General features: G+C 31.7%; 2 protein-coding genes and 1 pseudogene across 2 annotated transcripts; all 3 read right to left on the bottom strand.

The window, feature by feature from the left end:
* Window positions 1-1,697: 1,697 nt before the first annotated feature.
* On the bottom strand, window positions 1,698-22,594 carry LOC139488347 (inhibitor of nuclear factor kappa-B kinase subunit alpha-like). Its single transcript, XM_071273881.1, has 20 exons — window positions 22,490-22,594; window positions 20,816-20,913; window positions 20,312-20,524; window positions 19,616-19,774; window positions 18,786-18,875; window positions 18,079-18,203; window positions 17,740-17,847; window positions 16,812-16,941; window positions 16,140-16,340; window positions 15,134-15,268; window positions 14,449-14,540; window positions 12,719-12,820; window positions 9,927-10,044; window positions 9,228-9,340; window positions 8,426-8,475; window positions 7,720-7,822; window positions 6,513-6,657; window positions 5,566-5,708; window positions 3,388-4,462; window positions 1,698-2,244 (listed from the first exon to the last, which is right to left on the bottom strand). The coding sequence occupies exons 2-19, from the start codon at window positions 20,909-20,911 to the stop codon at window positions 4,369-4,371; spliced, it is 2,217 nt and encodes a 738-aa protein (XP_071129982.1). The 5' UTR covers window positions 20,912-20,913; window positions 22,490-22,594; the 3' UTR covers window positions 1,698-2,244; window positions 3,388-4,368.
* Window positions 22,595-40,433: 17,839 nt separating this feature from the next.
* On the bottom strand, window positions 40,434-43,340 carry LOC139488348 (toll-like receptor 4). The gene has a single exon (XM_071273882.1). The coding sequence runs from the start codon at window positions 43,292-43,294 to the stop codon at window positions 40,844-40,846; it is 2,451 nt and encodes an 816-aa protein (XP_071129983.1). The 5' UTR covers window positions 43,295-43,340; the 3' UTR covers window positions 40,434-40,843.
* A 13,274-nt stretch (window positions 43,341-56,614) lies between these two features.
* LOC139488349 (ras-related protein Rap-2a pseudogene) lies at window positions 56,615-86,423 on the bottom strand (annotated as a pseudogene).
* Window positions 86,424-144,179: the final 57,756 nt, after the last annotated feature.

Genomic DNA, 144,179 nt, shown 5'->3' on the forward strand with positions numbered 1-144,179 from the left:
ATGAATAAAGCCCCATAAAACCAAAACTTAAAATCTGAAATTTATAAAAATTTAAAGGGAGCTTACATCAATAGATATAAACAATTCACCAAAGTGTCATGGTCATTGGTGAAAGCCTTTTTGAGTTATTGTCCGAAGTGTTGAAAATCCCCCTTTTTTTATGAATAAAGCCCCATAAAACCAAAACTTAAAATCTGAAATTTATAAAAATTAAAAGGGAGCTTACATCAATAGATATTAACAATTCACCAAAGTTTCATGGACATTGGTGAAAGCCTCTTGGAGTTATTGTCCGAAGTGTTTAAAATCCCCCCTTTTTTTTATGAATAAAGCCCCATAAATCCAAAACAAAAATCTGAAATTTATAAAAATTAAAAGGGAGCTTACATCAATAGATATAAACAATTCACCAAAGTTTCATGGACATTGGTGAAAGCCTTTTTGAGTTATTGTCCGAAGTGTTGAAAATCCCCCCTTTTTTATGAATAAAGCCCCATAAATCCAAAACTTTAAATCTGAAATTTATAAAAATTGAAAGTGAGCTTACATCAATAGATATAAACAATTCACCAAAGTTTCATGGACATTGGTGAAAGCCTTTTGGAGTTATTGTCCGAAGTGTTGAAAATCTCCCTTTTTTTATGAATAAAGCCCCATAAATCCAAAACTTAATATCTGAAATTTATAAAAATTAAAAGGGAGCTTACATCAATAGATATAAACAATTCACCAAAGTTTCATGGACATTGGTGAAAGCCTTTTTGAGTTATTGTCCGAAGTGTTGAAAATCCCCCCTTTTTTATGAATAAAGCCCCATAAATCCAAAACTTAAAATCTGAAATGAAAAAAAAAACGAAAGGAAGCTTACGTCAATAGATATAAACAATTCACTTAAGTTTCATGGAAATTGGTGAAAATTAATTTCAAGTCACAAAATTTTAATGCAATAATAAGAAACTAATTTGTACTAGAGTCACTAAGATTATGATGACCTCACATCATCACAGTTTGAAGGAGAAAATAAGTATTGTTATTTGGTATTCTGTTCTGTTAGCCTGCGAGAGCTTTTACTGCAACAACAGAAACAAAACACAACTTGAGGGAACAATATAAATTACTGAAAGCACACATATATAATTCAAGTGTGTATAAAAGGTCTGTTCATAATCATCATATGTACACATTCATTAAATATACCCTAATTCACATCACACCATCAAAACTATTTGCAATCTCATTTGAAATTACAAAATTTTACAGTAATAAAATATGATATAGCTCACGGTCCTCTAAAACTTGATGGTGTCAAATTAAACACATGCAAGATCTAGCTGGCCAAGCATAATTAATGTAATGACACACGAAAATGTTCAAGACAATATAAATACAAACAAGAATGTGTCCATAGCTATAGTACACAGACGCCCCACTCGACCTGTCAATTGCTATGTTAAGTGGATCATGAAATTGGAGTCAAACTTTAATTTGAAAAATTTGAAAAGTTTCAAAATTAGAAAGATCATATCATAGGGAACATGTGTACTATGTTTCAAGTTGATTGGACTTCAACTTCATTAAAAACTACCTTGACCAAAAACTTTAACCTGCAGTGGGACATTATTAGTTTTTAACTAACAACCAGCAATAAGCTATTAAGTGTTCCCATGATGATCAGCTGGTTGAAGAGAAAGGGTATCTTTTCTTTTTTAATTTTTGCCAAATTTTAAAAGTTTGTTAACAAGATTTGATTGACATTTAGTTATACATTATAATATATTTGATATTCAGCAATAATCTGCTGTAATCAAGTATGAAAGAATACAATAAAGTATTATTTTACAACAACACTAAGACATTGTTAAAATAGTTAAAACAAGGTGTACTGCGAGCTTTTCCTCACAAGTTATACACTGGCTAAAGATATAAATTTTGGCAAACCGGAAGTAGAACAAATGGGAACTAAAACATGTGATACACAGTATGAAATAATCACATGAATTTGGTGCCATATATACAGCTTTGACATACACTTAACAAAATAAAAATTTATCACAATAAATGCAAAATATGTAAAATATGTACTTATGATTAAATGCTCACATTTATAGCACATTTACAATGAGAAAAATTCATTTTACAATTAATCCTGGTTAATAAATACACACTGTACCGGGTAATCTTGTAATGAATGTTTAAGAAAAAAGGCACTCCAGAGTATGTCTTCAAAGCTCTACCATTTTAATACTTGAAAATGGGAGAGATCCGTTTGCGCCAAAAATGCGTCCTTTTGCGCCACAACTGTTTTTCTCCAATGCTACGTTTGCGCCACCTGTTTTAAAATTACATGGTATCATTTGCGCCAAAAATAAAATATACGATTGCGCCAATTTAAAGAAAAATGACTTCCCTCCTCCTTTATCCTGGCTTGGGACCGGCAGTTTTCACTGGCAGAGTTAAAGTCATTTTAAGTCATTTAATGGTTAACTTTAAAATATAAAACTATGTACAGTCGGACATCATATATATCTGTTTAAGAAGTTAAAGGCTAGAATTTGTAACTCATTACACATACAAAGTCTATGCGGCTAAGTTCTCCTTCTGCATATTTCTCATACTTTTCAACGACGAAACTTTCCTTTTCTGACACATGCCTAGTTTCTAACTGCTGGTGCATTTGTACTTCTCAATTTAATGTAAGTTGTAGCTTGAAATTTTACAATATTGTCCAAAAACACAAACATGGAAGGGTGGGATGAGTATAAGAGTTCATTATAATTCTTGTGGAATGCCTCTGCTCCATTATTAGTCCGTCTTGCGGTAGATGGAGTTTCGGCCCATATGGATGGAACAACGCACTGTCATCTACATATGTGGCCAAAACATAATCTGTGAACGCTTCTATTTTCTTGTCTTTTGGCATATCCTGTATCAAATCTTCAGCAAAGCAATCACCTGCTTCATCTGGGTTCAGAAAAGCTAATCCAAAAAAATTGTGTAACCACTTGCTAACATCACTGCCAACTTTTTTTATACTCTTTTGCTAGTCCATGATTTTGTATTTTACGCCACCATGCCTGGCCAAGGTGAAAACGACATGCCTTGATGACAATTCCTGGGAAAAACTCTTAAACGACAACGAGCATTCTCTCCTCAAAATCTACACGCACCTTCACCAACAAGAGTAACAATTATTTAGCGAATAATAATTTATAAGACAAAAATGATACTAAATATATATTAATCTTTAATATGTATACGATCAATATGTGTTCAGGTAAATTGGCGCAAATGAGTTCCGAAAACTGGCGCAATTGATACATTTGAAAAAAACCATTTGGCGCAAATGATACCCCTGAAAAACAGTAATTGGCGCAAAAGGAGTGCTGCCTTGAAAATGATAGGACAATTCATTAAATTTCTAACTAATTTTTAATTGGGAACATGATTTTGTTTCCATGGGACACCATGACCATCTCGCAATTTAATTTTCATGTTCAGTGAAACATAAAATCTAGGTATAAATCCTTATTTTAAACACTTAAATATATCTTTAAAGTTTACATCATAATAAACCATGTTTCAAGATGACTTAATCACAACTTCATAGTACACAGAGAAAGTGACTTCAAAGACTAACAGTGATTTTATTTCTGAAACAGGCCTCTTATTAATAACTACATCCAAGTTAATATATTTAAATTAAAGAACTATTCATGATTCAAAAATTTAAACAAGAGATATCATCATTATAGTAAATAAATTCTGACTACATAACATCCAGTGGCAAATATTTCATATATAACATGAATGAATCAAAACAATACATGAAGTGTGATCTGATAAATATACATAATGAAGTGTTAGTAGCAAATCCATTCATAATTTCTTAAATTAAGTTATTTACAAGAATTGATAATAATAATATTTAAACAATACATCATAAGATCAATGCTTTATAACTGACTGAGGTTTTTGTACTGGTTTTGATAATTATTTTTCCTGCAGAATGTTATTGCACGTAAACTAAGTGGTCCCATGAATAAGGTGTAAGTATAATGTGAGATTCAAATCAGATGGTGAAAGAATATAAAGTTAAATTGCAATATATTTGCTTATCATCAAGTCGGTCTTATGTAATACAGTGTCATAATCCTTTTTTTTTCAATGAATGTGATGTTGAACACCTACAAAATAACCCTAAAGACATCAAAGAACTTCAGACCTTACATAAACAAGCTTTCAAGTTTCATCCCATTGACACATCAAATTTCACATTGTTATTACACATAACTGAATTATAGTAAAATATGCCATGATTATTTTCTGTAATGATTGTTCAGCAAATACAACTACTTGTTTACTCCCCTGTCAAGAATTCTCCTGTTTGGGAGATAAAAAGTTCCAGTCCATAGAAAATAGTTCTTCTTGCTCTAATATAACATGATCCACAATGTCACCTAGTCTGTAAAGATAAGATCAAATATTTATAAGAAAATATGCATTGTCAATGCCCAAATATGTAAATACATACAGATATGAAAACCCTATATATTTCACTGTTTCATTATTATTTCACTGTTTTAATTTTACAAAAAAATAATATATAAATGCATTTCGTTTTTGTGTGTTACTGGATTGCTCTCTGATGTAAACTATACATCTCTTTATTATGAATGCTTATTAACATATTTCATGTAAGCTTAGTTTCGTTTTTGCATTAATTGTATTCTCCCATACATGTAAATGTTGAAGAGTTCAACAGGAATCATATTGCAAGAAACTGAGAATGGAAATGGGAAATGTGTCAAAGAGACAAAAACCTGACAAAAGATCAGAAAACACAGCCCAAGGTCGCCAATAGGTCTTCAACACAGCGAGAAAATGCAGCATGTTGTCATGGAATTTTGCCTAAAGTTAGGGAATTAGAATCTTGACTTCCTATATGAATGAACAAAGCCAATATTTGTAAACACATTTCATAAAACATCCTGACAGTCTGAAGAATTTATTCATATTATTTCACTCATACTGACTAATGACTACTTACTGTAAATGTGGAAATTATTGCATGTCTGACATTATCATTACAATTTTTAAGAACTGACATTAGCAGACAATAATGCAAAAATGATTATTGGGAATTTCAGGAAAATCTTTATACATTTATGAGATATCAAAATGTGATTTATTATTAAAATACTCACCCAGTCAATTTTTTACCATTAATAAAATCCTTGAAAATATTTGTTTTCCTGAATTTACAGAATTAAAGTAATTGTTGTTTCAAGACAAGTCTGATAGTTTGTACAGTCCAATCTGTATTAAAAACAGTTACTCATGGGAACTATGGAAAGTGACCTTTTAAGGTAGCATTATTATTTTTTTGAGCAGTGAAAAAATGGCAGATTCCAGCGTTGTAAATTTGATTAAATAAGGATCAGTTGTCATTTTCCTAGTAAGATATGTGAAAAAGCTCAGGTATTTTTTCTTTTATTTCCCTCACCATGGAAGCCATATATATTTTCTTGGAAAACTGGATCATAGTGAATAGCTTGTATTACTTACTTTTTATTTAAATCTTTGGAGCTGGCAACAACTTTGCTGGTTTCAATTGAAGATTCACCACAGATAGACATCAACATACTAGCCTGTTCATTAGAAGAGCTACTAGATTTTGAATCTTGTCGATTTATCACATTGTTCTTTAACTGTAAATTAATTCATATATGTTATTTTTAATCTAATAAACTAACTTCTAAATAGTAATTTAATGGTCTTCTTTTCATAACTAATACTTTTCTAGCAGATTTTTTTTAAAGATGGCAAATGATTACTGTCTCATCCATGCAAAAGTTTTAATAAGTCCTTTATCATTAGATATCCTTGGTCAATTCAGCAAAGAGAAAATTAATTCAACCTTACAAACTAAATCTAACAGACCTTACAAACAAGTGAGCACTTAATTAGTGAATTGTAACACAATTCACATATGCTAAAGTAGGTATTTAAGATAAATTTGCAGATCATTGTCATTCTGAACTATGAAATAAATGGCTTTTTTTCTGTAACCTCCATTATTCAACAATAAACATTAAATTTTATAACTATTTAAATAAGACAACCTCAAATTTTCCAGATTTTATTGTTGGGCCAACTTATAAGATTCTACAAAAAGTACCATTTTACAAAGAAATGTATATGGGCTTATTAAAACTGATAAATATTTGCATCTAACCATCCAAAACTGATAAATTTAACCCATTAAAAAATCACTTTTTTTTATCATAAGAAATTCATATTAAAGTCACAAAAAGCATGTAATAATCTTTTCAAAGATGTGAGGAATGTGATCTTGTATTCCAGATGTACATTTTGTCTACAAGACTCGTCAGTAATCCTCAAACTAAAACAGTTAAAATTTAAAGACCATTGAGGACCAAAAAGGCTGACACATGTATCATTCACAATAAAATTCAATTATTTTTTTACCTAGAAATTAAATTTATACTTACAGTAAAATTAAGTAATTTCCATATATTATCTTGTCGTTGTTTTTGTATACTTAATAAGTTTTGGTTAACCTCTGCCAGTTCTCTATTTTGTTGTTTAATCTCTGGTTCTAACTGGGACAGTTCACACTTACAGGAACATATTTTTCTGTAAAAATTTACTTCCATGATTACTAAATGATTACTAAAGGACATGGTACACTAAGTGCCATATTTGGCCCCCTATTTGTCAAAAAAATCATTTTCATCTTATAAATGAATCTGTCGTAAAAAAACAAGAATTTACGTCAAAATAGTAGTATCCGATCGAAATCTGAGAAAGGGCTGAAAATATCTGCATTTGTTACTGACACCATCAACTCAAGCAAGAATACTATGATAGGTGCTCAAGGTTTTCAGTTGTATGATTTTGCCATTATTCAGATTCAAATTGTATTTTTTTTTTATCTTTATGTGAAGGTGGATTGTGTTTTATTGATTTAAATCAACACCTTACATAGTGAAAACATATGCACTCGGTAACCAGGATAAACAGACATTTTGCAATTGTCCCCCTGGTTGATTCATAAAATTAGGCGAAAAAGTTTTAATAATTTTTAAAATTATTTTTCCTTTTTTGAGTTCTTTGGAATAATTTGTAAATTCGGGACAATATATCTGGGTCGAGTCAGTAATTGCGCACGACTTGGTGGGGTTCGTGTTACTTATTCTTTTATATGTTGTGTCATGTGTACTTTCGTTTGTCTGTTTGTCTTTTTCATTTTCAGCCATGGCGTTGTCAGTTTATTTTCGTCTTTGGAGTGGGGGCCAAAAATTGCCCTTATTGTACCTTGTCCTTTCCTTTATCTGATACTACTAATACCACTACTAGATACATGTATTTTCATTAATAATAATGATAAAATTTATGCTGCAGTGCCAGATGTTTTACCAATAAATTTAATAGTATGTTATGCTCTGTGTATAATACTATAATTATGTGTAGATTGTGAGTAAAATCCAAGTTCAATTTACAAGGAATTCTCCTATTAAATAGTTTGCAATATTGTCTGTAGCATTTTTTACCCTTTGAACACAAATAAGGAGTTTGCACTAGATTTTCAGTCAATTCAACTATTAAGCAAAATACAATAATTTGCTACATTCTCATACCTGCATCTCTATTACTTGCTACTACAAACTTAAGAAAGTAAAGTTTGGAATTACTTACGATAAATGTGTAAATAAATCGTGTAGACTGCTGTCCCTTGTAATCACACACTTCACTACAACCTGTACCATTTGTTTGTGGTCTTTCACATTTTCTTTTGCTACTAATGAAAAATTTGAAAACCTATTTTAGAATATATATATACATGATTTTCTCAATCCTATTACATTTATTTACATGTGGTATCCTATTTCTATAAATTATGTTTAACTGTATTATATTGTTATGTTTTTTACTCATGTAAATGCACTTTTAGTATGTTATTTTTTTATTGTTTAATTCTTCTAATGTTTCAAATATATTAAAACAATATATGTATAATAAAGCAAAAATTTCAGATTTTCTTTTTCTATTGGGTTACGTCTGTGTCTAATTCATATTTGAATATTCTATCAATTTATAACAGATTATTCCAAAGTTAGTTCTTTTGAAACAAGAGCCGTGAACATCCTTAAAACTGAAACATGTGGCTGTTTTATTATTTATTCATAAAAGATTTCACTATTATTTACTCCATCACTCTATAGTACAAGCAAATACGGTCACTGATAAACGCAGATTGCATTAAAGTTATTTTGTTAATCTATTTAAACTACATGTATTTTTATTTTTCAGACTCTTTGTAAAAAAGACTCACCAGTTTAACCTTCTTCAAATAGAAATATTCTAGATAGAAATCATGATTATCATATTATATTCTTTTTACCTTTTCCAGCTTGCCTTAATTCTTGATATAATTCTCTTGATTTTCTCTCACTTAAAATATAAATGTACAAAATTAATGTAATAAATCTATATGCTTACATAAATAAGTTGTGATGCTCAATATCACATTCCAATTTGTACTTAATATAATCCTCGTTATAATTCTTAAACAGAAATACAGATAATTTAATGTCTGTAAAATCAAATCTGAAAACAGCTTTATGCCTTTAATAAGAAATTCATACATTGACAACCAGGTGCTCAGCAGAGCGCAAATGTTTTTGAGTTACCTCCCTTTCACTGCTCGATTGACCAGAAAAAACTAGTTTTCCCCCTTTTTTTTGCCCCTAATACCAAAACATTTTGAGCCACAACCCCCCAAGTCAATACTAACCATCCCTTCATGGTATGGAAACTTGAGGTATAATTTCAAAGAGATTCATACACTTAAACACAAGCTATGGTTTCAAAACTACAAAAATGATTATTTTGTGCCCCTTTTTTGGCCCCCAATTTCTAAACTATAGGGACCATAACTCCCAAAATCAATCCCAACCTTCCTTTAGTGGTATTGAACCTTCTGGTAAAAATTTGCAGAAATCCATTCACTAAAACTTAAGTTATTGTCCGAAAACTAAATGTGTCTTCGGACGACGACAACATGATAGCATTATACGACGCAAAAAAAAATTTGCGGTTGTATAATAAAAACACATAAATTATAAATCTAAACTGAGAATCTGATCTTATGATTATTTTGTTTTAACAAAGCCATGTGCTTAAAACAATTGTACAATTCTTACCATTCTTCAAGCTTTTCATTTTTAGTAATTTTAGAGAAAGGACTTTTATTCAACTCCATTATTTTAGTTTGTAAGGCTGCAGCTTGTTGGTCTAATCTGTCAACTTTCTCCTTCTGAAAATAAAGAAACAGAGCAAATTTTGATTCTGTAGTCTAATACGACAGTTAAGCTTCTGCTTTTAATTCAACAGTGGCAATCAATTTTTTTAATCTGCATTCAACTTAGACAGAAATGAACAATTTTGATTAACATTATAATACAACAGCTAGGTATAATTTTGATTTTGATTTTGACATATGACAGCTGAGAACAAATAGGATTCTGCATTCTAATATGACAGTTAAGGTGGTACATAACACTACAAGGAGATAACTCTGTAAAGTCAGCCTTAACATTTTAATTACGTTGTGTTGTAAAAGGAATATTAAGCTTCTCAATGATCAAAATTGGTGTTTGTCAAATTGCTATATAACCAGTGTAAATTTTCTGACAAAATGGTTGGTTCAAATTTTTTTTTTTTTATATTTTTGTTAAAGTATTTACTTTGACAAAATTTTATGAAAATTAAACGAGCCAAATTAATTTTAGTGAAAGTGTTGGGTACCACTTAAGAACAATTATGTTTTAGCATTCATATATAGTGGCTAATTGTTTGACTATCATCAATAACCTTAATAGTTTGTGCTATAGTATACATACCAAAGACAGAATATTATCAATATCTTCACCAGACTGAAGCCATGATTGGAACATATCACTTGACTGATGGCCACCATTACTTACATAATACTTATAATGATCTATATCAAAGGCTAAACTGAAATATAATCATAAGTTTTTTTACATAGGTCATTGTTTAGATTTTAATAGGACAAATACGGCAATTCTTTTGGATTGAAGTGCTCTAGGTGGAGGAAAATATTTGCTGCTCCCATTAATAAACACACTTTTAAATTGGCGTAAAAGAACGGAGCAAACTGAATTTGTGACATGCTTAAACTATTTACAATAACGTATTTAGATAGTTTTGGATGAATTTAAATGATAATTTACTTATAATGTCTTATGTGTTTAATAAAAAATTGGCTAATACAACATTTTACCATCGTTTGTTTACGTTTCCTTGTTGTGATGATTTTTGGTTTTACAAGCATGTATTTTTCCACAAAATGTTTATATTCTTACATCATCGTTTTATGACGTCTGGTATCTCATTCATAAACAAGAATGTGTCCTCAGTACACGAATGCCCCACTCGCACTATCATTTTCTATGTTCAGTGGACCGTGAAATTGGGGTAAAATCTCTAATTTGGCATTAAAATTAGAAAGATCATATCATAGGGAACATGTGTACCAAGTTTGAAGTCGATTGGACTTCAACTTCATCAAAAACTACCTCGACCAAAAACTTAAACCTGAAGCGGGACAGACGGACGAACGGATGAACGAACGAACGAACAGACGAACGGACGCACAGACCAGAAAACATAATGCCCCTCTACTATCGTAGGTGGGGCATAAAAAGCATATGACGTTGGAGTATGATCGGAACAGCCCATGCAATATATTCATATTTTACCACGGGTGTGTTCTCAAAGCGTTTAAAGGATGTCTATAAGAATTACTTATTTTCTTATTAAACAAATTGAAACACTCCATTTATGTCATACAACAATTTCTTTTGCTTTGTTGCATCAGACATTTGTTTCTTGTAGCATGAACATTTTACTGGAATCCAATGGCTGACAAATAGCAATAAGGTGTATCAAAAACTAAATGCCAAAAAATATCCTCAGTTTTTGTCAAGAAATACTAATCTAATCAATATTTTTTTTTTTTAAAGAAACATACAAAACTTGTTTTTCTTTCTGTCTTTATTGTGAATGTTTGGTTTATTATGTCTTTTTTTTCTTTTTTTGTTTGCTATAAGCAGCCCCCAAAGTAGCTTCTGAAATGAAGTTGCCAACTGGCCACCAGACATGAAAATTTAGTGGCAAACTCAAAATTTCAGTGGACAGGAAATAATTTCAGGTCGCCTACATTTTTTTTCTAGCTAAAAACCCTTGCTAAATAAAAATATTAATTTTTTGTTCTGTGTTTTAAGGTGGCCGGATGCTGCCATTTCCTCTTTTCATGTTTTTCGAGTTTTCTCCTCTCACTTTTCCAACGTGAAAATTGAGAAATCAAGAAATCTAGAAAGCAAATTCAAGAAGTCGAGAAATCTAGAAAGCGAATTCACATTAATGTTTTCGCATTTTCTCTTTCATGTTTTCATGATTTTGCTTTCTCAATTTCCCAATTGATTAATTTCTCGATTTTGCTTTCTCGATTTCCCCAATTTCGCGTTTGCAAAGTGAAAGGAAAAAACACGAAAACACGAAAAGGTGAAATGGCCGCATCCGGCCACCATAGTGTTTTTATATTGTCGAGTGTAGAACATAGTTTATATAAATCAACTGTAAAATAATAACGATTTATTTAACTTTATGTTTTATATAACAATCTGTGACGTTTAGCAGTAGTCCAAAGCCCAGTCAAACAAAAATCTCATTGGACTTTTGCAGAAGCACTGGTTATTGCCCCATAGGTCAAGTGAACATCTGAAATCGTTAGCGAAATTCTAGCCGGTATTTTATTGAATGTATGTCATAGACTATGAGAACAAGTTACAAAATTGTTGCCACCTTTTTATCTGTTTATTGACAAAATCGAGAACGAGGCTTGACTATGTGCTTTCAAATAACACAATCTTCAAATGCTAATGGGTTTCTTTCTAACGGCACATAATAGTCAAAGTTGTGACTGAGCAAAATACGAAAATTGATGGATCTGTGCCATTTTCAGTCAATGCTTACAAATGACCTACAATTGCTTGATGCAATAAAGCGCTATTAAGATCAATTTTAAATCTAAAAGGCACTTAAAATACAGTATCAATTTGTGTTACTGTCAAGCGCTCAGACGATTTTTTGAAACCGACTCTGATCAGGACAAATTTCTAAAATTTTTGGTCACCAGATCTTCAATATTCTAATAGCCCAAATGGCGACCAGATATGAATTTTTGGTAGCCACTCAGCTTTTCCAGTCGCCCAGGGGACCATTTCAGCAGACTATATTGAGGGCTGATAAGAGGTATATATCTCTGTTCGTTTGATAGTTTTCTTCTTTTTACTACTGATTTATTCATTAACAGTATAAATTAATCTAATATAATATTATACTCTTATATTAGCTCATATATTAGCTTAAATACTTATACTATGGATTAATTTATTTTTGTGGGTATCAGTGGGTTGACGAAATCTTACATTTTCATGGATATTCGATTTCGTGGTTTTGTCAAGCTCTGCATGTACAAAGCCTATAGAAATGTGTACTTCGTTGAACATTTGAATTCCTGTTTCACCTGTTCCCACAAAACCTTCAGAAATTGGTATCCAACAAGCAATAATGAATTCACAGTACTGCATTGTGCTAAGATATATACCTTTCTTTGAAATAATTTTTCTTTGATAATAACTGTTCCCATTCATTAATCATTATATTTTTCAACTTAACAAATTCTGAATTTGTCCTCAGCAAACTTAACCTGTAATGAGAAAATATATAAAACAGCTAACTTTATTTCTGGTACATCTCTATATATATATATAATTTTATTTATAGTGCAACCTGATAAAACATTTATTTTACATTCATTGATACAAAGTCATTCAGCCAGCCTTCAAAGGCTTACGAAACACTGTAAATTAATATCTATAATTTGGTACATCTCTATATATGTCATATATTTTACCATAACTAGAAATTGGTGTATAGAGTTGTCTCCATTCTGTGTATAAATTTATCTCCCTAACATTATACACATTGTAATTGTTTATCATTGGAGAAAAACATATCAAACATATAAGTATTTCCCAAAATCAAAAGACCTTTCTATAAACTTAATGTTTTAACCAAATTATGTAATGTTAAAGTAATTTTTAAAAGAGTTCAAAAATAGGGAAAAGAATTAAAATTCCAGTCTTCAAGAAGTGTATTAATGTGTCTTGGATTTTTGTTGCTTCTTTAATTTGTATGCATTCAGTTTTTGCTCAAATGATCAAGATATGGAATGGTTCAGTCTACACAAACCTATTTTTCTGATCAAATGCTGATGTGTTATATTTGTCCCAGAGTTAGGATCATTGTCAGTGGTTGCATTATTCTTAAATATTTTTCATTTGTTGATTAGTAATTAATTGTAAATATCTCATCTTAGGTAGCCTATGTTATATTTATTTCTAACTTGTACTCTTTGACCAAATTAGCAAATGGTTGGAGATTAACTCAAAGATAAATATTTAGTTGGAATACAATTTTGAGGTTTAGCATACGGTAAAACTTGGTTTAGTTACCCTTTTCATTTGACCATGTCAAGTCAGCTGCTCCTGAGGATCATATGAAGAATTGTTCCAAAACTAGCCACATAATATATATATACACATTACTTACTATCTAAATTATTCTTGTCTTAGAGCTTAATATTATGTTTGAATATTTGTCTATCATTAAACTATATAATGTCCTCTGATCTTTTTTGTGTTTTATTTTTTATTGTTTGGTTGCTGCATCATTACCTTTTACCTTTTTACTCATTTAAAAAATAGGCAAAATGCAAGACAATGCAAGATAAATTATTGCAATTCAAGGAACATCTTTATGCAGATAAAAGAGGGATGAAAGACACCAAAGGGACAGTTAAACTCACAAATCTAAAATAAACTGACAACGCCTTGGCCAAAAACAAAAAGACAAACAGACAAACAATAGTACACATGACACAACATAGAAAACTAAAGAATAAACAACACGAACCCCACCAAAACTAGGGGTGATCTCAGGTGCTCCGGAAGGGTAAGCAGATCCTGCTCCACATGTGGCACCCATCGTGTTGCTTATGTGATAACAAATCCGGTAAATAGTCTAATTCGGTAGCCGGTAGGTCACATTTGTGAAAGGGAAGGGGATTGTAGTTAAGACGTAAGGAACATATCCGATATAATTTGTGAAACGGTTATTCCATAACGGTCAACCAACTCGTGATGGCGTCTGTAAAATTTACGAAGGGATGATTTCAACTTCACCATTTGGAACTCTTGGTTGATATAATGTATCCTATATCAGAATGAGAGTTCTCATTATTGCAATAATCACCAAGTCTCATTGTGTACTTACATACTAGCTCTTTGACTTAATATTAGCCTTTTATAATCTAACAATTGTTGAGAACAATAATACACTGCTTCACCCCAGGCTTTCTTCATTTCCTGCAGAACAATACAATAACATGATATTATACAATACTTGTCAAATATTTATTCAATTTACTGTTTTAAACCAATAGATACATTTCTGAAATATTTTTCAATTTTCTACTGTAAACCAACTTGTTTTTGCTGATATTAACCTTTTCTAATTTTGTAATTTTCTGTATTTATATAAGGAGAAATCAGAGTTTTAAATGTTCGTATTATTTCTATTGGAAAATGACATCAAAGTAAGTTGCTAGCCAATTTGATAAGTTTACAGTATCATTTTCTTTGTATCCTAATTCAATGTGTGGTAGGATTGTAGTTTTTCAACATTTTTCACATGACAGATAATTAATTTCCATTGTGAAAATGTTGTGTTGTATGCATTACAAATAACTGTTTGGTTCAATTACCATTTACTTCTATACTGTTCCTTGGGTTATTGTTTCAGAGTCAGATCTGACCCTTAAATTTTAAAAATACATTCTGAAATTTCAAACAAATGGGATTTTTTATAAAAAAAAAATTCAACCAAAAAAAAGTAAAAGAAAAAAAAAAACTACTGAAGGAATTTCCATTTACAGAAACTGAAAGTTTATATTGCTCACCTGGTATGTCAGTATTATTGTAGGCTCTTTCACGATATCCTGAACACGAGGTGAAAATGGTTTATAAAGTCTCTTAGATACAGGCTCTATTACCTCCCCTTTCTTAAACAAAAATACAACCCAATCTTCATCACCCTGTGAATAAACAATAAGGATAAGTAAAACGATTAATCTTTTATGTTTTTAAATCTTAGAAACTCTATGAGTGGTCTGGATTTGGGACAGAGAATTCAATTTCTTCTTTCTTTAATCTTACGGCATTTTCTTTATCCTTAAAATTATGCTTATTCTGTAATTTGTATATGAAAATCATTTAACAATTGACTTTTCTGTAAATATATGATTTCTTCATTCATTTCTGTAATCAGTATTTTACTACTTATTAGTTTATTTTCCACAACTGTTCTGTATACTTTATATTTTCTATTCTTTATTTTTTTGCTCATTTTCTTTATTCATTATCTATTTTTGTCATGTTTCTCTTTTCTGCAAACCCCATCCAGAATATCCTCTATAACCTGTGTAGCACTGACAATAATCTTAGTATAGTTTCTAAGATTTTTTATGTCCAGAATATCAAATATGACCAAAGTTCAGCAATTCTATTATGTATTCACTGATGGCAGAAAAAATGTCAGAAGTTAGTGCATATTCTTGGAACAGCAGAAATGATACCATTTGGAATCTTTTTAAATACAAGGGGATTAGTTTGAAATTGAAAATTACAGCTGTTCCAGATTTTAACACATAGGGGATGGATGGCACTTAAATTAATAAATTATTGGGGGTTGATTATTCTTTAGGACTTGGAAACAATTTTAATCAAAGTAAACATTTTTATTTTTGGTAGTTGGGGTCTAAAAAAGAGTGCCTTCAATCCTTTACTTACTGAAAATCTGGAACAGCAGTTGTTTAATACCCTATAGGCTCATAATTCCAATGTTTTCCTGGCACTAAATAAATGCAAAAAATAAAAACATTTTATTTTAATCTTCTATGTACTTACGGGACTATTCCAACATTGCGTAGCTATTTTATTTGGATCAGGACTGGCACCACTGGCAAGTAGAATATCTTGTTCAACAATAGGAATTCTGGTCTCCTTTTCTATCATTTGTTGAATTTCAATCATTAAAGTCTGTTCTGTGATAGGGTATGATAAAACTTGAAGTTCTGAGTTAGTAGCTACATTGAGTATGTGTATCATCTGAAAACAACGAAATATAAGTTTTTTGCAAAGTTGAAAATCTTTACTTATTTATCAATTAGGATGAAACTAAGAAGATATCATCACATGTAAAATTGATCTTCATTACAGGGCAAAATTTGGCTGTGTTTGCTATGTTAAAATATTAAATTTACTTATAAAAAGATAATTTCTTAATGTGCAGAAAAGTTTAAATTGACTTTTATTTAAATTATAAGTTAAAAAATATAAGGTAATAGGGGGGAAAATGTGCATTCTGTAAGCATGGATAGTTAACTTACCATAAACATGTCGCCAAATAGCATTGTAGATTTCCTTTTTAATTTTATATTTTTACAAATTTTAGTGTCAAAATTGGTCTGAAAATCATAGGCATTTTGAAAATTGTTTTGAAAATCAATTTGTAAATGACAAAAATTTTAAGCCCTGTAAAAAGTTCTGATTTATAACTGGAAATAAAATCAGCATTACCTTCATATTCAAAATAGTATCTAGGAATGTAAAGCATTTAGGTCTGTTGTCCACCAAGCCATGTCCTCTAGACTTAGGGTCCCATCGCAAAATCATACGTAGCCACTTCTCAAAATACGCTTGCAATGTTCTATAAATTATAAATCATTCATATATAGGATAACCATACATTGTCTCGAAATATCAATGTTATTTGTACAAGGCTTAGAAACAGGTAGAAAGCAAGGCTATTCGTTATATACTGCAACTCTTATAACTGTTCTAAATAAAGTATTTAGGGTAAAAACCATCATTTCTTACTTTTGAGTGGAAGACGTCAAATTTCCGCGAACCTGTATGTTTTATTGACGTCATAAATAAAACTCTATGGAAACGCATTGTCAACGTCATAAAAAAGGTGATATACAGTCAGTGACTGTATATCACATATGAATATATGGTCAATGCAATTTGACTGCTCAAATAGCACAGCTGCAGTATATATTATATTATTATTATAAGCAAATTAAGCAAATTATAGACTAGACTTATTAAAAAAAAAATCTGCAGTATTCATTCATTGTATTGAAAGTGCATTTTTAGATTAACCTTAAGAACAAATGCTTCAAGACAAAACTGTATGACAAATGCATGAAACATTATTCAGATGAGGTGCATTCCTCCTGACTGTGTCTATGAATTTTTAAATTCATCTTAGTACCAAAAATGGTATAGCAATAGTGACAAGTAGTTGTCATTATATTTCATGTGTAAACTAAAAGGAGAGTTCTTACAGACTGTAGCAATTCATGATTATCTGGTCAGATTTTAATTAAATATAAATTATTCAGAAATTAATCCATTCTAACAATAGAGAATTTCACATTATGGACTTTATTTAAATAAACAAAGTACTGTGATGTAGATTCAAGGAACTTTAAATACCTACCTACAAAGATAATTTGGCTGGAACAATGTTTTAGAGAATCTGACCTCTCCATTTGAGTCATGGTAAGCACAAATGTCATCTGGAGATTTCTTACACACTTCTCTATGCCTGTAATATCAAAGTCATACATTATAAAATCATCAAATTTATGTCCTGATAATTTTTTTAACATTACATTAAAGAAACATACTTTTTCAATTGTAAAATTAATAATTCTGTTTATTCATATGCCCCAATATTTGTTTTTTGCATAACACAAGCACAAAGCTACTGAAATTTAAACTATAACATTTAAATAAAACCTAAATTTTCAATAATAATTCATCTGACACTACATACCATTGAACAGGTGGTGATTGTGGCAAAAATGGTCGAACACCAGTTATACATTCAAATACAACTGTACCAAATGACCAGTAATCCACTGTACAGGTGTACTTCTGACTAGCAAATAATTCTGGAGCCTGCAAAATATTATTGTACATTCTGAGTTTATCTTTTATCAATATATATATCTGTATTATTCTATGTTTGATGATATTGTATCCAGTATTTCCATTACAGCAGATTTCAGCAAATTGAAAACATTTTTTGTACTTTTAGTTAGAAATAGATCGTTTTTTATTCAGAATTTTTTTAATTTCTAATTGGCAAATTTGCATAATTTCTGTTTCTGGGTTTCTTTCCTGTACAAGTCAAGAAAAACATTGAAAATATCTAAATGTGCATGGTTTTGACAGAACTAACACAAATATTTCTATCAAAGTTGAGGATATACATTCTTATATCTTAAATACAATCTACATTTGGTTTGGTGTTTAGAAATAATTATAATGGATTATGTATTCATTTAGGCTATCTAATTAAATAGAATCTTCTGTAATAATGATTTTTCATTATTTCATTGGGTTTTGTCCTTTTATGACAAGAAGTTGTATTTGGAAAAAACTTTGAAAATTGTTGGTAATTCAACAATATTTTTTTTAGACAGTGCATACATTGACATAGTACTAAAATCTGCCTATATGATGTCAATTATTACTTACTAAATATTGCAATGTGCCCACAAATGAGGTACAAACACTACCCTGGTCCAGTTCTTTGGCATATCCTAAATCTATCAGTTTGTATATTATCTGAAAAGGAACAGTTAATTGTGTATTTTTTGGTAGATTACCAATTTGTCCATTAACTGCCATTTAGTCTGAAATAATAAATATAGTTACTCAAAATTTACATGGGTTCATTAAAGAGGCATAGGTGTTTATATACTGTGAATCAAAAAATTAATGTGGAAAAATGTCACCCTTATCTTAACAGAGAAAATTATGAAGGATTAAATTTGTATATATAAATTGTGTTTTGTTGCTTAAGGTGGTACCCAACACCTTTACTAAATTTAATTTGGCTCGTTTAATTTTCATAAAATTTTAGCAAAGTATTAACTTAGACCCTTTAACAAAAATATAAAAATTTCAAAAAATTTGAACCAACCGTTTTATCAGAAAAATTACACTGGTTATATAGCAGTTTGAGAAACACTTATTTTGATCATTGAGAAGCTTAACATTCCCTTAACAACACAACATAATTAAAACGTTAAGCTGATTTTAGAGTTATCTCCCTGTAGTGTTAGGTACAACCTTAAATGTTGCCCTTTCAAAAAAACAAGAACTAGCAACAAATATAGAAGTAAGGTTATTTCACAACCTTATACTTGACAATTGTATGCTCAGTGTCATTAGTTGATCCTAAATCAAACAACATTCACCTGTAACTGAATACAAACTATACAAATCAGGTCGCAGAAAAAAAGTTATTAAAAAAATTTCTCCCACAACTTAATGACTTTATTGGAAGCCTTTGTAATAAGTACCCTATCTTCTGAAGGTTGTAGAACAATGTTTTCTGGTTTCAGATCTCTGTGTATGATACGTTTACTATGTAGATATTCCACTGCTGAGGCAATATCCTTCACTAAACACCTTACTTCATACTCTTTTAGGCCACAACAACTCTCTGGCTTGTTTAAAATCTGTAAATAATAAAACCAAAATTATAATACTGATTTCATTTGTTTTCATAGGTTTGATCTCTCAGTGAATTTATAAAGCTTGAATCTTACTGCTTTAAGTAAGAAGCTTATAAAATTATATTCCTATATACAGTTTCAATGTTTTCTTTTGAGCAGGAGGAACTACTAACTTCTAGTATGTGTCATTTCAAATGGATGCATTGACAAATGGTTAAATGTCTAACATACAATCTATCAAATATATTTAGCCCAAGAACATGTTGATATGGTATAAATTTATAAAGTACAATCATTTATATGATCCTCACTTCTACCGCTCCATGAAACTAGAAAATTTTAAAAGTTCGAAAAAAAAACATCAATGAATTCTGAAATTGATACAATTAAAAAAAGAATTTTAGTAACCCAAATTTTTCAACTACCGGTAAATGTGAAATTAGTGCAATCAAAAATATGAAATAGCTTATTTGCAAAGCCTTCAAACTTTCAAATATATATAAAATTTACAAAGAACTCTCAATGTCTTAAGGATCAAACCTTTCTCAAATCTCCACCAGAGCAGTACTCCATGGCCAGTAATGGAAGATCATCTGGACCTACATCTAACTCAGGGGGTACATCTCTAGCACCTATCACATTCGGATGGACCAACTTTTTCATGATATTTACTTCCAGGGCCCATCTTTGTCTGTGACGAGCTGTCATCTCATTCTGGACCCTACATCTTTTCAGTGCTATATATTCTCCATTCTGATAAAAAATGATTAAAGAATGTTAATCTTCAATGATCTATATTGTTTCAGTTTGGAAAAATTATGAAAGTATCAAATTATTATTTCTGAAAAATATTTTATAATAGTATAATGATCATGAATGATGATAGCCTTTAAATTCATGTGAATGTCTGTTTTGAGGTCTAAGGTAATAAACATGTTATAAAGTTTTTCAAAATCAGGTCAACCCCTTAAGCATAATTAGTGGGGGAAACCTGCATAGTTTTTGTTCAAACATTGCCAGGTGACCTGGTCTTTCATAAATTACCTTATCCTTCCACAGATGTACAGCTCCAAAACCTCCAGACCCCAGAAGTCTCTCTTCCTTCCATCCTCCTTTTTCACCACCCAAAGTGGCACTCATACCTGTGGAAAAAATCATTTTGTTTGAAGGTTACAATTTTTTTATTTGGGCCTTTAACATGTTTACATACTTCAGAATTTCTACTTTAGATCTACAGAATCTATCCAAATATTCAAAATTGAGTGTTTGGCCTAAGTAAAAGTGTATCATGAAGACTTTATCTAGTAATGGGGATGCCACAGTATGATATTCTACATATTTAAAGGTAAATAAACAAGCCTGCAATGAAAATTTATTACATAGGCAGTGTGTCACAGTCAGTCAGTGATATCGCACATTATATGTACCTAGTTTTGCCATAGCCACAATGAAATACAACTGGAATCATTCTTGTAATTTTAAAGTCTTCCAAGGGACAGAAAATATTTAAATTGATCATGTTAATAAGTTCAAGTATACATTTAAAACATCGTTCCAATGATTAATCATATTTATCTATTTTCCATATAATAATATTACTTCATCAGCTAAAATTGGATTCATTTCATTCAAATTGTATCAAAATGAAATAAATTTTGCACTACATGATACATCCTAGGCAGTCTTTTTTGTTCAAATAAGTTTTAATTTGTGGTAAATGCACATTCCTTTATTCATGTTTTTCAAAATAAGCGGTTCTAAGATGGCATCTGCAGGACATTTGACTAATTCCAAAAACATGGTTTCCCTAGCTAACATGCAGCATGTTAAATGCCTAATTTTGGATACACATTTAACATGTTTAATTTACACAAAATCTTGAGAGTGAATTTAGAATTACATGAATTAAAAGTATGTTATTAAATGGATTTGTCAGAATTATCAGATTATTGGTTTTGTGAATTTATACACGTGCAGCCAAAATTCTTAGATGAGCAGATCATACATTCATACATTTTACATGGTACTGCACCATGGATACCAAATTGAAAGTAGATGTTCTATCTCTGTATACACTCATATTATATGAACAGAAACGAGTGTTATGAGATTGTAATTATTATAATTATTTAATCAGTCAAGATGTAAAAAGATGACAAAACTTTGAGTAAACCAATTGGAAATTTTAAGGAATAACACTTATAAACGTATTTACACTTTTGGTATTTAGCTGAATCTTTACTTCGAATGACCTTAGATCTACTCTGAATCACCTTTTGACCTCAAGCAACAATCACTTTTAAATTGTGACGTCAAATGTTTTAAATTATGATTTCAAAGTTTACGGGAACCTGTGTGATTTTACATTGTACGTAATGGCGTACAAATTTGCATACAAGTGTAAATACGTCTATTGATAAGTTGATAGCCAGTCATGACACACAGTCCCTATGACTCAGACTATCTGTTGACCAATACCAGACCCCTTCAGATTGGATCAGACTGATGTACCAGCCTTGAGATAATAACATAGGGGAGTTTGTTTAGTATAATAGTGGCATTAGTGATGAACTTGAAAATTAAATAATTGTAAACAAAAGTATTTTCAGTTTTACGGGAAATGTCACCTCAAAAATACTAAGGACGAAGTTAATTTTGTTTGGATTTAATAAGGCTGATAAAAGTTCGAATATTATGTGTTGTCTTGTAAATTAAAACCTGTAGTAATTTCATAGTAGAAAGAAATATTGCTTGTTTCATTTCACCATCACATTCTTGGAAATTTTTACTTCCTGCCAATGGCGATTGTAAATTTGGTAAAAATACGGTAAAGGAATTGTTCATTTCCGGTATTTTCATATACCAAACATTGACCCAGTTTTTGCTTGGGGGGGGGGGGGGGGGGGGGGGGTTGTTTGTGTAAAAAAATATCAAAGAATGAGAGGTCTTCAAGTTAATTATTACTATTACTATTAAAACATTTAGTGTGATATGACTTTACTTACCAATAGAAATCGATGTCACTTCCAAAATATAAAAATAAGCAGTTTTATACATGCTTGTCCCAAGTCAGGATCCTGTAATTCATTGGTTGTCGTTTGTTAATGTGTTACATATTTGTTTTTCGTTCATTTTTTGCATATAGATTAGGCCGTTAGTTTTATGGTTTGAATTGTTTTACGTTGTTATATTTTGGGGTCTTTTATGCTTTTTGTTATTCATTAATCATGTGTTTCTTTGTCTAATACGTTTTCCTATTTATTTGTATTGTAGTCCTGTAATATTATGTTGTCATTTCTATGTTATATTTAACATTGCCATTAAAGTGCGAGGTTTGGCATGCCACAAAACCAGGTTCAACCCACCATTTTTTCCTTTAAAAATGTCCTGTACCAAGTCAGAAATATGGCCATTGTTATATTATAGTTCGTTTCTCTGTGTGTTACAATTTAACGTTGCGTCGTTTGTTTTCTCTTATTTTTGAGTGTAAATTGACATTGCGATAAGACGTGTCACGGTACTTGTCTATCCCAAATTCATGTATTTGGTTTTGATGTTATATTTGTTATTCTCGTGGGATTTTGTCTGATGCTTGGTCCGTTTCTGTGTGTGTTAGTTACATTGTAGTGTTGTGTCGTTGTTCTCCTCTTATATTTATGCGTTTCCCTCAGTTTTAGTTTGTTACCCCGATTTTGTTTTTTGTCCATGGATTTATGAGTTTGAACAGCGGTATACTACTGTTGCCTATATTTATAACGGGCTATGTGATATGGGCTTAAATTGGCTTTGTTCATTGTTGAAGGCCGTATGGTGACCTATAGTTTTTAATTTCTATGTCATTTTGGTCTCTTTTGGAAATTTGTCCCATTGACAATCATACCACATCTTCTTTTTTGTATTGACGTTAGCTTCAGTATACACTGAACGTCTACCCTTATTTTCCTTGACTGAAGTATAGTATATAAACTATTGTTATTGTAAAAATTAAATGGTAGCTCCCTAAGTATAAATGAATATAAAAAGAAGATGTGATAAAACTGCCAAACTCTCCACAAGAGACCAAATGACGCAGAAATTAACATCTATGGGTCACCGTACGGCCGTCAGCAAAGCCCATACCGCATAGTTATCTATAAAATGACAAATATAAAACAATTCAAACGAGAAAACTAACGGCCTAATTTATGTACAAAAAATGAACGATAAACAAATATGTAACACACCAACAAACGACAACCACTGAATTACAGGCTCCTGACTTGGGACAGGCACATACATACAGTATGTGTCGGTCGGTTAAACATATTAGAGGGATCCAAACCCTCCCCAACCTCGGACAGTGGTGTAACATTACACCATAAGGACGAACTATAAAAATCAGTTGAAAAGGGTTTCACTCATCAGATGGATACACAAATAGAAATACGCCACATATCCCAACAACAGAAAGGCACTAAGTACAGATCTGAGAGTACCTGTAGCTACTGACAGCTAGACTAAGTTCAAAGCCACTTACAACTAATAACAAAAACCATGCATCTAAGAAGTGTTTTTCATCTTTCGTAATTCGCTTTAAGTTATGGTATCATCAGTTTTTTATTTGCCAAATGCTTTTTGATTTTTCTAATTAAATTGTACTAATAAAATAATTGCTTAACGTTTTCAATAAATCTGTCATTAATTGCTCAAGAAATGGCTACAACAAAGCTACCAAAACAAAACCAACTATCACATAACATATTATTATTATTAAAGAGAAATGGCTACAACAAAGCTACCAAAACAAAACCAACTATCACATAACATAAAGAGAAATGGCTACAACAAAGCTACCAAAACAAAACCAACTATCACATAACATAAAGAGAAATGGCTACAACAAAGCTACCAAAACAAAACCAACTATCGCATAACATAAAGAGAAATGGCTACAACAAAGCTACCAAAACAAAACCAACTATCACATAACATAAAGGGAAATGGCTACAACAAAGCTACCAAAACAAAACCAACTATCACATAACATAAAGAGAAATGGCTACAACAAAGCTACCAAAACAAAACCAACTATCACATAACATTATTAATACATTTGTTAACAAGAAAAAAGAAAATAGTTGAACTGAATGAAATAAGATGGCGCTAGTCGGTTACAAAAAGTAAAAAAATCCAATCAAAACTGTTCCACACAACAACACAAAAACCTGATAACGTATTTGATTAGACCTTTTCTTTCATCGTTTGCAGATGAATATTAATTTTCATTTGGATTTAAATTAATTTTTAATAAAAGAGATAAATGTTTTCAAGAATGTTGCTTTATTGTAAATATGTATGAATTCAAATCTTTTCGCAGGTTGGTGTTATGAAGTCGCATTCCTTGGTTTTGTCGTTCCATTTCAGTGTCCCTGGACATTTTCGATCATATTTCACTCGAAAAACGCAAGTGACATAGGCTTCACAAGATTCGCATGACTGGAAGTAGCCAAGCATGTTCTTTGCACATTTCGTGATGCATGCTGAAATTAAAAATAAAATACATGTAATTACATGATTACTTAGTAACTATGTTTGATATATTTCTAATAGTGACCAGTATTATTTTTATTAATACAAATGCATCTTTACACTTTTAAAACAAATGACCATTTGATATGCAGGAATCAATAGTGTAAAAAGAAGTACGCATGCGTAGCAACAGTTTAAAATGAATAGTCAATCCCCAAACAATCCACCCTCCCAAACCAAGATAACACAATGGTTGTCCCTTAACAAAACCCCGTCTTGTGAGATCTTGATATTTTGATATAAGCGATTCGCCATTTTATAATTTGATAAAAAAAAGACTTGGTGCAAATGTACTTCGAAAATTTATACAGGTCTGCAAGACTCCATTTTCACTGGTATGTTCTATTGTAATGATGTTATACTATATGTATGTGCAACATGAAGAAAATATACTTACTTTTTGCCTTCACTTTTGCCTGAGCTGCAACAGAATAAAATGAAAAGAAAATAACTAAAATGAATAGATAAAAAAAATATCAATTCAATTGATTATACACAATACATTACCAGATTTAATCAGATTTTATAAAAACATAGCATCGAACATACGTTGTAGTTCCTATATCATTTCGAAAACTTTAATAGTTTATTTCAAACCAAAAGCAATACAGCTTATAGGTATATCATAAATATGTACATGTATATCATAACAGAACATTTTAAATACAATCGGAGGCAAGACTACATAGTATAAATCATTCAGAAGATTGTCATGAAAATTTTATATCTGTGGTGTACTTCAGATATTTTCCTAAATTAGACAATTCCGATACATTCTTTGTTGACAATAATTGAACTAATTAAAAACAGATGCATTTGTATAACAATACCTTTTTTGATATACATTTTTCTTTTATTGTCATATTTTGGACATTTCAAAATAAAATGAAATTCATCCTCGATGTCACCCTGGTTACATAAGATACATAGATAATTGTAATTAAGATTCGAATACTGTCCTGATGGTAGCCGAATTTTTCTAATGCTTCATTGTATGTTTTAAGTTTGATGACACAGTAGGAAAATGGATGGTTTTGTGCTCACGTAAAAAATGCTTTCTAAACCTAACTTATCATATTTTGAACTTGTATAATACATAAATTCAAATAATATGGATCTTGTGGTGTTTGTTTATGAGTCGGCTATTAGTGGTTTTTGTGGTCTGTTTTATTTTTGGCAATTCTTATGATTTGTTTTGTCGTTTTCAATAATGTACCCATAATTTACTTCCGATCAGACACACTAAAAATTATGCAAAGAACCAACATAGAACCAACACAGATCAATCCGTCTCTTATCTTTATTTGGTTTATTTTTTTGTCGCTTATGTTGGCTGATTTATTGAATTATCAAAAGTTCGATGGTTTGCAGAGATGATGAGGTTTTTGATTAGAACAATCCAAAAACCAGGTTCAACCCACCGTTAAAATGTCCTGTTTCAAGACAGAAAAACGTCAATTGTTATTCTATAGTTCGTTTCTGTGTGTGTTGCAATGTCGTTTGTTTTTGTTGTACTACAGTGCTTCTGTTGTTTTATTGTTTGCTTCTTATAGTTGAAGTGTTTCCCTCGGTTTTAGCTTGTAACCTGGATTTGTGTTCTCTAAATCGATTTATGACTTTCGAACAGCGGTATACTACTGTTGCCTTTATTACATGTATTTTTAACTTGTTTCTTGTTTCAAATTCAGAAAAGAAAAGAAATTATAAGGTATAATATCCAAGTATTTCCAAACAAGACTGATAAGACAATTTACACCTTTTTTTTTAAACATTATTACATATTCTAGCGGATATTTGAACTTGAAATGCCGACCTGTTTTTTTATTTGCCCTATGCAACCAGCAAATGCACGACGTTGTTTTTTTTACAATGCATTATAAGACAGATTGTTCTTTTAAACTATAAATCTTAAATTTCATCCTTACCATCAATCAAAGCCAAGAAAGCAAAAATCACAACAATAATTAAAAGAATCCTCATCTTTGATCAGCTATTACAACTTCCCCGCAGCAAGAACAGAGTCCAACAGATATGCGTGATACACCTGTTTCTATACAATAGATTTTATTGAAATGTAATAGGGATAATATCATGACCGATTTGTATATTCTAGGAATTGCATGCATGTTCCATATACGCCCTTTTATAGTTTGAGAGTTCTTGCATATTTATTTTTACATCAGCAATAATTTCATGACCATCTTATATCATATGACATATCATAGAATGTAAAACAAAGCTGTCTGTAAGACATTCATACCTATGTTGCTCTTACATGTATGACTGTAATAAGTGAACACATTATCAGTTATTTTGAATAATGAATAAGATTTTAATTCGTGCTTAACATTATATAGATTAGACCATTGGTTTTCCCGTTTGAATGGTTTTACATTAGTAATTTTGGGGCCCTTTATAGCTTGTTGTTCGGTGTGAGCCAAGGCTCCGTGTTGAAGGCCGTACCTTGACCTACAATGGTTTACTTTTATAAATTGTTATTTGAATGGAGAGTTGTCTCATTGGCACGCATACACCATCTTTCAATATCTATTAACGAATTTCAGTTGAAAATATATTAATGAACTACTAATAAGAAAATAAAATAACATAATCAAGAGTAAGAAAAGGAGTTGTGCAGGAGATTCCAATTGCAATGCTTATCTCTGTCCAGTTAAATAATTCATAGAGATTTGAAATAATTATGAGTTGCACCAGGGTAGTTTTCGGCACTGTTCCAAAACTTTTTTTGTATTACAGACAGCATGAACATTGATAGAATTTTATTTTGTTTTGTATTTACAAAGATGTGTTTATCCTCTATTTGATCGTTTAAGCGAATGGGTGTACACACAATCTAAAGTAAGTTGGTAGATAATCTTTTCATAAAAATCTCCAATAAAAATGTGAAGAGGTGATTTAAGTGGTTAATGACTTATCGCAACTTGAGGCACTTGTTTTAGCCATTGCGTTGTCAGTTTGTGTTCAATTTATGAGTTTGTATGTTTCTCTGATATCTTTCGCGCCTCTTTTATATAGGACTCCCTTTTATGGTTTTCCTAGATATTCTTGTATCACTCTGATCGCCTATTCACGAAATCATATATTACGGAATATGATGTCAAACATGAAGAAATATCCAAACGTTGGCTAATTCCGATAGATTATTAGTTGCGCTTGGACTCTTAACAGAGCCAATTTCCTTGTCGTCAGCCCTTGTATGTTGAAAAATACGTTTTTGACTTCTTTCCAATATCGATATCTTCTTGCAACATTTTTAAAGCGAAGGTTAATGCAAATTATATAGAAGACAAGCCATTATTAACAGTTCAGTTGCGAAACATGCCATTTTTATTTAAAACTACCAAAGTATAATGGCTAACCTCAGTCCTTTTTTTTCCAAACGGACGGTGCTCAGTTTTAAATATAGAGTTCTTGATTACAAGAAACATTGTTTACTTTTCATTTCTCGTGAATGATTGTTAACAGCAAGGGTTTAGGTAGAAGAGAATCGATAGCGAATTCAGGAAATAAAATTCAACAGTTAATCAGGCGCGGATCCAGCCATTTAAAAAAAGGGAGGGGTTCCCAACCCAGAGTAAAGGGGGAGGGGGGGTCCAATTATATGCTACCATTCAAATGCATTGATCGGCCAAAAACAGGGGGTTTCAACCCGCGCCACCCCCCCCCCCCCCCCCCCCCCCCCCCTGGATCCGCTACTGGTTAATGCACAAGATCGCAGACGTAATATACAGTTTTGTTCTCAGATAATGATTTTAACATTTCGTAAACATAATATAATGTGTGTTAACATTTATCAAATGATAAATCTAACCAAATAAAACTGGAAATATATGACCTGTCAATAAAAATGGTAAAAATGAAATGAAGGCAACTGCATGTATTAACAAGTTAACTATAATGATTAAAGTCAATTTAAAGACGAAGCGACGAATATTTACGATCATGGTAAGGAGACAGTTTTAATGAAAATTATTAAAAAAAAACGTGTTTATTTGTCTTTACAACATTTAATAATAAAATGTTATACTACCAATTAAGACACATATTTGAAAAAAATCAGAAGATAAGAAAAGAACGTGACTAAATAAAAGAAAAAAAAGAGAGTAACATGGGAAGTTCACAAAAGGAACGCAAGAATGTACATTGATAAATAAAAAAGATCCGTTCCTATTTTCCTCCATATTTTACATCACCAAATGCAACTTATCATCGAATAACTCAGTACTATTAAAATGAGTATCACGACAGATGCAACTAGTTAAACAGGAACTGCTTACCCTTCCACAGCATCGGAGTTCAACCTCAGTTTTGACGGGCTCATAATATGCAATCTTTAGGTATCTGTGTATAGCGTAGCTTTTCAATTTTTGGTCTTTCTTTTGATATGCATTTTCTTCGACTAATGTTCTTTATTTCGGCCATGGGAAATCCACACCCCCTCTTCGTATGGCGCAAATCTCTGATGAGTTTATTTACAACGAAATAATAAATTATTGGTTTGATATCAGTAATGAGATCTGCGGAGTCAAAATTATAGTTACATGTATAATTTTTTCTGATTGATTGTGGGAAGTGTAACAGCCAGTGGGTTTAAGAACAATCAGATTCTTGACGATTATTTCAATAAAATTTAAGACTATGATACGTTATCCTATAATTGTTTTAAAACGTACTTCTATATTTCCGTATGCCCCAAGTTTTTATGTCTGATATTCTCAAATGTCACATCAAAAGTATTTATAATTTTATTGGTAATGATTCATACCAGGAAGTTCTTATAGATAAGAGCACGCGTGGTCGTATACTTTTAATGCAGCTTAAAATTACATGATAAATTATGTAATTTAAAATCTTTTCTTTATGTACTTTCACAGTTTAAGATTTTATAACATGCGATAGTTCGACCTTTTGAATTATTTCTCCTTATCGACAGTACTTAAATTAAAAAAAACCGAAAGGTGGACTGTTCTTGAATTTTTGAAATGGGCGTAAGTAGCAGAAAACAGAATACATACTGTCGAGCGTAGCGTAGCGAAATACTTTTATAGGCGATATTAATATGATTAGAAATGATATATATTTTTCCGACCGAAGTGTATGTGTGTGTGTGTGTGAGGGGGAAGGGGTATGCCTTCTACGCCCTGATTGATTCCGCCACCGGTATAGATAAATGATAAGAGCCTGTCATATAGTGGCGCGAATCCAATTTTTATGCCCCACCTACGATAGTAGAGGGACATAATGTTTTCTGGTCTGTGCGTCCTTCCGTCCGTCTGTGCGTTCTTCCGTCCGTCTGTTCGTCCGTCCGTCCCATTTCAGGTTAAAGTTTTTGGTCAAGGTAGTTTTTGAAGAAGCTAAAGTCCAATCAACATGAAACTTAGAACACATGTTCCTTATGATATGATCTTTCTTATTTTAAAACAAAATTAATCTTTTGACTTCATTTTCATGGTCCACTGAACATAGAAATTAAAAGCGTGAGTTTCAGGTTAAAGTTTTTGGTCAAGGTAGTTTTCAATGAAGTTAAAGTCCAATCAACTTGAAACTTAGAACACATGTTCCCTTTTGGTTGATCTTTTTACTTTTAAGGCCAAATTAGATTTTTTACCCAATTTCACGGTCCATTGAACATGGAAAATGATAATGTCAGTAGGGCATCCGTGTACTTTGGACACATTCTTGTTTCAATATATTCTACTACGTGAAGTAGTCGTTCAGTGACTTTTGTCTCAAATAAAGATCTACTTATAGAAGTCAAAGAACTAGTTCCGTATTCAAGAAAATATCATTTGATTTATATACTAGTAAAAAGAGGTATGAATGTCCATAAATATATCAAAGATTTTTTTTTTATGAAAATGAATGTCACACATAAGAACACAAATACATGAAATGCAGTTAAAACAAAGATCAGTATGCTGTGAGCATGGTGAGAGTGAGATATGGGACAGAAGTTATAGTACGTGTAAGTGAGAGGTTTAGCTAGATTGAAAACTAGGTTCAATCCACCATTTTGTACACAAGAAGATGTATGTACCAAGTCTGGACTATGACAGTTGTCCATTCGTTTGATGTGTTTGAGCTTTTGATTTTGCCATTTGATTATGGACATCCTTTTTTTTTTAATTTTCCACGAAGTTCAGTATTTGTGCGATTTTACTTTTTAAAGGGTTCTTAAAACTGGTTTGATTGTTTCTTGTGCTTATAGCTTTTAAAGCCGACCCCTTTATCAACAATGAAGTCCTCTCAAATTTGATAGGCGAGTAAGAGTAATCTCACCTAACAATAAATATTCTAAAATAATTCCAGCTAGCATAACGGATATACAAAAGTTCTCTTTTAAAAAACGTCTATTTTTTTTTATAGGACTGGTGTCATCTTCTTTGCATTTTTCTTTTGGAATCGCGCCAAAACGTCATCTTTTTGTTTTTTACATCTTTTATATGATCGAATCCTTCTGATATACTATACGGTGTATGGTGTAAAACATTAGGACAAATATTTTTTTTTGTGTTTTCCTCATTTGGTGTCCATATCTGTGAGGTATTTGATAATCTGAGATAAATAAAAAAAAAGCTAATATATTAAGATATATCTTATGTTAATCTAAAAATATTAAATTTGGGTTGGCGTCAAATTTACTGGAATATTTTGTCTTTGAACGTGTTTTATTTTTATATAAATAATTTGCATAATGAATTGCAAACACCAAATAGAGCAAATACCTGTAAAATAATCCTATAAAAAAAACCTACAGTTTACGCGAGAGACGGATTTGTTCGCCTCTTTACAATTCTAAAAACTCTTTATTTTTTAAAACCTTTGACATTCATACTTAAAAGAAGTATATATGTGGGTAATGGATATTTAATAAAACAGAAATATGTATTCTTACTGTTTTGTTTATAGTTCACAGAATTTGATTTAATTGAATTTTGTAATTCTCAATGACATAAGCCGTATGTTTTAGTAATAATCAGCTTACCATTAAAGCAATACAGCTGGAGCTTACACTGAAATGTCAGACATTCTTAATACTATTCAAATGATAGGTTAAATAATTTTTACAGTAAAAAAGAAAAATAACAAAAATACCGAACTCATCAAACGAAATGTCATATTTCGAACTTGATACATGCATTTCTTAAAGTAGAAACTGGCGGATTAATTAAAACATGATTTTGAATCGGGAAAAGTAAAATCATAAAAATACTAAACTCCGAAGAAAATTCCAGAAGGAGAGTCCCTAATAAAATGTCAAAATCAAAAGCTCAAACACATCAAACGAATGAATAACAACTGTCATATTCCTGACATGGTACACTGAGAAATTTTCTTATGTAGATGATAGTGGATTGAACCTTGATTTATAGCTAGCTAAGCCTCTCACTCGTATGGCAGTCGCATCAAATTCCATTATATTGATAACGATGTGTGAACAAAACAAACAGACCTACTAGGAAAAAATGTCAAAATGTCAAAATTTGGGGTGCAGCAATCAAATAAAGAACTTCTTATCACTCAGGAATAAAAGAGGGACGAAAGATACCAAAGGGACAGTCAGACTCATAAATCGAAAATAAACTGACAACGCCATGGCTAAAAATGAAAAAGACAAACAGACAAACAATAGTACACATGACACAACATAGAAAACTAAAGAATAAACAACACGAACCCCACCAAAAACTATGGGTAATCTCAGGTGCTCCGGAAGGGTAAGCAGATCCTGCTCCACATGTGGCACCCGTCGTGTTGCTTATGTGATAACACATCCGGTAAATAGTCTTATTCGATAGGTCACATTTATGAAAGGGAAGGGGATTGTAGTTGAGTGTTAATAAATAAAACCTGGCAGAGCATATACATGAATGAATATGGTATACGTCAATGAGACAGCAACCTAAGAACACAAAACGCATTTTTAGATAAGAAATACGTACTTCAACATAAGACACATAGCTATTCAATTTAACAAGCTATATATACATTGCTCTTAGTAAAGAAGAGTTGTGAATAAATTCAACAGAGGTTATCAAAGAACTGCAATCAATTTTCAAAAGTTCATAAATGAAAAAATATAGTTTTAGTGAGAATAGAGGCGAAAGATACCAAAAGGGACATTCCGATCCATGTAAAAAAACTGACAATGCCATGACAAACAAAAAAAAACTGACAAAAGGACACACAACAGTATGCAAAACACAACATATAAAACAAAAGACAGAGCAACACGACCACTACCAAAAACGAGGTGCTTCGGAAGGGAGAGTAGATCCTGCTCCACAGGAACTAGCAGTGTTGCTTGATATTCATGCTGATAAAGTAAGTATTAAAATAAAACATGCCATAATTCTATATACATTAGTTTCTATTTGTAATGAAAGTCAGGTATTGCTTTGTTAATAGTTTTCATTACCTAGAAAAATCGTAACTTGGAAATATGCTGTATTTTTATTCTAACATAATGTAGATCAACTAGTTCAATAGATATAAAGAAAAATATATCTATTAATTGTTACCGTTGAGTTCAATGATTACCTTATACAAACTGCAACATTTAAAATACATAAATTTACTATTTTGTGACATAACAGCGGTGCAAAACAAGTTTCATAAATCAATGAAATGTGATCTAAATCAAATACATGTCATATGGAGATCATGTCACATCATTTATTGATTGGAGGGACATATTTATTTCGACAACATTAGAAAAGTCGTTTGACATGCTTTATATCAAAATTTTTCATAACATTGAAATTTATTCCTTACACCTGTAAAATATCTGAATTAATATGTTCATTTATACCAATATAAACACATCGGTTAACAAGGGATAATGGAAAGTGTGTTCAAAGATCAAAGAAGCCAGATCATTTAATTTCACATCCAGATATATGGATGATGTTCTTTCTATGAACAATCTAAACTTTTCTGATTGGGCTCCATTAAGATATCACCTAGAACTAGAATTAAAACACAATACACATGGCTTCATCTGCCTCATTTTAGACTTATAATTAGAATTGGACTCAACGGTCATCTCAGTACCCGAATCTATGACAAACTAGACGATTTTAATTTTAAAAATATCAATTCCCCCACCTTAATAGCAATATACCTACTTCATCTGCTTATGGGATATACATATCCCAGCTCATTCGGTATTCAAGAGCTTGTAGGTGCTTCTTAGACTTTGTAAAACGTCACCAGTGTCTGAGCAGAACGTTGATAAACCAGGTGTATGACTAAGAACGTCTCGTCCTTTATCTTTTTTAAAGAAAGGTCATCAGAAGATAACAAGATTTTGTTAATAAATATTCTGTATAAACTTTACAAATAATACACGATGGTCTTGAATTATAGATTCTTTAAAAACGTGTTATAGTGTTCTTTTGTGTGTCTTTTTATGAAAATGACTTTTTTATATGCCTATTTGTGTTTCTTTGTTACATATCTGTTTGTTTTTATAGTGATATAGATTATTACACAATGTTGACTGCTGTACCCCTATTTTTGACATTTTCCCCTATTTTATCTGTCTGTTATAGTTCTCACATTGTTGTCGATATAATTGAATTGTATGCGACTGTCATACAAGTAAGAGGTTTAGCTAGTTGATAAAACAGTGTTCATCCATCATTTTCTTCATAAGAAAATGTCTGTTCCAAATCAGGAATATGAAAATTGTTATCCATTCGCTTGATGTGTTTTGAGCTTTGAATTTTGCCATTTGATTACGAACTTTCTGTTTTGAATTTCCTCGGAGTTCTGTATTTTTATTAGTTTATATTTTTTTTAAATAATAAAAACCTCCACATAACATTCACATTTATATTTATACAGCTAAAAGCATCAACCTTTTCCCATCATGCGTGTGTTAAACGAAAACGACAACAATCCAAGAGAATGGTAGGGAGTTACTTCCTTATAACAACCATTTGTCTTTCTTAAAGTTAACAAGTACAGAGTATAACAGATACAAATTTACTGTGTTTTAAAAATAAAATACCTGTCTTAAAAAATTGGAATAATCTCATATAAACTATGATGGTACAGTTCCTTGGACTATTCATGTAACATAATAACTATAAGAGGATTAAAGTTTCAAAATTAAACCCACTAATAAAGCTAGGTTCACACTGCCGATCAGATCAACTCCATGATCCCGATTGTCCAAATTTCCACGACCAAGCTCAACCAAATTCTTGATCGGGCCTATTTACGACATCTACCCGACCGCCATTCGACTATACACGACCATAACTCGACCATTTACGACTCCTTAATGACTCCATCACGACTGCATCCCGACAATCTTACCACGATCTTTACTCGACTAGCTAGACCATATCAACTTTTCACGATCTCAGCCTGATCTCGACCAGACCAAATCGACCTGATGGGATAATCGGGTTTTGATTGGTCGAGTATGCACAATTTTAGTATAAAAACTTCCGATTTTTTTTATTCCCTGCCACTTCGGAGTGGGCATTAAGTGTTTCCCTTGTCCATCCGTCCGCCCGTCCGTATGTACGTACATGTACGTCCCAACAATATTAGTTTCCGTTCTGTAATTTTATTTTACATCAGCCAAATTTTCTGAAACGTCGTATACACAATGCTAATTACCATAAAACACAGTTCAAATGTGAATTTCGGGTGTCTTTTCTTAACTGAGTAATGACCCCTTTTAATGTTATATATGCTAGCTGGGGCATTATCAATGTCCCATGGACACGTGCACATTATCTGTTTATTTGGTTATATTCAGTAGAAGGTCAGAGTAAAATCATACATTTTAAATATCTACATAGAAATAAAGCAATTGGATTTGTGGGTTATAGGTGGTAAGAGCTAAGAGACAGGTTAGCTGTGACGGAGCTTGAAGAGTGCATAGAAGACAAACAAAAAGGTGTAGACAGCAACGGGCGCCAACAGACCTAGGTGAGGCAGTGACTGACACGACGACCACTGTGTGGGCAGTATGAGAGACTTACACTAACTCAACAAAGAGGAATCCTATGCTCATAAAAACTTCCTCATAGAGAACACTGATATGTAATGGTAGTTGTATTGCTCTTTCTTTGGAAATGACATCCCAAAAATGAGATTTGTCACTAGATTAGTACTTACTAGTTGTAGATAGCAATGTACATAAACTTTACCATCCCCATTTCTTTGCTTTCTTGCAAATAAAGCGTACGGTTTGTGTCATATATGTGCATAATTGTGTCATCAGTATTTTCCATTGATTTGATATCCAGTAGTTGAATGCGCATCTGGTTCAAGAAAATTGATACCGTTAATTTTATTACTATCACTGGGTCGATGCCTCTGCTGGTGGACTATTAGTCCCCGAGGGTATCACCAGCCCAGTAGCCAGTACTTCGGTACTGGCATGAAAATACGGATTTTGTTTTTGTGTTATTAAAATTTGCTGTTACAAAATGATAGAAATTATTATAAATTAAGGAATGTATCTCCCTCATGCAAAGCTCTGATTCCTTTCACGGATTTGGCTATACTTTTTGGACCTTTTGGATTATAGCTCTTCATCTTTTATATAAGCTTTGGATTTCAAATATTTTGGCCACGAGCATCACTGAAGAGACATGTATTGTCGAAATGCGCATCTGGTGCAAGAAAATTGATACCGTTAATTTTATTAAGGTATCTATTTTCTTCTTGCTAAGAGGGCAAAGATGTCACATTTTTCCCAAAATTTGTCCCAATGTAGAATTTCAATCCCCTGGAGTGATACCTGTTCTAAAACTGTTTACAACTTTACATATATCTATCAAAAGATCAAGAGTGCATATCTTTCTAACCAAAGTTTGGTGAACGTAATTATAATGTGTGCCGTTTGTTACAGAAGTAGTAACAAATGCATCGTTTGGTTAGAGGGGATTGACATTTTGAGTAATTTAAGACATGTAGCGGGTGTATATTTTTCAAAGTTTATGCAAACTTTGCAAAAGTATGTTAGAAACAAATGATCAAAACATGTGCTCGCTGAACAGTTTGTATCCCTAGTGTTGGAATCGTAGTCATCAGCAGTCTAACAGTGAATGCTATTGCACAATTACTTTCATCAAAATCCGCCGGTGCCAATGGCAAAAATGCAGGATTTTCTCCACTTCCGGAACATCTGAGATCATCTCAGGTTTTGTTGGGTTACGTGTTGCTAAGTTTTAAGTTTACTATGTTATGATGACTGCTGTTTTTCTTCTCGTCGGTTTTCGTTTTTCGCTATGGCTGTGTCGGTTTGTTTTCGACCTTTGAGTTTGATTGTTCCTTTTGTGTCTTTTTCCTCTCTTTTAAAATGTTACTTTGCAAAAGTAAAGACACTTACTGTACATGGAGGAATTGTTATACAGCTAAAAATAATGTTGCCAATATATTTTTACGGAAGCAGAGTTATGAGAGTTAATCAGATCTGCACACACTTTTAGAGAATAATGTAGAAGTCAAGTGTTCTCGTGTATGGCCGAGAAGAGGTCGAATGTGGTCGCGAAGGGATCGGGTATTGGTCGAGTTGGTCTGGGATAAAATAAATATAAAAGTCGCAGTGATCTGGAAGCGATCGGACATTGGTCGAGTTAATCTGGAAATGATCGGACATTAGTCGAGCAAAGGTCGACATGATCGAGTAGTGATTGGTAAATTTTTTGTATTTCGACCAAACTCGATCTCTTCGCGATCTTTTCCCGATCAATTCGATCGCTACTCGACGAATTTTTGATCTCTTCTCGAGTGACTTGCTTCTCGATCCTTACTCGAATGTTTTTGACATGTCAAAACTCTCGGGTAGAAAGCAAGATCGATAACGAGCAAGGTAGACTATCCCGAACATTCTTGTCGGTTGGGTCAGACCAGTCTCCCGATCACGTAATTTGTCTTGATCGGGCTTGATCGAGTTGATCTGATCGGCAGTGTGAACCTAGCTTTAATAAGACAGCTAATTGATGAATTTCTGTCAAAATTTAAATGTATCATCCATTAAAGTTTCTTGTTCTCTATCGTTTTCCTAGAAATGCATACTTATTTTTTTATAATGTAAGATTACAGGTTAATCATAAGAGGTAAACAACACGCATATGTTCATAGTATTGCCCAAATGTCCTTTTTAGTGTTGCAAGTAAAATAGCGAAAAACCCCTGCATCCGTCTGGTCACGCATTGTCTTTCAAGATATTGCGTTGCTCGATCTTTCACGATCAATTTTCAAGAGCAAAAGGAACGGTTTCAAGGACGAAAAAAACCTTTTTATTCAACTTTTCTTTCTGACATACCAAAGATTGAGTTTCAATAATATCATTACATATTGGAAATTTACCATTTTAGGCACAATTTAAAACGTGTTTTTTTAATGAATCTCAAAGACTTGTGTTGCACCTTCTGTGTTTTCTCATAAAGTACTGAATACTATGTATTTTTTTTATCTTATTAAATAAGATTAAGACAATACTAAGTAAAGTTTTATTGAGACAATGTTGAATCATTTTGACAGATATATTTTTTTGGCGGATTTAATCCGCGTTTTGAAATTACAGCAGATTTTTTCACAGATTTTGGAGTAGAATCTGATCTGATCGCAATGCTTGGCCAAAGTTAAGTATTCTTTCACGATCGTTTTTCTCGATAAACCGATTGATAGCCGTGGTATTCTAGACTGAATAAATATTATCAGGGGTTGTATCTTAAGTTATAGCCATGTTCTGCATATTTCATTTATGATCGACAATAAGAGCATGATGTATTTTATGAACTCATTTTACTGTTGAATACTTTGCGTAAACTACGTTTTATATTTGAGGTTGCTGTCCCATTGACATATTCCCTACATCTCTTTTCCTATATAGTTGGATAATTATGTGCGCCTACAAACTATACAACTACGGCAATATAGCGAATCATTTATTTTTTCTTTATGTATTGTATATTTCTGTAGTTTTTTTCTAGTTTTTATGTTGATAATTTCTTTTCAATTATTTCAATTGTATTGTTTTTGTTTGTGGTCTTTGAAACTCATCACAATGTGTTTCTATATTTTTTTAAAGTATGACTCAAAATGTAATGGTATGTTTACGCAATAGTATGAAAAAGTTGATTTATTCCATCACACTTGCAATTATTTCCGACTGAAAAACACTATAAAAGCATACACATTTTAGATTTGATATTTACCCCGAGGAGTTTTGATTCAAAAACAGAGAAATTATATCTTAACTTTGAAGCAATGAGAAAGAGAATTATAACAATCTGATTAACATACAGATCCAGTGTGTCCTACCGAATTAGACTATTTACCGGATTTGTTATAACATAAGCAACACGACGGATGCCACATGTGGAGCAGGATCTGCTTACCCTTATGAAGCACCTGAGATCACCCCTAGTTTTTGGTGGGGTTCGTGTTGCTTTTTCTTTAGTTTTCTAAGTTGTGTCATGTGTTCTATTGTTTGTCTGTTTGACTTCCTTCATTTTTAGCCAGGCGTTGTCAGTTTATTTTAGATTAAAGAGTTTGACTGTCCCTCTGGTATCTTTTGTCCCTCTCTTGCTTACAAGGATCTGAAACGTTTCATTGTACTTTCTGTTTTAAAGACCATCAGGTTTCTCTGGTTTTGTCGGATTGATACACAACTTCAAAATATTTGTAAGCTGAAATATCATCGACTGGTGCAATGATTATCAGAAACGAAAGTAAGATGGCTTGTTGTCAGATCCTTATTAGCAAAGCTCTGTATTTTAATTAGATTGGCTTTGTTTGTTTGTCTTTTAAGCCATGGTACTGTTGTTATATATGCGACTTATGGTCGGTGATGGCTCTTTTGTATCATTTCCCGATTAATGCTCAAATGTGTCTTATTCGCACATCAGTTTTCATTCTATATTAGCGTACTGTTTTTCTTTTCTATATAAAAAAAAAGAACCCTTTGCAATCAGTATCTAACATGTATGATGTTACTGCAATAACTTTAGCGAACCAATTTTTTTATTGCATCATATGCTCATTTCGACAATCAGTGTCTCTTCCGTAATGAACGAGTCCATACTATTCAAAAATGTAATATCAAGTTTGTTTTATTGGTACATGTATATCAAAAATGTAGATTAATATTACAGTTTATTTATGGTTGCCCATTTTCTAACTTGGACTGCCAATTCTAACCCATTCAGTTCCTTAAGCATATTTTACGATTGGTTAGTCTACCTTGACTATTAAGTGTTCCTTTTGGCTCAGGCTTATTTTTCACGTCTATTTCCTCTAGTGAGTCGACTGTTTCTGTGAACTCTCGGACTGAATTCTATTTACGGAAATTCATGTTATTCCTTTTTCGAATTATTAATACCAACATGAAATATTTAAAGATAGGCTTTGTGTTGTTGCTTGATTCTAATCAAATAGAAAAAAACACCATTGAAAATAAGACGTCTGTGTTTTCTAAAATTCCCACACATTTCATACTGCCATTTGTTACGGTTTCACAGCTAGATAAAGTTTTTCCCAAAACTGGTGACCACTGAACGCTTTAGTAGATTCACGGACGATAGCGTCTGCTTCTATACATGTTATCCGTTCCCAAATATTTATCAGATCACTGGGCATTTCCGATGGTGGAATATCTTCGAGCAATATTATAATTAGTGGCTCAAGATTTTCTTGAAACATTTGCATACGTGCCATGTCGAATTCAAATTTCCCCCATTTACTTTTGAGATAATTGTTTGTCATTACAAAAAGGACTTTTCGACTATCTTTGATTGCACTTACGATATTATCAGCAATATAAAGTCCAGCTAGAAAATCACGCTGATGGAGACAGAGCTTAAGGCCTTTCTCTTTCTCAAGAAAAGGAACCATTTTATCTGACACAAATTTTTGGTCAGTGTGATGATAACCAATAAAAGCATCATACGTAAAGTTGGTACGAGTGTTAATGTCTTTAAATAAGCGATATTTCCACCGAATGTTGTAATACCAATATTTTAGTGCTATTCTATATTTACAAAACCATGACGCCATTATTACAAATATAACTACACTTGATGATAATATAATAGATATTGTCAGATATGTAGCTGACATGCATTTTAACTTTGTTTCACGAAGCTTAGAATACGCCATTATAGTCGTCCGAGTTGATCCATCCGTATCAAAACATGAATAATTCCTGTCTGCATCAAGTTTAACATTTGTTCTAAATAACCATTCAATAAAATCTATAGTGTCGCAGTTGCATTTCAGTGGGTTTCCTGATAGAAAAATTGTCAAATTGCACCCGCCGCTCACCGCCTTGTCGATATCATCCATCAAGTACTTGTGTATATATTCTATTTTGTTTTTTCTTAAATCCAAATGTATCATTTTACGAAAATCTGATACCTTTATTGGAATATCAGTAAAATCATTTGTATCCAGAATAAGTTTTTTCAATGAGTGCCTTTGATGAACAAGAAATTTAGAAACAGAATACTTCAAGTTATTGTGAGAAAAGTCTATATATTCTAAGTGAACCAATCCATGTAATAAATTTTCAAACTCACCATAACCAAGAGGATTTGATAATTTTACGTTTTGGAATGTCAGATGATCTAGGCGTTTAAAATATCTGAAAAATGTTGGTGACAACAAAGAACAATCAGAACCGGAAAAGTTGAAGTTTTTGAGGTTTGCAAAACCCCAAATCGTCGTGTTGCAAGAAATATAATGTTCATTTGCAAAATCCAACACTTCAACATTGTACCCACCGACTACTTTCACTTTTGGGGGAAATTTTGTGTTTTTTGTGATTATGTTTGAATAGTTGATGAATTTTAAAGTAGATGGTAATTTTATTGTAAACCCGCTAGGGGTCCCAATCAAATTATTTTGTATAGTCTTTTCACCAATTAAGGAATAAGGATTCTGCGAAGATAAGTCCACATATTTTAGATTACTCAATAAATTCAACTCAAAAATATATTCTTGGTGACGATTGAGGGAGTTTCCTCGCAGGATGAGTGTTTCGATACAGTTTCTATATTTGATGCCATGGAGAAAACCAAGACGGATTTTAATTAATGAATTCGATTCTAATGAAATTTTTCTGGTACAAATATTACCTAATAATGCACCGTCTCTTTCCGAAAGTGTATCAAAATGTTTTCCATAATAGAAATTATTTTTGTTCAAAAGTATTGACGACATATTATGCCCTCTGAATGCAACAAAAGACGGAAGTAAACTACTTATTCGTATAACATGGTTTTGGTATATACTGATAGATGTCAAGTGCTGTAATGGGAAAAATGCCCCGGTTTCTACTTTGCGTATTTTACATGACAAAGGAAAATAAGTAATAGGTAATCTATGTAGGTACTTGAACGTGTCATTGTGTAGCATTTCATAGTTACAAGGCTGTAATATAAATTGTTCAAGTTTGGTTAACTTTGAAAATCCCTTTCCAAATTTTTTTCCGTTGATGCCGTTTAAAGATAAAATTTCAAGACCTACTAAATCGCTCAGTTGTTTGTCTGGATACTGAGCAAACGCATTGTAACGTAAATCCAATCGTTTTAATTGAAACAAAGACTGAAATACACCATTAGGCAATGAATCGCTCCTTATAACGTTATGACTTAAATCTAACGAAGCTAGTTCAAGTAAGTTGTAAAATGCTAGAACTTCAATCCTTTCAACATAAGAATGAGATATAATCAATTTCCGTAGAAAAGGTAGTCCTGTGAATGAACGATTATACAGTGTCCTAATACGATTCCCACGAATATCCAAAATTGTAGTATTTTCTGCGCAGTCGTCGGGTACTGAAGAAAGATTTTGATACACACAGAGACAATACACATTTTTACCGTCTGTATGTCTTTTACAAAGATCCTCGGCGAAAACGATTGTCAGTAAAACAACAGACGACACAATGTACTTCATTGCGGAAATTAACAGTGAAAATTTTAAAAGTTTGGAAGTTTGAACTTTTAAAGTAAAATGTTTAATAAACAAGGAAGTTTTAATTTACACTATTACAAAAATTGTTTAAATCTATTAAGATGAAGGTGATCATATTTCTATACCCAACCAACCTTAGGGTTACAACGATTAGAAAACTAACACTTATGATACCTCAATTGAATAAAATAGTGGATAATATTTTTCCCTATAACGTACTTTCTGTTTTAACTCGACATGTAAAAAAACCAACAAAAAAAAAAAAAAAAAAAACAAACCAAAAAAACCAAATGAAAACATCGAAATTTTACAAAACCATATAATCTTATTATTGACAAAATAAAAAAAATGCCGAAACAAAATTGATCGATTTGTGATATTATCGTTGTAAATTCATATTTATAATGGTCAACCAATTGATCGATGCTACTGTCGATAGACGATTTGCCCCCGAATGTACTGTCAGCCCAGTAGTCAGAACATCGGTGTTGACATGCATATTAATTATATTGTCATATTTATAAATTCACTGTTTGCAAAAGAATGAATTATTCGAAATACTAATGATTAAGAAGTCCCCGAGGGTATCACCATCCCAGTAGTCAGCACTTCGGTGTTGACATGCATATGAATTATATTGTCATTTTTGTAAATATGCTTTTTGAAAAAGAATGAAGTATTTCTTATCCCAGGCTTAGATTACCATAGCCGTATTTGACACAATATTTTGGAATTTTGGGTCCTCATGCTCTTCAACTTTGTACATGTTTTGGTTTTCTAAATATTTTGATCTATGTGTCATTAATAAGACTTATGTAGACGAAACACGCGTAAGGTGTACCAAATTATAAACCTGGTACCGTTGATGACTATTTACATCACTGAGTCGATGCCACTGCTGGTCGACGTCTCGTTCCCGCGCGTATCACTATCTCAGTAGTCAGCACGTCGGTGTTGATATGCATATCCATTATATTGTTATTTTTATAAATTTCTGTTTGCGAAAGAATGAAGTATTCGACATACTTAGGAATTTCATATTCCACGTACAGTTGTTGTAATATCGTTACTCAAACGATATTACAACAACTGTTCAGCCATTACATTTAATATACAAGTACGTATTTCCGCCCAAGGCGACGTCACTGACAATACGACGTCGACAATAGACATGTACAATAGTTGGAACGTTAGGTTCCCGCGATAATCTCAACATACTGGGTCTGCAAAAAAGTAAAAATTATCACAATGTTCTAAAAATCTCAATTGTCCATTTTATCCTCGGACATTCGTTGTGCATTTGTACGATGTCTCCTGTATTTATTAATTGTTCATTTTTTCCGATTGTCCTCTGAAATTCACGTAAAGACGTAAGGTATTCGGATTTCCATCTTTTCCAGAAATGTTGAATCAATTGCGTTTGTCTGTGAACACTTTTATTAAGATCTTTATGTCCCATGTAAGTCGGGTCTAGGATATTATAATTTTCTGATTGCGGGTATGGTAATGTTGAAATGCGCCTTCCGTATGAAAGATGAGACGGCGTTAAAGCTTTACAGTCTTTGATATCGGACGATGGATACGTTAGCGGTCTGTTATTTAAGATAGTTTCTATTTCCGTAACAATTGTTTGTAATGTTTCCATGTTTACTTGGGATCGTCCAATCACTTTCTTCAAACTTGTCTTCGTCAGAGCAACCAAGCGCTCCCAGAATCCAATATACCAAGGTGCACGTTTCGGTATGAATCTCCACTCTACACCGTGTGTTGATAAAGTATTTTTTACTATATCCGATTCACATAATCTTTTTATTTCTGCAGATGCTGCAACGAATGTAGTTGCATTGTCAGATACAAGAATTTTAGGCAAAGATTTACGACTAATAAAGCCGTCGAAATGCCTGAATAAATGAATGTTCGCTCCAGTTTGGAACTACTTCGAGGTGAACTTCTCTTGTCGATGCGCATGTAAATAAACATAAATACGCTTTCTTAAAAGTTTCTTCTGAGTCCTTTACGTATAAAGCACCTGCATAATCGACCCCTGTGACGGTAAATGGCGAAGCTTCCTGTACTCTTATTTTCGGTAGGGGTGGCGGATCCGGTTTGTTGTAGGATTTTCCCATAACTTTGCGGCAAGTTACACATTTGTTTAATAACTTCTTTACCAATTGCAGATGTGTCGGTACCCAATACGATTGTCGTACATAAGTTAGCGTAGCATTTAGTCCGGAATCGAGTGAACGTTCGTGTGTGTCTATAGCACTCTCAGTTTGGTAAATGGATGATTTGCAGGTATAAGATATGGAAATTTAATATTCTCTGAAATCGGTGCATTGTGAATCCTTCCGCTGCATCTCACAATGAATTACCTGGTTTTATGTCGTTTGTTTTGTGGGCATTACATAAGATTGTATTGTGTTTTCTATTACAATATCTACATGTATTCTCAGATCTACATTCGTTAAATCTGTCATTACCAAGACAGTTAAAGCATAACTTATCTCGTTTTACTACGTCCATGCGGGATTCCATGTCGGTTATATTACTGCACTGGGTAGGTGCGTGTATTTCATGAAAAAACGCACAAGGTCTTATCTCAATATTCTTGAAAGATTTGGACTTTGTCGATTTCGCTCCAGCAAAGAAAGACGATGTTGTGGGTAAATGGTTTGTCGACTCTATCTCTTGTCCTGCGTCCATTATATTGATCTTATCTAAAATGCTTTTGCGGAGGTCCCGTAATACCTAAGTTTTTGTTCTATGTTCTCGCGCGAGATGTTGTCTGACTTCACCGGGTAATTTGTTCATAATAATGGGAACAAGTAGAGTGCCGTATGTTTCCTGAGTCTGACCCAAAGCTTCTAATCCCCTGACGTAACTTTCCATTTTATCGTAAAAACTTCGTAAGCTTGTTAGTTGATTTCTAGGCGAAGGGATTTCTAATAATGCCTCCATTTATATATGCATTTATAATTTTGACTTGTTGACCGAACCTCTCTTTTAATAGATTTACGGCTTCATCGTAGTTTACGTTTGTTAGTGCGAACCCTGCTATGGAATCTAGTGCTTCAAGTTCTAGTTGTGCTTTCAAGTAATTGAATTTTTGTACATTTGTAAGTGACAAGATAATAATAGTTTCTAGATTTAATGTGTGGGTTGATGTATGTGGTTCAATATAACGGGACTGCGGTGTTTGAACATTTTGTATGAACTTACGTATGCGGCGAATCTTCGTTTCCATATCCACTGAAAATTCATCTGAATCTATTATCTTATTTTCCACATTTTCCAGATCTGTTAACTTTACAATTTGTTCGTTTGTTTGTTTTGCACTAGTTTTCCGAGTGTTGCAATAACTTCTTATTCGTCGAAATTCGAATTCTCCTTTGCTTCATCTAATCTTCGGAATAATCTGGTATCATCACTTCTGTTCCCCGATCGTACTGATTTCAATTTTACGAGATCCATTGGTCAAGGCACCATAAATATAGATGATAGTTTAGGCAACGATATTACAACAACTGTTCAGCCATTACATTTAATACACAAGTACGTCACTGACAATACGACGTCGACAATAGACATGTACAATAGTTCGAACGTTGTGTTCCCGCGATAATCTCAACATTACCATAGCCGTATTTGACACAACGTTTTGGAATTTTGGGTCCTTAATGCTTTTCAACTTTGTACTTGTTTTGGTTTTCTAACTATTTTTATCTGAGCGTCACTGGTGAGTCTTATTATGTAGTCTGGCTATCAAATTATAAGCCTGTTACCTTTGATTACTACAATGAAAGTCTTTGTTCTTCCTGGTTGGGGAACAAAAAAACAATGACCTTATGTTTAAGTCAAGAATTGTACAATGAAATTATGAACTTTATAAGTAAGCAATAAAGCTGATAAAATATTGAAAATTTACTACATGTAACAATGCACAATAGAGAGAGCCCCTCGACAGACAGTGTTTCCTGATATGTATGCATTCTTGTTTTTTTCCTCGAAGTAAAACTTAAAGAGTTATTGCTCTTCCTATAGAAATGAATTTCACATGAAAAAAAAACCAATAAAATATAATTCTATTTACATAAAATAAGAAAATATTCACGTGTCTTAAAAAATGTTTCACTTTTGCATTTGTTTTGCCTAATGACACAGAAAGCTGTTGCGTAAACTAATTATTCGATGTCAATTGTCTAGCGCTGTGTCATAACTTTGAACTACTGTACTTTTCATGTTTGATATAGAACACGTAGTCATATTTCAGTCAACTACTCGTGTATCCGGATTACCTATTTCGTAACACATTATATAGACAGCTTTTGTAAAGCTTGTCTGAAACCTGCATGGTAGTGTATTCTGGGTTAAGGGTATTGCAATTTGATACGGCTAAATCAATAAATTATCTAGAACTGTACGAAATAACAATGATATAGAACAGAAACGAAAGATACCAAAAGGGACACTAAAAGAATACTAGTAATCATGCTATAAAGTTAAATCATCTAATATGACTTTTTGTCATAAAAGAAGATTGACTTTTGACCACAAAAAAAACCACTGGTAGATGATTACACTCTTTGATCGGGAACAATTTACTTTTTAATTTAAATAAATCAAATTAAAGGATACTTCAACATCCATGGCTTTTTAATTTTGAATGTGGACACTTGACGGTAAAATTCAGAAAGGCGATTCAGAAGTTGAATTGATTGTAAATGTATTTTTAGTTTGTTATGTACAGTTTTAGAAGCAGATTCGATGTGAAAACAAGTAGTCGTTAATACATTAAATGGGTTTAATTGGAGGGATGGGAGGTTTATCTACTATTAATAACGCGGATGACGAAATTTTGCCGAATTTATGACAATTGATAGAAGCCACGAGTAATTTCACACATCGTAACTCGCTTTATGCCAAACGTCATCGTTTTTTTGTGTTTGTTGAATATGAACCAGCATAATATAATAGTTTATATTTTTATGTTGTTTTTAAATAAGTTAATGACATTTGTTTTTTATAAACTGTGAGATAGCTATAAAAGATACCAAGGGCTACCAAACTGCAATAAAAAACCACAAAGCATGGAATCACACAAACAAATGGCAACTAAATCAAATGAAAAGTCATCAAAAAGCTACACAGAAGTCAGAATATTGTATAAAATGAACCTCAAAAATACAACAGGTGGACTCATGTGCTCCTGAAGAGTACGAATTTCCTGCTAGAACAATCACATCCGTTGTGTAATATTGTGTAATTAATCGCATTGATTGATATCACTTTCGAAGAAAATGAACGGGATTACTATTCCGACAAGTGAAACATATTTGTCGTCATTTGTGACACAGCTAATCCATTTATACCGACAACCAACTGTGAAATGAATCTGCAAATAATTTTAAGGTAAAAATTCAACTTTACCATTTCGAACCAATGGTTCAATGGTTTGTTTGTAAGCAACAATCCTCTATAAGGATAAGAAACACAAGTACTATAATATCGTTTAAAAAGACTTTTACTCCATATGCAGGCTCTTTTGGAATGTTGCCAAATAGAAGAAATTTCAAATCAGTGAAATTGAAATAATATCTTTTGTAGTAAGGTTGAATTCTTAACCTGACCCTCCTTGTAAATTTATATAAAATTGAGAATGGAAATGGGGAATGTGTCAAAGAGACAACAACCCGAGCATAGAACAGACAACAACAAAAGGTCACCAACAGGTCTTCAATGCAGCGATACGTACCTGCACCCGGAGGTGTCCTTCAGCTGGCCCCTAAACAAATATATATACTAGTTAAGTGATAATGAACGCCATACTTAACTCCAAATTGTACACAAGAAACTAAAGTTAAAAATAATATACAAGACTAACAAAGGCCAGAGGCTCCTGACTTGGAACAGGCGCAAAAATGCATGTATGTCAATCAAAATATTAATAAGAACTAAGTTAACTATATCTATGGGATGCCATCTGTCAAGTGCAACGAATATTATCCCCAAATCCCAGAACTTTGAACAATTCAGCGAAAGGAATCATTTAAATATCCGAACAGGAAGTTGACGTCTAATGTCAGCTTTTATCTATTTTTCTTGCTAATTTCCTGTATGGAGTCTGTCTCGTAAGTATACAAGAAGAGTAGCACAATTGGTTTCCATTGGAATTTCGAATGCTGCTGATGCAAACAAATATTTCATATTGAACGATGTATAAATAGTTTCATTAATAAAAACTAACATGGTTCAAACATTTCACCACAAGAATAGAATTGGTTATGTAAACCATCACCGGACTCGTCTTTGAATGTTCAGTCGTTCTATGTTACGATCTGACCCAAACGTAGAGTTAGCAAAAAACTAATAAATATACATTTGAGCTTTTTAACCAAAGGGATTTATAATACATAACCAAAATCCATCGAAGTTTACATTTTGATTGTGAGAGTCATAATCCAAGAGTTTATGAAAGTTATAAGATATCACCTATCTATTTATAAGCTCATATCAAAAGCATAAAAATACAACTTTGCGGATGCGATCTTTCAGGACATTAGTAGAGCTATAATCGATCAGGTGAAAATAAATGTTGCTCAGCGTTCCATTAGTGTCGTATTTGATTTTTCCAGAACAACATAAGGCACTGCTAGTCTATAGAAAGATCAACAAAAGACGACATGGAGACATAGGTTTTTATTAAGAATATCAAAAAAATGTTTTAAAGTCAAATAACCTGGTAGTTTGCAATCTGGCTTTTGCGCTATACACAATATTAATGACTAACCTATGAGTATTCGTAATTATGATAAGAATTGATAAAACATTCTGGAACTTACAGTTTACCAGCAGTTGTATTCGCATCAGAGGTAGTAAAACATACAAACCATACCGATTTGTAGTATTCTAAACGTATTTTTTTGTGACCGTCATCAAAAATGCTCAGAGTCAAAGAATTCTGTAATTTGAAAAAGGTGACATGAGCACGAGGAGCAGAAGAATCAAAACCTAGATAAGGCAAAGTTGAAAACAAAAGATTTGGTTATTGAAAATGTCTTGTTGCTGATTTCAACGAAAGGCCCAATAATAAATATTACATAGAAATATATTTCATTCATCAATCCGTTTCAAATGATCCGTTCTCTCCAAGCAGATCTTTTCCATTACGTATATTTCACTTTGGAACCAATGCTCCGTTTTGAAGATCATACTTTGACCTATAACGGTTTACTTTTACAAATTGTGATTTGTATGGAGAGTTGTCGGATTTGCACTCATATCACATCTTCTTATATCTTTATAAAGTGATAGTACCTACATGTCTATCAAATATAATGTCTTTAACAAGTGCTAAAGTTCATGGCTACTGTATGGGTGGTATCGATCTATAATTGTGCAAATTAATAAATATATCCCTGTATGACTTTATCAGAGTGCTAAAACAGAAGAAAAAGGAAACATAATACCACCTATGTTAGATCGATTATCTTATAGTGCCTGGAAGCCGAACAGAATCATATGAGTAATAAAATTAACTGATCAATGTTACAATAACTGAAGTAGCCTCAATGGAACGTCTAGTTATGATACTGTTTTTGTCCTTTATTTATCAATTCATCTGTAGTTGTAAGGTTTAAATCATTAATATTGCTCGAAAGTTTTCTGCGATTTGGAAAATAAACTTGTTAACATGCTCATACAAAGAATGGTAATTTTTAGGTTATCATTGATAGCAATGTTGTTTATCATTTAGAATTTGATCTTTGAATTGGTACTAAAAAATAATAAACTTGTCAATATGCTCATAAAAAGAACGGTCATTCTATCATTGATAGAAAGGTTGTTTCCCACTTTGAATTTAATCTTACAATTGGTACTAGAAAATAAACTTGTCAATATGCTCATAAAAAGAATTACCATTTTATCATTGATATCAAGGTTGTTTACCACTTTAAATTTAATCTTTCAGTTGGTACTAGAAAATAAACTTGTCAATATGCTCATAAAAAGAATGGTCATTCTATCATTGATAGCTAGGATGTTTACCACTTTAAATTTAATCTTTGGTACAGACATCATTTTGTGTGTCATCAGGTTTAACTCCTATCGTTTGAGACAGCTACTGTAATTAGTTATCGAACGATTTCATAGTAACAAAAAGAGACATTATTCTCCAATTAATCGTTGAATAATCGGTATGCCGGATACTTTTACTATCAAAACCCATTATTTTATCGAGTTCCTGGCGAGAGGCGGATGCGATCGGCCAATAACTAGTATACAAAAGTCAATTACGAATATATGGTCGTACAAGTCATTAGTACAATATTTTCATCATTTGTAGCGCTTTTACATCAAATATTGCTCGAGGGGACAATTATAACTGTATCTTGGTATATTATATTGGTTTAAGTAGGTGTTTGCATCATGATATTTGATGCAGTTGCCATAAAATATATACAGTTTAATGCATATATCATGATATGTTATGTCTAAACTTATAAAGGAAAACATATTTTTGCATTTTTGAAATATTATAGCCTGTCAAAGTAGGCGTTTATAAGTTTTAAAATATAACTATAACATAACTAAAACGTTAATTCGGTAAAGCTATAAATATTTAAGTACCATAATATGAAATGTTTAAATGAGTTTTCTTTTATGCATATGTACGCACGTGTAGATGCAGTATGGTTTTGTAGTAAGAAAACTATCCAGAATAGACATTATGTGAACACTGAATTACAGATCACCAAACGGCCCTCGCCGATAAGTAAACTCAACCATGTATACAAGTATTAAGCGAACCCACAAAAAAAATCCAGACAGTTTATTTGAACGTAAAAATGACATTCAATCGTAAATCATGATATATAACATTCATGATGACACGAACTTCCGCAATAAAGTAAATAAATGATTTTTTTATATAAAAATAGTGTTTTCATGATCCAAGTAAAAACATGTAGTTATGTGTATTGAATGCTTGAATGAAGGGTTGTAAAACGTTGACCGTGCGCACATCTGTAGAATGAAGCGCTTCCGCTTACAAAAAGTACTTTGGTCAGCGCATTTGTCACTCCAATAAAATTACAAAAAGAAGCATTCTATTAAGAATTGAATGCTTTTTTTTGTAACTTAATTGGGGTGTCAAAGCGTTGACCGAAGTACATTTTGTATGATCATTCTAAAAATGTGCGCACGGTCAACGCTTTGACAACCCTATGAAGTCACATAAAGAAGCATTCAATACTTATAATTACATTTTTTTTAGCTAGGATCATGAAAACACGAATTTTATAATTTTTTTATTTAATTTACCTGTGCACGTTATTGTGGGACCGCGTGTTATCATGAATGATAAATTTAATTGTGTAATGCTTAAGGAATAACACGTGATGTGCAGTAACCCAATTAGAATTACGTATTATAATGAAACATACATCTAATGTAATTATTTCTGAATATAAAACCATATACATGTACACAGTTGTTTTCCAGGGCGCAAGTTCCAAAACATCAATATAATGTTTTCCATTGACATTTTCTTGATTAAGTTCTCTTGTATAAGTTAGTTTTACAAGTCTGTATAGCAGTAGTTTTTAATATTTATTGAAGACTTAACTCGTAGAAAATTTGTTTACCGGAACAAGATAATGTACACAAAGCGGCAGAGCTGCATCTTTTGACCTTTTGCATTGGTCGTTGTAGATTTTTCGACGCCTATGAAATTTCAAAATGTCAGTTTTACAAATACAGAAGAACCTTTGAACCTTTTACACTAGTTAGAAAGGTAGATGTTTTTGAGCGTCAGTTAGACAGCAACCGGAGTTGGGACAACAACAAAATGAGCCGAGATGGAAATAAGGATAACATTTCTTTAAATTAAACTAGTTTCTTCAATGAAACTACCTTATCTGTAACAGTGACATTTAAAAAAAAACCTACATGTTGTGCATTTTATGTATTTTTGCAATCTGTAAATAATAAAGGACATTTTTTGTCCTCATATTATATTGAAATTATTTTTAGTACTGTGTTTACTAAATGACTTACAACGATACAGAACTTTTATTTGATTTAATTGGAGCATCACTGTTGTGTCTTTCAAGGACGAATCTGGCGTCTGGTGTATACTGTTATCCTGGTATCCATGGTGAGATTATTTACAATAGATACTTGTAAATGGCAGTTATGAAATGAGGGTTGGTGCGAATATGAAAATATTTGACCTTTCCTTATAAGCTTCTAATAATGAATGAAAGACTCTGTTGACTCTGTTTGTGTGTGTTGTCTACCACTGTTCTCAAATAACGTTTAAGGTGTAATACCACCAAATCATGGTACGTCACATCCGGTTGTATACAAAAATAATTCGAAAAAAATATTCCCTTGAATTTGACAGTTGTAGGTAATCCTATATTTTATTGCAGTTAAAGATTTCTGTGTCATAAACATATGTCTTGGGTATTTTAAAGCACCATTATTTTTTTATTTGGGATTTCTATAGAATATTTTGTAATCTTGAGGTTACATGGTGACTAAAACTTGTACACAGATAAAGTAAGGGGAAACATTTGATTGGTTAACTTCCAGTGATGGTTATTTTCTTATATGCAATGAAATGTTATGTGAATTGTTTTCTATAGTACTGGACAGGATTAAACTTTACTCATGCCAAGTATTTCTTTATTTGAAACAAAGATAAATTCTACACATTTTTTTGAAAAGTGCAAATTTAACAAAGACTAATAGGGGAAAATCAATGGTGGTATTACACCTTTTAATGAATTGTGTTTGTCTTATATGTACCAACACACATAGACAGTGGCGTGCTAATTATAATTTGAACAGTATATTGGAACCCATATTCTGAAAGGAAAAAACAACTTTTAATAAATATTAACATTGGAAGATGTCATTTATATGTGTTTGTCGATCTATAGAAAAGATTTAACGTCCCTAAATCTTTTTCCTTATCATGTATTCATGACAATATGATCTAGTGATAGCGCTAAATCTAAGACAGTTTTCTAATTGTATCCAATTATGTTTTAAATAAAAGGAGGAATACTTGCATTGGTTTTTTTCTCATAAAGTTACAAAATGTAAAACGATCATGATCAGTTAGCTATTATTGAATAATATAAGTTGGATTTTCGCTGACGAGGTTCCTGACATTGGACAAGTACAATTTAAACTGTGACGAGGTTATATGTCTAGTGTATTTAGTCTGAACAGATCGCTTATTTACAACAGAAGATACATAAACACATTCAATAAAAGTCACTTTAGGAAAAAAAAACTACTTGACTTTTTCATATATATCAGTTGACAACAAATAACCAACAACAAGTATATCAATACTCGATATTACCGTTTATTAAAAGATTGAGTTACAGAAAGCAAGTTAAATGCACTGAATCTGTCCACGTTGAACTTACTCCCATATATTGTAAAGGCTGGTCGATGTGCTTGGAAATAAGTCATGTATGACGTCATTATGACGAAATATTGGAACACCACATGGTTTAGTAAGACTCAATAGTTGCTGCTTTCTGCATATGTCATTTGGTCTCTTGTAGAGAGAGTTCTCATTGACAATCAAACCACATATTCTCATTTTTATATCCACTTACTGTGGATTCATTTATTTTCATTGGTACCAGTTTTCATGAAAAGGGAAACATATATGTTTGTGGATATTTGATTTCGTGGATTAAGGAAAACTTTCATTGTTTTGGATATTTGATCTCGTGGTTTTACCGACGTCTGCACACAAGACTAAAGAAAATTTGTTATTCGTTGAACATTCAATCTCTTGGTTCACCTTTACTCACAAAATCCACGAAAGTTGGTTTACAATGAATTTACAGTAGAACATCACAAACTGTGGTCTGTAACCATTTTCAAGTGCTTACAAACCTCCACCTTTTATCTTTTTTGAACCATGTGTTGTAAAGTAAAACAAAGTTTCAACATGTAAAGCTCAGCTACAAACACTTATTTGAACATTGAAATAGTGTGGTTCATTATTCAAAAAGACAGGGTCAAATTAATGTGTTTCCTTCTAGTCAAATCTATATGAAAAACTAGTATAACAGCGGTTGGTTTAAAACTGCAAAGCAATAAATGAAATGATCAGACACAACACAGGTTTCATGAAGTCTCATAAATCTTAATTGAAATCTTCAGCGTTTGTGAAAGGTCACTGAATATTTAAAATCGTCAGAAGGAACCATTTTGATTCAAGTAAAATAAGCCTGTATCCCTTGCTTTTGAACGATTTGAGAATTTTCCGCAGTTTTTATATATAATTCCTGAGAAGCCGAGTTCATCCCTTGTGCTGTTTTAGATCGGTTCGATTTGCTTTTGCTTAAATTTTCAACATTGTTTTTGTTTTGTTTTGTTTTGTATTTGTTTTTTATTTCTTTGTTGCTTCTACTTTAAACCAATATTCAGCCAATCAATGAATTTGGTAATAACAACCACCAATCTTCTCTCATGCCTCACAGTCATGTGCCTTAAATGACACAGTAACGATAATAATAATAGAGATAGCATGGTCGTTGTTACCAGTAACTAGGATATGTTTGTTCTTCCGGATCACCTGAGTTCACTTCGATGTTTGTTCTTCCGGATCACCTGAGTTCACTTCGATGTTTGTTCTTCCGGATCACCTGAGTTCACTTCGGTTTTTGGTTGGGATGGTTTTACTCAATCTTTACTTTTGTGTATAATGTAGTGTCTTGTTTCTTGGTCCGTTTGTCGTTTTTCGTTTTGGTCATGGCCTTGTCTGTTTGTATTCGACATGTGGTTTACCCCCCCTTTTACTTTCCAATTGATATTGTGTCTCCCTCAGTACTGAATTTATAGAATTATTAAATGTACCGTTTTTGTATAATAATAAACAGTACTGAATAAACAGAAAGTATAACATTACAAGTTTTCTGTCTTGCCGAACAGTACTGATATATCAGAGGGTAGAAATGTACCAAAAAAACGTGAGTAAATTCTTGGTAGTGTACATAGATACATGGTCGAATGAAATGACGTTTACGGAAAAAAAATACAATCAAAATACCGATATCGACTGTAAAATGTTTTTAAAGTATTCAAAAGCCTGTGCTATTTTTAACCCTGAAAAATATCTTGTGTGTCATTTTCATAATGTCTAACATCTAGTAGCATTAGATATATCCAAAAGGGGATGATTAAGTGCCATGCATTAACAACTTGAGAGTTTAAATAATTATATAACTCAACCCTGATATAAACAAATTTTGAAGGTTTTTGTTTTTTTTATTACAAACAAACAATACAAATTCTTTTATAGTCATGAGCACTTTAAATACGATATAAAACATTTAAATATTTTGCAATACAACTATAAAAAATCGTGCATTCAAGAAATAGTTTGACATTTTCTCTCATAATTATAACAAACCTTACATCGCAGCAAATGCTCAAACTCATAGATAAGCACATTTGGTAGCCAATAAGTTTGAATGTTGTTCCTTTAAAAGTATAAAAATTATGAAACGGCACAGTCACCTTTTGACCTTGACGATCGCTTCATTTTTAGCTTGCTTCCTCTCCGTATAAGACTGCGGCTGCGTGAGAATTTAGACTTGTCTTCAGCCTGAATATCTTCTGGTGGCGTCGTTTCCGGTTCGGGACATTCTAATGAATGAACACTCATTCGTCGCAACATAAAACGTTCGGTATGTTTAGCTCTAGGTGTTTTGACTTGTCCAAGTAAAAGTTTGAAAATGTCGGATATTCCAGTATCTTCCTTGGCAGAAACTTCAATAAACCCCCCGCCTAAGTCCTCGTTGTAAGCCCAATTAAGAGCATCAAATCTTTCAACTTGTCTATTATTTTCCTCATCTAAATGATTCCCCACAATTACACACGGAATTTCTTGATAATTTTCTCGGGCTTCCTTTATTTGCTCCCATAATTGTTTGACTTCTTCAAATGTTTTTTCGTTCGTAATTGAATAAACTAAAACAAAGCCGTGAGCATTGACAATTGATAGACGTCGCATTGCTGGAAAAGCAATATTTCCGGCCGTATCAAGAAAATCAACTTTTAAATGAGTTCCACATATATCGTATTCCTTTGCGAACAAATCCTCTATTGTCTCTTTGTATTTTTCGTTATAGGTACCAAACAGAAATCTTTGTAATACCGAGCTTTTTCCAACTCCGCCTGCTCCGAGAAAGACAACTCTATTCCTTTGGTCGACATCAACCATTTTCACACGTTGTTCAGATATAGATATATTTACTGTAAGATTTATAATAATTTCACAACATTTTCACTCTTTGTCTAAGATTGCAGAATAGCAGATCGAGCTCTTTTCTTTGATTCCAAAAATAACAAACTTATTTAATTCTGCAATTTATTTTCACGATTACAAAAGTCTATTTTTTGTTGTAAATTCATATTGCCATCTGACGCACTACAGCTGCATGTATCTCTAGCAGTAAAAGACATGTGTCTGGTTATTTATCACTTTCAGCCACAGCCATATGATCATTAATTACATTTTGTCACCTGTAAGAAAATTAATAAAAAGGAATTAATGATCAATTCAATCAGAAAGATGGATTAAGCGCTATGTACATCTTCTTGTTTCAACACTGAAAACAAAATACACACATATGACAGGCACATGTTATACGCGGATGCCTATTAAAGCTATGTATAACACAATTGTCTTGTGATCTAAACAATTATTCCGCTCAAAATGATGGTGTCTTTCGTTTCAATGCTGTGCTCTTATAATGAGTAAATTCTTAAAATAGCCGAGACAGATTTTTTTTTCATTTCGACCAAAAAAAAATGGATCAGTGATAAAAGACTTCGTTCTAAGTACATTTCCTTTTTTATGACAGCATTATCGTATTTACTTTCTTTAGATTATAACAACCATGAGTTCTTATACGAAGTTTTACTTCAAACTACAAAGAAAAAATTTCTGGTTTTTAAAGGCTTCCCGGGAGTCACATCAGAACCTTACCATTTCAAACAAAGTGTAATAAAAATAGTTCGTTATGAGATTTGCACTTACAATTAAACCAATAAACTATACATATGATCCTCAAATACATTTAAAATTGATAGAAATCTCTTAATATAAAATCAATAGTAATTTAGCTAAGTCAGGGATCATGCGTTGAGCTTATTTATGTGTGTATGTGCGTGAGTTTTTAAAACTATTTCTTTTATTCAGCCGCGTGCATTTTATATATCGCGGGAAAGGGGTAATTTTCGGGATACCCCATTTATATTTCAGTAACCATTTAAATAGTGGCTATGCATAAAACAATAGATATAGTAGGATGTGGTATGAATGCTAATGAGACAACTCTCCATCCAGGTCGCAATTTATAAAAGTAAACCATTATAGGTCAAGGTACGGCATTCAACACGGAGCCTTGGCTAACACAGAACAGAAAGCTATAAAGGGCCTCAAAAATTACTAGTATAAACCATTCAAAACGGGAAAACCAACGGTCTAATCTATTTAAAAACGAGAAAAGAGAAACACGTATGAACTAGATAAACAGACGACAACTTCTGTACATCAGATTCCTTACTTAGGACATGTGCAAACATTTGCAGCGGTATTAAACATTTTAATTGTACAAAACTTCTCCCTTTTCTGAAACAATAGTATAACATCACTACATAGAAAGACACACTATAAAAAAAGTCTGAATATGAAAAAAAAAACGTATTTTTTCAAGATTGCCTGTTGGTTATTAACAAGTAACAAATTGTTCAACTTTTAATACTTCTCTAGCTTGAGAATAATGTTGTCTTTGTCGGATCATAAGTTTTATAAGTCAGTTCAGGCTATTAACGGTTCTTTATTGCTATAATCACCATTTTTTGGTAACTGATATTTCAAGAGCAAGAGCAAGTTGAAACAATATATCAGAAAGGTGTTCTGTACTAGTTTAGTGAGCTACCATTAGATTTGGAGGGGCGGGGGCTATGGTGAAATTTTGAAAAAATGTAGGACAGGAGTTTTGAGTAAAAAAAAGGCAGGATGAACAAGTTAGGGAAACAAAATTTATATATAAAAGTCCGGATAAAAAAGGCAGGACCGACTAGAGTGTAAATACCCCACCCACCCCTTGAAAATCAAATGCTAGCTCCCTAAACATTTGTTAACTGCGATATTGTTGTTTAATGGAAGTAAACCAGTTTCAGTAAACAAAAAAAGAGTAGTAAACAAATATCATAGTAATAACTGGAGAATGAAAACATGCTGGCTTAAGCAAGAGAGTATGTACATATCCTATTAAAGATACGTGTGTGGTCGCCTTTCCTGTTAAACATATTGAAACTTTGACATGATTTTCCAAAAAGGATACCAAGGACCTCTTAATGAGGTGACTTTTCTATATTTAAGACAATAGTGTTGAAATATCTGGCTTTTTAATTTCGTAATGCAATTCATGAGAAAGTTGAATAACTAAATAAAACATAATCAAAAATCATATTCATGTATAATACTGTGAATAGACAAGGTTTTTTTCAAAGACTGAAATGACGCTATGTGAAATAACTCAATGCAAAATGACTATGCTGGTTTTAAATAAAATGTATCGAATCCTCACTTTAAAGACCATCTCAAATAATAAAACAAACAGAAAATAATGAAAAGGATTTGAAAAGACCCCCCTAAAAACAAAAAATAAATAAACAAATACGAAAAAGGATTATTAAGGTAATATAAATAATAAAGACATTATCAAAATAAAACAACAAAAAATGATAAGAAGAAAAATAAAGGCAACAGTAGTATACGGCTGTTCAAAACTCGTAAATATATGGACAAAAAAACAAAATCGGGGTAACAAACTAAAACTGAGGGAAACGCATTAGATATAAGAGGAGAACAACGACACAACATTAAAATGTAACACACACAGAAACGGACTAAGCATTAGACAAAATCCAATGAGAATAACAAATATAACATCAAGACCAAATACATGAATTTGGGATAGAAAAGTACCGTGACACGTCTTATAGTAATGTGAATTCACACTCAAATATAAGAGAAAAAAAAACCCGACACAACGGAAACACAACGTTAAAATGTAACACACACACAGAAACGAACTATAATATAACAATGGCCATATTCCCGACTTGGTACAAGACATTTTTAAAGAAAAAAATGGTGGATTGAACCTGGGTTTGTGGCATGCCAAACCTCGCACTTTAATGGCAATGTTAAATATAACATTAAGATGACGACATAATATCACAGGACTACAATAAAAATAAATAGGAGAACATATTAGACAAAGAAACACATGAATAATAGCTAACAAAAGGCGTCAGGTTTAAAATTCAATACGCCAGAAACGCGCCTCGTCCACACAAGACTCACCAGTGACGCCCAGATATAAAAGTTCGAAAGTCAAAAAAAAGTACAAAGTTGTACAGCACTGAAGATCAAAAGTTCAAAAAGGTTGTGCCAAATACGGATAGGGATTTCTGCTTGGGATAAGAACATCCTTATTATTTAGAACAATTTATGCTATTGGAAACAGTAAATATTATCAAATGAATATAAAAGATATACATGATAAAACTGAAGTGTTAACTTATTACAGAAAAAAAACCCGGAAACATTACAAAGACAAACACAAAAAAAGACACACCCGACTTAGTCAAGGAAAAATTAACAAAATGGAAATCAAAGAAATTTAAACAAATGTTCAAGTAAGTCTCGTATTGCTGAATTTAAAGCGAAAAAAGTGAGATAAAAAATAAACATACCTAAATCATAGTTCACATGCAATCTCTGCTATAATCACTGACAATAATTTTAACTGACACTGATTAGTTGATTATGTTCATTTCATATCTGACGTGACTATTGTTTACAGCGAAGTCTCCATGAACAAAATATACAACGGCCAATAATCAATGAGAAAATTAAAGCAATTTATTCAAGGAGCCGTCAACAGTCGCATTATCTCTTAGCCGTGTGTGAGAATGTTAGCGAGATCTCTTTATTAATATTTATTTGCTTTTTAATACCATTAATTGAAAACAACACCACTGGAAAAACATTTATTCTATATTATTCATTAGTATATTACGTATATGTCTATACAACATACCAAAAATAAAACATTGAATGTGAGAACACATTTTATCCAATTCGTTTAGCATAAAACACTGAAATTTAAGACATTGGTGAATAGGAAATGTTCCAATACTAAAGCCAGACGATACTACGATAATTCAATCACGCACAAACCCTGTAAGAGAAGATTCAAAGTAAGCTTTTTGTATTTAAGATGGCAGACACATTTAAAAATTATCTGTCACATTATCAACTATGAATAAATTATAAAAGACTGTTGTATTATATATAGCCTTCTCTTATCTGAGTGGGATCAGCCACGAAGATATATGATTTAGTCATAGTTTACTTATGCATACGGCGTTTCTTTGTTTCATTTCACCTTCTACGCTTCATTTGTGCCAGCTGCAGAAATACTTTCAGAAGATATTTCATAGTTTTGAATTTTAATGAATACTTCATTGAGTCTATTTTTTGTCATAAAATCGCAAGTTCAGTATAGCGAAGACGGAATTAATCGTCGAATTGCATATAGCATTACTCGAATGGCACAAATGAAGCGTAGAAGGTGAAATGAAACAAAGAAACGCCGTATGCAATAGTAAACACTACAATAAGTACAGAGAATGGAAGGTATATCCTGCATTGTTTGTGGTACCCGTCTTATTAGTAAAAGGTCAAAACTGCATAAGAATGAACGTATACAAATTCGCTTAACACATAAATATCGACAAGGTGTTGTTCTCCTTCGTTATAAAATTAAACACAAAATCGCATAAAATTCGCTTTTAACATAAGAATGTAGAAATTAACTGAAAATCAATTAAAGAATACGGCGTTCTTTTTCTTATTCATATTAATCAATTATGATGAATTTTACATAAACTTAGCCTCGAATTCTTTCAAAACACACGCCTGCATTTTTTTTTACAAGTAGCACGCTTTTCCCACAATAGATTGTGTAACGCTGAGATTTGTGCTAGAGCAATGATACATAATTAACTTTATTGTGCCTATAGCCAAACATTCAACCTTGTTTTACTTTTTTAGTTTCTGCAGTATTTTATAATCAGACAACGATTCATCAATACACATATAGTTTCAATATTTGAAGCATTCAACGCCGTAGGATAAAAAATAAACTGTTTTTAATCCGTTAGAATTTAATGGCTTTTGTCTATTATAAAATATAGAATTCAATGGTTAAAGCTTTTAGTTATGAAAGTTGCAAAGTCGATATTAATCATATAGATTTAAAATTTATTTTCATATAGCACGTTGTTATAGAAATACTCATATCCTTCTTTTATATATTTTGGTACATAAATAAAGTATAAAATGTCAAAATATGAAAAAAATAAAAATTATCGGAAAAAAAAATTGGTAGCTAATTATTAGACTTTTATTTCTAAATCAATAAAATATAATCATCTGGATTGAAAATAGATATTTTCAATTAATAATATGATTCCAACACAATGTTTTAATTGTTTGATGTTACAAAATTCATCAAGTTAAAACTATAAGTGAAAGTATATATGGGTAAACATAAATGATACAACAAACCAACAACAATGTCATGAAATTAACGCATAAATCAAGATGTCTACATAACAGTTGTAGAAAAGAATGATTTCATAATAATATTTATTTATAACTCCGAATCTAAAGAACAGTGTAATGAAATTCGGCAATAGTTAATAAAATCCCATTACGGAATAATGTCTACATGTAGCCCCATTGTTTTCTATTTTAAATGCTGCAATTCTGGCTACTTTGTCTGTAGTGCAAATAAAGTGGCAGTCATTTCATGTCAGACCTATACGTTCTCCTGATTTATTCTGAACAAATCAACATACTCTTCATTGCAAATTAGAGATGACTAGTTCCCGGAAGTTTGATAGTACAAAACTAGGTCTGAACAACAGGACAATTGTGCACTCCCATTATCATTTTATATATTTTTTTCATTGTTATTTAAAAAAAAAAAAACGATTTGAAGGGTTATAAAGTGATCCCAGTCCTCAAGCTTCCGTTTGTTACCACAAATACCCAAATATTTTATCTATTGACAGAGATACAGCTATTTGTAGGAACTGCTTTGTTTTAAATATGTACTACTTTCTTGTTTGTTCTTTATGAATTTTAGTGGTTCTAAACCTTATGGAACAACTAACACCGATATCGGTTAGGCCAGCATTCTAAATGAATTAATTTGAGTGTCAATGATGAGTCATTCAGGAAAAAAACCAAATATGATAAGAAAAATCCAACAAACAAAGACAACCTCTAAAAACAAATTTCTGACTAGATTGGCACATAAGACATGTATTAGGGATAAACATGTCTGCGAGTGCTGAATCATCCTAACCTGTAAAATGGTGTAATGATACAACTTAAAATCAAATTGTTAAAATCAGTTGAAAACGCACAAAACAACTAACAAAAAGACTAAATGCACCAAAAGACCGACATTAGAGTACTAATATATACTGACAGGTAGTCAAAATCCATTAACAACTAATAGTTACACCAGGTTTCCCAGACCAACATATCAATTAGTACACATTCAATAGATTTCAAGCAAAAAGTTCCAGAAAATGTGAACTCCTTACACTGCTTGTCTGATTACTATAAAATCTGATACAAACTTCTCAAAGAACAGTTCATAGCGTTGTTTAAATGAAAATATACCCGTTGTGACAACAGAATACCCGCATATTATAAAGATATTATTTTCAGCTTCAGCAACAATGTGTTGATTATAATTCTATTTTTGAATAAAAGAACCAGGAAACCCTGTATGTTTATTAATATATGTCACGATTAAAAATAGCTTATTTGTCATGAAGAATGGCTGTCATACGATAAATGGTCATTATATATATCAAATACATGGCTATGGAGTAGATACTCACGAGACAACATCAAATAAACACACCGGCAATTTATCGATACTAACTAGCGACAATCGGAATTCAAACATGCAAACCTATTGTTAATACAAGGAGCTGCAACATTACCAACAGGTTTTTTTGTGTGTGTTTGTTTGATTATGTATGAAAGTTTGTAAAAATCTATCGTTTTCTGTATATGGATGAAAGAAAACGAATGATTGGTCTGAACCAGCAAATTAAAAACTCAAATCATATAAATCATAATAGTAGATAAGTGTATATCTGTCCTTTTGCTTTTCTCATCGTTTTTGAAGTGGTCATCATGAATTATCATGGTTCTTACACAAGCGACGAGGGTCTGGCCTAACGGGTGAGAGATTTGATTTTATATTGTAAATGCTATTGTCTCTAATAGTCCTGTATAATGGCTTTCTTTTTCATTTCTTCAATAAACCCTTAAATTGTATGTTGATTATCAAAAATGAGACTTTAACAAAATATTGAATTCAATCGCATTGTGATCTGGTCAGCAAGATATTGAGAACATTTGTCTTTTTGGAATTCATTCACCGAATTTGTACCGTTATTTTTTTTAAAGTTTGAACAATCTGATAAACAACAGTAGTGATTTTAGTGTAATATCCAATAAAATAAATGAAAATCTTAACACCGCGTGTCGATTAAACTTGACCACGTTTATTTAAAAACAAATGTTATTTTTACTCTACAAGCAAAGACTCTATACATTAATTATCTAGAACTTCAGAAGCTCAGAATCTATTTTTATCACCGACTGCTTTGTTCAGATTCAACTATGAATAATGGCCTGCCAGAAGCCTTGATGAAATTAATAAAATTTGTACTTATTTTGTCGTGTTCTAATTCATTAATTATAATGTAATAAATGTAATGGTGTTCTGACTATTAGCTGTACATACTAGAGAGAGAAAAATGGAAATCATGTGACTCTTATTCAACTGATTGATTATTATACATTAAAGATTTTAAGCAGATTGATTTGAACATGCATTTCACGATCTTGGCTTCATCTAAAGAACATCAGTATTAAATCAATCAACACACATTGTACAATTCAAGTTCAATTCCTGAAAAAAAAGTTAACGCATATTTGGCAGACATGTTTTATTTATTTGATCAATTTCTTTCCATACTAATGTTTTTGTTCTTCAGTATTTATAAATCCCCCTTGACAATTGATTTACTATTTGTAGTATGACTTAAACCCTTAAAGACACACACAATGGCCTTTATGGATGTACTCCATTAATTCATGACCCCATTGCCTTCTATGCTAAATTTCTCAATTTCAAATCTAAATCCAAATGTGTTGAGCCCTGAATTCAGAAGACTGATGATCATTGACTTTTCAATCTGCAGGTAACATTTGTCTTGCTATCAACAGGATGTACTGGACCTTCTGATTCATTGTCCTTATATTGATAACTTTGACGAACTTCTTTCTTGCAACTTTTCTTGCACAATTTGTATGTTCTGTTGTAATTTTCAAATCTATTTGTTTATGATTCCAGTCATATGTGTGAATCTGAAATTCTGTGATATTCGAAATAAAGTAAACAGTAGCATACCGCTGTTCAAAAGTGTTAAATCGATTGGGAGAAAACAAATCCGGGTTACAAAATAAATCCGAGGGAAACACAGGAAGATAGTTTTTTGGTCTCACTCTAGACAATTTTTTTGTCAATATATTTATATGCCTTGGCAACGATATGGACAAGTAAAATCTATGATAGTATACTTGGTTTTATTTTTTGCATCTTCCGATAAAGGTAAAAATCCACTATGGTTTTTGCTGAAATAATTTTGAAACGGTTACCACGTAGCTATATAATTATTTAATATCTACCCGTGTGACGTAAAAACTCGCGATTCTACATCAGAATTGAATCTTACCATGTGTCTGTCAGGGTAAGGATGTGGTCCCAATACTTTTTTGGTGGATTTTACATAGATAAATAAAAAAAATTGTTTGTTTTTATAGTGCTTTTAAGATTAGCTGTACAATTAATTATATATTTGTTTCCAATGCTTATTGTTTTACCAATTTCAAATGTTTTGGCTTGTTTTTAAATTGGTCTATATCAGCTAAAGGGTCAAAAGGGTCCAAATTTAAACTTGATTTCATAAAACAATTGAATAATTGGTGTTCTTTGATATTATGCAAAATTAAACGGTGTATTGTACTTTTTTGGGTTAAATACTTCTTATATGTTTAGATTGTTAATATTCGTTTTCAAATTGCAAAAAGGATCACGGGGGCAAAAAAACCTTTGTTCGTTTATTAAAATATTATTGAAGGTTTTTTTTTCTATGCTAAATGTTATCATGCATTTAGCATGTTTAGATTTATGATTTGGGCTCAGTTTTCAAGTTGATTCAAATTGGGGTCCAAACTTAAACTCTGTTTAAATTCATTAAAAAATTGCATATATGGGGTTCTTTGATATGATAAATCTAATCATGTCTTTTAGACTTTAGATTTTGGATATTGGCACAAATCCAATTTCAAAATCATCAGTTCTTTTACCACATCTATTCTGTGTCAGAAACCTACATGTATGATGTGTCTAATAATTCATCACAATCCAAATTCTGAACTGTATCATGTGAATCAAGTTTGAATGTAGTGTCTATATAGTGTCCCCCCCCCCCCCCCCCCCACACCTGATGAAGGTGCAATCTCTGCATTTGTAATAGAATGTACCCTTGAGTTGTTTTCTTCTCATTGTTGAAGGTTGTACATAGGCATTACATTCATTTGATTTGAACTTTTGTTCTCATTTGCAATCAATACTCATCTCCCTATTTTTGTATTGTCATAACGTCATAAATACAAGATGAAATCTACAAAATTAACTTCATAAAAATTAAGTTTGCTGCAGATTGGAATAAGAAAAAAATCAAATTTAGGTCCATTTTTAGCTAGTATACTTTATTTCTTATTTTATGTACTGGAATGTCAGAGTTGTGATAATGGAAAAACATTTTACACTAAGACCAAGGTAATAATTAATTTCTTTTTAGGAAATTTCAATCATTTAATGGATAACAATTGTTTTCTTATTATTTTTTACAGACATTTGGTGATCCAAAAATAACTGGACTTCATGAAAGAAGACTGATTGCTGAGACACATTTTTGTTGATAAACATGTTTATGATGAAGAAAAACTTAGATAATATTACTGATACTTGAATAAGGCTCTGATCTGTCTTTGAATTTTCCTGTTGATGTTTAAAAATTGCAAGCTCAAATAAAAATAAATTGAAAAAAAGGAAAAATGTGAATCTCGCTGAAGTCTTGAAAACCACCAAGTCAGCACACAGTTGCAACACAAATGAGAAGAGAGAGATATTTGCTAGGAAATAGAATGTTCTCACTGTCTCACCATCAACAAGGCTTTCTCATCAGTGAATAAGAAGTCTAAAATTACTTCTGTATTAAAAGGTCATCAGTATTGAAGACAATAAAGAAGATTACGAATGTACTTGGCCATTTGATAAACATAATAATATTTTCATTTGTCAGAAATTGTTTCTTAGATTGACTAACTAGTTTTATTGATTGAATTATTAGTAAATTACCTTTCATAGTTCATGTAGTTACATGTATATAAATTCTTATACGATAGTATGGAAACAATTTAATACTTCCCTAAATTCCATACCTTATGCAACAATTGTCTTGTGCTGCTAAGTCAATTCGAATTAACTTTTATGTATGTCTATAATAATCTTATTCTTGCATGTAAGCACCATTTAGTGTTATTGTATCATCTTCATTGATTGTTAAATATAATACTAATGCTATAAAAAAATAGTAACATTTATGATCATTTATACAGATTGAGATATTTAAAAATTTATCAATGCTAAAAGAGAATTTATAAATTTAGACATTTTTTAGGAGAATTTTAGAAAGTACTACAACAAAAGCAAACCAATAGTATATGCTCAAATGCACTATTAACTCTCTCTCCAGATAACCAAATAGAGATATGTTTATATTTTATTTAATTGATGAAGTGTATGTTAGTTTAAATTAATATGTACATGCAATTTTAAGGTTTTAAAAATCAGCATTTTTATTGGATTATCTCCCTTTGTACAATAGAAATTCAGGTTTTATCCACACTGTCTCAGGTACTCATGATCAAAATGACTTATATGGTAACCAGCATGCAAGTAAAAGGTTGCAACATGTCTTAATTTTGTTTACCTGTCAGACACAACTTCTGAATGCCAATACTTTAAATTTTTCAATATGATGAACTTGACATTGAATTTCATATCATTTTTCAGTAACCAGAATACAACTTTAGTAATTAGCAAGCTGCATTAACCAAAAATGGGATTACTAGGAAGAAATGAATGGATTTTACTCTTTAAAGTAATAGGGACAAGTGAACTAAAGGAATTTGGAATAAAAAAAAATACCAAAAAAAAATTATCTTTGGCAGCTCCCCCCCTTTTTTAAGCCTAATGCTTACTATTGTTTGTGACACAAAAATCCATTTTTTCTATTTGATTTACCTATATTGCATGTTACAATCTGTATAATTCAAGTATTTATTTTTGAATGATTGATTTCATTAAAATATGAGACATTCCTCAATTTATTGCGAAAATACAAAAAAAGGGGGGGGGCTATCTAAATGATCAATAAAATCTATAAAATTAATTTGCAACCGAAATCCCTTCAAAATATTTTGAACCAAAGAAAATGCAAAGCATTTCTGAAATTTAGGGTAAATTAAAGCGACTTTTGGGCTGTAGGGTCTGTTTTAGTGTGATTTGATGAAAAGGCCATATTTTTTATCATTTTATGTGTTTTGCCACACCCTTATTTTCTATATATATCATTATGTTTAATAAAATTATGTGATTTATACTTCATACACATCCTATCTGTGCTATTAAAGTATTTAAACACTCAGAAGTATTAAAGTATTTATTTCTATTTGAAAAATTTATGAAATCTATGCATTTCAGTAAATGCATCTATAAATAAACTCAAAAATACCCTAAATCCCTATCGTTGCCATGGTTACCAGCAGTGTAAGGGCTTCAAACTTGCATGAATTCTATATGAGGTCAACCTGAACATGTCGGCAAAGTTTCATCAAAATCAAACAACTTTGCATGGAGCACCATCTGCATGGTTTTCTCATAGATGTCCATTTAAGATGATAACACAATGTTGAATACTGTACCCATATTTTTGACATTTTTATTTATTGTGTCTGTTTATTTTGATCACGTACGCATCGTTGTAAATATAATGGAATTTGATGCGACTATCATACAAGTGAGAGGTCCAGCTAGTTATTAAACCAGGTTTAATCCACCTTTTACTACATATTAAGTAAATGCCTGTACCTAGTTAGGAGTATGACTATTGTTATCCATTCGATTGAAGTGTTTTAACTTTTGATTTGATCAGGGATTTTCCTTTTTGAATTTTTCTCGGAATTCAGTATTTTTGTGATTTTACTTTTTGCTATTTCTTCCAAAGGACCAATTTCGAGTTTGTCCGCCACCGGAAAAAAATCGTCAATTATGCGCACCTTTATGACGTCATATACCAGATGGAGAGGATCGCCTATATTCCTGCACTTCAAACGTTCATCAAGCGTCTTCGTGATCGTCATTGTGCATGTTAAACTATAAATATTTTTTGTTCTGTAGTTACTTAATCAAAATTCCCTAATGACAACAGTGCTGAAAGACAAGTATGAGAATTCAATTTGCCCAATAATTCGTGCGATATAGCTTTATAGTTTTCCAACCACTCGCTCAGCATTGGAACTGAAGTGATGACATCCCTAAATGCACGAATGATGTTCACTAAAACCAAAGTTTTTGACGGAAATGCATCGAACACGAAAGTTGTCTAATATTGAAGTTCGTACACTGACCACTAGACGACTTTCGTTTTATATTGTCGATAGATTGCTGTGTGTTTGTCATCGATACGGAGAAGTTAAACCTCCGATCTTGCAATTACATTTTTTCTTCTTCTTTTATTGATAATGGTAAAATTCCACTATTATTTTTACCAAAACATTTGCAATTTGTAGCCATGTTTGCTATTTGTTGAAAATCGTATTTTGACCTCTAGACGACTTTGTGTTTTTTTGTCGATAACATGATGTATCAGTGACATATATATAGTAGCAAGTAAATCTCTGATTTTTGATTCACATTTTTTTCTTTTTCCTATTGATAAACGTACAAAATTGACTAAAGCTTCTACAAAAAGATTGTCATAACCCTGTAGCCATGTCGGCCAAACACATTCCATTAAACAGTAATTGTTATAGTTTAAAATTCAATTATACAACTTTGCTTTGAGCAATAATCGTTCCATAGCCGACTTATTCAAATTGAGAGCATGACGAGAAAGGCGTTCTTATAGATCATATAGTTATAAGTCTTGATGAGATATGATTAGTCCGCTACTATGTTGCTCGTAAATTGAATAGACTTGTTTTAGTTAGGACATGTCTGTTTATTGTTCAAGATCGTATATTAACCTATAAACGCCTATGTTTTTTGACAGATTGCTGTATCACTGACATACATAGCAACAAGGAAATCTTTGATCTTTGAATCACAAGTTATATATTTTTTCTTCTTCTATTGTAAAAATCGACTTTAGCTTCTACAGAAAGATTATTGTAACCCTGTAGCCACGTCGTCCAAACACATTCCATTAAACAGTAATTTTTATAGCTAAAATTCAATTATACAACTTTGCTTTGAGCAATAATTGTTCCATAGCTGACTTATTCAAAGATAGAGCATGACGAGAAAGGCGTTCTATAGATCATATAGTCATAAGTCTTGATGAGATATGATTAGTCCGCTTCTCTGTTGCTTGTAAATTGAAATTAAAGGTTAAAAAAAAACCACACTGGTGGGTACAAAAAGATTTTTGTAATTTGTAGCCTTGCTTATTGTTAAAGTTCGTATATTCACCTATAGACGACTATGTTTTTGATAGCTTGCTGTATCATTGACATATATAGTAGCAAATAAATCTCTGATCTTTGATTCACAAGTTTGTTCTTTTTTTCCTATTGATAAACGTAAAAAATCGACTATAGATTCTACAGAAAGATTATTGTAACCCTGTAGCCATGTCGTCCAAACACATTCCATTAAACAGTAATTGTTATAGTTAAAATTCAATTATAAAACTTTCCTTTGAGCTATAATTGTTCCATAGCCGACTTATTCACATTGAGAGCATGACGAGAAAGGCGTTCTTATAGATCATATAGTTATAAGTCTTGATGATATATCATTAGTCTGCTACTATGTTGCTCGTAAATTGAATAGACTTGTTTTAGCCAGGAAATTGACTATAAATTAAGCTTAATCAAGAATATTAAAAGTTCATTCGAAGTTAATTGAGTGTGCTTAAAATGAATTTCCAAGTGCAAATATAAACGTAATGAGAATTTTAACAATATATTTGTAAAATAAACTTCTCTTTTTGCTAAGAAAAAAACACTTGTTTCAATATTTGATGACAAGCTGTACTTCTGTAGTATATAAAATATTATACATTAACCAATGGGTATTTCCGGTCATGACATATAGGTAATATAGATTGGTAGTCGTTTAGTGTTGTCTACTATGAAAATATAGCCATTCGTCAGCTATCCCACTGTGAGATTCAGTTGTAAATAAACAGTATAACACCGTTGGTAAAACGTCAAAAATCGATTGAGAGAAAATAAATCCGGGTTACAAACTAAACCAAGGGAAACACATCAACTACTAGAGGAAAATAATGGAACATCAGAAACACTGTAGTGTAAATCTTCGTGTTTGCCTTTGCAAGAAAACATTATTCATATCCATTTCAATTAATAAATCAAATTACAATGCTATGGTCATGGACATTTGAAATCTCAAAACAAATGACTTATCTGAATTTCTTAAATGAAAACTAAATAAAGAAAATCGGTAATACCTGACTATTTTATGTCAGTTTTAGTGACTTTTAACATCCAATACTAAAATGACCAGTAACATCTGCAATTTTCCATATTTGTCTTATATATCTGTGCCATTAAAAGACAAGATTAATTATAATTGAGAATCATAGAAAATAAATCGGCTTAAACCAGTGCTAACACGTATTGGGCATTCTTTGTTTATTGCCGACTTTAACAAATGAAACCGGATTAATTATTTCATGTTCTAAGTAAAATACAGTCAGCATTCAAAGAAAAAATCGTTAACCTTCTGGTTTTGTATACGACAAAGGAAGGAAGAACAATTCATTATACAGCAAATATATCTTTGATAAGTTAATTACTAAAATTGGTTAATATTCATTACATTATCGGAGTAGAAGCCATTCTCAAGGTTGATATCGTCTGTAATTCCCACAGAAATAAACAGCTATAAGAGTGCGCCAAATTGGTTTTAGTACACAACCAATTTATTTGTTAAATCTTGGAAGATTTTTTTCAAATGTTGACAGTATTGGATTACACGCTAGACAGATGACCTTGTTTAGTAAATTAAAAAACATTTTCAACAACACATCTATTACAAAAGAGGGACGAAAGATACCAAAGGGACAGTCAAACTCATAAATCTAAAACAAACTGACAACGCCATGGCTAAAAATGAAAAAGACAAACAGAAAAACAATAGTACACATGACACAACATAGAAAACTAAAGTATAAACAACACGAACCCCACCAAAAACTAGGGGTGATCTCAGGTGCTCCGGAAGGGTTAGCAGATCCTGCTCCACATGTGGCACCCGTCGTGTTGCTTATGTGATTACAAATCCGGTAAATAGTCTAATTTGGTAGGTCACATTCATGAAAGGGAAGGGGATTGTAGTTACGACGTAAGGAACATATCCGATATCATTTGTGAAACGGTTATTCCATAACGGTCAACCAACTCGTGATGGCGTCCGTAAAATTTACGAAGGGATGATTTCAACTTCACCATTTGGAACTCTTGGTTTAATAGCTTCCTTGTGAGCAGTAACCCTCTATCAAGAAAATCATGATAGGAAATGCAAGCACGGGAATATCGTATCAATTGGGAGATATATACCCCGTATGCAGGTGCTGCTGGAATGTTGCTACTTAGAAATGGAAATTTCACAATTGGAAAGCTGAAATCATCTCTTTTGTCGTAAAGTTTTGTTTTCAACCGACCCTCATTGTCAATTTCTAGATGTAAGTCAAGATATGAAGCCGACTTAACTGTATCTGTAGTATCCTTTATCTCCAATTCGATGGGATAGATGCGTTCCACATAGTCACCAAATTTTGAATTGTTTAGTGAAAGAACGTCATCTATATAGCGGAAAGTAGAGTTAAAGGATATTGCTAACTTCTTATCTTTCTTCCTAAGAAGTTCCTGCATGAAGTCAGCCTCATAATAATAAAGAAACAAGTCGGCAAGTAGAGGGGCACAGTTTGTTCCCATTGGGATGCCGACAGTCTGTTGAAAAACACGTCCTCCGAACGTTACATATATGTTGTCAATCAAGAAATCAAGCATCTTGATAATATCGGTTTCAGAGAATTTTTTGTTTGAATCAGAGTGATTCTTTACAAAGTATGATTTATCCCTCCCTAAGACAAGATACTTGTATCTACGTTGGCCATTCTTTTTTATGAAGCAAAGTAATACCAACTCTTTGAATTTGTCTTTTAGTTTGGAATGTGGAATACTTGTGTAAAGAGTAGAAAAGTCAAATGTTTTAATACTGTTACAAGATGAAAGAGAGTTAGATTGTATGTACTCTAAAAGATCTTTTGAATTTTTAAGTATCCACATCTGATTCACGCCATCTCTAGAATAGGCAGTTTCACAATAACTTTGAAGCCCGTCTTTGATTGCTGATAAAATAGATGTTAATAATTTAGAAAGAGGTTTCGTGGAGCACTTGGAAGACCCAGCAATAAACCGTTGTTTGTAAGGACACTTATGTAGTTTAGGTATCCAATACAGTGATGGAAGATCCAGTTCTTCATCTTTGGTTGAAATACCAAAGGAACAAAGAACAGACCTATGATTATCCAGGATTTCCTCTTTGGTAAGTGTCGTGAGGGTATATGTTGAGTTTCCAAGTGAATTGTCTATACCTAATTCGTTTATCAAGCAATTAATGTAGTGACTTTTACAGACAAAAACGATGTTATTTGGGGCTTTGTCCGCGGGGACAACAACATATTTATCATGGAGGTCGGATAAGTGTTTAGCAACATTTGGGTCTTTAAAGATTGACGTATCATGGGCATGGATGGACCCATTCAGTTTCTTAATTCTGATTTGTATTAACGACCTCACTGCCTTAATCCATTCGGATAGAGTGTTTACGTCTTCCTTTTCACGTTTAACCCATTGCCTGGCATAATCCTCGACTGAGTCCATCAAAATTTTAAAGTTGTATTTCCAATTGATGGATTTAGGCTCACGATATTTCGGACCTTTCGATAACACATTTCGTAGAGAAGTGTTATTAACAATGTTAAGGTCACCGGTAATAACGTGGCCAGCAGGATTATATGTGAATTGGAAACTAGCACAAGTGCAATCAGGAGGTTTAGACTTGAAGTCGTCAATATCGAGATTCTGCAAAACGCGTTGGTAATTGAAGATTTTAGTTGCAATATGTTACAAATGTGTTAGTTAAATGATCGAAATAGAATGAACCATTTCCTGGAGACACATCTTTTGAATTATAATCAAAATCGTCAAAGATTATGTCAAATAACGAATGAAACCTTAAACATTGTACGTTTTCTTTTAAAATTGGTTAAAAGCAGGGTTCACCACACGATGAAAACTATATAAAGAATTATAATATGTATTCAGTTTTAAGCTTGTCATACTTTAAATGAGTTCTAAGATAATGAAACTCTTTTCACAACTGTTGATCTTAGTATCTATTAAAGGTAAAATAGCAAAAATAGTGAACGCCAATGAAATTTCAAACGGAAAGTCGTTATGAAATGCTTACAAATGAGAATACAAATATGGGTACACAAGAACTCATATTATATCCATCTTAAAATCAAGATCAAAATGTTGCCAGTCTTCCTTTCATGACATTTGTTGTTGTGCAGGTAAACAAAGCACAATATAAAATCATTTTGTACGTTAATCTCGTGACAAAAAAGTAATATTAGATAGTAAACGGGAAGCTAAAGTGTAGTCATTCATATTCACAATAACTGTAAGCATTTTTGTCGGAGGGCATTTGGAAAGACCATTTATTGAATGTCTTACATATCCAGATATATATTATGATCTTTATAAGTACGCATATGTAATATGGGGTGAGCAGCTTGGTCAACGACGTCATAAGGTTGGTTGATTTTTTTATTGCTACTTGTTGTTGACGGTTTTTTCAAAAAAGCAGTCGGTATTTCTGAGGGAACCAATTGTACTCCTTTATTCAACGAGTACATTCTCAGTTGTCAACTTTCTTTATTTGTATGAGGCTCACGCTACGAAGGGATTTCTAAAGAACAATTAAAATTTAAACAAAATTACCTGTGGGCCTCTTATTGTGCTCTAAAGATGATATTGTCATGTTGTTAACTTTTTAATCACTACTTTCCCATGTACATGACATAAATGGTACTAAAGGCACAGTTGGGTGTGCTTCGTATATTAACTGATTAAAAAGAACATTTAAATACATAAGTCGAGAATACACAGACAACGGCTGACAATGGCTAAAAAAGAAAAAGACAAGCAGGCAAACAAAAGTACACGAAACACAACATAGAAAACTAAAGACTGAACAAACACGAACACCACTATACACCGTTGGTGAACTAACAGTCTAACAGATTCCGTATATAGCTATACGCAAAAAAGTAGATTTCAAATTTTTTACCACAAACTTTCCTTTATAAAGCAAAAATCTAGAATTACCCGGAGAGCATATTGAGTATATATCATCAAGTTAAAACGATATTCTAGAGCATGCGTTACCTATCTAAATTTCTTTGATAGAGGGTAAGTGAAAGAAGTTAACGAACAAAATGTTGCTAAATGGTAAATAAGAAATAAGAAAACAAAAACAGTTATCATAATTTTGCCGAACGTTAAAAAAAATCAGCATCGTAACTACTATTATGTCTCGAATATATAACTACAGAATTCGACTTGACGCCAAATCTTTGCTTGTCATGTCCGAAGCTTTTTCATCGAACTCCAATCATCGGATCAGAATGCGTGTTAGCTAGCTTTTTGATTTCACTTACGGATTTAGATGGTTGTCGTGTTTCCCAAAATTCAGTTTTCATTGTGACGTATTTAATGGGTTGTTGTATGTCATTTCAGTTTTTGTGTAGTCTTGTCTTTTTTATATATTGTTTTCACTGTGGCATCTTTAAAAAATATTCCTATGAATATCCAAAATGAATAATTTGCTAATTGTCTATACATTAAATAACTTAATTAAATCAAAAGACATGATTAAGCTTCTTACCTTATTAGCACATTTTAAATGATATTAAAGTGACTTCTGAAGCTATGATATTCTGTGATATAGTTGAAATAACAAATTCAATTATTGCAGCCTTATATGAATTTCAAGATTTGAATCCTGGTTGTTACAATTACAAATTAGTCAGAAAACCTTTTCTCTATCCCCGTGATGATTAAAATCAATAAAACCCTTACTAAATACTACGAACAATCACAGATTGTTGTCAGGAATGACAGAAAATCATCTGATTTCAAAACAAAAAGTTATAAAGCAAAAGCTGATTATTTCTTACAGTGTTTCATCTTGGAAATAACATGATAATCCCACGTAATTATCTAGGTTATTGTTACAACACAAATAATACGAATAGAAAATTAATGGCTAATATACATTTATTGTGATTAGCTGTTTGTTGGGTTTAGAAACAAAATGACATAAATCTGATACTAGGATAGGCACAGTCGTGTGCAAAAGTCTTAACAACCTCGTAAATTCATATTTTTTGCAGCTCAGTTTTCAAAAACTTTAATTTATGAACATACCTTTGTCGTTTATTTATGGTTCGGTGATGTAAATGTCCTCATATGGAAAAACATATTATGTGGTACTAGAGTTTCAATGGAAGAAAGAGGTGAAAAATACCAAAGGGATATAATTCATATGTCGAAATAAATCTGACAATGTCATGACAAAAATTGAAAAACGACCAAAAGACAAACAATATACACAACATAAAAAAGAAAACTAAAGACAGAGCAACAAGTACCCAACCAAAAACAGGGATTTATAGTTTAAAATCGCATCATTCCATTATGAAACAGACTGACTACACATATATGCGCTATTTGTTATTATAAAAGAAGTGTTACCGTGTATTTTGAATTCATGACTCAAAACTTATTATAGTATGTGGAATGGGGTTTTACTTATTAAAGCTGTATAGTTGCTTTATTATTTGGTCTATACAAATATTTTTAATCTAAAATTTGTATTCTGATATCGAATGGCCTATCAACATAATAAATGAAACTTTTGGTGCATTAACAGAAAGAACATAATATTAGTTTATCTAAACTTGTTAAGAGTTTTCAATAAAAATATAAATATGAGCAAAGACATACAATGTAATTCTTAAGTAAAATCCTGAAATACTTATACGTATTGTCTATACGTTGATTCTTATTATCATCTATTTCATAGTACCTGATTCATCGACAAGTCTTGTTTTCTCTTAAATCAAGTTATTTTGAAGTTCAACAATACGTTTACAGACGTTGTCTCATACTTTTCTTTCTTTTTTATTGAAAACTTGCACTATATTTTATGGTCTTGAAGTATGGATTTTATTGTTTATCATCTTCATAAAAAATGTTATATATTTCTTATATTTGTCTTTGCAAATTATTAGGTGTACTGTAAATTAGTTTATTTTTGGTAATATTCATTGACGTGACCTGAACTTATCCATCCCGTCATAGTGTTATTGTGCCATGGTAAATTTGTGTTTTCTTTTCTTCCGTTTTTGCTAATGTGCTTTATTATATTCCTGTTGTTTTTTCTTTTTTGGCATATTTATTTTAATATAATGTTGACTGCTGTACCTTATTTTTGACATTTTTATTTTTCTTGTCTATTTGTTTTGGTCACACATCGCTGTCAATTTAATGAAATATTATTCGCTCTCATACAATTGAGAACTTTAAATAGCTGTAAAACCATGTTTTTCTACATAAGAAAATGCCTGCACCAAGTCAGGCTTTCAAACTTTTGTATCTGGGCGTCACTAGTAAGTCTTGTGTGGCCAAAATGCACTTCTGGCGTATTAAAATTTTAAACCTGTTGCCCTTTGTTAGCTATTATTCGTGTGTTTCTTTGTCAATTGTGTTCTCCTATTTATTTGTATTGCAGTCCTGTAATGTTGTGTTGTCATTTTATTGTTATATTTCACATGGCCATAAAAGAGGGAGGTTTGGCATGCCACAAAACCAGGTTCAACCAACCATTTTTTTCTTTAAAAAAATGTCCTGTACCAAGTCAGAAATATGGTCATTGTTATATTAAAGTTCGTTTCTGTGTGTGTTACATTTTAACGTTGTGTTTCTTTTGTGTCGTTTGTTTCCTCTTAAATTATTTGAGTGTGAATTCACATTATTATAAGACGTGTTACGGTAATTTTCTATCCCAAATTCATGTATTTAGTTTTGATGTTATATTTGTTGTTCGCATCGGATTTTGTCTAATGCTTAGTTCGTTTCTGTGTGTGTTACATTTTAATGTTGTGTCGTCATTTTCTTTTATTTAATGCGTTTCACTCGGTTTTGGTTTATGACCCGGATTTGATTTTGTCTATCGATTTATGAGTTTTGAACATCGGTATACTACTGTTGCCTTTATATACGACATTCGTTATCCATCTGCTTGATGTGTTTGAGCCTTTATGATTTTACCATTTGAATAGGGGCACTCCGTTTGAATTTACCTCAGAGTACGGTGTTTTTGCTATTTAACTTTTACATTGATCTTCTTTTTGATCTTTTTTTTTAACATTTCTGTACCATGAAATATTCATATTTCACCATCACATGGTATATGTCAAGAAAGTGACTTTTTTCTTCTTCTCAGTCGCAGCAATTGCTAAAACACATATGTTATAAATAACTGAGACGCGTCATAGTTTGTGCTATAGTAATCACGGTTATTTATAGCAATCATGAGCTTGCGGAACAATGATTAGTGATTCAAATTTTTAAAGAATCAACTTAGTTATTTTTTTTATGTTTGTTGTAAGTAAACATATTCAAAATTCAGAAACACGAATTTTGAGCATGTACACCATTAATCACCACCAGGATGCTCTCGTATAGTTTGTCAGTACTTTATTTCAATTAGATTTGATACTTATAGAAAGCCTTCACAGCGACTAGTGTTGAAACACGTGTATTTCATTTATTTTCTCAAGTTGTTCGAAAGCCTACAACAGCGACTTATGTTAAAACACGTGTATTTTATTTAATTTTAATTTTAATTTTAATTTTATATATAATTTACTGATCTTGTTTTATTTTTTCCCTTTGCATTATTAATTATTCATATGTCTTAATTTTTCATATTTTGTTACGTAGAAAACAATGTTTTTACTTACGTTTATAAAATTCAAATTTTACAGGATTTTTTATTTTATATAACCTAACACGGTATTTGTTACAAGATAAACACAACCATTATACGTTAAAGCTGCAATGCGTAGCATTATAAATACATTTTTTTAAATTAACAAAAATAGAGTACATTTTTACTATAAAAACAACGTCATTGATATAACCATTCTCACGTAAACCTGGTAAAATCCTGGTATCTTCGATGAGTTTATCTTCATACATATTGAGGGATTTTCTTTTTAAAGATTATTATTTTAAAACATGAGTGATATTACAATTAGGTATCATACCTTTCATTTTATCATAATTATCCAGAATAAACTTTAAAAAAAAATCTGCTATATGTGTCTCAATGAAGATCTGATATCTATTTGTTAGCATTCAAATAAATAAATTATAATGAAAATCATTCCTAATAAATCTGCTAACCCACAACGTTTACTAATATCACTCTTTCCAGGGATATTTATCCATCGTCCAGCTTCAAGTTGGAATATCGCAATCTAAAATTTAAATTATATTATCTTTGTTTTCAAATTCTCCTGGATTAAAAAAAAACACTGCTAGAGACAAGAGTTGTTAGCGCAAATAACATTTGACACCACCCGCATGCACTGGTTTTATCGGGTTCTGTTTTCTTATTTGATTTGTAAGAAAAGTATAGTATATGAATTTCAGTTCTCGTGGTATGCATTTCAGAAATAACATTCCATGTAAACACAACTTACTAATTTATATGTTTTGGTTTTGTAATTTGTTTGGGCCTTGGCAATCGATAGTACCTTTTTAGCATAATAGTCTAAGGATTAATTGGTTATCAAAGGTACCAGGATTATAATTTAGTACGCCAGACACGCGTTTCGTCTACATAAGACTGATCAGTGACACTCATATCAAAATATTTATAAAGCCAAACAAGTACAAAGTTGAAGAGCATTGATGATTCAAAATTCCAAAACGTTGTGACAAATACGGCTAAGGAAATCTATGCCTGGGATAAGAAAATCCTTAGTTTTTCGAAAAATTCAAACTTTTGTAAACGGGAAATTTATAAAAATATCTATAAAACAATTATTGCTGGTGAATTATTCATTGTGTCGTGGATTCATTTGTTCCATGTTAAATCATCTGTCCTTCACATCGTACGAATGTTTAAGAGTAAGAACCAGTCTGTACTACAGTTCTTTTCAGTGTCACAATACTGTGCTCCAACTTATTACAACGACATTAAAGTTTATGACGTTGTTAATTCTTTCAGTTGACAGTTGTTTTCTATTCGTATGATGTTTTTGGCGTTTTTTTTTTATTCTTTCCTTTTTATGTTTATTTTAATCCAACTTGTACATGATGATAGATTCTGTTAGTTCGGCTGATCTCATATCCACATGAGAGTTTTGCATATCACATTTAGTATCTGATAATACAGAACCTTAAAATATAAGAGGTTTTCTGTCTAGATGCTTTTTATTTAGGCTGCAAACATTTAAAACAGAAATATCTTTTAATTTGGCAAAATTAAAATTTTATGATGTCTACAAGGAAGTAGTATAACAGAACAGCATTTATATTTCAACTTATTATTCATTCTTATGCCGAAAAATTATATTGCAAATGGCGGAGTTAAATGCATTTACTTATGTTTATGGTTTAAAACAACTAATTCATAGCCCCATTGCTTTCTATGTTAAATTCTGCAATTTCAAGCATAAATGACGACTTTGTCTTAAGTTTAAATAAAGTGGTAGGTATTTCATGTCAAAAATGTACCTTATCCTGACTCGTGCTGAAAAAAATCAACATACCTTTAATTGCATATTAGAGCGTACTGGTTCCCGGAAATTTCATAGTACAAAAACAGGAACTTGTTATCTGATTATAGTTATCAAAGGTACCAGGATCATAATTTAGTACGCCAGACGCGCGTTTCGTCTACATAAGACTCATCAGTGACGCTCATATCAAGATATTTATAAAGCCAAACTAGTACAAAGTTGACGAGCATTGAGGATCCAAAATTCAGAAAAGTTGTATGAAATACGGCTAAGGTAATCTATGCCTGGGATAAGAAAATCCTTAGTTTTTCAAAAAATTCAAAGTTTTGTAAACAGAAAATTTATAAAAATGACCAAATTATTGATATTCATGTCACACCGAAGTGTTGACTACTGGGCTGGTGATACCCTCGGGGACGAAACGTCCACCAGCAGTGGCATCGACCCAGTGGTGTAAATAGTTATCAAAGGTACCAGGATTATAATTTAGTACGCCAGACGCGCGTTTCGTCTACATAAGACTCATCAGTGACGCTCATATCAAAATATTTATAAAGCCAAACAAGTTCAAAGTTGAAGAGCATTGAGGATTCAAAATTCCAAAACGTTGTGCCAAATACGACTTAGGAAATCTATGCCTGGGATAAGAAAATCCTTAGTTTTTCGAAAAATTCAAACTTTTGAAAACGGGAAATTTATAAAAATGACCACATTATTGATATTCATGTCAAAACCGAAGTGTTGAGTTCTGGGCTGGTGATACCCTCGGGGACGAAACGTCCAAAAGCAGTGGCATCGACCAAGTGGTGTAAATAGTTATCAAAGGTACCAGGATTATAATTTAGTACGCCAGACGCGCGTTTCGTCTACATAAGACTCATCAGTGACGCTCATATCAAAATATTCATAAAGCCAAACAAGTACAAAGTTGAAGAGCATTGAGGATTCAAAATTCCAAAACGTTGTGACAAATACGGCTAAGGAAATCTATGCCTGGGATAAGAAAATCATTAGTTTTTCGAAAAATTCAAACTTTTGTAAACGGGAAATTTATAAAAATGACCACATTATTGATATTCATGTCACACCGAAGTGTTGACTACTGGGCTGGTGATTAATAAAGGCAACAGTAGTATACCGCTGTTCAAAACTCGTAAATCCATGGACAAAAAACAAAATCGGGGTAACAAACTAAAACCGAGGGAAACGCATTAAATATAAGAGGAGAACAACGACACAACACTAAAATGTAACACACACAGAAACGGACCAAGCATCAGACAAAATCCTACGAGAAAAACAAATATAACATCAAAACCAAATACATGAATCGATGTTAAGTATTCTGGTGGAATTGTTTATATTAATTTGTTAACAGAACCAAGTACAGTCTGTTTGAATGATAGTATTCATCAGCATGCAGTACTCTATTCTTTCATTATTAATTAATTTTCAAATCTTTTGACAATAAGTACTTTCTTTTTGAGCTCGCAAACGGCATCTTACCTAAGTTTGTATCATCATAGTGATATTTTTATATTGTTAAAGAGTAACAGTAGGCCAATAGTTTCTTTATGCCAAATAAGCTTCAGAGGAATGAAATACAACTAACTTTCATTTATGTTTTATTCTTCTTCAAACTGCAATCTATTTAGAAAGACACAGCACTTGTACTTGTTTGGCTTTATAAGTATTTTGATATGAGCATCACTGATGAGTCTTATGTAGACGAAACGCGCGTCTGGCGTACTAAATTATAATCCTGGTACCTTTGATAACTACAGCACACTTTTATAAGGTTGTGTCGTTTTTCAGTATAGAATACTAACAATTTGGCAGAAAAAGCGTCTAGAAGCCGCTATGTACATCTTCAACTAATTCCATATAGGTAAAACGTATAAATGCAACAAAAGAGATTGTTTGCAAACGTATCCAAATGCATTCGTGGCATGTTTTTTTTACTATTTAAAGATGTTTTGAAATATCTGAACATGTGGGTTTGATGTTATCTAGATCAATTGAAACAATTTTTTGGCAGGCAAACCAACTATAAGAATTACATGTAGTTGTCTCGTTTTACTTTCCTAATAGTAATTCTGATCATATGCGAAAAAGCACTGATTGTTTTCGTGATGTATAAACATTCATCTGAATATCTTGTCCGTTAGATTCGGAATACATTATGGATTCTTGACTTTTTAATTTAACGTATAACATACATTTTGCAGGATTACTCCTTAATTGTAAAATCGGATATAGTAACTGAACAGTGTACATGGTTTTGCTCTTGTACTAATTCTTGGGTTTGTTAATACGAAAACAATTCAGACATTTTACTTGATTTCCTGCTTTGTTGAGAAGATTTATATTTATTTGATATTGTTATTCATACAATTTGATGTAACATACGACGTATTTGTGGATTGCACATGAAGTATTTGTTTATGATGATTCTTGAATTTATATCTTTAAGATTAAAATAAAACATCGAGTTTGACAAACACAAAATGACTAGTATTCTTTATTTATGAGTAATATTCAGGTATGTTTCAATACTACAAATGAATCCAGCTATGATTAATTTTACCTTTCTGTAATTCTATCTTTGGAACGTGATCTGATGATCGTATTAAAATAGTTTTATTTATTAATCAATTAAAGATATTTTAAATTACGCAATTAAAAAATTGTGACACTCCAGAGAATATTATTTGCTTTAGAACTACAGAACGTACAGTCATGCATTTATCTGCTAAGTGCATTTCCATTTGAATAACCATGTAAAGAAAGCAATATGCCATACATACTGGATGACTCAAATATGTAAAATAAGGAGACGTGTTGCACAACAAAGAACAAGAATGTAATCAACTACAGGTTACTATATAATCTTTAGCAAAAACACAACAGCCATATCACCAATAGTAAGTTAAGTGTAAATAAAAATATTTCAAAAATAAACAGCTCAATCACAGTAAACAATGACAAACATAAAAGGAAGAAGGCAACCTACCACAACCATTGACGATATCAGTTTATTTTCCATTTATGAGTTTGACTGTCTTTCTGAAATGTTTCGTCCTCCTTTTGGACTGTACGATCTAGATGTCATGACATATTTTGTCAAATAAACTCAATTTTTATACACGTGTAAAAAGTAAAATAACAAAATACCAAAAAAATACAGAACTCCAAGGGAAATTCAAAACGGAAGGTCCTGTATAAAATTGCAAAATTTAAAAGCTCAAACGTTTGAACGAACTTAAAATAACATATTACTGACTTGGCACAGGCACTTCCTAATATAAAAAAAATGGTGAATTAAACCTGGTTTTATAATTAGATAATCCTCTACCTTGACAGTAAACAAATTTTAATTTGAAACGCGCTTTTTGATTTTAATAACATCAAGTAAAATGTCTCCACAATAAACTATTCAATCTTTGTTTGGTCAATTTTTAGATTTATTGACTGCGTTAAATTTAGTTATGTTTAGACGACCGATTTCATGGCGATGCAGTTCTGTTCAGCAGCTTTTCAGACAATTGGGAAATGATCTGCACAGGTAACGGAAAACTACTAAACATTGTGAACAAAGATTTATTGATTATAATGACCGTAAGCGAACTGTCTCAACAGTACTGAAATGATCGTCGTAGAAAATTTAAAATGATTCAATGATTGTTGTTCAAATAAAAATGACCGGTTTAGACTATAATTCGTTTGCTAGCTATACTGCTATAGTGGTAACTATTTTGTTATTGTTAATTTACTCTGGAGTTTCAAAACAAACAATGGCAAGTAACATTGTATAATACCATTAGTTAATTGGCACTATACTTCATGAAGAATAAAATTTCATAGACTAGATATATCAATGACCTTTAAGATTTTCTATTTATTTATAACGCATTTAATATAATGTCTTTGGTAGTTAAGTTATTTATATAAAATCAACAAATGTCTTACACTAAACATCTACAATCAAATACTGAAAAGCAAGAGCGCACTGAGTGTTTTATTTTACAAATAAAGTAAATGATCTTTGTTGAAAGCTTCGGCTGTTTTCAGCTTTGAAACATCTTAATGTATCATTTCTGCCAGAAGAAGATTGTTTTTATTCTATAATATTGCAGCTTTAATGTTGGAAGAAACCGTTTATAAATACGATATATTTCAAGCAAACGCAAGAGTTTCAATTAACTTTACCCTCTAGCAATAACATTTGATTGAGCACTTGCAAATTATTTCATGTTTGTTTGTTACAAATCCAGTGATATAAAACTTAGACATGGTGACTAATAATAATAATAAACGCTATAAGAAAATTCTCATTGGTAAATTAATACAGTAAATCCTCCTTACCTTACATGGAAATTGAATCATAATTTGTGCTCGGCATCTTAAATGACATGTTTAATACCATTTAACAGATATCATAAGGAATCCTTCTCTGCTTGGAATTTTTGTTTTTCCTCCATTTGAGTTTAAATCAATAAGAAACTGACATTAAAATTACATTTCATGGATCGTTTAGATCGTATTACAGATAACAGTTATAAAACAAAAGCCGATTATATCTCTTACTGGTTATCACAGAAATATCAGGACGGACCCACGTAATCTTGTTTAAGACCAATGAGTATTAATACAGCTGTGAAAACATGAGAGGTTGATGTTACTGTTCTATGAACCAGAACAAAACTTCAATAATTGATTGTTCAACGTGTCATGAGGTTCATATTTATGTAAAACAATATAAACTCGTTTTTGTTTTGTTTATAAAACGAGTACCGATACATATTAGCGTAATTAGAAATTGTATAATAAGTGTTAGTTTGTTTATAAAATAAGCTAACTTTATGTCCTTCTTGTTGAGAGTTGTCTCATTGGCAATAATACCACATTTTTTTTTTAAATATTTATTTTAAAACAGAGCTTTGGAATCGTTTTTTTTAATTTTCTTGTTAGTTATTGTTAACAATTAGTGATTGTCACAATTTCCTTTACATACTTGACAATAATCATGCATAGGGTTGGAACATGCAAACGAAGTCCGATATTGTTCATTATGTCCGTGTCTGTAATGACATTTTGCCAATGAAGACAATCTTTATTTAACTGGTAAGTTATCAAGTCAGGGTTTCTTTACTCAAAAATGCTTAAGTAGCCCTTCTACATTGTTAATTGTGTAGTTTTTTTTATCCAACAATCACATTTTGCATGATGATTTAGTGGAATCGATTTTAAAAACTACTAAATTCTATTGTGACAATAGAAATCGTATTACAAACGGGATTTTCCATCGTACTATTTCGGTTGCTATATAGGGAAATACCTATATACGATTTGTCTTTTAAATAGACGTTATCTTAAATTTAAAGGTTATCAATAGGACCTTGTTTATGTTGAAAGGTCTTTGAGTAGTGTCCTCATTAATAGTAATATTGAATTTTATTTTCAATAGTTGAATTCATTACTGGTTAATGTTTATTGTTATTCGGTTTTAATCCTTTATAATCCCCATTCTGTCATTCTGTCGATGCTAATGTTTTTGCACTGTACAACGTCATGCTTATCTCAGACTGCTTATGACTTCTTTACTTTGATTTCGTTAGAGGTTTACTGATTGATATTTTAATCTAGGAACATTGTCTTTTAATTATATAAGAGAATTTTGGCTTTGAACTAGTGTTTCAGAAACTACCAGCACTTTCTAATTGATACTTATGTCTTATGTCATTTTATAAGCTGTTTATTGGCTTATTGTCGATTTGATAATTCACGCCCTTTTCAACTTGTGTGTTTCCAATTTGATCAGATACTTTTCTGTTATACCATTGGTCAAAAATAGGGTTTTAACTCTCACAATAAAGAAACAAGTATATGTGGTATAAATGACAATGAGATAACAATCCACAAGTGATAAAACACGAGGATGTAAAAACAATACCATATGACCTTCAACAATGATCAAAACCTATATCGCAAAGCAGGTTTATTAAGTTCCAAAACAAATTAAACCCCGCAAAATTCTTTATACGCCTGTCCTATAACATGTATAACTGAATCCTATTGTCAATTGGGTGTCGTTAGCGGTTTGTGTTTTCATAGCTTAAATCAGGCCAAAAGTTTATTCTGTTTGAATTGAAAATTATGTAGTTGCCCTTTAAACTTTTATGACCTTCTTCTAGTATACTGTGTGGTGAACAATACATTCTTATATTTTGGTTCTCTGTGGAAAACTGTCAAAATGACAATCATATCACAATTCTTTATTTTTATACTGATCAAATTTTGAGAAAAAAATCATACATATCTAAATGCTTTTAAAACGAATTGAAAACTTAATGAAACACATTTCAACTAGAAAATTTCACAAAGTTATATTCATTATAATGTTGTATTTGTTTGTTACGATATGTATGCTCATCTAAATTCATATATATATTTTTCATTAAATTCTTGGTCAAAATTGCAGAATCCGAAGCTTTTATTTGACTTTTTTTCACAATTGTACTGTACTGGCAAATAATTCAAGATTCGTTCTGTTAAGTTTATTCACAATAACTGTTAAGTGCCAACTTTTTGCACTAGATTTACTTTTGGATAATTATTGTCTCTTTAGTGATGCAAGAGGCAAAAACATTAGAAAAAAAAAAAAAAAATACAAATATGAAAAGCTGAGGAAATAGATTTAATGCTTGAAATATTGTGTTGACACATGTGTATTGTTATTACTGTGATTTGAAATCTTGATATTGCAATTCATATTTGTCACGGTTATCTCATATGTGTGTGTCCCTTAACCCCTTACAAGTGAAATGTTTTTTTAGAAATCAGATGTCTTTTAATAGTCAGGATGTTTTATCAATGGTGTAAAGTTATGCCTTAACGCTAGTTAAACAAAGGGTTTCGCGCGGGCTCTTGGACTTGTTGATACTGTTATGACAAACCTAGTTTCTTTTTTTATCAATAAATTATTGTAAATTTCTTCTACATAACTAAATTAATTTTACTGCGCCATTTAAAAAATAACTTTTCGGCATAAGTATAATTAATAACTTGAAATATAAATGCCATATGATATGTTATACTACTACTTGCAGACATTATATTTTTTCAGTTTTCCCATATTAAAAGACATTTATGTTTTAAATGTTTGCAGCCTAAATAAAAACTACTAGACCGATAGAAAACCTCTTACATATTAAGTTTCGTTTCTGTATCATCAGAAATAAATGGGATACGCTAAACACTTAAGAAGATATGAGATCAGGCGCACTGAAAGGTACACAGATTTTATCATCATGTACAAGTTGAGTTAAAATAAATCTAAAAAAAAGTTAAAAAAAAAAAAATAGCTCCAAAGATCATTGAAAGCGGAAAGTCTCTTATCTAATGGCAAAATTAGAAGCTCAAACAAATCATACGAATAGAAAACAACTGTCATATTACTGACTTGAAACATGATTTCTCTAATGTAGAAAATGATGGACGAAACCTTATTTTATAGCTAGCAAGAAATAATAATAGAAAAGAACTTTGAATTTCGTAAAACTCAATATAAAGTAAATCTATTTTATGCTTGGAAGTACTAATAACGTCATACACTTTAATTGCCAATAATAGCTAACAAAAGGTAACAGGTTTAAAATTTAATACGCCAGACGTGCATATCGTCCACACACGACTAACCAGTGACGATCAGATGAAAAAATTCGAAAGCCAAAACAAGTATTAGGTTGAAGATCACTGGGGACCAAAGTTCCAAAAAGTTGTGCCCCATACTGCTAGGGTTTTCTGCTTGGGATAATAACATCCTTATTATTTAGAATAATTCACAATTTTGCAAACAGTAATTTTTATAAAATGACTATTGATAGATATACATGATAAAACTGAAGTGATGACTAACTACAGAATAAAAACGGATACATTACATGAAACAACCTAATTCAGCACATACAAATACACAGCCGAGTTAGCCAAAGCCTCAACGAACAAAGTGACGTCACATTTGAAATTCATACAATGTGAAGAACAGATTATTTCATATGGAGTAAATGAAGTCACGACAACATGAATAATTCACCAGCAGTAATAGTTTATTTGTTTTCATTTTATTTCAGTTTTCTCGGTGAGCAAATAAATTGAACCTCATTACCATTACAGACACATTATAAAGATAAATATAGGTAGTTAATAAAACTATATTTAATAATATAACATTTATAAAATATGCGGATCATTCAATCAGTAATAAAAAGTTTTGATTGCATTGGTATTTCTAAATGTTGGGTATTATTAGTTACATAGTGTGCTAGTGACCTAATACGGTATACATGGGGTCAGTAAATTCCATATTCGCTCTCCCCATATTGAATTTACTGACCCCAAATATACCGTATTAGGTCACTAGCATTCTATGTAACGAATTTATCTTACCGACTATCTTAACGTGTGAAATTTAGACTACTGACCTATCAAAATATACAAGTCTTCAATATTGTTAGCAATAAGAAACTATATACTTCCATTGATCCTACAAAACAGTAACAACTTGTTAGGTTTAAATGTGTTTTATGAATTCATTACAATCTTAATCATCAATTTCTTCGTCTGTTGAAACTTTTAGGATTTTTTCTCAGTACCGTTTTGTTTTTATAAAGGGACGTAACACCCCTTCTAACCGTGTATGAATTAAGCCCCACCTCCTTACTACCTTATATGGTATACAAAGGGACGTAACACCACTACTAACCGTGTATGAGATAAGCCCCGCCTCCCTACTAACCTAATATGAAATATACACGGTCTCCACGACCAATCACATTCCTAGAAATGTATAGGAGGTCAGATAAACAATAGATACACTTATAATGATATTAATAAAGTGGATAAGTTAACAATCAAACTAAAACAGACATATATTACAAAAAATACGCTCCTTGATAAATAAAGGCAACAGAAGTATACCGCTGTTCAAACTCATAAATCCATGGACAAAAAACAAAATCGGGGTAACAAACTAAAACTGAGGGAAACGCATTAAATATAAAAGGAGAACAACGACACAACACTAAAATGTAACACACACAGAAACGGACCAAGCATCAGACAAAATCCCACGAGAAAAACAAATATAACATCAAAACCAAATACATGAATTTGGGATAGACAAGTACCGTGACACGTCTTATCGAAATGTGAATTTACACTCAAAATTAAGAGAAAACATACAACGCAACGCTAAAATGTAACACACACAGAAACGAACTATAATATAACAATGGCCATATTCCTGACTTGGTACAGGACATTTTTAAAGAAAAAAATGGCGGGTTGAACCTGGTTTTGTGGCATGCCAAACCTCCCCTTTCATAGCCATGTGAAATATAACATTAATGTGACAACTCAACACCACAGGGCTACAATATAAATAAATTGGAGAATACAATTGACAAAGAAACACACGAACAACAGCCAACAAAAGGCAACAAGTTGAAAATTTTAATACGTCAGAAGTTCATTTTACTTGATAAAACTGAAGTGGTGACTAACTACCGAATACATTACATAAAAAAACCTAATCCAGCACATAAAAATACACAGCCGAGTTAGCCAAAGCCTGAACGAACAAAGTGACGTTACATTTGAAATTTAAAAAAACACACAAAGTGACGTTACATTTGAAATTTAAAAAAACACACAAAGTGACGTCACGTTTAAATTTATAAAAACATTTCTTAAAAATAAGATAGAATAAGGATTGATTCAAGATTAGATATGCATACCTTATAATTATGTAGGTGCTTCTGGAAAGTGGCTAAATGAAATAGAAAGACCCTTGACAGACTCTCTTTATACAAAACTTTTTAATTGTAGGTTAAGTGTGTATGTCTGAATCATATAGTAGAATACATATTGAATATATTTACAAAGCGTGAATGCCGACAGGGTATATTGAATTCAAATACGAACTGAAAAAGCATTCCACTCATGTCTTACGCATGTGGTTTTTCTATTTTGTCACCTCGATTCCTCTATTTAATGATATAGACTAGCGCCTATTTAAGAAGGCATAACTGTGATTTTGTTTCTTTTTTATGGCTGTAAATTACAATTTTCTTGTCGTTAGTATCGATTTGATTGAAGTTTTATTTCATGTGAAAGATATAAGCAGAGTTCTTTCCTTAGTTACAGAAAATTGTCCAATATTGTTTATACATTACAAAGACAATGTGCATTATAAAACATTTTTATTGGTGAAAAAGACCAATAAATAACATTTAAAAAGAGCATTTCAGTGTTTTTGGCGCTATGAGGAACGCTCACTTTGGGTTCCTATCTATTATTTTATTTTAAACTTTTTGGGTGCATTTTCTTATAAATTGTGTTGTTAATAAGTTGTAATTAAAATGATTTACAAGAAAACTGGAAACTTCTGAAATTGTTTTCGTTTGATGTTATAACTTTGAAACTACTTACACCAATGATAATAAGCAGTCTTAATTTGCAGTTGGTGGCCACATTTTATGTTACCACCAAAGTCAGAATCAGAACATTTTAAAAGGCAGTTCCCTCCAAATTATGTTTCTTGTAATCATTTAAAAGTGCCTCTATTGAACTTAAATGGAACAAGCGTCTTTTAAAACTAAAAATGTGCAAACGACTCTGATTCATAAAAAAAAAGAAATAAAAGAAATTCGGAAATTTACAGATTTATATGTCTTAGTAGTTAGTAGGTTTCATTGTTTCATTTTGTAATACTTTAATTTTGAATGTAACGTGTCTACTGGTTGGCTGACATTGTTTTGTCGACCAGATATTAGACATAGCTACTTACACCAATGATAATAAGCAGTCTTAATTTGCAGTTGGTGGCCACATTTTATGTTACCACCAAAGTCAGAATCAGAACATTTTAAAAGGCAGTTCCCTCCAAATTATGTTTCTTGCAATCATTTAAAAGTACCTCTATTGAACTTAAATGGAACAAGCGTCTTTTAAAACTAAAAATGTGCAAACGACTCTGATTCATAAAAAAAAAGAAATAAAAGAAATTCGGAAATTTACAGAGTTATATGTCTTAGTAGTTAGTAGGTTTCATTATTTCATTTTGTAATACTTTAATTTTGAATGTAACGTGTCTACTGGTTGGCTGACATTGTTTTGTCGACCAGATATTAGACATAGCTCTGTCATGTGATTTTGACGTCATCAACGTTTTTTTCATGATTTACTCCGACTTCGAATTTAATCATAAGGAATGACTGTAATATTTGTTCTGTCTATTCGAAATAACTTAAAAATGTGGTGCACACTTTAAAATTACTTGCTACGCGGGTTGTAAATTGTGCGCCACATTTTTCTTTATTTCTTAATTTTTTTGTAAATTATATATGGTTTAGGAAATAAACTGCAAATAACTAAAATTCTTATAATTTCTGTTATCGACTATAGGTCTAGTAATGTTTGTTTTTTCTTCATCATTAATTCTTAGTCAGAAAAGACATCTTATTTATGCATTGTTTTCTTTTCGTTGTCAGATTGATTGATCTTGAAGTTCGCTAAAGACAACTAACACCCAATTAAGACAGCATCAGAAACAAAACATGCGATGACTTTCCTATGAACCATACTGTAATCAATTTATTGCTGCAAATATTGATTGTAAGTTAAAATTACAATCAAGTCGAACGTTCTTCCGAAACACGTGTTTCGAAAGAGACGTTAGAATATCAATTGAAGAGTCTAAAATTAAACTCGGACAGCAATAAATATTTACGACCATATTAATTTGAACAGATCAGCCTAAACGTAAGATATACGTTTTTAAAATTTGTAGTTTTAGCTCGTCTTCCACGAGTTTGCATTAAAGAGACGGAAAATCAGAATTTCAGATATAACATTTCAGCCGTCACCTGTAAAATCGATATTTTCCATCGGTGAATCTTTAATGACACCAAAAGCTCTTCAAGTACCACTATGATTATTTAATTTCAAAGTATAACGAAAGAAAAAAAATCCGTTGAGACTTGAGAAAAGTATAAAATCCAAATTAATATACTTCTCCTCAAAATATTGCGACATTAATATCATGACCAAAATGATTTCTTTTGAATATGTCATTCCACCCTGAACATTATATTGCTTGTGCCTCTAATATTCGATGTGTTCATATGTAGTTCTACCTTTGTTTTGATGAAGCTTTCGTTTTATCCCGATGACAACGGAATCATTAAACTTGTTTAGATATAAGAATTACGGTAATCGGTTTATCTTCGATTTGACAAATATCACAATATCAAACAACAATTATTGATGCATGAAATTTAATTATAAATTCTGTTTTGATGTGATGACAATAAGATAAGACATGCTGTTTCATAGTAGACTTTTATCAGGGTTACGTTTCTTACATTCTTAATATTACCAGAATCAATGACATATAGAGAGCTATCAGCCCCTATGGTATTAAACACAATTTATTCCCTGTGTAAATGTCCAGTCAGATTGAATCATGTTTCGATACGTCTTTTTAGTGTAAATGTTAAGTTAAACATTTGTGGCAGACATAGTTATTTAATTAAAGAAATGAATAATTTCAATTAAAATATCGAAAGAGTTGTTTTAAAGAATTATATACGTTAACTTATCGATAACATGTGTAGCTAGTTGATATTGCTTGTTAGATCGACGGAGTTTATCAAAACTGAAATGATCTAGAAAGATTTCCTCAGTTGTGTAAGGGATTAAAATGAAAAAAACAAATGAAACGTATCCGAGCACTAGAACTAGTTTTTGCCGATTCATTTATTTTCGTGGGCACCAATAATCGTGGATGAAGGAAAGCTTACATGTTCGTGGACATTCAATTTCGTGGTTTTGCCGAAGTATTTATACAACCTTTAGAAAATTTGTCATTCGTTGAACATTTAATTTCGTGGTTCATCCTTTACCAACAAAATCAACGAAAATTGGTATTCAACGAATAATAATGAATCAACAGTATTTAAGTACCGACTGTTACTGAAATTTAGTCTGTGAATTTTCACCTTACATCTTGAATGCTGTTATTTGTGAAATTGACTCATTATTGGTGCCATTCCATTAATACACAGAACTGTGTGATGTTTCAAATTATCTGCCTACATAATCACATTATCGCACTAATAAACCCATTACCTTGAATATCACTCATAATAGGCATTCTTCTAAAAACAAACATAGGACGTATTTTTCGTTGGTAAAGTCATATCAGGACACCCATCAAATGCAGCTTCCGGCTTTATCTTAAAATAGAATGCAAACTTTAACAAGGTGATATGTGTCAAAAAAAAGAAGAAGTATAAATCATAGTACATGAACACATGGAAACGCAGAAGTTACAGAAAGTTGGAACGCTAATTACAGTTTTTGATCTGGCTATTATAAGTCATTTATGGGTTGGAGGCTGGGGTGAAAGCACTTTTTGATCTTACCGGAATCAAAGTTGCAACAGAAAGAAGAAAACGAAACAATCATTTAAAAAAAGGGGATTGAATAATAAAGATGCTGTAAAACACTAATCGATACCGTTTCGACGTATCTATATATACCATGCTGTATATCAAATCTGATAGTTTGCGCGATTTGAGTTGGAGCGAAAATCTTTTTTAAACAGAAAACACGTCTGGAGTAAAATATGTTTAAGCCTGGTATCTAGGATGAGTTTATTCTTGTATTCTTTCAATGTGGTGCTACACTATACTTTGGTTAAAATATCCTTGCAATTTAGTTGCCTTTATCTCGATCTTATAACATGTACATGTACTACTTTCATAAACATCCAATACAATACCGTTTATTTGCAAAGCATTGTTAATCATGAAATTTGCTACTAGCTAAAATATGTCCACAGACACAAATAATTGGTCTACAATACATTTTGTTATTTTTTCATTCTCATACATATTGAACACAAACAGTCAATATTTAATTTAGAATATTAGTAAAAGTGGTTTGTTGTGTCAGTAAATTCTACAAAATGTCACTGGAATAAATACCTGTCAATTGGACAAATGTCAGTCGTAAGGATTTATGTTTAATCTTGATAACGTTAACTCGTACAAATATTACATAACGAGCTCAGTTAAAAACATCATCTTCAGGGTCTGCAAAGGATTAAGCTAATTGATTTCCGATAACAAAAATTGCATTTAACTTAATGAACAAACGTCTGATTTTAATTACATAATGGAATTGGAAACTGCCTATCGTAACAACCTTTCCTTTGAAAATCATATCCCTGCACCAGTTCTTTTTTTCTTTTAAACAAGCATCAATTTTTAAAATAACTGTTAACTCGAGATTTTTTGCATAAAGTAAGACTTTCAGACTAAGAGTTTCTATATAAATCTTGTCATATCGTATTTGTGAACCTTATCCGTATTTGGTGTCATTTTGTAAACATACACAAATGTGCTTTGTGTCAATTTATTCATTAAGACTTTTGTTGGAAGATAAAGTCATTACTAGACATATTACACATTTTAGCCCTTATTTCACAAAAAAAGGAAAAAAAAACCCACAGCAAATATGTTTGTTTTACTTGATTTGACTTAGTTAATTTGAAACTGTGGGTACTCAATTCCCTTCAACTTCGTACTTCATTTGGAATTTTTACCGTTGTTTTTACATCGTCATATATGAGTCTTTTGTAGATAAAAATGATTCTGTCGTAAACATTTTTAAGCCGGGTATCTCATGTGAGTTTCTTGAAAATGTCAAATCATGATAAAAATAAAATTTCCTGATCTTTCCCTTAAGGTAGATGGGGTGTCTAAATTATAATCCATAGAATTTGCCAAAATGAAGTTTATATAATGCTTTTTAAAAAATAATAATAAAAATAATGGGTCACCTGGCTTAATTCCACGCTACACGGTGTTCAAAATTAACAAATTTTGTATAGATTATGTATGGAAAATCCAATTTTTTGCAATAAACCGTATTCTACACCATAGAATTTTGAGATAACATATGAGAAGATGGCTTTAATAATATGCTTTTAGTTAAGAAAAAGAAACAATGGGGTCACCGGACCCGTTTTCCTTCTACATTATAAAATAGGTAAATTCCTAACACATTCTATCGTAAAAGTACCTTAATCTGAATTATCTGCCCTTGCATTTGAGTTGCCTCCCCTTATGTGGCAAAGTTGGGAAAAAATTGATCAGACAAATGTTTTCGGTTTTTTTGTAAAATACAACCACAAATATGATAAAACATGTCATTTTTTTATACTGAAGTGGAAGTTCTTACACATGAACTACCCACTACTCTAAAAATTTGCACATTTTATTAAAGATCTAGACCTTGTTATCTGGTATTTTAAAATCCAAGATGGAGGAAGACACCCTATCTACCTTAAGTGAATGAAAACTTAAACAAGGTGATGTGCGTCTAAACACACTTAATTTATATGAACACACACATTTATTTTGTTCGTATGCCACTCACCTGATCAAACACTTAATTTATGAATTCGATTTCAATGCATTTACAATCAATGTTCAATTCAATACGACTGTTAATACAAGTGAGAGGTTTCGGTAGCTATAAAACCGGGTTCAATCTACCATTTTCTACATCAGAAAATCCGTGTACCAGGTCAGAAATATGACAGTTGCTATCCATTTATTTGATGTATTTGAGCGTTTTGATTTCGGACTTTCTGTTTTGTGATTTATTTATTTTTTCAAATGAGAAATGTTCATAAAATAAAATGTATTATATAACCTTCCATCCTTTACGGGTAGACTTTACATAGATAAATACAAATGTATAAAATAAGCAAAATGAGGATGTTAAATTTGATGTATGCCTTTTTGTGCTTCTTCGTAACATTTGTTGTTTTTATAGTGATTAACATAATAACACAATGTTGACTGCTGTACCCCTATTTTTGACATTTTTACTCTTCGAGTATGTTTGTTTTGTTCACGCATCGTTGACAATGTAATGGAATTTGAAGCGACTGTCATACAAGTGAGAGGTTTAGCTAGCTTTAAAACCAGGTTCAATCCACCATTTTCTACATTAGAAAATGCCTGTACCAAGTCAGGAATATGACAGTTGTTATCCATTCGTTTGATGTTTTTGGACTTTTGATTTTGCCTTTTTATTTTAGACTTTCCCTTTTGAATTTTCCTCGGAGTTCAGTATTTTTGTGTTTATACTTTTTTCTAATAAAGAAATAAAAAACAAAAAAATAAAATGTAAGAGGATTTTTGGGAACTCAAAATGAAAGTGAAAAATAAATTTTTTTCGCTGCTTATTATGAATAACATATACAAATAATGTAGATCTATTTCATTAATAATTTTAAAGTAAGCTTTTCAACACTCCAAAATATACAGCATCGTATAAACCGATAAAAATCTACTGAATTAAAAAAAAACAAATTTAAAATTGCTCATAAAATGTAAAAGTATCGAGAAATTTTTACTAAAGAATTCTTATAGTTTCAAGGAACAACAAAAAGCACGAAGGTTGCACTCATTGATCTGGTTTTTGGAAGTTATGAAAGTGTCAGAGGTTATCAGACCTGAAGTGTCAAAAGAAAAAAGGAAACCAAACCAATTGAAGACAAAACATTCTAATGATTAATATATCGCTGGCTATCACATGTTTTTCTTCATTTAATAAAAAAGAAAAACATTGTTATTTAAGTAACTGTACCAATGAGAAACATGACGGGTTCCATATGTGGAGTACGATCTGCTTATCATTTGGAGTGCCAGAGTTAATTTTTGCTTGTTGGTGGGGTTCGTGTATTTACTTTTCTGTGATATGTTTTTTGTTTTCTGTACTGTTAATTGTTTTCGTGGTTTTTTCGTTGTACGCCATGACATTGTCAATATAAAAAAGAATATGTGATATGATTGCCAATTCGACAACTCTACACAAAAGACCAAAAAGACTTAGACATTAACATATATAGGTCATTATTCGGCCTTCGACAATGAGCAAACCCCATAACACAAAGTCAGCTATAAAAGACCCCTAAATTACAAATGTAAAACAATTCAAACGAGAATACTAACGGCCTAATTTCTGTACAAAAAAATGAACGAAAAAAAAATATATAACGCATCAACAAACGATAACCTCTTCACTACATGATCCTGAATTGGGACAGACACATACCGTATAGCGGGTTATTTTCGCGGGTGTAAAATTTCGGCATTTTCATTTAATAAGGTATGCGAAATACTTATCATTTTTGGCAAATTCAAAACTTTTATCAATAAGGTTCTAGCCGCGAAAATCAGCGAAAATTTACACTCCGCGAAAATAACAAGATATACGGTACATTCAAAATATGGCGGGGTTAAACATGTTAGTAGGATCCCAAACCTCCCCTAACATGTCAGTTTGTTTTCGAAGTTTAATATCCCTTTGTTAATTTTCGCCTCTCATTTGCGAGTAAAACAATTTTACTGTTGTATCAGTAACTGATGTCAGAGAATAAAAAAATCTGAAAATAATCATTGTACTAGCGCGACGAAAATTAAAGAATAAACAAATCATTGACCATAACGCTCCATTATAACTAAACAAAACAGAATTTTCTGTATAGTGTTTGCTTGAACCTTAAATTGGCAAGTTTTAGGCGAAAAAGATTACAAAACAACGTGAGAAGTCAAACAATAGAGTCCAAAACACTAAAACATTTTGTTTTAATATTTGTCGAATTGATATGCCTTATTTACAGTTCTTTAATGACTGTTCTCATTGCAATATTTAAAGCTTACCAATATAAAGATACATGATAGTTTGGAATAAATATACTCAGAGGTACGTTGCCTTGGCCAACCCCTTATATTGTGCTAGGTATTTACCGGTGTAAACATAGAAAACATTACCGTCTCTTAATTAAGCTTTGTAAATTTTGACGCATGCTACCATCCTACTTTGAAAACATAAACAACTGGCTGATAGTACATTTTGTCATTTTGTATTTGTTTAGTTACCGAACGCATCAACAGGTACTATTTAATCTTGAATATTAGTTAAAGTGATTACTACGATTAGAAAATTCTACACAATGCCAATGGAATTTGCCGTTTCAGAATCTAATGAATCCTGGGTCATACTTTCAAAAGTGTACACCAAAACGTCCTGATTGGTTAAAAATGTCATAAACAATGGAAATTTAACCAACGACGTGACGTAAATTTCATTTTGGGGTACGAACAATGAAATTACCCATTATGCTTAAGATTTTGATACGGCCAATTAATACCTGTCATTTGGACACATGTCACTGGTAAGGATTTATGAGAAGTACGAGACTTTAACATTTACAAATATTACGTAGTGAGCTCAGTTTAAAACTTCGTCTTAACAGCCTTCAAAGTATTAAATCTAATCGATTTTCTCAAATCGAAATTACCATTAACTCACTGAATAAACGTCTGGACTTTATAAAGTAATGATACTGGAAACTGCATATCGTAGCAACCTTTCCTTCCAACATTATTCCTCTATACCAGTTCTTCTTTCGTTCAAGTAGCTTAACAAATGTATATTGTTCCAGAATAAAGTGTATGAAGTAAGACATTAAAACTAAGAGTTTTACTATACATCGTTTTATGCTATGACATCGTCAGTTTGTTTTTGACTAATGCATGTTAATTTTTTCATCTCTCGCCTCTCTTTTACTTGTAACATTATTTTACAGTAGTGTAAGAAACTGATGTCAGACAATAACATAATCTGTATATTACATAAGAGACAAATTTCATAAAAAAAAACGTTGAATTTAATGCTACATTGAAAATGAAAACAAACCTAGATCTTTCTGCGTTGTTTTATATGAACCTCAAGTGAGTACGTTTTATGCAATAAATGATATAAAGTGTAACAAGCATAAAAATGGTCAGTTCAAAACACGAAATGAATTCGTGTTTTTCTTCATATTATTCGAATTGATATACATTATTGTCACTCCTTCAATGGCCGTTGTGTGTGCATTCTTAGAAGCCTTCCAATATAACAATACTTTAAGGTTTGGAGTAAATTTCCCCTCATTTGGACACATGTCACTGGTAAGGATTTATGAGAAGTACGAGACTTTAACATTTACAAATATTACGTAGTGAGCTCAGTTTAAAACTTCGTCTTAACAGCCTTCAAAGTATTAAATCTAATCGATTTTCTCAAATCGAAATTACCATTAACTCACTGAATAAACGTCAGGACTTTATAAAGTAATGATACTGGAAACTGCATATCCAACATTATTCCTCTATACCAGTTCTTCTTTCGTTCAAGTAGCTTAACAAATGTATATTGTTCCAGAATAAAGTGCATGAAGTAAGACATTAAAACTAAGAGTTTTACTATACATCTTTGAATGCTGTACTTATGAATCTTAACCTTATTTGGTGCAATTTCATTAAAGCAAAATATTGTGTATTGCATTAACTAATATGTTAAGACATTTGTAAGCTAATAAAGTCATTACATTATATATCACACTTTATATACACCCTGCTTGAGAAAAAAAATGTTAAAATTTACTTGATCTGGCAAAACCATTCGGTGTGTGATCTCAATTCTCCACAACATCGTACTTTATTTGCCATATTCCACTTTTGTTATTCGACTGTCACTAATGAGACTTCTGACCTACAAACTTGTTTTTATTGTCAGTTTATTTTCGATTTATGAGTTTCACTGTCCCTCTGTTATCTTTCGTTCCGCTTTTGTAAAACTGGTATCTCTTTGAGTTTTCAATAATATCAATATATGACATAAATGCAATTTCCTGTGTTATCCTAAAAAATGACAACTTTAACAAGATAATATGCGTCTCCTTATATGTAGGAATCAAATACACTAAATTTATATTAACTAAACAAGTTTCATTTGTGTTTGTTTTCAACTCACCGGATCAGAATCTTGCAGCATTAATTTTAAAAAATTTGATTTCAATGCATTTACAATCTATGAACAATTGGAAAATTTTCATTAAAAATTCAGATGATAAAAGTGTATACAAAGCAAAGTAATATATAAGAGGAATGTATGGAAAATTAAAAATTAAGTGAAAAAATACATTTTTCCGAAGAACCTGAGATCACCCTTAGTTTTTTGGTGGGGTTCGTATTCTTTAGTGTTCTATTGTTTGTCTGTTTATCTTCTTTCATTTTTAGCCAGGCATTGTCAGTTCATTTTCGATTTATGAGTTTGACTGTTCCTCTGGTATCTTTCGTCCCTCTTTTATGGATAATGTATACAAATGATGTATATCTATTTCATAATTTTTTAAATAATGACAACTCTAGTGGTATAAATACTACCCTCATATGTGCTTTTTGTCAATATTTACAGTTCTAAATGTAAATATCATTAAATTGTGCATGCTTTCATTGAAAAATAACGGTATTTACTGAATTTGTAAAACAAAATTAAAATTGTTCAGAAAATGTATTATTTATTGGTTCATACATGTATATTATGCATATATTTTGCAATGAAAAATCGTCACACGAATGTTACAGTCATTGATCTGGTTATTGGAACATATGAAAGAATTAGAGGTTACAGAAAAAGAAGTGGCAACAGAAAAGATGGGAAAACCAAACCGATCAAAGACAAGGAGTTCAAGTAATAAAGGTGCTAAAAACCGTAAAGTTTCTACTGACATATACACCACTGGCTTTCAAATGTATATTTTCATTTAATGAAAAAACATGGTTATAACAATAGGGATACCAATGAGCAACACGACGGGTACTACATGTGGAGTAGGATTTGATTACCGTTCCAGAGCACCTGATATCACAGCCTTTTTTTTGTTTTGTTTTGTTTTTTTGCATTGTGTACTGTTGTCTTTTTTTTTCGTCGTTTTTCGTTTTATGCTATGACATCGTCAGTTTGTTTTTGACTAATGCATGTTAATTTTTTCATCTCTCGCCTCTCTTTTACTTGTAACATTATTTTACAGTAGTGTAAGCAACTGATGTCAGACAATAACATAATCTGTATATTACATAAGAGACAAATTTCATAAAAAGAACGTTGAATTTAATGCTACATTGAAAATGAAAACAAACCTAGATCTTTCTGCGTTGTTTTATATGAACCTCAAGTGAGTACGTTTTATGCAATAAATGATATAAAGTGTAACAAGCATAAAAATGGTCAGTTCAAAACACGAAATGAATTCGTGTTTTTCTTCATATTATTCGAATTGATATACATTATTGTCACTCCTTCAATGGCCGTTGTGTGTGCATTCTTAGAAGCCTTCCAATATAACAATACTTTAAGGTTTGGAGTAAATTTCCCCTCAGCTTAGGTGTGTGGTAACTTCACTTCGTTGCTTATAAACATACAAATATGATGGTTTCTTTGTAAACTGTGTAAACTTGCTACCAGAGTATCTTACAAACACACACAACTGGCTTACAGTACGTTTTGTTATTTTGCAATCTAAGACATATTGATCCAATCAACAGTCAATATTTAATCTTGAATATAAATTAAAGTGGTTTATTGGATCGGTAAATTCTACAAAATGTCATTCGAATGAATACCTGTCAATTGGACAAATGTCATTCGTAAGGATTTATGTAAAGTCTACGAGACAAAACCACTTACAAATATTACATAAGGAGCTCTGTTACAAATACCATATGGAGGATTTGCAAAGGATTAAATCTAATAGATTTTCAAGAACAAAATTTACATTTGACTTAATGAATAAACGTCTGGTCCTAAGGATACAATAAACTACAAAGTGTACCAGTATCTTTTTAAACTGATATGTTTGTAAAGAGTTATGGTCATGCAAACTTGCAGGGATTTGTCTCTTGTTTTGTTTTGAAGCGGATGAAATGTTATGTAATGTTCCAGGGATAATGAATCATGATATTACTAAAGTATTACTTTATATAGATATCTCGGTCAAATTGAATTGCTACACAACGTTTACACATGCACATTATCTACCGTTCAAACATAATCGTCGACCAGTTGACCAGTTAAACGACGTATTGTGTTCGATTACACGACATAAGCATCTAAGTGACTATTGTACGCTTATGATTTCAGTTTACCTTTTTTTCTAAACTACTGAATAAAGGCAACAGTAGTATACCGCTGTTCGAAACTCATAAATCGATAGAAAAAAACAAATCCGGGTTACAAATTAAAACTGAGGGAAACGCATTAAATATAAGAGGAGAACAACGACACAACATTAAAATGTAACACACACAGAAACGAACTAAGCATTAGACACAATTTGAGGAGAATAGCAAATATATTAGCCAAAGCCTCGGCGCAAAAAGCTTTCTAACTTAATAATTGTCGATCTATTTTCATATAACAAAACTAGCCTATCTGATATCACAACAAATGTAATCATCGTATTTCAGGTACATATTTTAGTGAAATATCGTATTTAGGCTATATATTCTCTCTTCTGAAATGTTTTAGTCAAGGATGTTAAGCACCCCCTTTTTGTATAAATCATTTGCCTTAGATATATGGCTTTAAATGTTCATGATGAAGGTTAATCCAGAAAAAGCTCTTCTGACACAAGAAATTTATAACGTGATGTTTTAATTTTTTTAGTGTTCTCCCTATTTGCTAGTGAAACAAGTAAAACATTTGAGAATATTGAGCAACTACAATCCTATAAAAGATTATAAGATTTTAATCTTATTTAAATTGTTTTAGATATTAGCTGCTCGACACATTGTGTACCCTTTTTGAACTCTTTGTCGGCCATTAGTCGACAATCTTCACGTTGTTACTTTTGCAGCTGATATTTTACGTACAAATATGCACAACACATGATATTTGATAAACAAATCGTCTTATAACAAAATCAGCAGTTTTGCACGAATATATCATATCATCAATATAATTAGAGGTTTTTTTGACACAGCAACATAATTTCGCCACAGGACAGCCTAGCAAGTTGCAGTATAAAGCAGGTGATACATGATGATTTCAAGAAGGTTATTGGTGCATATTTTAATTTACTCATCATCAAACTTTTTGGTATTCAGATATTCTAGTTTGCGGTAAATCAATTGTTTTTCAGATAGAAAACTGTGGGAAGTCGTATGTTCCCTGTTTTTTTTAAAGAATAATTCCGGAAAGAATGAAAATATTTTTCTCATTTTCACATGGAATGGCGATCGCGTGACACAAGTTTTTTTTATTGCCATAAAGCTGAAGGTTATTTTATCAGAATATTATGTGACCAAAATGAAAAATATTACCATTTGTACTCCAGTAGGACGTGTATTATACCTTTTTATACGTTTCTATACTTTCTTACTTTTCCCCGTTTTATGGGGGAATGGTTCCGCACGGTATTTGACAAAAATATTGATTTATCAGAAATAGGAAATACAAAAACTTTTCGAATTCAAGGATCCATGGTTTTGATAACATCAATGACATATTTCCAAATAATTTAGGAAGAATTAAAAAAAGCTAACACATTATGTACTTGTACATTTGGCAATATTTGTTTTCATTGTCAGGTGTATAAAGTAAAATCACAAGACTACCAAACGCCGAGGAAAATTCAAAAAAGAAAATCCCTAATCAAATGACAAAAGCAAGCGCTCAAACGATTGGCCAACAGTTGTCATATTCCTGACTTGGTACATGCATTTCTCATGTAGAAAATGGTGCATTAAACCTGGTTTTATAGCAAATTAAACCTCTTACTTGTATGCCAGTCGCGTAAAATTCCATTATATTGACAACGCCGGGTGAACAAAACAAACAGCCATTATAGGGGTACAGTAATCGACAACGTGTTAGATAAAGGCAACAGTAGTATACCGCTGTTCGAAAATCATAAATCGATAGAGAAAAAACTAAAACTGAGGGAAACGCATTAAATATAACAGAACTACGACACAACAGAAACACAACACTAAAATGTAACACACACAGAAACGAACTATAATATTACAATAACCATTTACCTGACTTGGTACAGGGCAATTTTTAGATAAAAATGTTAGGTTGAACCTGGTTTTGTGGCACGCCAATCCTCCCACTTTAATGGCATTGTTAATCATAACATTAAAATGACAAAATTACATGACAGGACTACAATACAAATAAATGGGAGAAAATATAGGACAGAGAAACAAACAATTAATAGCCAACAAAAGGTACAAAAGACGTGCGCAACATCCACACAAGACTAACCAGCGACGCCCAGATGAAAAAATTTTGAAAGCCAATTTGGGACAACAACATCTTTTAATATTGTTTAGAATTTAGAATAAAACATACCTTTGCAAACATTCAATTTTATAAATTTACTATAAAATAGATATACACATGATAAAACTGAAGTGGTGACCAGCTACAGAACAATAACGGATAAAATACAAAAAATCACTGTCTTGTTAGCCATAACCAGTGTTACGCTCAAAGTGACGTCACATTTGAATTAAAAAACGAGTTCCCAAAAATTAAGAAAGAATTTAGATGAAGTTCAACATTAAATTAGTATGACTTATCTAACGCTTATTATTAACAGTGAAAATTACAATACTAATTAATATCAAATTGTAGTAGCAATTAGACAACCAATTGTATTATCTAGCTATGTCGGTGTTCCTCAGAATCAAACTGTAAACCAAGTATATAAGTGTAAATTTCGTTGATCCAGACTAAAATCTATCAAATGAACTGGATGATCAATTATCTTTAAAATCTTAATCACTTTAAAAACAAAACAATATGTATCAAAGAAACACAAAAAGGCATATACCATATATGATACGGTGTTATAGGCAGAACACATTAGTAAAACTGATAACATATATACATGTATTACTATCAGCTTCATCTCAGTAAGTGTAGAATATTGCATGTAATGCAGAGTATAATGTTATTTCGATTGTTAATATAATCGACGTTTTTCAGAATTTGAATATAATGTCTTATTATTAATCTTTAAAATATGCATCTATTGGTTGCGATCCGTCCATGGCGTGGCCGAATATCGTTTTGTATTGTAAAGGATTACAAAATCAAAATACAAATTTATGTAAAATGATATAACAAATTTGATAAATTACTTTATACTGATATTTTGTCTTGTTATTCTTATGTTTAAAACAATATTTAAAGAAGAATCGAACAAATATGCCATGTGAGCTGAACAATTTCTGGAAAATGACGGAACATATATGGCAAGTTAACCATACTCATCATGATTCTATTTTCGATAAAGGAGTGATTATTTTAACAGTTTTCGTATATTGTTTTTTATATTTCTATAAACCTGTTCATTTGATTTTTGGTAAGCATTTGTCGAAATGCATGAATCGTTTAAGTATGAGATTTGTTGTGCCAATAACATGGACACTTTTCTGCGCAAACAGTTAATTACGGAAACACTATTACTGCCAGATAATCTTCGTTGCAGGTTACTTTAAGTTAAATGAAAGTTTATCAAAGAGGGAGGAAAGATACCAGAGGGATAGTCTAACTCATAAATCGAAAATAAACTGACAACGCCATGGCTAAAAATCAAAAAGACAAACAGACAAACAACTTTTTTGAAACAGTTCGTATGTGAGCAGCACACCACTGCTAATGTCAACACACTGTGAACATGACCAAATTTGATCTAAAACGCGATACTATGGAAAGAGGGTATGTTACTAATACATAGGAAGTAAATGATCACTCTGTCATTGATTTTAGCTAGAAATTGGACATCTGCATCATTTTTGGAGAAAAACAAAATATGATATGAAGCTGACTTTTTAGTTCTAAAGGTATAATAAACTTCACTAGAAAATATGAGACACAAACACTCACTGATGAGTATTGTTGTGCGACAAAATACCTTTATACATCCGAAAGACTAAAGCATACATAACTTGTCTAATATTGGTCTGTAAAAAGATAAGGAATGAGTACCTAATATTAACAAGTCGGCAAATATCATATTATGGGTGCATAATGTTTACCATTTGTACCAATTGAAATATCAATATATAATAGCTGTATGCAAGTGAAGTGCATCTTAAAATTAAAGAATGTTGCTGAATTTTCTGTGTTTTTTTTTAAATCAGTGCAGTTCTTTACAAAACAAAATGATTATTATGATTACATTATGAAATGGCCGTTGAAACATATATTTGCCTTTTCACACCAATCTCCAAATGTGCTTAGTTTACAGAAGGAGAATAACCCAATTCCATAAATCTTTTGCTCTTATATTATAGTTAATGACAATTTTTGCAAACATCATGATTTCGTATCATTACAGCTTCAGTTATGAAAATAGGACAAGCTGATTACAAAAGCTTGTTACGGTATTGTAAATACACTGGAAAAAAAATCTAATTTCCCAAGTCTAAAATAAAATGTCAAATTAATCCTCGAGCAGTTCCATAATGGCAGAGGCATAACTTGAACAGTTTCTCTTGCCTAACATCTTCAAACTCAATCCGATTTTGGATTTTACTGGTGAAACCGGGCTAAACAAAATAATAAAATGAACCTATTAATATTTTCAAAATAAAAAATTTACAAAGTGCAGCTACAAACACCTGACAGAAAATAGACAAATTATTAAGTTGACATGTCCGTGTTACATGGTAATTATCTATCAAAATTTCCCTAAAAAGGATATTAAAATTATGTCATTAACACCTGAAAGAAAATAAAGATAAGATAAAACCCAAATATGAAAATGTTATATGGTTATTATTCATTAAAAATTGACTTAAAATAAACATAAAAGCATGTCTGAACATTAATTTTACTTTCATTTTTTGCAAAGGATGTCGTTGTTTAAAAATTGTGCAATTTGAGTTGCTATAAAAATGTCCAACCTAAGCTTTCATACAGGTTTTATTTTCAAAAGCCTTTGAATATTCAAAAGAATCAGCCAACAGTTTGACTTAAAACATGTTATATAGCTGACTTTGCGGTATGAATTTTGGTCATTGTTGTAGGCCGTACGGTGACCTATAGTTGTTGATTCTGTGTCATTTGGTCTCTTGTTGAGAGTTGTCTCATTTGCAATCATACCACATCTTCGTTTTAAATATACATTCAGTAAATATATATGTGAAGTAGCAGTATGTTGTTTATACGTTTCAATGGAAGATAATCCGCAATCTTTATGTCTCCTTTTTGAAACAAATGATAAATAGTACTTACTTTTGCAAAATACAAAAACTCTATGACATTGAATAGTAAAAACGAAAACTCAAATGAAAAAGAACAAAACAGAAAACAGGACAATTAACTTGTTAAAACAACTTATGAAATGTATATCATATAAAATGTTCAACAACGACCGGTCTCAAGTAAAATTTGAGCCAAGAAACACAATATAGTTTAAAGGCAGACACTTATGATGTCGATTGCCGTTATATTCATTAAGTACGTACTTTTATTAATGTAGCATATTGGACGTAAAAGGGAACAGAAAGTACCCCTTCACATGGTATCAAAGCTTTCCCACGTCAACAATTTGTCCTTAATAAATTCATGTTGTGAGAAGGAATATATTTTTTACTCGTTCAAATATTTTTCCTGTTAAACATGTTGTTAACAGCACACACTTAGTAGTCTCTTTTATTTCTAATGCTGATATAGAAGTTGCTATAAAAATATCTTAATTAAGCTTTTATACACGTTTTATTTTTAAAAGTATTTAAATATCTAAAAAGAATTGCCATAAAAGCGGGAGGCTTGGCATGCCACAAAACCAGGTTCACTCCACCATATTTTCTTAAAATGTCTTTTACCAAGTCAGGAAAATGGCCATTGTTAAATTATAGTTCGTTTCTGTGTGTGTTACATAATAATGTTGTGTTTCTGTTGTGTCGTAGTTCTCCTCTTGTATTTGATGCGTTTCCCTCATTTTTAGTTTGTAATCCGGAGTTGTTTTTTTCTCTCAAGCAATTAATGAATTTCGAACAGCGGTATACTACTGTTGCCTTTATTAATTTCTAAAGCTGCTATAGACGATGAGCGATTTAAAAATTGATATATATTGTAGAGACTTACCTATTGTTAAAAAAACGAACATATACATTGATATGGATGTATTCATGGTGTTCTGTATTATTCAATTGCTGTTTTATTAGTGGATCTCCTATATTTTCGTAAGGTGACACACTCCTATTGTATTTCAAGAAAAAAACCAATAAAACCAGCATATATGTTTATAGATAAAACTATTCTAATTGGAAGAAAAACGTAGTTTGAAACCTTAAAATTATTGCCTTGTACTCTTCCTTATAATGAATTAAGATTGGGTTAAATTGGGACTTTTATTATCGTAAGTGGTTCATTTTTATTTTTACAACAGTCTGGTCTTCTTTTTTTTGAAATCGAAAAGTTTTTTGTATATATATAAGAGTCATATAATTGTGCTATATTTTCGAAGCAAAAATACTGTCTAATGTATCCGGAAATTAGATAAAATCATTAAATTATATGATTACTTTATAGTGCACACAGAACAGATAAATATATCAGTCATTGCACTCTTAGGGCTTTTTCCCATGACCTGTTATATGATTACAGCCCCTACACATACGCGGCTATAACAAGTGAAAAGAGGTAAAAACAGAATGCTAAATTTCTCAAGACGTAATAATAAATGTAGGATTTGTTGTTGTGGTGGTAATAATTTTGCAGGTGCTTTTTCTGCAAAGTACCGATGATTAAGATGTTCATTTACATTTATTTTCATTGACAATCCAATTCAACATATCATAAAAAATATGTTTTGATAATGATATACAAATGTATTATGACAATGAAAATTATTTTAAAAGCCATAATTTTTTTTTACAAAATTAGATAACAGACTAGTCAAGAAGGGCTTCATGGTATCAATTTTTGGTGTAGTGTAGTGTTTTGTTGCAAATTGCTTTTTGTGTATTTAAATTGTTTGTTTTGCGGTGTTGACATAAATATCAATTATCTGGTTATTTTTTTAAATTCCCTGTTTACAAAGGTATGAATTTTTCGAAATACTAAGATTTTTCTAATCGCATTCATAGATTACCTTAGCCGTATTTGTCATTCCTTTTCGGTATTTTGGGTCATCGATGCTCTTCAAATTTTTATATTTCGCCCCTCTTTTGTACTTGTGTGGCTTCATAATAATTTTGGTCTAAGCGTCGCTGATGAGTCTTTGTAGACGAAACGTGCGTCTGGCGTATCAAATTATAAGCCTGGTACCTTAAGATAACTATCGGTAGGATGTTTTCCTTCGACATAATTTTTTTGTTCCTTCTTTTGGTATATTGTCTCAAAACATATATTCGAAACATCACGAATGGTCTCGAGAAGTAGCTAGACATGGATATATTTCTATATAGACTAACAGTTTACCCCTTCGAAGCACCTGCGATCACCCCCAGTTTTTGGTGGGGTTCGTGTTGCTTAGTCTTTTAGTTTTCTTTGTTATGTCTTCTGTACTATTATTTGTCTGTTTGTCTTTTTATTTCGAGCCATGGCATTGTCAGTTTATTTTCAATTTATGTGTTTATCTGGTAGCTTTCGACCCTCTTCTACTCCGTATTTGCAACTTCACAATAGATCAGTCTCGTCAATACCGTCAAGACTGTGTTTTTTTCAAACAATCGTATGGTAAGTTAATAAAGTAAAAGTACATAGTGAGATTAACAAGCAAAGCAGACCTATAACTTTCACAGCAGTTGTTATTTAGTATCCTAATTATTGAACTCCAGGGACAGCTGTCACCGAGTTATACATAATTTCCGAGACACATTTCATCATTTGACAGAATATAATAGCATTTTGTCATACCAAAGGTTATTTTTGGGATGAAGTATGACTTAATGAATGAATATAATAAGAAACTGAAAAACGTAGATCAAATGAATAACCAGTAATGCTAATACTAATTTTCACAAGTGCACAAATGCAATTGCCAATATTAGGGTCAATATAACATATTAGGACCGCTACGACATCCAATATAACTGCATACAAAATTTCACTTTTATCTATAGAAACTGGAGACAAAACAATTAAATATATCATGGATTTCACTGACTTTCTGATTTTTCATTGTCCTTTTAATATCACCATTAAGTTTTTTTCTATTAACAACCCAAACTTTGTTGATTGGGTTCCATTAATATATATAAATATATTAGTATTTCAAAGAATATTTAGTTCATCAGAAAATACCAAGACCTGGTTGATCAATATTCCGTATCAGCCTCACAAATAATACACGATTGTCTTCAAGTTTGGATTCTGACGGTGTTTGCCTTCTTTATAACATGTTACGATACTCTTTTATGTGTCTTTGTAATTTATTACTTTGACTGTTTCTATAGTCAATTTTTGGCAATATCTATTTGACATGACTCAGTACTAATACACATCGTCGTTGTGTTTATCTTGCTTTGGTAAATTTTGTATTCGTGTCTTTCGTTGATGCTAATGTCTTTTGTCTTTATGCCTTTTTGTTTATCGTTGTTGACATATTGGCTTCTTTTTAAAGTGATATACGAATGAATAAAATAATAACTTTATATTCTTACTTTTAGCCACCAGTTAGGCACAAATACAAAATTTCAATCCTGGTAACTATGAGAATGTATTTAGTACTATGGAATCACGAATGTCACCATGTCTAAATTATTTACCTGATCTATACTTTGTCTTCATCTATACCTCATCAATTTGAACAATGAAATTGAGCTGGTTGACCGTTATGGAATAACCGTTTCACAAATGATATTGGATATGTTCGTAACTACAATCCCTTTCCCTTTCATAAATGGGACCTACCGAATTAGACTATTACCGGATTTATAATCACATAAGCAACACGACGGGTGCTACATGTGGAGCAGGATCAGCTTACCCTTCCGGAGCACCTGAGATCACCCCTAGTTTCTGGTGGGGTTAGTGTGGTTTATTCTTTAGTTTTCTATGTTGTGTCATGTGTACTATTGTTTGTCTGTTTGTTTTTTTCATTTTTAGCCATGGCGTTGTCAGTTTATTTCCGATTTGTGAGTTTGACTGTCCCTCTGGTATCTTTCGTCCCTCTTTTGTATATATTTCCCCCTACATAAGTTCGGATACGTCTTCTAGCATACAATTTTCCTAAATACAAAACTGAAATCGTGTATTTTTAGTTTTACGAAAAATGCACACTAATCTAAATAACAAATGCACTAAAGGCTACCCGAATTATAAAAATAAATGACTGGTTTTTAATCATGTTTGTTGAGTTTTTACATCAGACACTTCAGGTCTGCTTTTAAATTTGACCCTCTATTCTTAAAATTAACATAAAATGAATACCAAACTATTTTCTTCGAAAAATGCTACGATTTCAAAATGTCATTGGTCAACTATTTATTTTTGATACCAGGATTACAATTGTGTATGCCAGAAGCGCGTTTAGTTTATAAAAGACTCACCAACACAATCGAATGAAAAAGGTTGAAGAGGTCAAACAAAGTACAAAGATTAAGAGCATTGCGAATCCGAATATTCCGAAAGGTTTTGTCAAATACAGCTAAAATAATATATCTATTACCCTTTGTATATTTGTTCACATATCTCTTTTATTAGCAAACGCTTTGTCATTATATGGACTTTGTTGAGAGGGGATGCCTCCTAACGTAAAAACGCATGTTATTCCACCTTTTGTATCTTGAGTTTTATATTCGTCATGAATTTACTAAAATTTTCCCATTTGTTAACGTATTTTGCTTTGATTGTCATGTTAAACTCTAAGGGCCCTTAATGGAAATAATTGTGTTTCTATGTATTCTCATTTTTATTTTTCTGAACTTTCAATGCCTTGAAGCGATGCATATCTGAGGAAATAACTTGACCTTTTTTCAAGATATTTAGAGAAAACGCCATGCTATTGAAACAACCTCAAAGTACACAAACAAAGCGTTAATTCATTGAATAAGATTGAACTATTGAAGATGTTTTAAAAATGGTCCTTATTTTAAATTGTAAATTAAAAACTAAATTGCAATGGGTAAGTTTTGTTGCATAATTTTCTTTCGAAACAAAATAATTTTCTTTATCATCGCTGCCTATAAAAGAGGGACGAAAGATACCAAAGGGACAGTCAAACTCATAAATCTAAAACAAACTGACAACGCGATGGCTAAAAATGAAAAAGACAAACAGAAAAACAATAGCACACACGACACAACATAGAAAACTAAAGAATAAACAACACGAACCCCACCAAAAACTAGGGGTGATCTCAGGTGCTCCGGAAGGGTAAGCAGATCCTGCTCCAATTGTGGCACCCGTCGTGTTGCTTATGTGATTACAAATCCGGTAAATAGTCTAATTCGGTAGGTCACATTCATGAAAGGGAAGGGGATTGTAGTTACGACGTAAGGAACATATCCGATATCATTTGTGAAACGGTTATTCCATAACGGTCAACCAACTCGTGATATAATCTGTCTTATAAGACAACACATGTAAAAACACTGACTGGGTATACTTCTGTCTTCTCTTTAGTATTTTTTTTTCGAAATTATCTTTAAAAAAGTAATGACTCGGAAAATTGAAATGTGTGAAATTATTTCAATAACTGTCTTCCAGTTGTCCTTGACATTGTTATTCTTATCAACAAATAAGACTTCTTTTGTAAAAATACCATATCTTATTGCACTAGGGGATTAAAATTAAGCCTGACATGGAAAACATTTCAACTAATCAAAACGTATTCGATCTACAATTTAATGTAAACACCAGAAAATAATACGTCTACTAAGATAAATTCTAACTGTCCAACGAGCACAATTCCTTTCCCAGAATTTAATTTTGCTATAATTAATGTATGATTATCACGCAAGGTTTTGTCGTGTGTTTTTAAGGTTTCTTTTTTAAAACATAATACAAGTTAATGAGATCTATGATGCTAGCGGCAGACTTCTAACGCAAACAGATAACATAGTCTCACTGTTATTAAATTTACATATTTGTCTTGAATACTACTTGAAAATAATCTAAGCATATGTCAATATGACCATAAGGAAAATGAAGATGTTAACTTACAAAGAAACGGCGTGTAAACAAAACATATTCTATAAAAAGTCAAACGTGAATTTTCAATTTCAAAAGTCAGTTTGTGCTCCTGAAATAAAACTACTGTTACAGAGATATGATATGAGAAAACGATGGAATTTGAAACTACATACATATAACGTCCACCATTACGAATTGATTGACCGATATGATGTATGTGTGTCTCACCATAAATAATAGCGACATGATTTAGAGGTTTCAGATCTTTAGATAATAGAATAGTATTCCCAAGACGCTATTTAGTTGATGCATCAAGTCTATACATAGCTACATGTAGCACCTTATGCAGTTTCAAAAGTTTTTTCTTTATTACTATGATTTGTACCTTTTGAATGGATTTGTGAGATTAAAACATCGGTAACGAACTGTTGCCACTTAGATTATCAATCTCTTGGTCTTTAAAGTGGAACACTTTTTTCTTCATATTAACAATGATTATATTAATCAAATAGCAGTCTAGCAAGAACATGTATGGTTTATTACATGTAAATTACACATGCAGTGAACTCATTTAAATACGCACTCCTGAAATACAGATTTTATTTAATCTTTATTCACAGTCGTCGGGTTTTAATTTACAAATATAATATCAAAATCAAAACAAAGAAAGAAAGACAAACAATATTTGCCAAATTATCTCGGATAAATAGCATATGTGATGTGCACTGTATATTTATGAATCATAAAGGGTGATTATTCCGTATATGACAGAAGAGACTAAGCCGATATCTTACTGTGTTAATGAATAACTAAAGACATTATTTCATTGTATATCATCATTAATCATCACTAGTTGTCAAGAATCCATACTTGAAAAGAAAAAAATCCATATTTACTTAGATTTATTATCGAGTCGTCAAATATTTCATCTATTTTCATTAGAATAAGTGAAATTCAGCACTTCTCTGGTTAAAGTGCATAATTCAATTTTCTTGGTTGCCTTATTTTAGAAGCTTAGGTCCTTTGATGACATACATATTAATGAATGCACATTAAATCAATATGCGCTGGGAAAATAAAATTGAAATGTACAGCGTCATATATATTACTCAACGTTTGTTTTAACTGTAGTTTTATCTTAACCCTGTAATATATTGACTCTTGCATAAATTATACCATGCTTTTATAAAGTCAGGTTTCATCCACCATTTTCTTAATTAAGGAGATTCCAGTACCACATTAGGAATATAACAGTTGTTTTCAGTATGTAAGATGTGTTAAGGCTTTTAATTTTGCCATTTGTTAAGGGACTTTCCGTTTTATATTTTCCTTGAAGTTTTGTATATGTATTATTTTTCTTTTTAGTATATTGGTAAAAGGTTGTTTTTGTCAGTATACGTTGATAAATATTCCCGTGAAAGCATCATAGTGTAATAACCATAACAACAGAAACAAACTTTAACGACCGATAGTTAGAACATACCGTACACTTTTACAAGCATGTGGACATAACAAATAGTGCAGCTGAAATCACCCGTGTTGCACATACTTTAGCTTTGTTTTTTTGTTTTTTGTGTAATGATGTTTAGGTTCTGGTATTTTTTTTTTATCCATGTCGTGGTCAGGTTATTTTCCACTTGGGAGTTTGAATATCATTTTGGTATATTCGCGTCTCTTTTTTTTTTAAGTGCATGAAAATATTCATTGATTGTTATTTTTTGAATTTCAACAAACTTTTTAAATCTATGTGTCTCTTGGAAAAAACTTATGTATGTGCTTGCTGTTTACCTATCATCTTTTGTCTTAAACGTTCCTAAACAGTTCTAACATTTTAAACTGTGAGATACGCTTGTGATAATGAATGACAATTTCCAGTATTATTACGTTTCATCAGAAAAATTAGGATGCATGTTCTTTATTGATTTATAACCAACTGTAAATAACGAATACCATAAGTTAACCTGTTTTAATGTGTATCATCAGACACCGTAAGTAGCAATCAACTATCATAAACAGACTGTATTATGGTCATATTTAGATGTTTACTAAAATAACAGATACCACAAACTAACATCATTAGGACTGATGTCCTTTTGTTAGACAATGTTTTATGCCAGGGATTTGGCCCTTATTGGTGATTGTTTGTCCTGATGTTGTGATAAATATAAAAAAAAAAACGTTCAATAAATCTGGTACTATTTAAAGGGAGTAGCAAACACTTTGACTCAAATAGATTTGGCTCGTTTAATTTTCATAAATTTTTAACAAAAATATGAAAATGTCTAGAAATTTTAACCGCTCAATTTACAGGAATAATTTTGTTGACTACACAGCAGTTTGGCAAACAATAATTTTGATCGTTGAAAAGCTTGATTTCACCAAACTAACAGTATGTGATTAAAACATCCAGCTGATTTTTAAGAGTTAACTCCCTTAGGTGTTCTGTACCCCCTTAATAGGAATGGGATTTAAATTCGAAATTCAACTTTTTCATCGTATGAAATACATTGAAAATACTCTAGCTATACAGCTATCAAAATCCAGGATATTTCTCTAACGTGTAATAAGAGCAAAAGAGGGGAAAGATACCAGAAGGACATTCAAACTCATAAGTAAAAAAAGAAGAGGACAACACCATGGCCGAAAAAGAAAAGAAAAACAGACAAACTATAGTTCACAAAACACAATATACACAATAAAGACTAAGCAACAATAATCCTAACAAATACTAGTAAATAGCCCAACACTCAACACTGTTTTTAATAAAATTAACGGTACCAATTTTCTTGCACCAGATGCGCATTTCGACAATACATGTCTCTTCAGTGATGCTCGTGGCTAAAATGTATATGTATATGTATATGTATATGAATTCGAGTACAGGACACAAATGCAGCGTCTGTTACATGTATTAATTCTGGTTTAGTTGACTTGATAAAAAAAAAAATAACACTATAATATTTAGTAATTAGATAATTAGATTCTACCACTGCATCGATTGTGATACGATATTTATCCACTCGAGACTGTTAAATTTTAAAATTTAAAACACGAGGCTCGCCGAGCGTTTTAAATATTTAAAATATAACTGTCGAGACTGGATAAATATCGTATTACACGATATTTGGTGGTGGAATCTGTTTCTCTAATTATTTTCAAACAATACGCATGCAAACTTATTCCTTCTTTTCGAATGATCTGCAAATAGATGTGTACTTTCTATGTGACGTCATCAGGCATGGTCGCCTTTTTTCATGCCGTCACAATAGAAATTCAGAGGAAAGCAAAAAAATTCGACGTCATACTGTGAAAGTACTTTTATTCGTGGGGTACCAATTTTCGTGGTTTTCGTGGATGACTTTATCCACGAATTTAAGTGTCCAACGAAATAAAATAACTATTGTCTAAATCAAGACCTGGAAAGATCCCAATCGGTAGGTTTGACTACTGATATGGCATGTATGATCTAGTCTAAGAGAAGATATTGAATAGCACCAACTCTGAGAATACTTTAATAACAGTCACAGAACTACAACCGCGTGCAGGATTATACCCATTTAATCTTTAATAACCTAAAATGTACAACTTTTGTTTTTGATTAATGAAAGTCAGATTTCCGGTATTGATATGCTAGTATGATAAAGTGTTCATTTTATATCCTCATAGTTCTCGTACATATAAGAAATAAAAAAATTACGCTGGTCTTGATTTTGCTAAGAACTATTTGGCAATTCATAGCATTTGTTTATGTTACTGTTTTCTTTAGGTGACATGTTAATGGCCTAATTAACACCTTTGATGGTCTTTAATCTGTTGATCACTTTATCATGGGTTAATTAGTGTTATCACTACGATTTGATTTACACGGGTCAATGTTTACTTTGCAATTTCCTTCAATCTAGACTATTTGTAACCCTCGTTTCTAAAGGCTTCAATTTTTCAATTTTTTTTTTTTTTTAGAAAACTTAAATCCACGAATTTAAAAACCCACGAACATGTAAATATTGCTCAAACCACGAAAATTGATACCCACGAATTAAAGTACTTTCACAGTAATCGGATTTTAACCAATGAAGAACTGAGATGAAACGAACCACACGTTGATTAAATTTTTGTATACAATGGGTGAAGAAAGTGATAAATTGACAAAGAATTAGAGAAACAGTTATACAAAATACTAGTATAAGATAAAAAGACATATACATATTCATTAAGCATTTTAATTTTTAATGGATGTGGATATTGCATGCTACACCAATATTCAGAATGGTCAATTACAGGTTTGTCTTCCATGTAACTGTGTTCTAAATCATTCCATAATAATGCAATCAACCTTACAGACGCTGGTTAATCCTCAGAAGTAAATTTACGAGAGGAAGAACGCTATCTTCTTAATACTTGTAATTACATAACATGCCATGAAATTAAACCCTATTCATTGTATAAAATTTATTTACCGATCTGTACTAACTTATTTCCTTGTCATTTTATCTATAGCTCGTTTTATAAGAATAAATGAGCTATTGTGAAGTATATTTCAAATATGAAAATACTAGGTCAGTTGTTCTCAGAACAGGAAGATGTTCAACCGTAATAATGTCAATGTTCTTAATAATATTTTGCTTTATAATATTGAGTTTCTTATTAGCGCGCAATTTCAGAGAATATTCATGCCGACACAAAAGTGCTAACTACACGGCTGGTATTACCTTTCTGTACGAAACATTCATCAGCAATTACTTTGTCCTAGGGGTTGTAGATTATATCAAGCTGATACTTTGTGTACGACAGACGCGCGTTTATTCTACATAAGACTTATCAGTGGTGTTCCCCCCTAAAACAACAATGAGAAATGTTAGCACAATAAGGTTTAGAGTTAATGTTGTTTCTATGACCCCCTCTCTTTGTATGGTATAGAACAACTTTTTACGTCAGTTCAACACAACTTTTTTTTTGGCATGAGCAACGTGGTTTTTGTTTCTGTCTTCACATCAACTTATTATAATTTAATAAGGCACAGTTGAGATGAAGACTTATTAGAATGAAGATGTATGATACTTTTCTTAGAAAATCAGGATCAGAACTCATCAATGGTACCAGGCTATGCATGCAGTGTGCGTGCTTCGTTTAATTCGAATCGGATATGTAGACAGGCCTAGTTAATGCCGATATTTAAGAGCATCGAAAATCAAAAATTCTAATACTTGTGCCAGTGCGGGTGCCAGTTCTGGCTTTTGGTCATTTATCAGTGTTCGTGTTTTTTGCTACAAATTAAGCTAACCGATACTGCTATTTAATCATTCATACATATCATACTTAGTTTAATCGCTTTGAATAAACTCTATTCTTGGAACGCTTGGTCGGACACACGCGTACGGATTGTCGCTTGGGGCAGTAATTAATACTAGAGGATATTCCTTTCCACTTTCGCAAAGAGTGGTAAAGGAAATCTTTTAATGTAAAGTTCTTAATTTTGTAACAGAAATTCTTTGTCAGTAGTTTCCTAATAATTTTTTTACTCTTCTTTCTTTCATTACTACACAATTAATGTGCGTTAACTTTTCTAGCGCTGCATATTATTGTAAATGTTGCAATAACTAATAATGACGCAATCCTCTAATATAATTGAAATCTGCTATAAATGCAGTTATATTTGGAGGTGATGAGAACTGAATTATTGGCAAAACGCATATAACACCTCAGTCAATCATAATAAAATGCAAACACTAATATTTTACATGTCATAATAGTGTATTTTATTATTCTAGGTTATAAATAAAATAATGTAGTCTCGTAATTTCATTATAATGAAAGAAACTCGCCGCCAGGCAAAAGTTTTTTTTTCTTGAAATTATAATTATTTATCTATTTGGGAACTAAAAAATAGTGACAATATCGTAACGTAAAGTTTTATTTAGATTTACAAAAACTTGAAGTAAATGATGGGGTCTAGAATTTATATTGATATTACCGGAAAGTGGACCTCATTGTTAAATATTTTATCACGAGCGATAGTCATGGGTAAAATAACGGCAAAAAGGGCAAACCAGTGGTAAAAACAACATAAATTAAGGTCCAAATAAATTATTTACTTTCTAAAAAGTAAAATCACAAAAAATACTGAACTTAGAGGAAAATCAATTCGGAAAGTCCATAATCATATATAATCTTATAGAGCAATCACGGTAAATTATATTTGGATCAAATAGTTCTAGATCAAATCAATTTGTTATTTCCGTATACGTAGTTTAAAAAACTCCCAAAAGTACCGTAAAAGGCAAACAAACTGAATTATTGACTTGTAAGATTTTTTCGTAGTTGACAACGTTAAACTTTTCTTTTTGATTTGTACGTATCTGCCATTTTAAATCTGTTTATTAAATAGTCAATGTACACTTGCATTGTGCACATGGACCATTGTCAACATAATATTAATTTTATTACCTTTTGTCTTGAATGAATTTGATATATTTCTGCAAATGTTTATTAAAGCATTGTTAATATCTTGTGGCTCTAATTTTCTGAATAGAAGTTACATTCTATTCTATTTTATTTTAAACAACACAATCATGAACCTACAAATACTCAAAATCGTAACACCAGTTGCGAATAGTAAAACATATTTCTACATGTTAGAAAATAGTAAAACAGAAAGAAATATACATGTGGCGAATAATAAAAATTCTAAAAAGTGTAAATCAACTTGACACGAATAGTAAAATAGAAATATACATGTTGGTAATAGAAAAACAAAAATCTTTATACAACCGACAGAATTAAGATCGAATTATCTCTAAAGGGGTAAATTCAGTAAATAAGTATACGTCATAAGGGACCGCCCATTTCGGGGAGAGCTTTCTGTATAACACTGAAGTCATATGCTCTTCTGATTGGTAGATAATGTTTGTAATAAATATTTTTTGGCAGATGGATCAAAACTAGAGTTGAAACAAATTAAAAACTAAATGCTGAATGTACTATTTTTTTTTACTACAGGGTTGAAAAGTAATGGAGGTCAGTATAGGAATTCAGTGCGAATCTACATTGTTTGTAAACAAGGCCATGTGAATGCCCAAAAATGCCCAAAAATGCCGCATGACCCTATGTTTTTATTGTTGCAAAAGATAGGGCTAAATTTGTATGAACGTTTCCAATTTCTAAAGGTAAATCAGGTATAAATCTAATTCCATACATAGATTAGCATTAAAGTTAATGGGAGATTTTTTACTGAATTTACCCCTATAGAACTCTTGATGAAAATAAGTGGGCAACACTTACTCACACTAGTAAGACCATGGTTATATTTACGTAAACATTAAAAGGTTAAAGCTATGTTTTATTTTTATTTTCGAAAAACTTTAAGTAGAAGTGATAATAATTCCATGTGCACAACACGTTTTTTATTACCATCATTAGAATCGAAAAAAGATAGTGATGGTAATAAAAAAATAGTATATATCGAAGCAGAAAGACGATACTCAAGGGAATAACATAATCAAATCTCTAAAGTGAATAGACAGCGTCATGTCTAACTGTAGACAAACAACCCACAAACCATGATTCAGAAGGGAAAAAAACCCAACATAAACGAAGATATAAGTATTCTATGCAATGTCTTGTGTACTGTTTTTATATTGTTTCTTTGGTGTCTTTTTGATTTTTGTTGTCTCTATATTTTGATGTTCATGTTTTTTTTTAAATCTTTCACAAACCAACCATAAAACCAACGAAGAACTATTGTATCCATTGAATTTGTTCGTTGTTTTGATATGTTTATAGAATGATAAAAAGATGCTGCTTACCGCTAAGTCGCATTTTATAATGACTTCTTCTTCATATTGATCATGTTATATAAAGATTTTTTTTTTAATTTAATGTCATATATAGAAATAGCACCGAAATAGACATATTTGAGGCGATGAAATTCTATTTTATGTGTTGCCTGGTTTTGGTCGCTGTTAACATTTACTTTTAAAGTTCACTTCAGTCTTTTTAGAATTTGTTTTGTAGTCCTGTAATATTATGTTGTCATTTTAATGTTATATTTATATATAAACGTTGCCATTAAAGCGGGAGGTTTGGCATGCCACAAAACAAGGTTCAACCCACCATTTTATTTTCTTTAAAAATGTTCTGTACCAAGTAAGGAATCTGGCCATTGTTATATTATAGTCCATTTCTGTGTGTGTTACATTTTAACGTTGTGTTTCCGTTGTGTCGTTTGTTTTCTCTTATACTTGAGTGTGAATTCACATTACTATAAGACGTGTCACGGTACTTTTCTATCCCAAATTCATGTATTTGGTTTTGATTTTGTTTAATGCTTAGTCCGTTTCTGTGTGTGTTACACTTTAATGTTGTGTCGTTGTTCTCCTCTTATATTTAATGCGTTTCCGTCAGTTTGAGTTTGTTACCCCGATTTTGTTTTTTGTCCATCGATTTACGAGTTTGAACAGCGGTATACTACTGTTGCCTTTATTTACACTTCATTGGAATCACTATCTCGGTGTTTCAACACTTAATTCTTTCACCGTCAGTAAATATAACAAATTTCTACTTATTATTAACTATTTCCCTTTTGGTAGCGTATCACCAATTCACTTTACCACACTATAAGTATACAACTGCAGAATTCACCACCTTTACTTCAAACGGTAACAATATCGGCCATTAACCACTGCAGTTTCTCATTATTTCTGCAAAATGGCAAACCTAATCTAGTAATTAATAATGAATTAATGTAGTGTGTAAGTTTTGCGCCAGTGTGGTGTTTTTATTTTTTTACAATACAATTAAATTTTACAAAACTGTAATTGTCGTAAAATCATTTGACACACGGATTTTCCTTCTGTGCTAATATGAACTTTCATTGATACATTTATATTTATAAATTAACTGTTTACAAAACTTTTTGAATTTTTTAAATACTAAGGTTTTTCTACTTCAGGATTAGATTACCTTAGCTGTATTTGGCAAACATTTAAGGAATTTCGGTCCTCAATGCTCTACAACTTCGTACTTTATTTTGCCTTTTTAACTCTTTTGGATTCGACCGTCACTGATGGGACATTTGTTACATTTTAGTGTTGTGTCGTTGTTCTCCTCTTATATCTAATGTGTTTCCCTCGGTTTAAGTTTGTTACCCCGATTTAGTTTTTTTTCCATGGATTTATGAGTTTTGAACAGCGGTATACTACTGTTGCCTTTATTTGTAGACGAAACGCGCGTCTGGCGAAAAGACAAAATTTAATCCAGGTATCTATAATGAGTTTATTTATCAATCCTGTTCTAAAGATGTGAACATCAAAAAAAAAGGGGCAAAAAATACCAGAGGAACAGTTAAACTCATAAATCAAAAATAAACTGACAACGCCACGGCTAAAGATGAAAAGAAAACCAGACAAATAATAGTACACAAAAACAATATAGAAAACTAAAGACTGAGCAAAACGAACCCGACCAAAAACTGGGGGTGATCTCTGGTGATCCTGTTTTACATGTTGCACCCGTCGTATTGCTTACATATTATTACAAATCCGGTACATAGTCTAACTCGGTAGGTTACATTCATAAAAAGGGAAGAGGGTTGTAGTTACGACGTAAGAAACATATCTGATGTCATCTGTGAATTGTTTATTCCATACCGTTTAACCAACCCGTGATGGCGTCCGTAAAAATTACGAAGGGATGATATCACTTTACCATTTGAAACTCTTGGTTTAAAAATAGTTTTTTTGGCTTTCATTTTGTCATTGTAATGATTAAAATCTGCAGATTGAGTCATTTTATTTCTCCTTTTAGCTTATTATTTTGAAATTTGTATAATATGACACAATTTGTGAGTCAATTTAAACAATTGAAATATCATATCAATATAGGAATAAAACTTACGCACTTAATTGTCAACATCGTAAATGGAAAACTAAAAGAAAGTATATTAGTCACGTATTAAACATAACATTTATTGTTTTTGATATGCTACTCCAGAGAGATGGGATTTCAAATAACAGTTCTTAGATAAGCTTATTATCTCTATTTATACAATACATAATCCTAGATACTAAACCCACATAATCCTGTGTAGTTGTGATAAATTGTGACAGAAGATACATTTTTTTATCAAATGTCTGACTAAAAGGAAGAGTATAATATTTTGATTGTAAAAAGAGATTTTTTCAGGAAATAGGTTAATGGTAGATTCTATAATAAAAGCATTGAACGATGGAAGGTAGTTGTTCCATTGCATAAGTGAAGATAATGGAAAAGGCATTCATGTAAAAATTTAGTGTAACACATGTATACATAGTGGTTTTCAAAAATGGCAGTGATACCTTAATTCATAGTTTCCCTTTACTTTCAAATGTTTTTTTTTACATGAAAGTCAACCATTATTAAGAAGATATAAGACGGTTTATAATTTAGTATGCCAAACAGGCGTTACGTCTTTATCAAAATCAGATTATTCAGGTTATTCATAACTCCACCGTTATGTGATTTATTTTCATCGCTCTTTACAAAAATCTTGCAGGTCGGACATACCAAATTATATCATTAACCTTATGTAAAGTAGCCGAGAAACAAACCAAATCCTGAGACTTGGTCTGTCAACTTGTGTGTGGAAAACTTAGGATAAGGACTAATGACAGACAATCATGAATCCCTTGTCATATAAAGAAAATATAGACAAAATTAATCCCGAAAATCTAATCAGAATACTGAAACCAGAATCCAAGGCTATATAACATGTTTTATGATGTCAGTACGGTAACCTAAACAAATAAAATAGCAATAACAAGTACGTTATTTAGACTGCTTTTGATAGATGTTTCATTTGCAATCATAGATTTTTTTATGTTGTGTTACATAAACATAAAAAGTTTCTTACTATCAAAGAAAACCATCATCAAAAATGTCAACGAAGATTCCAGGCTAATAATTAAGTACGTCAAACTCGCGTTTCGTCTGTCAATGGGGGATTAAAGAAGCAGAAAAAGGAGCTGTATGACCCTAAGGACATTAATAAAATGTCATTTACATCAAAGTCAACTGTGCCTTCGTCGTCAGTATAATGAATTTTTATGCGACTGTCATACAAGTGAGAGGTTAAGCTAGCTATAAAACCAGGTTCAATCCACTATTTTTAACATAAGAAAATGTATGTACCAAGTCAGGAATATGACAGTTGTTGTCCATGCATTTGAAGTGTTTGAGCTTTTGATTTTACCATTTAATTCGGAACTTTCCGTTTTGAATGTTCCTCACAGTTAAGTTGTTTGTGATTTTACTTTTTTCTCTATTTCATATAATAGTTTTTTTTATTTATTGACAAATTTTAGCTATGTATGCAATAAATCATGTCTGTACTGAAGAACTGACTACTAAGCTGATAATACCCTCGGAACTAGCAGTCTAATAGAAAATTATAATAAAACAATTTCAATTCGGTACGATTTTTTCTTCATCAAACACAAAATATAAAAGGTAAAAAGTACTTGTATATGCGAGGACGTACATTATATGAACATTGGACTCCTCTAGTTTTGAACTTTAACCAGATATTCGGAATCCACTGTAATGACATTAAAAAAAATTACACGCTAACCTACTTTACTTTTTATTATTTTATGACATCTAGTTTAAAAAGCAAGATGTAAAAATCTTAAATAATCCTTGGTTGGTTTTTTTTTTCATTTTTTCACAAAGGTGTCAATGACACATTAATGAAAAATCTTGAGAGAGTTAATTCCCACCACATTTTGAACGTCTTATACATCGGAAACAAGCACACGTATCTTTTTTTCTGCTGTTTTAGTTCCTTTTTTACATACTATTAATTTATAGAGTACAGAGCATCCTTAAATAGTTTTTAAGAGTCATGCACAAAGCATATTTAATTGACATAATCCCGAACGCATGTTGATAAGCCCCGGAGTGTTTTGTTTAATGGCATCAAGATCAAGGACATTCTCACACCAAATCAATATAGAAATATATTTGAACTATCATATAAAGTCATCCATAAACAATCCTAAATGTTGGTGTTGCTCAATGCTGAAGTAAGTTCGGTTCCCTTAACAAATGTAGATGCTTAAAACGATGTCATTTGGACTCTGTTGGGTACTTGTCTCTAGTCAATCATACTGCATGTCTTTATTGTTATACCAATCCTAGAAAATTTGCTAGCGCACTTGAGCGAGAAACCTGAAACAATGAAAACTTAGTTATGGTAATTATAAAAGTTACATACACAAATCATAAACCAAATAATATTTGTATTTTTAACAAATAGCTTGACCTATCATGTTAGATAACTCTAATGCATTTTTTTATCTTATATTTTCTTTCTTTATAATTTTGTGTGTACTTATATATCTTGATGTAGTTGATACTATCGTAAAAAATAAGGCTAGTCGGATTTAAAGCATAACTCTGTGTAAAATGTTTAACACCCCCAACCGATGGCAGTATATTGGAAACACATATAAGCATATTAAACAGATGCGATTGGTTCCTTGTATCTATGATGAGGTTATTTATTTCAACAAATAAAACACTATAATAAACTTATCATGGAAACCTGGATTAAAATTTTGTATTTGCGCCAAACGCGCATTTCGTCTACTAAAGTCTCATAAGGGAGGATCGAATAAAAAAGAGTTAGAAGGGCCAGTACGAAGTTGACGAGCGTTGGGGGACCAACACATCATAAATGTTTTCGAAATGCAACTAATGCAATCTTTTCCTTATGTAGAAAGCCTTAATATTTCAAGAACTCAAAGTTTTGTAAATAGGTGATTTACAATTATGACCATATCAATGATACTTCATGAAACACAGAAGTGCTGACTACTATTTGCGCAAGAACAGCGTTTCGTCTACTAAAGACACATCAGTAACGTCAACCAAAGACTCATCAGTAACGTCAACTAAAGACTCACCAGTAACGTCAACTAAAGACACATCAGTAACGTCAACCAAAGACACATCCGTAACGTCAACCAAAGACAGGATATAGACAGAGCAACAACAATATCAAAGATAATTTTTTAGACAATAAACTCCATAATTGGTAATTTACGCAGACATTACGAAGGGCTACGTTTACTTTAGACTTATTGCGGAACTAAGTTAACAATCATGTTTCAAGTATTTCAAAATGTTCAACGTTTCTTAACGGTTTAACAAATCAGAAGGATTTAGAACATGTCATAAAAACATTTACGCTTATCTTACTAAAATTAATATTCAAGATGCAGCACATATTAATAAAACATGTTGAAAATTATTATTCTTTTATAGGACTCAATGCGTTAGAGAAAATCATCTACGTAATACGGTATTATAAGCTAGGGAGAACAATATAGTCTGGCCAGGGAAAAGATAGCAATCTAAATGATAAATGTTCCAGATTAAAAGAAGTTTGACAGAATAATCGAATTATGCATAGATAAAATGACATAACTTAATCAGTCTCTATGGTTATATCGCCTTTTCTTTTATGACGAGGCATTTTTGAAAGGATGGGGTATACGAGTTATTATTGGATTCCTGCAATAGAAAAATAAAGAGACATTCTTTTGTCTTCACCAACTTTTTCGTATAATATAATTGATAAATGAATATAAAATTATTAAGTATTGTCTAAAGAAATGTCTTTTCTGACTTCTCAAGCATAACGTCATGCATAAACCTTTTGGCAAAAATTTAGTATGAAGAAAATCCTTCCTTAAAAAAATACTTGAGTCAAATCAACATCGTCATACATTTTACTATTCAAAAGCTAGTATGTGTTTAAGGTAGGTCACAAGTATATATTTTTTGAGACAGAATTTTTTTATAATTTGCCAAAATGAAGATTTTACTATGCTCTTTTCAAATATTTAATAAAAAGTATAGGTCACCGTGCTATTTTACAAGCTATGAGGCGTTGAAATTGCCAAAATTTGGTTAGTTTGTTCATGAAAAAACCCATTAGTGTGACTAAATAAAATTCTATGAGATAGAATTTGAAATAAATTGTGAGAAGAAAGGTTTCTTTTTTTAAGAAAATAAAAAGAAAACAGGTGTCACCGTACTTGTTTTCTTGCTACAAGTAAAAATAAAAAATTTCCCTATTAGCCCAGTATAAATTTTGTACTAAAAGAGTTGAATGGCTCATTTGAAAATAATGATTTATAAGCAAAAAAAAAAAATTATTTGTTAAAATACGATTAATTAACAGTCTTACCATTGAATTGCAAATCTGTCTCCAAATTTGCAGATTAAGGCAAATAACTAGACCGATTGTGTACTGTGATTGTACAATCAAAGATGGCGGTATACCATGAATCTACCTTAAATGACACATTGCATGCATTGCATTTAAATTGTCGATATTCAGGAAAGATTAGGCCATTTAATATAGATTGCATTTTAGTCAAATAAAATAGTCTTGAACCTGTTAAATATTTGTTATAATCTTTTTATAAATTGTCTGTCAATCTATTAAACTATTATTTTCTTGCCGTAAATTTTAAGCGCTAAAATAACGGAGACGATTTACCATGCCATATAAGGTCGAGTTTGATCATTGCTAATGACAAGAAATTTCATGTAAAGGAAGATAGATCCGTTTGAAGGTCTTCCAATTCTAAAATATATCGAAAGTATCTATAAGTCATAAACAGGATCGAGATAAATCGAATAATATGTGCTTTGAATGGTGACTCCACAAAGGTTCTATATATTGTCTTGAAGAAAACACACGGTTTCTACCTAAAGTACTGCATGAACAATAAAAAAAAATATAGACAGCGGGAAACAAGTCCAAAATTATACAAAATTTCAACATATGTGTATCTTCTTGTCAGTATATATAATTTGGTGTCATGCATTTAATTAATTACCTTCGAGGTTTGATCAAATAAAGATTGTCCCTCTGTTATCGGCAAGTCATTTATAAGTTAGTGTGAATTTTAAATAACTTGATTTGTGTCAGTTTTCTTAAAAGTTCTTGACTTTCTTTAAACGTGACTATCGCTCAAACACATTGACAAGACTAGTCAGTTGGCTGTTTGCTTAACATTCCTACTGTTAAGTTAAACAGAAATAACCTAAAATACAGGGAATTAATGATGATTATTTTTATACATGAAAAAAAGATGCAGACAGAGACAGAGAAGCTTGTACATATTCTCTGTTATAAACGTGGTTCCTTGTTAAAGTTGGAATCAGTTATAAACTCGAATACAATCAGACAGGTATGTCTATAACATCTGTTGGCTTTTTAGAACAGTTTTGAATTCCGCTTTAATTACTTCCCAACAGGTTTAGACAGTTTTATTACTTGATTTATTTCACTTGACTGGGCGGGGTTTAACCGGTTCGCTTATTTAAGACCAGTCCATGTAATGACAGGTGTGTCGACTCGGAATAAACTCATCAATGAAGTGTCCAGTTCTTCATCCCATATCATACACTCAATTCATTTGTATATCCGTTTGGTGACGCTGATACTAGGTGATTATAAATCAATTATAATTATAACGACCACCATCCTTATCACACACATCTTCAAATAGACTGTTCTTATGCAAATTAAAACGTAAGCTCCCCCCGATCAAGTGAAATAACATTGTTAATCCTTGAACAATTTTGAACATTTCTAATAAGGAACATCCATTGTTAATCATCTAAAATTTATATTACTTTCCCTGATCAGTCTGTTTTTCATGGTATATATTTGACGTGTCTCTGTATCTATTCATTCCGTCATTATAATATTGTTCTATTATAATTTTTGTATTGTTATAATTATTTCATTTTTGTTAATATGCTTTGTCTATATGCTTTTTTATGGTTTTTTTTAATACATATGACGTGACTCTGTACTTTTACATCCCTCATTGTGGTATTGTTATATGATAGTTGGTGTATTCTTGTCTTTAATTTTTTTCTGATATGCTTTGTCTATTTGCCTTTTTGTGTATTTCTTTTTTTTTTAATTATGACGTGGCTCTGTACTTATACATCCCATCATTGTTCTATAATATTTGTATTGTTATCATTAATTTTTTGCTAATATGCTTTGTCTATGTATAAAAAAAGAAGATGTGGTATGATTGCCAATGAGACAACTCTCCACAGGAGACCAAAATGACACATACATTAACAACTATAGGTCACCGTACGGCCTTCAAAATTAGCTCAGCCAATACCGCATAGACAGCTATAAGAGACCCCGAAATGAAAATGTAAAACAATTTAAAAGAGAAAACTAACGACCTAATTATTGTACGAAAAACAACAGCAACCAACACCAACAACTGAAGTATACCTTTACATATGACGTGACTCTGTACTTATACATCCCGTCATTGTGTTATTGGTCCAATTTTTGTTTACATATTTGTTTGTTTTTACAGTGATTAAAATAATAACACAATGTTGACTATTGTACCCTATTTTTGACATTTTTGCCTATTATGTCTGTTTGTTTAGTTCACACATCGTTGTCAATATAATGTAACTGAATGCGACTGTCATACAAGTGAGAGGTTTAGTTTATAAAACCAGGTTCAATCCACCATTTTCTACTACTTAAGAAAATGCCTGTACCAAGTCAGAAATATGACAGTTGTTGTCATTTTTTTTTTATGTGTTTGAACTTTTGATTTTGTCATTTGATTAGGGACTTTCCGTTTTGATTTTTACTCGGAGCTCAGTATTTTTGTGATTTTACTTTTGTCTGCTGTCCATTATGGCCAAAAAAAGAAAAACAAGTTAGCAAATTATTTTTACTTCTGGTTTCAGGAATGTTATAATGCGAATCATTCCATATATGTTTCAATATTTAGTGCATCGGACTACTAACACAAAGGTTCCTCGTTCGATTCCCGTTTGGGATGAAAATTTCAGGAACTCAATTTTCGGCCATCCCTTGACACCATCTGCGAGTATGGTCTTGAGGAAACGATGATAGTCCGTCAGAAGCGGACGATAAATGGCTGACCCGTGTTAAGAGAGAGCCATATCTCTTGCACGTTAAAGACACCCTTGTAGATTTCGAAAAAAGAGTAGGCTTATACCGCTACAAGGCAGCACTCGCACCCGCAAAGTGGAAAGGGATTAATATAAGTTGCAAAACTTGTTTCCCAATCCACTATAAATAAATATGTTTAAACTATTACTTCAGAAGAAAGTCAAAAGTATAGCATCATAGATGTGGAAAGAAGACTGTGTGACCTTTTTCAGCTTGCTATGTGGCTTAAGCCAAGGCTGCGTGTTGAAAGCAATACTTTGTCCTATTATAGTAGTTTACTTTTTACACATTGTGACTTGGATGGAGAGATGTCACATAAGCAATCATACCACATATTCTTATTTCTATATGTCTCCACTATTGGTCTTGAAAAGTGACTGGGGTGTAACAATACCATCTACATACATCGTTGTATCATAGGTGTCAAACATATTCTAATCAAATATAAAGCAAACACCAAAGTACTGATGACAGCTAATGTCTCCAAAGAGTAGGTGAAAATATGTACGTGTTTTGATGGACAACAGTGGCGCACATTCTGAGTTAGCCGTTGATGGTCTGCAAAAACATCGTGATGAAGTTTTGGTACCCCATTTGAGGTGAATTGTTCAACCATGTGAACAACAAATCATTCGCAACTAAAATGCATTCTTACGCAACAATATGCTTAGAAAGATGATAAGAGAAACTAAATCAGAAAGCTGAAAGAACGAACACCAACTACATGTAGCTATGTATGCATCACACGCCATTCCATTCAAATATTCATTTACCTGTACCCATTTAGAATTACGTAATCAAGCCATAAAAGTTCAATATCATTTGTTCAAAATACATTTGTACTAAGAATCAAAACCACGGAAATTAAGAAATGAATAAAATATGAGACATTAACGGCTCATTTTAGGAAAAATATTATACATTGTGATAAGTAACTTTTATAACACAATATAATTTTCATCGTGTCTGTTAGGTTTGTTTTGGAAATATCGACATATTTATGAATTTCACCTACATGTGATTTACACATATCCCCAGTGATTGATATAATCTTGCATCCAGTTCATGTTAAGTAATGGGCATAGAAAACTCTAGAGGAAAGAACCGAATACAAGATAATATCTTAACGTTTCAGAATCCAAAATGTGGACTACCATGCACAATGCAATGCAGAAGAGCTCACTGGATATAGTGCACAGTTGTTTTTCAGTTATAAAACTACTCTGGAGCTCATAAGATGAAGCATTATAATCAACATAATGGTCATCCGAGATATATAATCTTATTTTTACCATTGTAATGAAAAAGCAAACACAAACATGCCAATACACTTGCCCTAATTGATCTTTCCCTTGAAAATCGATAAAGCGAAGGTTTGTTTTGTCAACATGATCCATGGTAATGCTCATGTTTTTCTAATGTTGTCTCGTGCTCATCAACCCAAAATGCATACATGTAATACCAATATTGAAATATAAATATAAAAACATATCCACATTTTGGTACTTAATTATGGGTGGGAGAGGGGGGAACTTATCAAGAACCTCATCAACCCAAACAGGCAATATGTATTGCCTGACCAAACATATAGCCCTTAAACCAACCACCACATGGATATTGAAAGAATGAGGATGGATCATATGTACTTCCGCCAAAGATACCAACCAATGAGGTTATACACATATCCTCAGTGATTGATATAATCTTGCATTCAGTTCATGTTAAGTTATGGGCATAGAAAACTCTATAGTCTATACAGCATATTTGCAGGCCAATCTCAAAATACACCACGAGCAAGGCTTTCCCTTAAGGAATAGTATTCCCAATACTCAAAACAAATTCAACACTTTTATTAAATATTATTCCTTTTAAAATTACTTACTTCTAAACATTTAAAGATGCATGTAAACAGTTCTTTAATAAATTTTGAATCGTTCATAATTCAATAAATTCTCATGAATTTGACCACATACGGACTTTTAAAAGTTGAGTTAAGGCAATGAACTCATATCAAAATGAACATTGTCATTATTCTAATAACATCTTCAGCATGTGGAAAGCTTGTAAGCAAAGGGACTTAACCTCCAAGTGTAAACTATGCTGGCTTGTCTCTTTCTTTACTGTTGTTGAATCAAACACACTCTGTACTTCATAATCAGGAACATTGACAAATGTATTTCCACTCGTTTCTTCACATGTCTGCTGAAAATATATTAACCAATAACAAATTGTTTATTTGTACTAAAGACAGCATTAGTCACACTTTGAAAAGGAAAAATCCCTTTGCCTACAATCCACGTGGAAAACCACTAGGGAATCAGTGTCCCTCGAACTGTAGACAAAGAAATTTAAATTAAAAAATTCAACCATTATACATAAAATTTAAGTATACATTTGTACTAGTATACAAAATCATTCAACATTTATATGTATTTATTAATTTAGATAAAACAAAAGAAAACAAAAATATTGCAACCATTATTTATTCTCCCATGACAAAAGATTTTTGTGACATATTTCAACACATCAATGAAATTAAATACACATCTAATAGAAAACATCATGAAATTACGGAAAAATTATTAGCATTACTTTTAAATAGGTTCATTTGAACATAAAGCTGCTTCCATCACAGATTTTTTTTTTTAGTACCGTGCCATATTGGCATCTTCTGCCTTTCTCAACACAGACATACATAATTTAGTGTAGTATCAATATTTTCCCCATTTATTATTTTCCTATTTTCAGAAATCAAAACATTACTTCAATTGCAATTTGTTCTCACCATATTCTGATTAGAAAAATCCTTTCCATTTAAAAAGGTTGTTCGAACTCATTGACATGAATCATCGTGCAATGTCATATTACTTCTCCTTCATTCGTCACCCTGTCAAAGCTGTAAGTAACACCACCTGAAAACAAAAACATTCTATTCAATTCTAATATGTACAATCAAACAGATCGCTGAACGCGGACCTCGACGAAGACACCTTATAATTCAATACACATCACTCCGATAAAAAACATGAATATCAAGTGACATGTCACACTAAATTATTCCACTTTCTCAATAATTCTATTCTTTTCTAACAAAGTCTTTAAATAGCAATTCTATCAGTATGTTCGATGTAACAATAAATGAAAAGTCCACTACACAGTCAAAAGTAACAAAAGAAACTATTTACCCTATAAATAATTTATTATTCTCCTTTCAACTACAATTTTCCAAAATGGCCAGAGCCCCCACTTCCACATATATTTTATATAGCGATAGCACTTCACCCTGCGTTTAACCGGCGCACGGCATAACAAATATCTGACCACCTGGTTGATAACAACTACCTAAAGTCTAAATCCCAAAACATTTTGCCACCAAGGTCAAACATTACCATCTAGTTCTATCAAGAAGCCGCCAAGACGAATATAAATGACCACCAAGGTCTTGACGCCCCCAAGGCTAGTATTTTTAATTAATTGTTGCCATCAAGGCAAATGTAAAAAATCATCAAAATGACCACCTAGGTCTTTTGCCACCAAGGCATTTAAAATGACCACCTAGGTCTATTGCCACCAAGGCATATATAAATGACCACCTAGGTCTTTTGCCACCAAGGCATATATAAATGACCACCAAGGTCTTAAAGCCACCAAGGCTATATTGCCACCAAGGCAAATGTAAGTAAAAGTTAAAGAATATAGTTACTTTGCTGACAACACGTGGAGCACGACTTTCCCACAGCTTGGATATTGAAAGAATGAGGATGTATCACATGTACTTCCGCCAAAGATATCAACCAATGAGGTTACTCTTTTAGTCGAGTGAATTAATAGTTTTTTAAAATGAAGACAACAGTTGTGTACCGATGGGCATATCTCATCAATTAATTTTAAAGATTTAAATCAAGGTAACGAAAACAACGAGAGCAAAACACATAATTTAAATAAGCTTCATTCAACTGAAATATTTTAGTGTTTGTATATCTGTCTCCTTTCCTAGAAGAACATATAAATGTGTTTTAACCTTCTAATCAGTATAACAAATGACATTTTTTGAAATCCCTCAAAATCAAGGTCTTCGACATTTAAATAAAATGTTTTTGAGAGTAAATTAATTCAAGTGAAGGTTATAATTGGCGTTTTTCGTCAGCATTTGAGTTTTAAATATTTTTCATCTTTTTTAAGATGAAACTTGGTGTGTGGCTTATCAGCAACAAGAACCCGAGCTGTTATTTTCATCTATGTATTTATGGTTATTTTAATTTTGTGTTTAAAATGCTTTCTTAATATAATTGAACTTGTAAAAGTAAAACAGATTGAAAAGTCAGCTCATTTTTGTCATAATGAAAAGTTTGAAATTCGAAGAGAGAAACCAAGGTAACAAACAAACACTGAGGCCAGGGAATCGCACGAACTCTAAAAGGTGCGATCACAGGTGAGTCAACAGGATAAGCGTCTCCTGCTATCCATGTATTACCCGCCATGCCAATTCAAACTCAGTCAAAATACCATAATTAGGAATAGGACAAACTCGGTAAAATTAAAGATCAGACGACTATATTGGTATTTGAAGATAATCGACCGCCAGAAACAGGTTTATAATTCATTAAGCCTTCTTCATTAATTTGGTAATGAACTGATCAGTTTCCCATTGGTATATCTTTATTTTTTGTCAAAATTATGATTTAGGTTAAGAGAAGTATATGAGTTTACATGTTCTTGTCTCTTATACCATCACCCACCACCACGAAAACAAAACATTTCTTAGATTGCCATAATACTATTCAATACACTCCGTAGTTTAAAAATGCTCGAGATGTCAAAAACTTCATATTCAACAATATTCAAGAACATAATTTTAAAAAGGACGTCTAAGAAACTTCATTAACCGGGTTTTTTTTTCTTCTCGAAATTAACATTTTATACGGAGAATTAAGCCGAAAGTTTAACTGCGTCATAATTTTGGCAACATCATACTTTCCAAATCTGCTTTGATTAGTATAAATATGTTAAAGAAAAATATCGAATGATTTTCAAAATCGAATTTACTTCAATTCAGATATTTTCATACAACAAAGTAAGCCTTGCACAATTATTATTATTTTTTTGTAAATCAGTTCTCTTTGGTTCTTGTGTCTTACATGTAGTTGTAAATAATCCAGTCTCTTACACTACTAACAATTTGGGAAGGTTCCACTGGTGGATCAAGAGGCATATTCCTCGAATCTTAATTTTCGGTTTTTTAATCCTGTTTAAATCAGTTTGGATAAAAATGTTTACATAGTGGAACTTCTTAACGTCTTTAAAGTTGTTGTTTGAAATTGAAAAGCTCTCTGGCCAGAAAGGACATACAAATGATAGCCAAATCCCGCTATTAACAAGTTGAAACCAAAGTATCCTATTAATTAATTTATTTATAAATGAAACAGTTTCAGAAAGGTTTGATAATGAGCTGATATGACACCCTCGGGAACTGATAGACCACCAGAAGTGGAATCGAATAGGTGCTGCCAAAAATACTAGTATTTACATCCCAGCTCTAGTTTTCATTGTTTCTATTTCTGAAACAAGTGTGAATTGAATAGATCTATTGTTACGAACAACAATGGATTTTGTCCACAGGGTGTGACGAGCGTGGTTTCTAGAAACCCCTGATTCAACATGCCGAATACACAGTTATTCATAATAAAAGAAATTATTTTTTAAATAGATAACATTTTTGATCCCAGTCATATGTATCTATTCTAGAGCATTGATTTAAAAAAAAAAAGGGGGGGTCTTACTTCCGGAACCCATTCCCACCCCCTTGTCACCCCCGGATTGCCCAAAGAAAGAGATTTCCTTAATATTCAATCTGTAATTTTGTATGTTGAGCGTGCCGGTCGTCGAGTTTCTAATCCAGACACACCTTTCCCTCAGTATGTCCAAATATGAATGTTTGTTTATTCTTTAGAAAAAGGGGGGGGGGGGGTTATTAATAAAACCGTAACATACATGTATGTCAAATACATTTATGATTACCTTAATTAATCAGGTATAAGTACTTTGGATTATATACTAGTTTCATCACATGCCTATGTACCAGGCAATTTTGTTGGAGATTCGAGAAAATAATCTTCATTCTGCCACACTACTCCTAAGCGTAATAACCTTATTTTTTAAACACATATTGCTAGGTAGATGACTAGGAATTGTTCTACTCACAGTAGATAAAAAATTATCGTTAACTATACTGAAATGTTTATCACATACAAGTATTTCTCTGATAAAACGTTTTGTTAAATGGGTCGATGCGACAAAAAAAAATTATTGCACGTTTTACTGAAATGTTCACGACTAAGGTGTACTTTTTCTCATACAATTTTTGTGAGAATTTTCATTCATGTGTATAGCTTCGAATTACAGATACTATCTGGCTTAGGAGGATTTCACTTTTGGTCGCATTTTCTTTTTCAATGTATCTTGCTTTTATAAAGTGGGAGTGTGGTCATTAGTAAGTTATCTCTTTGTTATACCTCCGGGGCCTTGTCTTTATGACGTATCCTAGTTAAATATTTCGACATCTTATATCCTTGAAACAATGCAGATCTATATTTTAATGCATATTAAACGAGAACTTTATTTTATATAGATCATACAATATCATGAAATTATGTTATGCCAAATATGCAAAAAAATTCGTGTACAGTTTAACGTTATTATAACGCGAACGTCAAATTACGGTTACGGGGACATTTCATTGGACATCTTAGATCGTTTCGGATTTTCTAACAGCAACTCAAACAAAAGTAAATATCTTATCATTTTAAAGGAAATTAAATGTATTTTCCATTCATATCAGTAAACATGTGTTAAAAAATTGAGATATAGTAGAATTTCGTTTGATAAAAAGCCTCTGAATTATTCTTTGTGTTATTTTGTCCATCGGGACATTTTATTGGACACGGGAAAAATGACGATGTTTTTAAAATAAGACCGCAGTTACTTAATGATGACTTCAGATAGCTTCTTCGGGACATGTATAATTTTTCTGATATTATTAAAATCCATTTTTGTCCATAATATCTTATGAAAGTGAAGACAGAAAAAAAAATTACGGGTTGAGCAGCTAATTGGGACATTTTTTTCTCTTTTATATTTAAACTCTTTTGACGACCTTCCTTTTCTTAAAATCAAAAACGTCTGTAACTTCATTTTAGGTTAAATGTATACAAAACAATTGCAAAATTTTTAACCATTCTACTTACTAATGAATCCGCACTGGGATTTTAAAGACTCACATAAAACAAAATTGTAACAGCGGGACAACCTTGAAATGACGCTATAGGCATCGAAATGAGCAAAGTTTTTCTTTAAAAAATAGACAAAGCACAAAATCATCTATGTTATTGATTTCTGTGGTTTATTTCCTTTCGAATGATATGCAGAACATGGATATTTATTGTATAGGATAAGAGCTTGGATTTGAATAACCCGCCTTCTAACCCATATTTCCAAAGTGACACCAATATCGTGCGCAACGTCATAGCCTTTGTCTTAAGTTTCTTCTACCAAAACTTACGCTTGATTCAAAATGTCGTCCGTCTTTTACCCGACCATATTGACAACTGCATACTTCAGCTGCATACAAAGAGCATGATATATTTTGTTTTGTACCAAGAACGTACGAAACAGTCAATCTCGGCCTGCTGATCCATATTAGCACATGGATTCAACGGGAATATGCAAAACAGCATAATGACATTTGTGAAATCTACTCAATTGTCAAAGTTTGAACGAATATAGACAAAGTAAGGTTTCTAGTCAGTGGGATTTCATTTTTAAAAAAATCTTATAAATCCTGGTTTGATATTGCCAACGAATATGCTATCCGTTCTTTTTCATTTAATAATCAATTTTAGAAATATAGGGTTAAGCTTAGGGTCGACGGGGTTTCTTATCCAAACACACCTATCCCTCGGTGTATAACTGTTACATAACAAATCTTAGTTATAACTAAAAATAAGCCTTGACATTTTAGGCAACTCTCTCACAACGCCATTGACCAATTTCGAAAACAATCTTGCCATCGAGCCTTTATGTTTGATCTTGTATACAAACACAACTCATAATAAATAACAGCTTATAGTTATGTACTCAGACGCGCGTTTCGTCTACAAAAGATTCATCAGGCGCTCGAATTAAAAAAAGTTAAAAGTGGCAATTAAAATCAAAATAAAGTAAGAATTTGAAGAGAATCCGGCGAGGACCCACAAATTCCGAAAGATTATCTCTTTCTGTGGTAGAATATCCTCAGAAACTCGAACAATGAACAGAACCTTGTTAACAAATACAAAGATAGTTAAAGACTAGCTGAGATGTGCAACTTCCATTCCTTCTCCAAACTTCTACTTTCCACCCACTACTCCCGATTGCCTGCCCATACTACCACTTCCTTCCCCTATACTCCAAAAATAATAAATAGTGTTGTTTTTTTCTGCAGGTCCATATTTACATAATATATGTAATTATTTCCTTCTTCCTAGCATTCCGTCCCAGAATCTTTATTTCCTCGTGCATCTAGCCCTTCAGTCGGATTGTCCCGTATGGCCCCTTACCCGTGAATTCATTGGTTAAATATTTTTATTTATATTGTAAAGTTTAATATTTCCACCGTCGCAAAACATTTGATTACCTTCTTTGAGAAACTTATATATTTTAATGGTTTTAGATTATTATGTTGAATCCTCTGAGGACTGACTTTCTGTCCAACCAAGGAAAGCCGAGCTTTCCAACCATCGTTTATGTTAGCAGGTTAGTGCATTAGCTATACATGCCTCCTTAGTACGGGTTAATTTGAAGTCATTGAATGCTCCATTTCTATTCACCTTAGGCTCTACATAAGTTGTACTTTGTTGAATAAATTATATATTGTTTTCAGTTTTGGGTTTTCATTTACAGATATATTATATAGCGCATCACTTTTGGCATCCATCGTCTCCGTTACATCAGTTTACAAACTAGAATTAGCTGTGGTCCGCATCCCCGAATCTTCAGCAGAATTTATTGTTCCTGCTACAACTGAAATAAAATAGTACCTTTATTCGGATGATTTTTTTTTTGCTCAATATATTTGTTTGAATTGGAACTGAATTAAAATATATATTCAGACTTAAAAAAAAATGTTGAATCTATTTTTGGATATCAAACCCGGAAAGTTGAAGGATATCATGTTTACTGGAAGTTGTGAGTAACAATAGCCAACAGTGAAACAGGCAGTAGAAAGAAAATAGTTATAACTTTAGGGTTTCATCACTTTTCATTCTTCGTGGCATAATGCACCTTCTTTTCCGATTATATTACAATTTCACATTCTACATACATGATATGTACATGAAAAATGTATCTATGTAACTGTATAGCCATTGTAGCGTATTATTCTTAAATGAATTCCGAGATCAGTTGATTTGCATTACGGTAACACTATTACTGTACTATGGAGCAGTCAATCGTTATTCTGTTACGAATTAGATTATCTCCCCTGTGTATGCCGTGTGCATACTTTTTATCATATTCAAATAATATAACGTTGTTATTAATTTTTAACTTTGGATATGGAACATGATGTAAAATTAAAGATTATCTAGTATTATATATAATAATAAATTCATTATATTGCATATTTTTGAAAACATTTTTTTATAAAAAGATCAATGAAGACAAACTATTCTGTATGGTACAATTGAGCGACGTGACAAAAATTCCGTAAAGTCAGATTTGCTGATCGAGTGTTTGCAAATTATTTAAAGGAATATTTGGCACCCGCAAGGGTTCATCAGTGAGGTTGATTAAGAGGTTAATTTGCAGAAGAATAATAAGAATACTAAATTGAACCACCAATGTTTTATATTGCAACTAATTGTGTGTATTTCCTAAATATAGAAACAGCTATATATATTGTGTGCAATGTCAATTTCATCATGCAGTACTTTTTCTAGGGTTCATTAAGGGATGATAATAAGTTTGAAATAAAAATTTACAATTTAAAAAAAATAGCTATCAATGTATAAATTGAAGTTAATTGCAGTAAAAAAAAACAATATGAGATCAATGTCTAGTGATTGATACACGTTGATATCACGGGAGATTTTTTTTTTATATTTCATACAAGTGTGGACACAGATGAGTGTGGATAGTGTGTTTGGATGTTTGACAGTGTCTTATGACAATAAAGTTCTATGTTTTTCCTATATGGTGTTAATAACTGTGTTGCACGGTGACAACCGATCTGAGCATTAGGAGTGTTATTTATTTGATATTTTTTTATGTTCAATACAGACATGGGGAGACAGTAATTACATTAGTTACCAAATGATTATGATAGAACATGTTCTACATCTTTGGTTTTGGATACATTTTGTAGCTGGGAATTGTTAATTTCTGTGTCGATTTGGTCTCTTGTGGAGAATTGTCTCATTGGCAATCATACCTCATCTTTTTTTATATGTATTTGCTTACTATTGGTATGGTTCTATTTACATTACTTTGTGGTGGATCGTCAGTATCATTAGTAAAAAAAAAATTTAAAATGTCGAATTTCTTCCTCAGATTAGAATACATTTATTGGTTTTAAGTAATGACAATGGCTTAAGTCTGACATGATTATTGGGTCTAAATAAGATCGGAAGTAAACCTCTGTGCTGATTTATATCAATTCTTTATATCTCCTCCAAAGCTGGTCGAAGCAAAGACAAATTTTGACCAAAATAAAAATGATTTCACCAAAAGAACCTTTGTGAGCATGCTTCAAAGACTCATAACTGCTCCAAAAGTAATCTGATCGAATTTGAAGCATGTCAAGCAGATATCATCAACATCTACTTAATAAGTCTTAAAATATGTCTAAATACCTAAAAAGCTATTTAGTACTCAAAAGGTATTGCAAAATTATTCCTTTTCATTTTTTGTTTTGTTATATGGATACAAATATAAGTGATACATGTACCAATACAGTATTTGTTGTGGTATGCAAGTGTAGTAATTAGCATTTACTGTAACAATGTTAATTCACACAAATTAAGAAAAAACAAATGAATGGAACAGATACTCCGCAGGGTGCTGCTTTATACGACTGCAGAGGTGGAAACCTGAACGGTTGGGGCTAGTATGGACACAACATTCAAGCTAGATACAGCTTTGAATTTGGATTGTGGTTAAATAGTTGACACAACATAGGTTTCTGACACAGATTGAATGTGGTCTATAAAGAACATCAACTTAAAAATTTTAAATTGGACATTTACCTATTTTGGTCCAATATCCAAAATCTAAATACATGGTTAAATTCAGAATATCCTAGAACCCGAAGAATTCAATTTTTGATCGGACCAACTTGAAAACTGGGCCCATAATCAAAAATCTAAGTACATGTTAAGACTCACCATATCAAAGAACCCCAAAAATTCAATTTTTGTTAAAATCAAGCTGATTTTAAATTTGGACCCTTTGGACCTTAATGTAGATCAATTTAAAAACAGGACCAAAAATTAAGAATCTTAACACGGTTAGATTTGGCATATCAAAGAAGCACAATAATTCATTTTTTTGATGAAAGCAAACAAAGTTTAATTTTGGCCCCTTATTCCTTGGGACCAAAACTCCCAAAAATAATCCAAACCTTCCTTTTGTGGTCATAAACCTTTATAGATTTCTATTAACTTATGCTAAAGGTATTGTTAAAAAAACCAAGAAAAATGCTTATTTGGGACCTGTTTTTGGTTCCTAAATCCTACCCTGTTGGGACTAAAACTACCAAAATCTATTCCAACCCTCCTTGTGTGGCCATAGACCTTATGTTAAAATATCATAGATTCCTGTTTACTAATACTTGAGTTATAGAGCAAAAACCAAGAACAATGCTAAATTTGGGCCCTTTTTCCTAAACTGTTGAGACCAAAATACCCCAAATCAATCCCACCCTTCCTTTCTTGGTCATAAACCTTGTGTCTAAATTTCATATATTTCTATTGACTTTTACTTAAGTTAGAGTGCTAAAACCAAATGTCTTTGTATGAAGACGATGACGCCAACGTGATACAAATGTACAACCAAAAAGTTTTCAATTTTTGTGGTGGTATAAAAATGATCTCAAATCAAATTTCTAATGGAGTTTGCAACAATAATTATTCAACTACTCATTTTAATAAAACATTAAGTATTAAAATATAAATGTCATACAGTCATGGTGATGATGCCCCCGCTAGCATATAACGTTAAAAAGGTACATAAAGTGAAGCTGCCAAAAATTGAACT

Source organism: Mytilus edulis, chromosome 9, assembly GCF_963676685.1.
Source record: "Mytilus edulis chromosome 9, xbMytEdul2.2, whole genome shotgun sequence".
In the NCBI taxonomy this organism is placed as follows: domain Eukaryota; kingdom Metazoa; phylum Mollusca; class Bivalvia; order Mytilida; family Mytilidae; genus Mytilus; species Mytilus edulis.

Excerpts from the sequence above, each read along its gene's own strand:
- LOC139488347 (XM_071273881.1), bottom strand. The coding sequence starts at position 20,911 with ATGAGTGCCACTTTGGGTGGTGAAAAAGGAGGATGGAAGGAAGAGAGA. Across the intron at positions 7,823-8,425 it reads ATTAAGGCAAGCTGGAAAAG|TAGCAAAAGAAAATGTGAAA; the intron begins GTAAAAAGAATA and ends ATTTTTCATTAG. Across the intron at positions 6,658-7,719 it reads GATTTATTTACACATTTATC|AAAAATATGTTCCTGTAAGT; the intron begins GTAAGTAATTCC and ends AAATTTTTACAG.
- LOC139488348 (XM_071273882.1), bottom strand. The coding sequence starts at position 43,294 with ATGAAGTACATTGTGTCGTCTGTTGTTTTACTGACAATCGTTTTCGCC.